This window comes from Antechinus flavipes, chromosome 1 (genome assembly GCF_016432865.1).
Source record: "Antechinus flavipes isolate AdamAnt ecotype Samford, QLD, Australia chromosome 1, AdamAnt_v2, whole genome shotgun sequence".
Lineage (NCBI taxonomy): Eukaryota > Metazoa > Chordata > Mammalia > Dasyuromorphia > Dasyuridae > Antechinus > Antechinus flavipes.
Genome location: NC_067398.1, coordinates 676,556,279 through 676,696,778, shown reverse-complemented (window position 1 = coordinate 676,696,778; position 140,500 = coordinate 676,556,279). Strand labels below are relative to the sequence as shown.

General features: G+C 43.6%; 1 protein-coding gene across 7 annotated transcripts; it reads left to right on the top strand.

Annotated features, from left to right (window-relative positions):
* Positions 1-38,499: 38,499 nt before the first annotated feature.
* CELF5 (CUGBP Elav-like family member 5) lies at positions 38,500-111,873 on the top strand. Of its 7 annotated transcripts, none has more exons than XM_051972395.1 (15): positions 38,500-38,874; positions 56,107-56,189; positions 88,721-88,769; positions 94,482-94,610; positions 94,976-95,055; positions 96,838-96,984; positions 97,900-98,044; positions 98,395-98,541; positions 98,975-99,037; positions 99,117-99,203; positions 100,682-100,735; positions 100,925-101,068; positions 103,496-103,546; positions 108,845-108,989; positions 110,129-111,873. In XM_051972395.1, exons 1-14 carry the CDS (start codon positions 38,619-38,621, stop codon positions 108,970-108,972), a joined length of 1,563 nt encoding a protein of 520 aa, XP_051828355.1. In that variant the 5' UTR covers positions 38,500-38,618; the 3' UTR covers positions 108,973-108,989; positions 110,129-111,873. The 7 variants fall into 7 exon arrangements, with proteins under 7 accessions (XP_051828355.1, XP_051828359.1, XP_051828354.1 ...); XM_051972394.1 differs by having other exon boundaries at positions 38,501-38,874; positions 109,729-111,873; XM_051972400.1 differs by lacking the exon at positions 38,500-38,874 and adding an exon at positions 39,536-39,553 and having other exon boundaries at positions 109,729-111,873.
* The last annotated feature ends 28,627 nt before the right edge of the window (positions 111,874-140,500 follow it).

Genomic DNA, 140,500 nt, shown 5'->3' with positions numbered 1-140,500 from the left:
GACGTGGCTCTCTTCAGCAATGAGATGATTCAAACCAGTTTCACTTGCTCAGTGATGAAGAGCCATCTATACCCAGAGAGAGAACTGTGGGAACAGAGTGTAAATCACAATATAGCATTTTCACTCTTTCTGTTGTTATTTGCTTGCATTTTGTTTTCTTTCTCAGTTTTTCTTTTTTTCTTCCTTCTTGATCTGATTTTTCTTGTGCAGCAAGATAACTGTATAAATATGTATACATATATTGGATTTGACATGTATTTTAACACATTTAACATGTATTATTAGACTACCTTCCAGCTAGGGGAGAGAATGGGAGGAAGGAGGGGAAAATATGGAACAAAAGGTTTTTGCAAGGGTCAATGTTGAAAAAATTACCCATGCATATGTTTTGTAAATAAAAAGCTTTATTTAAAAAAAAAACGAAACAAGGTCTTTTATCAGAACCCTTGGATGTAAAATTCCCCCCAACCAGATTTCTGCTTCCCTTCTAATCTTGGCTCATTAATTTTGTTTATATGAAAACTTTTAAATTTAATATAATCAAAATTATCCATTTTGCATTTTATAAGGTCCTCTAGTTTCCTTTTAGAAAAAAATAAAAACTGACTTGTTTTTTTCCTTTTTGTCTTGATTTTTCTTGTGCATCAAGATAAATATATAAATATATATTCATATATTGGATTTAATATATATTTTTATGTTTATAATATATTTTTTTTACCATCTTTAACATATATTAGATTATTTGTTATCTAAGGGAGAGGGGTGGAGGGAAGGGGGGGAAATTGAAACACAAGGTTTTTTAAGGGTTAATGTTGAAAGGCATATCTTTTGAAAATTAAAAAGCTTTAATTAAAAAAAGAGTCTAGTTTAGAAGGAAGGCTTTTAGCAATGAAAGGTATTGGAAAATCAAGAAGAAAGATGTATTCTCCTCCACTAGGTGGCAATAAGACATCATGACCCATTTGCTCTCGCTAACCATTAAAGGTGCGAATGAAATAATAATAGCTAGTACTTATATAGCACATTCTCTCATCCCCGACATCTGGCCAGTTATTCACGTCTATCTCTTTATTTCTACCTCTGATATATCTCTCCCATATTCTCCTTCCTACACCCACTACCACCAAATGATAGAAAATATGTAAAATCCTTTGCAAAATGCCATTTACATATATATATATATATATATATATATATATATATATATATATATATATATATATATATATATATCTTCGAACGTTGACATATATTCACATGTGGATCTATTATTATTTACTTTTGTTGTTGTTTAGATCCTCATTACCTCATCTCAAGGGCTCATTCCCCTTCCAATCCAATCCAAACTAGTCCAATCCAATCCAATCCAGTCTGTTCCAAACCAATAAACATTTGAGGGGCTATTGTGTGCCAGGCTGTGTACTAAGAATACTTTGTGCTGCTGCCATGGTAATCTTTCTAATGTACATGTTTAATCATGGCATTCCTTCGCTCAAATGCTTTCAATGTGTTCCTATTGCTTAATTCACTTTCCTTAGTCTGGCATTCAAGGCCCTCATCAGCTTATCTTTCAGTCTATAATCTGTCTTTCCAGATTTATTTCACAAAATACCTCTTCATAACTTCAGACAAACTGGATTGTTGATTGATTCTTTAGTCTGTTTGCTTTTTGTTTTTTCTCATTTTTTCCCCTTTTTGATCTGATTTTTCTTGTGCACCATGGTAAATGTGGAAATATGGATAGAAAAATTGTACATGTTTAACCTATATTGGATTACTTGATATCTAGGGGAGGGAGTGGGAGGAAAAGAAGGAGAACAAATTGAAACACAAGGTTTTGCAAAATTGAATGTTGAAAACTATCTTTACATGTATTTTGAAAATAAAAAGCTATTATTCAATTTTTAAAAAAGGCTTGTTGTTTATCCTTTGTTCTCCAAGAGGAACCACATCAGGAAGGTGAAGTCCTGTAAGTGAATTGGATTTAAGTGAGGTAGGGCTTTGTAAAGTCATCAGTCTCACTCTGTCCTCCAGAGTCATCAGAGTTTTGTGGCAAGACTTAAATCAAGACTACTGGTGATGGCCGGATAGACAAAACTTGGTAATTGAATATGGAAGACAAGCAAAGAGTCAACGTTTACTCCGACATACTCTAGCTGAAAGAAAGATGTTTTTTCTAATCGATATAGGGAAGTTTGAAAGATGCGTCGATTTGGGCAATAAGGAAATGAGTTCTGTTTTGGTCATGTTGGGCTTGAGAAGCCTACAAGATATCCTAATGAAAATGTCCAACACGGAACTGGCCATGCAGGAAAAAATTTCAGGGGATAGACTTCTACCAGATATTTAGATCTGGGAGTCATCTGCTAGAGAGGATTATTGAACCCATGGGAGCAGACTGAGATCGTGAGGGAAGAGAGTATAGAGAGGGAAGAGACAAGGACTCTGGGCAAAATTTTGAGGGACACTCGTGCTAAATGGGGAGGACTTTGGTGAAGATCCAGCCAAGAGGGCTGAGAAGGAACAGCCAGAAAAGTAAAAGGAGAACCAAATCAACATTACTGATGTTAAGGAGGGGGGAGCCAATAGTATATCAAAGATTCAGAAAAGTCAAGTAGGATAAAGATTGGGGAAAACTTGAATAGTTAGCAGATAACAAATTAATTGTAGGGAGGGTTGATTTATTGAAATGATAGTTAGCTGATAATAAGTTAATTGTATAGAGGGCTGATTTATTCAGAATGATAACATTTAGCACAGTGCCTGACCCTTAGTAGGTGCTTAATAAAGTTTGTTGATTGATTAGGAACCAGATGAAAGGGACTGAGATATGAGTGGAAGATGAGGAAATGAAGGTAGCAGTGCAGACTGTGGATCAATCTTTGTAGAGTTTCAACTAGGAAAAGAAGAAAAGCTATAGGACTATGAGTTGATGCAGTGGCAGAGTCAAGTCAAGGTTTTTAAGTGTGGGGAACACCAATGGATGTGTTTTTAGAAAGCAGAGCAAGAACCAATAAGTGGGAAGAAATTGAAAATAAGAGCAAGAGAGGGCATGATTGATTATACAAGTCCCATCCCATTCAGATGGGACTAAAGTCATAAGGAATATGTTCCATTCTTCAGAGAATGGAACAAATGAAGAGAGAATGGGGAATGAAAAGGAGGGTTTTGAAGGGTGGAAAAGAGGAAAAGAGGAATCTTAGAGGGAATGACTATTTCCTTTTCTCACTCCTTTCCCAAGTCTGGCAGAATTTACTACTTCCTCTCTCATCAGTCAGAAGAGCTGACTTCCTCTGATTGGTGAGTTCTTGCTTGGACCCACCTGGCTCCACTCCTGAATATGGATTTCCCTTCCCCCTTTTAGGTTTTCTTTTTAATGTATTGTCTTTTCTAAAAGTAAAAGTTCCTTGAGGGTGAATCAGGGGAACCAGTTTTAATTGGTTCTCTAGGCTATTGTTAACTTTTTCAATGTGAGCATACATAAGTAGAAACCTGAAAATTGGGGTTTAATTTATTGTTTTGTAGATTATCTAGACTTAAGAAAATGATGGGGAAATGTTAATAATGCAGCTGAAGCTTCAAAGTATGTCTTGCCATTAGGAGAGTCCATTATTAAACATTTCTAACCACCCTTCTTAGGGACTGTCTTTTAAAGCTATATTTGTGTCCCCAGTGCCTGTCATTTAAATAGTGCCTAATAAATTCTCTATTTATTTATCTGTTATCTATCATTTCAATCTATCTGTCCTATCTATCTATCCATCCATCCATCCATCCACCCATCTTTCTGTCTCTCTATCTCTGTCTCTACATGTCTATTTGTAACAGTGTCTTCCTTGCCCTCACCACCCAAAAGGCCAAGTATGTTATGTCTGATTCCTCCTCCAGATTTTTCAAGTATCTTTACAGGGAGTTAGGAGATATTTGGTCTCTGTGTCATTGCTTCAAGCTCTCACTGATTATGCTCCCCCAAAATTTAGGGGCTCAATTTCACTATAGTTCCATTTAATCAGTTAACAGACAGAATAGCTTTTACAAAGGAATACTTACTTCAAAGGTATAGCAAGAACAAATATACAAACATCCCTCTCCCCATATCTTTGGGGCATAATCTCCCCTATGTCACCTCGGGTTCTGGGAAGAGGTTAGAAATTCAATTCACAGATTAGCGTAGTTCTTGGATATATCATGATATATCATGATCCCACCAAGTTCTAAGTTCAAAGCCCCCTTGGGCTTTTGTCCTGACATTCTGGTTTCTCGCAGCAACATCTGGCCTGGAATCCTGACTCCAAGGTAACCACAGCTGGAACCCCTGGGTTCAGGTAATCTATTGCCTATGTCTCTAACTGAAAAGGACAAATGAAAAAAAGATCAAAACCCCAAATCTGATTCTTGGAGTCACAGGACCCAAAGTGGGATGGGGGAATATAGCCCTTCTCTAATACCCAGCTCAGTACATGATACCTGGAGTATAGGAGAACAGGACCTTGACCTCTGAACGTGGGATTGAGAAACTGTCCTAGTCTGGGAGTTTGAAAGCCCCAGCCTGTCCTGATGATGCAGCCAATAGAAAGAGGCTTTTCCTCCTCACATGGCAAAGGCATGTCTTGTAGAAACTGGTCCCCGATGTCTCCCACTTGGGTGCCTCCATCTTAGGTGATCTGGGCATGTGCACAGCCCTCTTATCCATCTATTTTTCTATTCATCAAAAGTAGGAGCTACGGTCATCTGCTGAGAGGGAGGGAAAAAGGAGTCGTTCCAGGGGTTTGAGGAGAAAAGAGAAAATTTGGTATTTTTTTTGTGGATCAAATGATAGAAATGAGGGAAGAATATAAGCTCCAGGAGGGTGGGACTGTTACTGCCTTTTCTTTATATCCCAGTACTTAGCAAATGCTCGCTGATTGATGAAAAGCTGGTCCCAAAGCAGCAGCGAGGTTCTGGTTGAGATGAATGTGGGGCAGATCCAGCTAGCGCGATTTTTTTCAGCAACATTCAGCGGCACATGAGTTAGGAACGATGAAGGCAGATGGTACAAGGACCCTCAGGTTGGGGGTGGGCAAGACGCTATTGAACACTGAACTAGGGGACAATAGCTGGATGAACTGGTCAGCAATAAGGTGAAAGGGAGTGAGGAGAGGAAAGTGAGAAATCAAAGCAGGCGTGATGGACTGGGAAAACAGGGAAGGCCGGTGGACCTGGAGCTCCCGGGGAGGACGAAGAATAGGAGTGAGGAGGGAGGCTCAGGGAGACATGAAAGCCGGAGAGGATAGGATCAGAGAGAATTTCAGAGTTCAGGTTAGGGAAGCAGCAGAGGAATAAATGACGGAGAGATCTAAGATGGCCATTTCTGCATGAAGCCAAACCAGGATGAAAGATGCAGGTCATGCGATGTCAGGAAGATGGTGATCTGGGAGGATGAGTATTTTGGGGGGGCTGCTGAGATCTGCCTCGAAATCTGAGAGTGAGGGCTGGGTTTGGAGACGAGAGGAAGACTATAATAAAACAATGTTCTGGTTACTTTGAAAGCATGAAGAACAACAAGGAGTTTGGTAGATCACAGCCACAAGGATTCTGATGGACAGAACAAGCCTAAAAGATAAGAATGATGGGGATCCAGGGGCAGTCTGGAAGTAGGGGACTGAAGGCGGACGCAAAATCCCTCTTCTTCCCCTTGGCTCAGCGTGGGGGTGAGGGAAGGGAGGGAGGCTAAGAGGAAGAGGCTGGGAGCCCTGAAGAGGATGCCCAGAGAGGTAATGTCTTCCCCAGGCAGAGAGGTCTCCATCATGGCCATATGTTGGAAGGTATAAGGCAGTGGGATCAAAGCTTCTCAGGAGTTTATAGGGAGGGGATTTGGGGATACAGTGCAAGGGGAGAGACAAAGGAGATATGGACTGTGGAGGGAGATGTAGGGCTAAGGTGGGTGACAGCACAAAGAGAAGGAGCAGGAGTGAGACGGGGAGGAAGGGACATAGATTTCCAGCTGAAAGGGACCCTAGGGGCCAACTAGTCTTATTCCCTTCTCTTTATAGATTGAAACTTTCAGTGGGTCACATCCCCCTATGGAGCTCTGTAATGTGGAGGTCGTGAAATTATACACCTATATACCGAGGGCTGTGTAAAAATGTCTTAGGCAAGAAAGCAGGGCAATGAATAGAGTAATAGTAATAATAGTAGTAGCAGTAGTAGTAGTAATAATAGTAATAGTTGAATAATAGTAGCAATTGTAGTAATAATAGTAGCAGTAGTAATTATAGTAATAATACTAGTAATAGTAATAGTAGTAGTAGTAGCAGTAGTAATTGTAGTAATAATACTAGTAGCAGTCAATTGTAGTAGTAGTAGTAGTAATTATAATAATAATATTAGTAGTAGCAGTAGTAAGATAGTAGTAGTAGTAGTAATTGTAGTAATAATAGTAGTAGTAGTAGCAGTAGTAATTGTAGTAATAATACTAGTAGCAGTCATAATTGTAGTAGTAGTAGTAATTTTAGTAATAATAATATTAGTAGTGTAGTAGTTAGTAGCAGTAGCAGTAGTAAGATAGTAGTAGTAGTAGTAATTGTAGTAACAATAGTAGTAGTAGCAGTAGTAATTGTAGTAATAATACTAGTAGCAGTCATAATTGTAGTAGTAGTAGTAGTAGTAATTGTAGTAATAATAATAATATTAGTAGTAGCAGTAGTAAGATAGTAGTAGTAGTAGTAATTGTAGTAATAATACTAGTAGCAGTCATAATTGTTGTAGTAGTAGTAGTAGTAGTAGTAATTGTAGTAATAATAATAGTAGTAGTAGCAGTAGTAAGATAGTAGTAGCAGTAGCAAGATAGTAGTATAGTAATTGTAGTAATAATAGTAGTAGCAGCAGTAGTAGTAATTGTAGTAATAGTAGTAGTAATAATAATAGTAGTAATAGTAATTAATAGTAGTAGTAGTAGTAAGAATAGTAGCAGTAGCAGCAGTGTTAGCCATGGTGATTGTGCTAGTTGCCACGGCAGCAGCAGCATTTCTGCCTTTGGGTCCCTGAGGCTCAGAGCAGCTCTCTCTGCCTGCTGAAAGCCCTCAGGACCAAGCTGAAGCGCCAGCATGCCCCCTCTCCCCCACATATGGTCCCTTGCTTGCCCCCCAGAAGCATTCCTTTGCTCTTGGTCCCCCTCAGGCTATTCTGAGATGGCTGATGGACCTGATGTGGACGGCTCCTTGCCTCTCCAGCCTGGCCTCCACAGGTGCAGAGCACTCCTTTCCCACCACAGGTATGAGCACCCCACTCCCAGTGGCTCCTGTTACTTCTAGGGTCAAATTCAGACTCCTTGCTGGCCACGTAAGGTCTTTCATACCTGCCGCCTACTTCTTTTTTTCTAGTCTTATACCTCGCTCTTCTCTGGTCCAGCCTTACTGTTCCTCCCCCATGACATCCCATCTCCTGCCTCCGTCCTCTTGCCTTGGCCATTTCTACTTGCCCAGAATCCCCTCTCTCCTTCCCTTTGCTCCATAATCCCGGGCTCACGTCCTAGAGGAGACCCTCTCTGATTCCTCCCAGTTGCTAGGGCCTCCAGCTGTCTCACATCTTGTATGTGTTATTTCCCCAAATACAGAGTGAGCTCCTACTTTTCAGTCACATCCAACTCTTCATGGTCCCGTGTAAGTTTTTCTTGGCAGAGATACTGGAGATTTGCCATTTCCAGCTCATCTGACAGATGAGGAAACTGAGGCAAACAGCGTCACAGGGTCATATGGCTGGTCAGTGTCTGAAGCCTTCCTGACTCCAGACCCAGCAGGCTATCCAGTGCACTCTCTTGCTGTCCTAAGTTCCCATAGGATGGTGATTTTATTTTACATCTTTTCATCCTCAGTGGCCATTCACATAGTAGGTTCTTAATCAATTATTGAATTGAATTTAAGGAGAGAAGTGACTGTTCCTTGTGCTTCAGCAGGGAAGAAATCAAGCTGGCTTCCTGGAAGAGGCTCGAGTTCTTGCTCCTCCACTAAGGCTCTCTAGCCTCTGATCCACCAAGATCAACCAAGAGTTCCTCTCCTTCCCCAATAGGCATTTGCTTCAGTGGCACTATTTTTCCCCCTATTTATAGGCAATGACAGACAGATCTGGAAGTCAGGATCTGGATTTGAATCTCACCTGAGACATTTATACTTATGAGCTGTGTGACATCTCTTAATTTCTCTGAGTCTCACTCTCTTGATCTGTAAAATGGGGGTGGAATAGGAGTTAGACCCAATAATAATAATGATGATGATAGCTAGCATTTAATGTAATGCTATGATAAAGCACTTTACAAACATTATATTATTTGATTCTTACAACAACCCTGAGGGTAGTTGCCATTATTATCTCCATTTTACAGGAAAAGAAACTGAGACAGTGCTTAAGTAACTTATTGAGGGTCACCCAGCTTATTATCTCATTTGATTCTCACAACAACCCTGGAATCTCCATTTTTCTCCATTTTACAGGAAAGGAAACTGAGGCAAATAGTGCTTGAGTGATTTACCCAGGGTTATGTGTCAGAAGCAGGATTTGAATTCAAGTCTTGTGGACTTCAAGTCTCATTATTACTTGAGTGATGGGTAAGGTTTTTTCCAGCTCCTTGGATGCCATTTCTGGCCTTTGCTTTTATTGTTTCTTCCATCGAGAATATTTTCTGCTCTTCCCTCCCCTTTCTCAGATCATACTCAGACTTTAAGGTTCTACTCCAGGAACCTTTGCCGGTGATTCCGGCGCACGCGGACTCCTGGTGTCCTTGGCAGGAGGTCCATTAAACGTCTTGGCTGAGGAGTTAGGAGACCTGAACGGGAAGGAAGCAGCCAGACCGGACTCTGCCGAGCCTGCTGACGCGGGTGATTTCCCGGCCACCCGCGTCTCCGTCCCCCTCTCCTGGGTCTCAGCAATTTGCCTCCTCGGCTCTGAATTCCAAGTCTCTGCTCCCCGCTCCGAGGGATGGGAGCTTCCAGCCGGGAGCTTCCGTTAACTTGGAATTTCTCAGGAACCTTTCAGTTCTCGGAATTGATTTTGTGTCTGTGCAGATGGATTCCCCTCGGCTCGCTCGGTCCCGCCAACTCAGAAGGCTGCCTACCCTCCAGAAATTAATTTTCCTGGGCACAGCTGATGTAATACGCCGCTGAGTGGAAGGAGCTGTCTGTTCTTCCGTGGCAGACTAGTGGGGCTCAGCGTGATCCATGGCCAACGGGCCCCCGGAGACGCCATCTGTCCGGCCCAGTCCCCAAGGGGGCCCAGGCTGCCCCTCCCCTCTCGGGAGCCCCTTCCTGCTTGGCCCCAGGAGCTGGCTTTCCCAGCCCTCCCTCTGGAAGGGGCACCTTTCTGTCTGTGACCCCCTACCTTTACCAATGCAGGTGGGCGCCTGTCCTTCCATTTATCTTCAGAGGACGTTCCCACGTAACTTGCCAAGGTCACAGATTTATCAGAGGTGGGGCTTTGAACCTAGTCTTCTCAGGCACAAGAGCAACACCCTTTCTCACCTGTCCGGGGCATCATGGATTCGTAATAAGGGCTAATTGATGGATTGATTCTGATCCCATTCCAACAATCGCTACTATGGGCAAGACCCTGGGGATGGAAAGACCCAAAGAAAAACAGATCTCAGCCTTAAGAAAGGGGGGTTTTAGAGACTCACACCCAGACCCACACTCATACAGCAATAGCCTCACAAAAGTGGCAACCTATCACTACGTATTGGCCAGGGGAGGCGAATGGCTACTGGAGTCAGAAGGGCAAGAGAGGGAAATTAAGAGCTATCAACAAACTACTCAAGAAATAGAGGTCGGAGTCACGGCCAGAATTGCTAGGAAGGACAGCCTGGAAAGAGGCACTGGGGAGCCACAGTAAGGCGGAATGACTGGGTGTCATTGGGAGAGGGGGGAGCGAGGGGAAGGGGGTACCGGAGGAACGCTGCAAGTGAGGGGCAGGGAGACAGTTTGCCTGGGGCAGCTTTAGGGAGGGTTCACTAACCAAGGGCTGTCAACTCTTTCTGCATCCCTGAAGGAATCAGTCTGGCAGAGATCGGGATCTCGTGGCCCCTGGCGGGGGATGGCTGACGGAGCTCAGCTGGTGTTTTCCTCCAGGCTCTATCCACGCCGCCGCGAAGGCCCCGTTTATTTCTCCACTAGGAAAGGAGTCAGGGCTGGAACGGGGTCTTGGATATTGATTCTCAAAGTCGTCCCTCCTGGATCGGGGCTTTTCTGGTCCATAAGTGGAACCGGTGGCATTGTAAAAAATCTAGAGCCAGGGACGGGCCGTGTGGAAGCGGATCAGACAGCCTGGATAGAAAGTAGATTGAAGTAATATGGTAAAAAAGAGCATTGGAACTGGGGGGCCAGCTTCAAATCCTACCTTGATGCTGACTGCCTATGTGATCTGGCTTATATTACTTCCTCTCCCATAGGGTCATTTCTTCCATGTAAAATGGGGGAGGTGGGTGAGATCAGGGGCTCTTAATCCTAAATCCAAGAACTAAAAAAAAATGATAATTTTGACAACTATGCTGACAGAAATGGTTTCCATGATCATTTTAGGTGTTTTACTTTATACATTTAATAATGTGCTTCTGAAAAGGGGTTCCTAGGCTAGCTGGCTGCCAAAAGCAGAGGGTAGAAAGGGAATGAGCATTCATATAGTGCCTACCATGTACCAGGGGGCATCTAGGTCGTTCAGGAAGCTGGATCTGAATTCAGCACTTCCCGACTTCAGGCCCAGAGCTCTAACCAAAGGAGTCGAAGAACACATAAAAGAGGTTAAACATCTCTGAACTGGGGGTCTCCAGGACTCCTTCATTCTACAGTTCTCATCCTAAACTAGAGAAACAGATTTCAGTTTGAGACAAGGAATAAGCTACCTAAAACCCAAAAGTAGCATGTGCAGCCTTTGGGAGGAGTGAATTCTCTGCCACTGGAGCTTTTCAAGAAGACTGGATTTCTCCCCACCCAAGACAAACAATGGGCAGCTTAATTTCAAACCCTTCCTGGGATTTGAAATGGAAAACCATTATGACCCCACAGAGAAGTGCTTCCCTTTAATTCCCCAGGGTCCAAATTGAGGGAGCCCTCAGCCCTTCCTTTACCTTCCCCTTCCCCTAAACCACCTCCCGTGGGATTAGTGATTAAGTGATGGATGCCTTCATCAGAGAAACTGAAATTCAGGAAAAAACGGACACTGGAGGCACTCCCCACGAATTATATAATCCCCACCGTCCCCTCCTCCCTCTGCGGGGAAGACTCTTGCCATCTTTGTACTAAGAACCAGTCCCAGCTCTCCCTCCTCAAATGGGACCGCACACACCTGTGTCCACATTATAAATGACATCAGCCTTCAGCTGGTCTTCTCTCCGCCATTTGTGAGCTCACGAGCTGCCCAGGATGCTGAACCTGAGATCCTGGGCAGCAGCGGGGGAAGGAGGGGGAGGAGCTCCTAGTCTGCCCTCCCTTCCCCCTCACCAAGTACTCCCCCCAATGACGCTGGAGTGTGTAATGTGCACGTAAACTGAGGCTAAGGGGACAGCTGCCTCCGAAGCCTGCCAAGTCCTTCTGCTGGAGGATGCTCGCCTCTGCCCTCTGCCCGGACTGCTCCGCTGGATAAGGGACACAGGAGCTTCTGAATCCTCCTCCCTTTCCCAGCATGGCCTTGTCAGCCCCGTGGCAAAGCGGGGGGCCGGGAATGGAGACTGGAATTGTGTGATTCTAAGGAACATCCTGAAACAAAAATAAACCAACAGAACCAAGTGGAGTATTTCTTCCGGATTTCCTTTGCTTACCTCTTCTGCTCTAATAAAACTGGCAGGAAGGACTCCACATTCAGATTCAGCTTGCGCAGCTGGCCAAAGGTCTTGATCAGAACTATTTAAAAGGCCTAAGATTTAAATAAAAATGCTGGAGGGGGTCTAGAATAACCCAGAAGAACTGGAGTGATGGAAGTCTATTTTTTTCCCTCTTGCTCGTCTCAGTTCTGGTAGCTGCACTGATCCCATTAATGTCCTGCTGACTCTAGTGCTCTGATTTTAATCAGGTTTCCTGAGGTAAATAGCTATTGACCCTCAAACCAGGCCACCCAATGGATCAGCAACTGGGGAGAGCTTTTCTTTCAGCTGGTTGTAAATTGGAGTAGCTTACAGGTGACTTCAAATTCTAATGACCACAGGAGTGAAGGCCAGTCCTATAATATTAAGTGTAATTATTATTATGCATAATGATGCATTATTATCGCAATTATTGTCATTATGAATAATAATGATACTAATAAAATCTCCTTTTGTTTTGAGAACTTAAAGTTACCAACAAGGAAGTGCTGATTCAGGAAGTAATGAGCTGCTTAGCATGGGAGGTACTCCTGCAGAGACCAGGGACATCACTTGCTGGGGATGGTTTAGAGGGCCTTCATGGAGAGTAGGATTGTGTGAGATGATTTCAGATCAGAGGGTTTTCTAAAATCTTTTCCAACCCTAACATGTTTGCTTCTGTGTTCTAAGGGCCCTCCCAGCCTTGATCTCCTGGGTTCTAAAATCGTCCCAGCCCTGATATTCTCTGTTCTAAGGGCCCTCCCAGCCTTGATCTCCTGGGTTCTAAAATCCTCCCAGCCCTGATATTCTCTGTTCTGAGGGCCCTTCAAGCCTTGATCTCCTGGGTTCTAAAATCATCCCAGCCCTGATATTCTCTGTTCTAAGAGCCCTCCCAGCCTTGATCTCCTGGGTTCTAAAATCCTCCCAGCCCTGATATTCTCTGTTCTAAGAGCCCTCCCAGCCTTGATCTCTTGGGTTCTAAAGTCCCTCCCAGCCCTGATATTCTCTGTTCTGAGGGCCCTTCCAGCCTTGATCTCCTGGGTTCTAAGGGCTTTCTCTGTACAGTCTATGTTCTACAGTTCTCATGTTATTCTACTCTCCATCCTATCTTGGAGGCTCAGCAGAAGTGCCCAGGACGGTACAAGCAATAGCCTGGTTGCATTCTGAAACTCTTACAGGGCTCATGTCACCTTTAAAAAACAGAGAAATAGAACTGTTTTCCCTAGCAAGGAAGTGTCATCTGGTTGCATTCCCCCTGCCTCCAAATAAATGCCGTCTGCTGGAACAAATTTGTATTTTACATGGATATTGAACCCCTCTTGGCCTGTCTTCCACCTGCGACATCTGCTGAGCTTACAACCTTTCCTTCCTTCCTTTTGCTCAGGGAGGGGTGGAAAACGGGACTGAGACACCTGAAGACTATTGTTCAAATCCCTTGAAAGTTGCTTCCCATTTTTCCCAGACAGCTTTGAGAACTTCTATCAACAGCAAAAATGCTGAAATCTGATCCCTCCATCCCATTTGATTTTTTTGTTTTTTTGAGAAAGGCCTGGGCGGTGGGATATGGTTGGGAAGGGGAAGGGGTCACTGGATGGAAAGCCTGTTGTGTTGTGCAACATGCTAGGCTGAAGCAAGGAAATGACTGACGGTCCCTTTTCATCATTCATCAAACATCCACTGTGTATGACCATGGGCATCTTTCCATAGCTGGGTTTACAAAGACAAACAAGACCCAGCCTGTGTCCGCACAGGCTTTGATTTTATAGAGCTTGTATTCATGTTTTCTCTCCTTGGGAGGACATAAGACATTATCAATCAATCAATCACCAATCATCCGGCACTTATTAATTGCCGGCTCTGTTCCAGGCAATGAGCTGGGGATTTGAAGACAGAACATCCCTTGCCACAAAGGGGCTCAGATCTTATTGTGTACCCAGAGTCATGGATTTCGAACCCAAGAGGATCTCAAAGACCAACTAGAAATAATAAGACAGTAGTGTAAATCACTGACCTGGAGACAAAAGGATTTGAGTTCAAATCTCACCTCAGACACTTCCTAGTCACACAGGCTCATCTGTAAAATGAGGATAATAATAATACCTACGCCCCAGGATTGTGGGAATCAGATGAGATAACATAAGTGTTTAACATCTGCACATAGTAAGTACTAAATAAATGCTTATTTCCTTCTTGCCTCTCCCTTTCTCCAAGCTGGCAAAGTTGGAACAAAGGATAAAAAAAGATGATAAAAGGCAATTTGGCAAAACCAACCTATGCTCATTCTGACAATATATATAATATTTCAAATCCACAGTCCCCCATCTCTGCAAAGAAGATTGGGAGGTACATTTTCCTAATTCTGTGAAAACAAGGTTTGTATTAAGGAGAAGGACCTAGCAATTTTGAAATCCATCAGTCATTGTATTAATCACATCATCTGTGACTCTTTTGCTTTAAGTTTTGGGAAATACTTTAAAAAATATTTTGCTGATGCTCTTTTCTTTTTCTTTTTTTCTTGAACGTCACAATCATTTCTCACTACTTCCCTATCCTCTCCTCATTCTAGCAAATCCTTCCCTTTAGCAAATAAGCCCAGTCAAGTCAAACAGTTCAACTCACTGGCCATCTCTGAAACTGTATGCCTTATTCTGTACCCCTAGCTCACCACCTTCTCTCTTGAGAAGAAGGAGGCAAACTTAGTCCTCCGTCTTCTGAAGTCATAACTGGACATGTACAACATTGATCCAACCTCTAAGGTCTTTTGAATTTCTTTTGTAATAATTGTCTAAATAACTCTGGTTCTGCTTATTTGGTTCTATATCTGTGCAATTCAAGTCTTCCTGAGTTTCTCTAAATTCTTCTCACTTGTTGTGTCTTACACATTGTACCCTATTTTATTCCATTGTACCCTAATTTATTTGGATATTTCCCCACTGACAGGGACCTGAATCCTTCCAGCTTTTGGCCAAAATAAAAATAATGCTCCATATATTTTTGTATATATGGAACATCTTCCTCTGTCTTTGATTTTCCTAGAGTCAAATGCCTACCCAGTGGTATTTCTAGGTCAAAGGGTGACTCTTTTGCTTGAATTCCAAATTACCACCAAAATGGATGGGCACCAGCAGCACATCCGTGTGCCTGCCTTCTGATAGTCCCTTCGGTGTTTACTATTTTTGTCTTGTCATCTTTGCAGATCTGATGGGTGTGAGGTACTCTGTGAGTACAAAACCCCCAGGCCAACAGTCTTGGGCAAAAAGAAATGTCAAGGTCAAATTGCCCCTTTTAGCTACTTAAAGCAACTATAGTTATATTTTGCATATTTTCAAATATACCAATATTTTCCTTAGCACGAAAGACATTTCACAACAAATATCCAGATTAACCCCTTGACAAAGCATTGCCCAATAGTGTGCAACTTTCAACTTTCCCATTTTATCAGTTTTAAACTGTAAAAATAGATCACTGTATTTAATCATCAGACAACTAGATGGCAGAGTACAAGAGAGCTGGACTTTCAATTTGAAAAATCTGACTTCAACTGTGACATCAGATACTGGTTGTAGGATCTTGGAAAAGTCATTTAACTTTTATCTACTTGTAAATGTAAAATGGGGATAAAAATAACCTTGAGGGTTGTCATGAGGATAAAATGAGACAATGTTTGTAAAGTGCTTTGCAAACTTTAAAGCAATATATGAATACTAGCTATTATTAAATCCTCATAGTTTTGTTGTGTTGCGATGCTAAATTTATTTACATTGATGTAGTTGTTCATTGTGTTGTTCTTTTAGCTCTGATTTCTTCACTTTGTATCGTTTTATTTTGTTTTTTCAACTAAATTAAATTTTTTAAATTAACAAAATCTATTTTTCTCTTTTTTCCTTTTATGTCAGTAAAAATTCTTTTGTGATTTTATTTAATTTCTGCTGTTGTTAAATAAAATTTCTCTTTCTCTTGGATTTTGTTAGATATATTAGGAAAAACTACTTTATTAAAACTATGATCTAAATTAATTGTTTAATCTGTCACCTCTTTTTAAAGCTATGGGAAGCAAGTTGCACTGATCTGGAGTCATGATTGGTCATTGTATCAATAAGTGTTTTTAACTGTTTGAAAGTTGTTTTTCTTTCCAGTATTGTAGTCGTTGCAGTATCCGGATGGTTCAATGGACCATTGGGCTTGGAGTCAGGGAGACTCTAGTTCAAATCTGGGGTCAAACACTTACTGACTGTGTGACCCTGGACAAGTCACTTACCTCTGTTTGCCTCAATTTCCTCATCTGTAAAATGAGCTGGAGAAGGAAATGGCAAACCACTCCAGCATCTCTGTCAAGAAAACCCAAATGGGGTCATGAAGAAAGAGTTAGGCATGACTGAAATGGCTAGTTGACAAAATCATTATAGCATAAATTGTTTGTTCTGCTTTCTATGCATCAGTTGCTACAAATCATCCCAAGATTTCTCTGACTCTGGCCCTTTTGCCATTTCTTAGAGCCCCATAATATTCCCTTCTATTCATCTACTAGCATTTGCCCAGTCATTCTCAATCAATGAACACCACCTTTGTTTCCAATTCTTTTTTGTTGTCTTAATTTTTTGCTGAATCTTTAACGTTCTCTAAGTAAACATCATATACTTCGTCTTTAGAGGCAATTTTGATTCTTTACCTATGTTTGTGGCCTTACTTTATTATTTTTATTGCTATAGAATGCATTTCTAACACCTTATCAAACAGTGAAGACAGTAGAGATCTTTGCTTTACCCCCTAATCTTTTTAGAGATTTTTTTCTTCACAAAAATGATAGCCTTTAACTTTATATTCATGATTTTGATCATATAAAAGTACTTTTATTCCTTAAGTATAAAGAAATGTTTTGTCTTATTAGAGGTTTTTTCTGCATATAGAAACATGATTTTTCATTAATATGATTAAATATGTTAATAATTTTCCTGATGTTCAGTCACCCCTGCATTTCTAATATGAGTCCAATCTGGTGATATGAATTTATAAAAAATGCTGCTACCCCTTTGTAATATATAATATCTTATATGAATATTCAAATATTACTGATATTAATCTATAATTTTCTTTCCTACTTTATCTCTTATCAACTTGGGTAAAAGCACTGTAGAAGTAGTTTGACAAGGTGTCTTATTCCTAATTTTGGCAAATATTTCAATTGCTCTGAAATTATTTGATCTTTAAACGTTTGTTAAACTTACCTTGCTACTATATCTGGATCAGAAATGTTTTCTTTTTCCTCTTTTTAAAAAATACATTTTAATTTATATTCTTTGGTTTTACATTACTTATATTTCCCAATGTAGCTTAAAGAGAGCTACTGTTTATAATAAAGAATAAAAAAGGGGAACTAGTTTAGAACCAATAACCAACATATTGAAAAGTTCTAACATTAATTATTGTTGTACATCCATAATTGTTCCCCACATCAGGAAATATATAAAGGGTGATGCCTTCTCATAAGTCTTCTCTGGGACCAAACTTGAGCATTATACTTTCAAAGAATTCTGTTTTGATTGTTTTGCTGTTCTTGTTATTTCAATTTACATTGTTTTATTTATTGTGAATATTATTTTCCTGATTCTACTTATTTTACTTTGTATTAATTCGTGTTTTTTTTCCTTCTTTTTTAATCTCTCCATTTTAACCAAATAATAATATCCCATTATGCTCATTTAACAATTCCCCCAATTAATGGGCCTCTTCTTGGATTCTAGTTCTTTGCTATTACAAAGGGCTGCATGGATATTTTGATGTATATGAGACCTTCTTTTTTGTCACTATCTTGGAGCATATTCCTACCAGTGGAATTGCAGTAGTGTTTTTCTGTGGGATTTAATTGATGGACTATTTTCTTTTTCTAAAGCTGGGTTGCTTGGCTTCTATTTCCTGTTTTGTTAATTTAGGTATTTTAGACTTTTAGAAATATTCATACATATTATATATTTACAGCTTCGTTGGCATAGGATTTTGTATAATAACTTCTAATAATTTCATTTCATCTTCATTTGTTATAAATTCCCTATCTTCATTTTTTGGGTAATTTGGTTTGTCTTTTGTGAGGAATCAATGCAATTTTGAATATAGAATGTACATATTTCAGAACCTCATTATTATCTTTACAAAAACATATCACTATCTAGAGCACAGAAAGATTAATAACAATAAACATGCAGAAATATTAAACATTGCTTATACATGATAAAGCTATAAAAATAGTATTTAATACAGGGAATGCAAGTGAAAGATATAGATTAAAATGTTTCTATCTCTAGTGATATCCTGAATAATGAATCAGTGAAAGAACAAATCACCTTTATTTTTTAGAATTTTTGGTTTCCTTCAAGATTCAGCTGAAGCACTACTTTCAGCATAAAACTCTACTTGATTTCTGCAAATACAGTAGTATTTCAAATTACAGTAGTCTTCTCTTCCAAAAAATATTCATTCTGTATACATATGTATATTTGCATGCTGTTTCCCCTGTTAAAATATAAACTCCTTGAGAGCAGGGATAGTCTCATTTGTCTTTCTGTCTCTAGTGTTTACTATAGTACTAGTTTGTTGTTTAATTGGTTGACAGAAACAAATAATATTTAGGTATAATGAGTGATAATGATACAATAAATCAACATTTCAGGGATATTGTCAAATCATTCTTCAGAGCCAATATTGTATCCCTGAAAAAAAATAAACAAAAGAAAGAAGAAAAAATGAACTGAGTTTGCATTTTAAAATTAAAATTTTATTCTATTTTCAGATCCATATTCTCGTTTCTTCCTTTCCCCAATTGAGAAAGCGAGAGAAACAAAACCCCTGAGGATGCATTTTGTAAATTAAAAAATTAATAATAAAAAACACAAAATAAGCACAAAAGAGAAAATCTTTAAAATTAGAAGAGAAAAAGATAAATTCAAAAATAAATAGACTATCAGTATTAAAATTAAAAGCTGGTTCTTTGAAAAGACTAACAAAGATCTTATTAAAATTGATAAGACCTGATCAAAAAGAAGAGAAAGGAAAATCTTATGATGAAAAATGAACTAAGTGAAATAAATATAACAAACTGAAGAAATAAAAAAGGATGACTAGAGTCTACCACAGACAATTATGTGCTGGCAAAACCTCAAAATTTTAAAGCAAAAAAGCTTACCTGCAAAAAAGAAAGAAAGAAAGAAAGAAACATAAAATACCCCAAATAACCAAATACGCAATAAAAACTCTTTAACAACCCAATCACTTTAAATACAATTGAACAAAAGAAAAAAAAAATCCTTGGTCCTAATGGATTTATGGGTGAATTTTTTCAGAATTTAAAGAATAATGAATACCTCTGCTACATGAATCACCCTACTGCTTTTGTGTTCAGTCATTAAAGGACCACAGAGAGTGAGTGGATCCTATCCATTAAGCATTCTCCATGTTACAGCAAGTAAATTCCTAATTCCCTTTATCCCTATAATTCATTCCCTAAAACAAAAATTCTCTCCCTTCCCTTCTTTCTCTGTACTCTCACCCCTGTCTTCCTCAGTTTTTTCTCTCCAAAATCCCCCATCTCTCCTGGCCCTGTTCGACTGTTTCATTTGGAAATATTCCCACCACTGTCAATTATGAATAAGCTGCTTTTTATCTTGGATCTTTTAATTTTATACTCTCCCCAACCTTTTCTGCTAATAGAAATATAGTTTTCTCAGAAGATACTGCATCCCTGACCATCCCACACAGTTCATACTCTCTATAACCTATTAATATTGTTATGATCTTTTTTATATTTTCCTTATGCACTCCAGATGAATTTGATTCATGAAACCCCCTCTCCTAATCCCTACATATTTTTTGAATGACCTTTGTCCATGGTGCTTCAATTTCAAGAAATATTGGTTGTTTTCTTTGCTCTCTCCTCATTATTTCTCTAGGACAGAAGTCAACAAACTATAACGCATAGCTGCCGATTTTTGTATGACATGGTCAGGCACTTTTATTTCCCCCCTCACTTAATAGTATTTTATTTTTTCCAATTACATGTAAAGATAATTTTAGTGCCAATTTTTTTCTCCCTCTCTCCTTTTTCTCCTTCTCTCCTTTTTCTCCCTCTCCTCCAAGGTGATGAGCAATCTGATATAGGTTATCCTATTAACCTATACATATTATGTACATATTATCATATTATATATTATTATTTTTTATATAATCATATTAAACATTTCCACATTAATCATATTATGAAAGAAGAATCAGAACAAAGGAGAAAAATTGTGGCAAGAAAAAAACAAACAGAAGTGAAGACAATATGCTTTAATATGCACTCAAAATTCTGTCTCTGGATGTGGATGACATTTTCCATTAAGAGTCCCTTGGAATTATCTTAGATCATTGTATTGCTGAGGAGATTAAATCTATCAAAGTTGATCATCTGCACAATGTTGCTGTTGCCGTGTACAATGTTCTCAGTTCTGCTCACTTCACTCAGCATCAGTTCATGTAAGTCTTTCTAGGTTTTTCTGAAATTCTGCTGATCATTTCTTATAGAACAATAATATTCCATAATCTTCATATACCATAATTATTCAGCCATTCTCCAATTGATGGGCATCCACTCAGCTTCCACTTCCTTGCTAAAAGGCTGCTATAAACATTTTTGCACATATGGATCCTTTTCCCTCTTTAAGATCTCTTTGGAATACAGGCCCAGTAGAGACACTGCTGGATCAAAGGGTATGCACAGTTTTATAGCCCTTTGGGCATAGTTCCAAATTACTCTCCAGAAAGGTTGATTTTGTATTTCTCTTTGAACCTCCAAGCTCATGGCCTCTCCTCGCTGGTACTTCGGTGCCCCATAATTAAAGTGAGATTTTTAATGTAGAACACTTATGTCTTCTGGTCCTTTCAAGCTGTTTGATGCCATGTGACACTATTTCCACCTTGATCACTATGTTACCCTTTCCTCTCTGAGGCAAATCCTTTTTCATGCTGATTCCATCCCTTCTTCTCCAGTAGATTACAATTCCCACTCTCACTTATCTTCATTTCTCCCTTGTTTATCATCTCCTTTTCAGCTGCCTGCAAACATGCCCATATCTCCCCAATCTTGGGGGGAAAACCCCCTTGATCATTCCTGCTAACTATCATCCAATTTTTCTTCTATCCTTTGTGGCTAAATTCCCCCAAAATGTGTCTACAATAGAAACCTTGACTTTTTCTCCTTTCACTTTTGTCTTAACCTTTTATAAACCATCTTCCAGCTTCATCATTCCACCAAAACTTATCCCTAAAAGTTACTAAGGATCTCAATGGACTTTTTTCCAATCCTTATTCCCCTTGATTGCTGTAGCTTTTGACACTGTCAATCACTTTCTTTCTTGATGTTCTTTTTTCTCTAGGTTTCCTGACTCCTGATCTCTTCTGGTTTTCCTCCTACTCTCTGACTGCTACTTCTCTGTCCTTTGTTGGACCCTCCTCCAGATCATGCTCTCTAATTGTAGGTGTCCCAGAACATAGGTTCTGTCCTCCTACCCTTCATCTCTTCTCCCTCTATACTACTGTAGTTAGTGATTTCGTCAGCTCCTATTCATTGAATTACTATCTTTAGGCTGAGATTCTATCTAACCCTAACTTCTTTGCTGACTTCCAGTGCCTCATCTACAGCTGATTTTCAGAGATCTCGAATCGGATACCCTAATATTTTTTAGAGATTTTAAAACTTCCCCCCTCCAAACTTCTCCATTACCATCAATATTATTTTTTATTCAGCCACCACAATGATTTTCCTAAAGCACTGGTCCAAGCATGTCACACATCTCACAGCTAAACTAGAGGCTTCCTTTTGCCTCCAGAATAAAATGAAAAATCTTCTGGTTAGCATTCCAGGTTCTTTATAACTTGGCTCCCTCCTCCTCCTCCCACTGACCTCCTGAGTGTCCCATGAACAAGACATTCACTCTATCTCTTGTCTCTGGCCATTTTCTCTGAATGTTTCCTGTACCATTTTCTCTTTAATCTTCATCTGTCGCCTTCCGTTAAGTCCCAACCAAAGTCCTCTCTTCTATAGGAGCCTTTGTTGCCCTCCTTTTTTTTTTTAATGCTTTTACTCTTCTAATTATTTTTAATGCTTTCATTCTTCGAATTATTTTCCATTTGTCCTGTATATAGCTTGTTGTCTCCATTAGATTATAAGCTCCTTTAGAGCAGAGACTTTCTTTTTATTAATTGTATTCCCAGCACTTAGCACAATGCTGGACACATAGTCATCACTTGTTTTAAACTCAATGTGTCCAAAATGCAATTTTTTTATCTTTCCCTCTAAACTCTCCCTTCTTTCTAGCATCCTTATACTGCTATCCTATCATCTAGGCTTGTGACCTAAGAATCATCCTCAAATCATCCTCCTCTCTCAACCTCTATATCAAAAATTTGCCAAGGTCTGTCAGATTTTAGCTTCAAAACATCTCTTGCACCCTTCTCCCCTCTGACAGTACCATCACCTCTGTTGCAGGGTCTTATCATCACAGACCTGAATCTAATAGGATGAAAACTAATAGGGATAAATGTAAAGTCTTATATTTATATGACAAAAAATACAGGATGGGGGAGGTGTGGATACAGACAGTTTGTCTGAGAATGATCTGAAGGTTTAAGTGGATGGCAAGCTTGACATGAATCAGCAACCAAAATCATGCAACAGCATCGATTAAATACCTACTGTGCACAGGGTACCATGCCGAAGAAAGAACAAAGCTTCGTCAAGACATAGACTCAAGTACATGGCAATGAATGACTGAAAAGTGTTTTAAATGCTTACTACATGCTATGCCCTGGGCTTTTATATATATATGAAAGCAAGATCCTGGTCTATCTCATGGATAGTACAGTTTTGGTTCAGTTCCAGACCACCACAACAAAGTGAATATCATAATAAATTGATTCGTGTGAATTTTTTGGTATGAAAGGTAAATTTAAATTTATATTGTAGTCTCCTAAGGGTACAATATTATTATGCCTGAAAAAAGAATTTAATTTTTAAAATACTTTATTGCCAAAAAATGCTATTATTTGAGCCTTCAGCAAGTCATAACCTTTTTGCTGGTGAAGGGACTTATGTCAGCTTGATGGCTGCTGACCGATGAGGATGGTGGCTACCCAAGGTTGGAGTAGTTATGGCATTTGCCTCATGGATTGACTCTCTCTTTCACTTGAACACCTGGAGGCCATTGTAGGATTATTAATTGGTTTAATTTCAATATTGTTGTATCTCAGGGAATGAGGAGAGCTAAGAAGAGGGAGAGTGATGGGGGAATGGCCGTTTAGTGGAGCAATCAAAACACACACGGCATTTATCCAAGTCTTATATGGGGGAAGTTCATGGCGCTCCAAAATAACTAGGATAGTAGCATCACTGATCGCAGATCGCATGGTCACTCAGTGTCACGGTGCTGGAATGACCAAATCATGGCCCTGAGCCATGCCATGAGAACATGCTGTTGGGAAGATGGCGCTGATACGCTCGCTTGATGCAGGGTTGCCACAGATGTTCAGTCTGTCAAAATGCACTATCGGTCAAGCGCAATAAAGTAATGCACAATAAAACAAGGCACGCTGTAGTCCTTGTTATTTAAAAATTTACATTTTAATAAGTGTCAAAACACATATCAGAGTATGATGGCCAGGAAGGGGTGTTTTGATCTGGGAAGTCAGAGACACTGGATAAAGCCGTGGGGAAGTGATGATCTCTCTTTAATCCTATCAAAGGAGATGATATTTGTAAAGCCTTTAGCACATAGTAGGTCCTTTATAAAAACTTCTTTCCTTTCCAGAAGCAATAGTAATTTTGATTTGTAACAATGACTATCCTCCAGGTTCCCATTGTCTCAAGGGCAGGTATGTTACATTTCAATCCTCTCCAAGGAATCTCAACTATTCTCACAGGGGATGGGGGTTTCCAGGCTCTTTGCCAACAGTTCCAGTCCCCACAGTTAGCGTTCCTCTAATTGTAGAGGTTCCCCTGCACCTTCATTCCATTTAATCACTTAACTCTCAGATTAGCTTTTATAAAGAAAGATTTACTTTGAAGATATAGCAAGAACAAATACATGAACATCCCCCAAACACTTGGGAGCCTCCTATTCCACTTATTCTCAAGGAAGGGGAAGGGGATTAGGTTCAGAGTTTAGCTCAGTTTCTATATCATCCAGTCTTAAATTCCAAGTCCAAAAGTCCCCTTACGCTTGAGTCTCCAACATTCTGGCTTCTCTGGGCTCCACCATGGGCTGGATGCAACATCTGTCCTAGAATCTTGCCTCCAAGGTCTCCGTGGCTCAGAACAGGATTCTACCATCTCTGCCAAGAATTAAAAATGACAAATGGAGCAGACAAAAACCAGATCAAACCGCCAGCACATCAACAACAAAGCTAAGCCCGTTTCTTGGGAAATAGGGCCAAAGTGGGGAGTAGGGAAAACTAGCCCTCTTTTCCTTACCAGCTCAGTTCATGGCTCGACCCATGATGAACGTGGATCTTTATCGTCTCTAGAGACTGAGAGAAGGACAGAGCATGTTCTGATGTGGCAGTTTACCTTTTCTGGTATACAACCAGTGGAAAGGGGCTGCTTCCACCCCATGGTAGGGGTCTGCTTCCAGAAAGTGATCCAAATATGCCGAAAGCTCCCGTTACAGATTTAATCTCAAAGCAGGAGGCTGAGGCTGGGGATACAAATGGCAGCAGGGCTGATGGCTAGAAGCATGAAAAATTGTTCTGGGGCCAGTTGGATAGAAGGGTCTGTGTGAGTTTGCACTCACTTATTCACCAAACAAGACAGCTGGTTCTTAGGGCAGGACTCACAAGTGAATTAATCTCCTAAATATCCGTCTACCATTCTCCTAGGTATTGGAGAGTACATCAGCAGGATGGATGGGAAGATAGCTGGAGGTGGCTATAGCCATGTCATATGAGAATTGGATAAAGAAAATGAACATATATACCCTGGGAAAGAAAAGACTAGGGGCGGAGGTGTAATGACTGTGTTCAAGTATTTGAAGGCTAATTATATGGAGAAAAGATTAATTTTGTTTAATTCAGTCCCTAGGATTTAAATGAAAATTTAACAAACCTTTATTAAGTGCCTATTATATGCTAAGCACTTTACAAATATTATCTCATTTAAACCTCACAACAACCCAGGAAAATAAGAGCTATTATTAGCACTAATTTATAGTTGACTTGTCCAGAGTCCTACAGCCAGTCAGTATCTGAGGTCACATTTGAATTCTTGACTGTAAACCCAAAGTTCTATACACTGGGCCACCCAGCTGGGCCAGACCTATGAGCAATGGGGAAAAGTTATAAATATACAATGATTTCAGGAAAAAGTTCCTAGACCTGTCCCAAAGTGGAATGAGTTCTATTTGGTATGATGGGATTCCCCTGCTTTGGCTATTTCTAAGCAGATGTTCAGGCACATTATAGTGTGGTTCTTTGGGGGCCTAGGTCCCAGCTTCTTAAACTGGTTCACAACCTCATATGGGGTCTTATAACTGAATGTGGCAGTCACAAAATTATGATTTATCAGCAAATTTGTTTACTATTTTATATACCTAAATACCTAGGGTTACATAAAAATTTCTTGGGTGAAAAGGGGTCACAAGTGGAAAAAATTTAAGTAGCCCTGGCCTAGGTTATAATATGACTGAGAGGACCTTCCAACTCTAAAACCTCTCTGAAATGTTGAATGGAGGTGAATAATTGGAGGTAAGAATGATAATATAGTGGGAAGCTAAATTGGGAAGCAGCTTGAATACCAGGCAGAGAAACCTGAACATTATTGAGTATTCTACCAGGAGCCCCTGAAATTTGTTGGCAAAGGAGTGAGGTGAGCTTAAAGGAGCTGGGTCTGGTAGTAAGACAGAAAGCAAGAAGAGAGTGGAGGTGGAGAGGTCTATAAGAATATAGTAATGGCTGGGTAGGAACGGGGACTGAGGGGATGGTGAAACGATGTCAGAGATATTGCAGAGAAGCAATAGGCAGGGTCTGGAAATTGATTGGCTATGACAGCTAAGGCAGAGGGAAGCATTAAGTCAATCAATCAATCAGCTAGCACTTATTAAGTGTCTACAATGTCCCAGGCACTGTACTAAATACCACACAAAGAAAGTCAAAAACAGTGTCCCTGTACCCAAGGAGATCATATTCTGATGGGAGAGACAATATCTATCTATTATCTATCTATCTATTTGTCTATCTTTCTGTCTGTTTGTCTGTTTGTCTGTCTATCTGTCTGTCTGTCTATCTGTCTATCTATTTAGAGATGGAGAAAAAGATATAAACTGGTCCATATGGATGCAAGCAGATCAGATGGAAGGTACTTGGAGAGGAGAAAGGATCTAGCCTTCTAGTCAAAGATCACCCACTATTAAGAGCATGAGAGATTGGGGGAATGATGGTGACCCAGAAAGGAACAATGAATTCAACCAATCAATCCTATTCCAATCAATAAATCCATTCTATTAAATGTCTACTATGTACCAAGTACCATATTAGGCAACGAAGATCCAAAGACAAAAATGAAAATCATTAGAAGGTACATCAGGGAAAATGCGCCAGCTTTAGGCACCAAAGGTGCAGATGTCCTGTGGGGGATTGGTTGGTGATGGAGGAAGGGAAAAGATGTCAGGAAAGATGTCAGAATTAGGCATTTACATACAGTACTGGTCTACATAGGAGAGGGAGGTAGTTAAATTATCAAGAGAGGAAGCGCAGGCAGAAAAGAGAAGGAACGTCAGGATGGGATATTTGGGTCATGAAGAAGATGAGGTAAGGAAACCCGGAAGATGTGGTATCTCTGGAGGGAGACTTGGAGCTGGAAAGGACTTAGGATCTATCAAAGGTAATCCCCTCATTTTATAGCTGAGGAAACTGAGGCACAGAAAGGGTAAGTGATTTGCCTGGATCACGCAGTTTACAAGTATCTGAGGAAGGATTTAAATCCAGGTCTCCTCCATTTATAATATCATAACCTCATAATTTATAGCTGAAAGAGAGAGAACTTAGAGATCACTAAATCAAATCCCTTATTTTGCAAATGAAGAATTTAAGGGAGAGAGAAATTAAATGACTTATCCATGATCCTCCAGCAACTGTGTGAGGGAGGATTTGAACTCAGGTGGTCTTGACCTGAGTGATTAAATGCCTTGCCCACAGAGCTCCTAAGTGTCTAAAGCCAGATCTGAACGCAGGGCTTTCTGATTGAAGGTCCTACACTCTATCCCCTGCACCATCCAGCTGCTAACCTTGGACAAGTGCCTTCCCTGGGTCTCAGTTTCCTTCTCTCTTTAGAGCTTGCTGATCAGGGAGCTGGCCCACCAGTTAGTTAGAACTGTAGCTCATCTTAAATGATCTTTCCCCCCTGGCTTTATCCTCTCTGACTTCTTTGCAGCATCCAGCTGTATTCACCATTCTTTTTCCAGCGTTTCTATGACATTGTACCCCTGCCCCCCACCTTCTTACCTCCGATGATGGTGTGTTGTAACAGAGGAAAGAGGAAGGAGCTGGACCCTCAGTTTCCTCATCTCTCAAAGGAAGGGGCTGGACCAGAAAACCGCTAAGATTCTTACCAGCTCTGGTGTGATGTGCCTCAGTTCTGGGCATTCTCACTGGCTGCCTCCTATTCCGAGCCTAGAATTTTGCCTTTCCTCCTTTCGCTTCCTGGCTTCCTTCAAATCCCAGATAAAATCCCACCTTCTATGGAAGCCTTTCTCCACTGGAATAACCTAAAGCTTGGTTACCTTACACCAAGGTGAAAGTGGATAGTAAGGAAGTCACTGTAGATGCTCCCTTCCATAAGACTAGTGATGTGGGTGAGAGAGAGAGGGAGACAGAGAAGGAGAGAGAGACAGAGACAGAAACAGAGAGACAGAGACAGAGAGAGAGAGAGACAGAGAGAGAGTGAGAGAGACACAGAGAGACAGAGAGAGAGAGAGAGACAGAGACAGAGAGAGAGAGACAGAGATAGAAACAGAAACAGAGAGAGACAGAGAGACAGAGACAGAGACAGAGAGATAGAGACAGAGACAGAAACAGAGAGAGAGACGGAGACACACACACAGAGACAGACAGACAAAGACAGAGAGAGATAGAGAGACAGAGAGAGACAGAGACAGAAATAAAGAGAGACAGAGAGAAAGACAGAGAGATAGAGAGAGACAGAGACAGAGACAGAGACGGAGACACACATACAAAGACAGACAGACAGACAGAGAGAGACAGAGAGACAGACAGAGACAGAGACAGAAACAAAGAGAGACAGACAGACACACACACACACACAGAGTACCTTAAGGAGTTTCAGGAGTATCAGGGTCAACAGAAAGTCTTTTCTTTTTTAGGGTTCATTTAAGCCTGTTTAGAGACCAAGAGGGAGCCAAATTCAGGATCTGGTGAGACTGTAACAGGGGGTAGCCAGTCTGAGTGCATTTGTGCTATGCCAGTCATGGCTGGACCATGTGCATTTTCAGAGGATGAAAAGCAGTTTAAATAAGGGATGCAACAAGCAATGCTAGTACTCTGTCAAAATGTGTAACATCATGAGTGGGGACCCATTTAACATTTGTAAAAAGTGCAGGATGGACAGTCATGGGTAGCTTGAGGTCCTCTGTGAATTCTGGAGAACACTTGGTCTGTGGAAGAAGTAATTAGAGAGACTTTCCCATATTCATAATCCCTCCCTGTTCCCCACTTTTCCCTCTCTGTCTCTCTCTGTCTCTCTCTGTCTCTCTGTCTCTCTGTCTCTCTCTCTCTCTCGGTCTCTTTCTCTCTCTCTCTGTCTCTCTGTCTCTCTCTCTCTCTCTCTCTCTCTCTCTCTCTCTCTCTCTCACACACACACACACACACACACACACACACACATACATCTCTTCCCTCCCTCCCTCCTCCTCCCCATCTCTGTGTCTCTCTGTTTCTTTCTTTATCTCTCTTGGTCTCTGTTTTTCTCTCCCTCTGTCTCTCGACATGTCTATTTTGCTCAGTGTTACTTGGATGATCCATAGGTAAACTTCCTACATCCAAAATGGAATACATGGCTTCCCCCCAACCCTTCCCATCTCCAAATGTCCTACTTTTGTTGAAGGCACTGGCCAGTCATCCAGGACCCCAGCCTCAGAATTAGCGGGCCAAGTGGGCTGCCAGACTCTCTCTGATGCACTCTAAGGTCCCCTTTAACTCTGGGGTCCTATAGTTCTCAACCTTTCTCCTTCCCTCACTCAAACATATAATCAATCGCCAAGTCTGTAGTTTTCTAGCTCCATAACATTTCCCATCACCTCCCTAGTATCTTATCTTTCTGTTGGGCTATTATAGTACCCTCCAAACGGGTCTCCCTGCCTCTAGTCTCGCCCCTCTAGACCTCATCCTCTACCTAACGTTTTCAAGATATTGATCTATGTCACTCCTGCTCAAAAGCCTTCAGGGACTCGATCAGTTAACAAGCATTTATTAAACATTTACCGTGTGTCCCTCAGTGAGAATACCAAAAAAGGAAAAGGAAGGAAAAAGCTCACTCTCTAATGAGGAAACAACATACAAACATAAAAGCCACGGCCAAAGTAGGTCGTCCCTTGAGTCCAATCCAATCCAGGAAACATTAAGCGCCTACTATGTGCCAAGCATTGCTGAGGATAAAGTTAATAAAAAGACAATCCCTGTGCTCGAAAGGTAGAGACAACACACAAAAGGAGGCAGGAAATGGTGGTGGGGACACTAAGTACCCACCAGGGCCTACAGGGCATCTCGGTCTGTTTAGGGTAGAGATAGAATGGTCAAAAGTCCAGTTTCTTCCCTCTAGGGAGGAAGGCATTGGGAGGAGTTGGTACTCTGTTCTCCAGTCACCCAGAGAGGAGAGGAGGCTGAGGGGGATGGAGTCCATTAAGGCTTGGGAAAGCAACATTAAGATGAATTTCTAAGTGATGAGCTTATCTTGGGAGGAGCCTTTTGTACAGGGGAGCTGAGAGCAGGCAGAACAGCAGACAAAAAGTGTTACAGTTGAATTTCACCATCAAGAGAGATCATAGTTTTATGTTCTCTTCAAGAAGCCGTACCTGACACGGATGCATTGTTGTTGGAGTTGTGAACTGATCTAGCCGTTCTGGAGAGCAATTTGTAATTATGCCCAAAGGGCAACCAGACTGTGTGTAGCCTTTGACCCAGCAACACTATTACTGGCTCTGTATCCCAAAAAGATCATAAAAAATGGAAAAGGACTTACATGTGCAAAATTATTTATAGCAGCCTTTTCCGTGGTGGCAAAATATTGGAAATTGAGAGGATGCTCAATTAGGAATGGAATGGCTGAGTAAGCTGTGTTATATGAATATAATGGAATACTTACTATTTTTTGTTTTTTAAATAAGATTTTATTGCTTGCCATCCAGGGGAGGGGGTGGGCGGAAGGAGGAGAAAATCTGAAATACAAGACTATGCAAAGGTCAATGTTATCAAATTATCCATGCACATGTTTTGAAAATAAAAAGCTTTAAAAATAAAATATATATATATATTCTCCCCAGATTTCATTTCATTTCAAAGTTTTTCATAGGATAGAGAATCAAAAAGGATCAAAGAGATCAATTAATCCACAGCTTTTATTTTACAAGTGTGGAGGCCCAGTTCTATAGAGAAAAAGTGACTTGCTCAATGTCACATGGAGTGTACATGGCAAAGCAGGATGTAAACCCAGGCCCTCATCCTCCAAATCAAGTGTTCTCTACCCACAACACTATACTATCTCCCTTCCCAATGCATGAGGTCTGAGCTTCTCACATGTCTAGTGTTCTTATTTAGCCACCTTTAGCTCCCATGCTATGAGTTGTTTCTACAAATGTGACTGTTCTAACATGATTCTTCTTTCATGTGTAATAACAAAATTCTTTTATACTGGATCCAAGAAGATTGTGCTCCAGAAATACTCCAGTGCATATAACACAAAGAATAAAATATTGTCTATTGATTTAAAATAAATAATAAGTTTCTAACTTTTCAAAATACATGCAAAGATAGTTTTCAGTATTAACCCTTGCAAAACTTGGTGTTCCAAATTTTCTCCCCCCCCTCGCCATCTTTCTCTCCCCTAGACAGCAAATAATAAGGGAAAATTATTGTGCCATAAGAAATGATGAGCAGGTAGATTTCCGAAAAACCTAGAAAGACTTGTACAAGCTGATGCAAAGTGAAATGAGCCGAAACAGAAAAAAACATTGTACACAGCATCAGCAGCAAGGTGTAATGATCAACTTTTCTTTTCAACAACGTGATGATTCAAGACATTCAAAGGAAAATGTTATCCATAACCAGATAAAGAACAGATGGACTTAATTCAGCATATTTTTTACTTGCTTTATTCTTTCTTGTGTTTTTATTTTCCTTTTGACCTGTTTCTTCCTTCACAACTGTGATGAATATGGAAATATGTTTTACATCATGGCACATGTATAAACTATATCAAAATAGCTATCTTTGGAAGAGAGGAGGGGAAGAAGAAAAATTTGGAACTCAAAATCTTGCAAAAATTTTTATATTTATCTGGGGGAAAAGATAAAATTTTATTAATAAAAAAAGAATGAAAGATAAAGATTTGAAAATAAAAAGGAGAGGTTTCTGAAGGGAGAGAAAGATTTTGAGAAGACAACACGTCTTTTCTCTCCAAATTAAAAAGCAGAAGACGAAGATTTCTCTTCTCCCAAACTTTCATTGACTCTGACCCCGAGTTAAGCATTGACTATAAAATAATCAATCTCCATCAATGAGATGACTCTTATACAATGGTCTTTGAACCTCTGGTTACACTAGTATTTATATGATATAAATTTGTAAATAACTTTATATCTCATTTGATCGTCAAATAACCCACTGTGAGAAATGCTATTGTCATTCCCATTTTATAGGAAACCGAGGCCGACAGAAGTTAAATGACTTGCCTGGAGTCACACAGGTAGTAATTCTCTGAGGCCAGATTTAAAGTCAGATTGTCCTGACTTCAGGTCTAATATTCTACTTGTTGTACTATTTATAACTGAGATCCTTTCCACCTGTGATTCTATGATTCTGCCGTTGCTTCTTCCCTTTTGGACAAAATACAAATTCTTCTGCCTGACATGTAAGGTCCTCTATAATCTTGTTTCGAACTATTTTTACAGTCTTATTTCACATTATTCCACACTTCAGTCCAACCGTATTGCTCAGTGGTCCCCAAACTCAATATTTCATATCTTAAATCTGAAAAGAATGTCTTCCACCTTAAAAAGTCCTCCCTTCCTCATTTCTACCTCTTGGACATTTCTAACAGTGGATAAAGTGAACAGTTTACAGTAAGGAATACCGAAGTTCAAATTGACCTCAGATATTTACTAATTGTTTTACTCTGGGCAAGACATTTAATCTTTGTCTGCTTCAGTTTCTGCAGCTGTAGAATGAGGATAAGAATAATATCTATCTCCTAGTGTTGTTGTGAGGATCAAATGAAATAATATTTCATTAGCACTTAACACCATGTCTGGTACGGATTAGTACTTAATAAACACTTATTTCTTTTTTTTCTCTTTTTCTTAGATTCCCTATATGTTCTGGTCAGGGATACTTCCTCCATTAAGTTTTCCCTGATCTCCCAGTTGTTAAGATTCCCGCTTTCTTCAGATGACTTCATATTAGAATTATTTGATTTTACATGCTTATTTACATATCAAATCCTTATTTGATATACAACTATCTGCCAGTAAAATGTAAGCCTCTCGAGGACAAGGACTGTTTTACTTTTGTCTCTTTAATATTCTAGCATTACAAATAATAGGTGCTTAACAGATATTTATTGAATTGAATCCAATTGAAATTAATTTAAGAAATAGAGATCTCTTTCTCTTTTATAATTCTCATTTTACATATAAGAAAACTGACTCTTGGAACAAAAAAGGCAAGTTATCCAAGATCATACAGTATGTCATTTCTTTCCTGCTTCACCTGCCTCCTTTATACTACATCAGGGACATTGAAGGTTTCATTTTATAGCTCTAGATGTGGAACGTGGGTTAGGGTAATCCATTTTGATCTGAAAGATTGACCGGGCCAGCTGTATCTTTTCACAGAAGAAGAAACTGAAATCTAAATGGGTCCAAATGTCACACGGGCTGTTATTTACAGAGACAAGATTTGAACCCTGATCCTTTGACTTCAAATTCAGCGCTCTTACTGTTGTACCCCATCAGCTTGCTCTAGGTAACATGGCGAGTGAAAAAGACTAGGAGATAGAAGGTTGTGGCGCTTTTAGATATTAGGAAAATTGAGGGTCTAAAGGGAACAGAGACGGGCCTTTTCAGGAGTAAATGAAGCATTCTATGCCTAAGAACTTCATGGGGATATTCCACAGACGTGATGTGGGGACCCTGCAGTTTGGGAATTGTGGTTGCCTAGATTAATTCTTCGGTAATTCTCACTATCGTTGTACTTTGTGCCGACTCTTCCCTCTATCACAAGATTCTGTGTATATTTGTGGGACAATAGGCCCAGTATTTTGGGGGAGAATATTTGTAACTTCTCTTCATCCCTTGTTATTTGATTCAATGTCTTTTCTAAGAACTATTGGAGTTTACTGGCTGATTATTCATAGGAAGCACATTAGTTGGGGTTCTTGATGTAAAGTGTTAGCAATAGTCACCTACAGGATTACTCCTAAAGCTGGAAGTAGCCGTACTTCTAGAGGGATCCAATGTAGCAGTGTAATTGTACATTGGAATATCCCAAAAGAGTTGCTACAGAAACAGTAAGAGAAGGAGGAATATCATTGCAGGAGAGGCTCAGCTCCCAAACCAAGAGGAATAAGGTTTATACTAGTCCCCCTTCCTTATTCCTGGAAGGCAGAGAAGGAAACCTCTTGGGGTAATCTATACGATAAAGTGACAATATTGTTTGATGGGCTGCGCTTCAGGAACAATCTCAAAGCTTGGGAAATGCTGTGCATTCTTGGGTGCCAAGATCCCTTCTGATTCACCAAGTACATCTCATCAGAAAAAGAAGAAGGTTCTTAACAGGGGCATCTGCCCCACCCAAGGGATGGCTGAAAAGCTTAATCCCTCATCCCGTAGACCTAGAGAGGCCTTTATGGTTACAGGATGCTTTGTGGTTTGCAGACCATTTTCCCACTTATTATCTCATTTAATAACAATACCACCACCCCCGTACATAAGGATGTCTGAGCGGTGATTATTATTTTCATTTTATAAATAAAGAATCTGAGATTGAGAAGCAGCTTTGGTTAAGGTCATATAAGTAGAAAGTCAAGGCACTAAGCATTTATTACGTGTTTACTGTGTGCCAGGCATTGTGCCAGTCCTTGGGGATTCAAAGAAAAGTAAAAACAGGTTTTACACCCAAGGAGAATATATTTTGATGGTGGAGATAACATCTAAATCATCAGGTACATATGAGATAAAACAGATTGGATGGGAGGTAATCTCAGAAGGAAAGGACTAATAGCTGGAGGGGAGTTGTAAAGGCTGCCTGTAAAGGAAGCTGAGGGAAAAATGAAGTCCAGAGGCAGGGTTAAGGAGGGAGAGAACCTTCTGGCATGGGTTGGCAGAAGTGGGGGAAAAAGGGGTAATTTAAAGGCAGAGAGGGGAAGAGGGAGGGTTGGCATGAGGAATAGCAGACAGGCTGAGTCACAGAATGTATGCAGTCAACAACAATAAACCTTTTTTCTAAAGCGCCTACTATGTGTCAGGCACTATGCTAAGCACTAGAGATACAAAGAAAGGAATAAAACAATCCCAGTTCTCAAGAAGCTCAGAGTTTAATGGGGGGGGGCACAACTGTGTACACTATGTGCAGGAAAAATTAGAGATAATCTCAAAGGAAAAACACTAATAATGATATCTAGCACCTACTATGCCCTAGGCACTGTACAAATAGTATTTCATTCGATCTTCCCAACAATCCTGGGAAATAGATGCTATGATAACCCCCATTTTACAGATAAGAAACTGAGGCTAACAGAGGTTAATTTGCCCGATATCACATGTAGCTAATAAGTATCTGAGACAGGATTTGAACCCAGTTTTTCCTGACTCCAAATCAGGTGCTCTATATCCACTTAGCCAACTAGCAACAATGAATTAGAATTAAAGGGGAATGGAAAAGACTTCTTGTAGAAGATGGGGTTTTAGCTGAGAACTGAAGGAAGCCAGAGAAGTTAGGAGAAAGAGAAAAGAAGAGTGAGATTAGAAAGTATGGAGGCCAGCCAGGGTCAAAGCACAGAGTTGGAAAATGAAAATTAGAAAGATAGAGGAAAAGAAAGGAAAAGTCATTTATGTAGCACCTTCTATGTTTCTGAAAGAAAGGGATCAGTGATAAAGAGTTTTAAACATCAAAGATCACGTATTTGATTCTGGAGGTAATAGGGAACTAATGATGGGTAGATACTGAGGGCATGACGTGGTCAGACCTGTATTTTAGAGAAAATCACCTTAGTACATGAGGAGAAGATGAATTGTAGTATGGAGTGAATTCAGGGAAGAGACTAATTAGAAGGCCACTGCAAAAGAGATAAGGTAATGACTGTGTGAGTGAAGAGAAGGAGTTGAATATGAGAGATGCCTTGAAGGTAAAAGTAACAAGACTTGGCAACAGATTCCATGAGGGAGAGTGAGGATACAAGGATGAGCCTGAGGTTGCAAGCCCTGGTAGGAGAATTTTGTGACTTACTCAATATTAATAGGATATGTACCCATTTTTTGGCTACTTAGTCCAATCCAATCCAAAATACATTTATTAAGTGCCTACTGTGTGCTAGGCATTGTGATAAATGCTGGGGATATAATTAACAAAAAGAGAGAGCTGATGCCCTTAATGAGTGTATAGTTTAAAAGAGACAACATGCAAAAGGATATAGGAAAGGAGGGTGTAATTGTTTATAATTTGAAACCAGAGCAGTGGATACAGAGTGGAGTGATCTGAGCATCTAGTTTCTGCCCTTTATAAAGGAAAATCGTCAGCTTGGTGCTTCAGTGGATACAGTGCTGGACCCAGAGTAAGGAAGACTCTTCATGAGTTAGAATCTGGCCGCAAATACCTACTAGCTATGGGGTCCTGGGCAACTCACTTAACCCCGCTTGTCTCAGTTTCCTCATATATAAAATAAGCTGGAGAAGGAAATGGCAAACTACTCTTTGCTAAGAAAATCTCAAATGGGATCATAAAGAGTCAGATACAGAATTGGAAAAAAATGACTGAACAACAAAATAAAGGAAGACAATGGGGAGACTTTGGCACTCCATCCTCCAATCAGAGAAGAGGGTGAGGGGATAGTGTCATTCAAGATTGTAGTGAGCTTCTGGGTGATGAGTTTAGATGAGATGAGTTTATCTTGGAGGGTCGTCTTGTTTTAGAGAGTAAGATCCCAGGTCAGCAGATCTAGATCTAGGATTTTCTGAATTTCTGGTCCTTGATGTACAAATAGTGCCTAACTGCATAGCTCCTGGAAGGGGAGGGGGGAACTTTAAATGTAGTTTAGGGAATACTTGTCAATCTCAGGAATATTGCAGTGGGGATTGGATTAGGAACGTTTTGGAATCTTTCCACTTCTAAGAAACAAAACATCTTGATCCAGGAGCCACAGGGAAGTCTACTTCCTCTTCCCTGTTGAAAACAATGTCTGCCATCTCCCAAGTCTTCTTCAGAGTGAATACCACTCCCCCAGTTCCCCATATCCTAATCATCCCTCCCTAGCTTCCCCTAACAGCCCAGTTCAATGTTCCCCGTCTCTTCCAGACATGGACTTCTCAAGTTCTCTCCAAGAGCATCCACACAGATTTGAGTTAGAGAGCGAGGTGTTTCTCTAGTAGCCCCAGGGACCTCCCCTCCACTTCCCCCCAGGAGGGACCCCGGTGCCTGCTCCTTCTTGCTCCATGATGCCTCAGCACGGGGGTGGTGAGGTGGCAGGCAAGACCATCTGCCTCTGTCGCCTTCCCTCCCTGGGCTTCTGCCATGGTGATGAAAAGCTGTCTTTCCCTGTGTTTCCACCTACTCCCTGGCCCGGGTAATGCTTTGATAAATGTTCTCAAATCAGCAGCTCCTCCACCTCCAGATGATGGTGCTATAAAAGCAATCACTATTGGAGGAAGGGCTGCTCAGAGAGAGAGAGAGGGGCCAGGCTCGGAGCAATGCTTAGCATTAATTCCACAACCAAGGAGCAGAGATTTCAGGCAGGAGATAGAGAAAAACATTTTTTTTCCTTCCCATCTTTTCTTTCTTTTCTGTTTCCCTGGAACCAAATTTCTGCTTGTCCACCATGAGGTGGAAGGAAATGAGATGGTTGGAAAGGGATGCTTTCTTCTTAGCAAGAGACCCTCCCCTTCTTTCCCCCTTACTTCCAAGGCAGGGAGGATTTTTTTTTCCTCTTCTACATCAGGTTTCAAGCCTTTGTATTCCTAGGTCTGATGGTCTGACACCTGCAATAGGGAGAGTTCCTGTGACCAGAGAACCAGGGAGCTCTCCCGACACTCCCCTACTACCAAACCAGTTCACCTCTTAGCCCCATCCTACCTATGTGTTGCAAGCATTTTTTTTCTTGATCTGGATTGTGGATCGCTATTGACTTGAGTTGCTCACCTCCTGTTAGATTTTCCTGCCTTTTATGCTCTTCTTTCCCTAATTCTGCCTTTTTTTCCTCCTAGATCAAGCAGGAACGTTCCACTGAAATCCATAAAGGTGATACCTTGCCCAAGCCAGAGACTTATTCTAGAATAAGTCTAGAATTATATTCTAGAATATAATATCAGAGGGTTCTAGGTTCTAAGATAGTTCTTATACCTTCCCTTCCCCCCATTTTCCAACTGGTTCTAGGTCACAAGGCCTCAGAGATGTGGGCATGGTAGCTTTCTTTATAAATTCATCTATCTGCGCCTGGCTTGGAGGAAGAACCCCCTTCCCAGCTTTCTGGAGCAGGGGAGATGTTTCTTTGATGAAGAGATGTTTCCACTTCCTCTAGACCGCAAGGAGTGCACCCTCCTCATTAATCCTTGACCCTGTTGGATTAATTAGAGTTGGCTTAGCAAAACTGGAGCCTGGAGCTGGAAAGGACAGGAGAACGAGGAATCTCAGAGCTGGAGGGGTCTCAGAACCCGCTGAGTCCAATCCCTTCGTTTTAAAGGGGAGGCACCCAAGGCTCGGGGAGGAAAAGTGACAAGATTAGAATTTGGGTCTCAGACTTGCCCCCTTCCTGTCACTCTGGGCCGCCCCCTTTGGGGAGCGCAAGAGCCGGGAGCTGGTTCTTAGAGGCCCGAGAAGCCCCCGCCAGACTCCCTCAGGTACGATGTCCGCGGGCCCATCCCTTCCCGGCCCCCTCGCCCGCCTCTCCGAGCGGGGAGGAGGTGGGGAGGTTGTGTGTGTGTGTGTGGCCGGGGCGGGGCGGTGGAGATGGCCTGATGCTCCCTGGCGAGACGGAGAGAGCATCTCTTGGTCCTTGATGGGAGGGGGAGTTCGCAGCTCGGTCCCCGCACTCCCTGACCTCCTCTGCCTTCGGTCCCTCTCTCCTCGCTCACGCTCTTTCCCTCCCTCCCTCCTTCTCTCCCTCCCTCCCTTCTTCCCCAGGCGGGGGCTCTGGGCGCCCAGGGCTGCAGCGCCGCTCTCGGGCCAGCAGGTGTCGCTACGGAGCGCTTCTTTTGTGGTCCTGATGCTGCCGCTGGCCTGAGAGCGAGAGCTTCCTCTCCAGCTGAGAGCTTTTCTCCTCCGTTCATTTGCTCTTATCCAACCTGTGTCGGTCTCGGGCATGGCCAGATTGACGGAGAGCGAGGCGAGGCGGCAGCAGCAGCAGCAACTCCTGCAGTCCAGAGCCTCCCCCATGAGCAGCGGCCCCGAGCCCCCAGTCCAGCCGGACAGCATGAAGGACCTGGACGCGATCAAGCTCTTCGTTGGCCAGATCCCCCGCAACCTGGAGGAGAAGGACCTCAAGCCCCTCTTCGAGCAATTCGGCAAGATCTACGAGCTGACGGTGCTCAAAGACCGCTACACCGGCATGCACAAAGGTGCGCCCCCGCCCCGCCCCTCCCTCTGCTCGCCACCCCACCCTGGGGCCAGCCCGCCGCCCGCCGCCCGCCCGCCGCTTGCCCCCACGCCTTCCTGCCCCCTCCTCTCCTCCCCGTGGCTACCCCTCTTCCAGCATCCTAGCGCCCTCCTGCTTTCGCTCATCCCTCCCCCTCCCCACTCCACCTCCTGGCATCATTATCATCATCATCATCATCATCATCATTATCATCATCATCTTTTTCTCCTTCCTTTCTTTTCCCTTTCTCCTTCCTCTTTCCCCTATCCTCCATCAGTGTCCCTTCTTTTCTTTTCACTCCTACCCTCCTATTGCCTTTCATCCTCCCTCCATCCTTTGCTTCCTCCTCAGCATCCTCTCTCTCTCTCTCTCTCTCTCTCTCTCTCTCTCTCTCTCTCTCTCTCTCTCTCTCTCTTTCTCTCCCCTCTTTCCTTCTCCATCCCATCCCCCATCTCTCCTATACCTTTCCTCCCCCCAGACCCCTCTGTCTCATCTTCTTCACTTCCCCCATCAGCCCTCCCTCTTTTCCTCCTCCCACTCCCCCTGGGTTTCTAGGGGTGGTGTGGGCAGATTAGAGCTGTCCCCCTCCCTACTTTCCCATTCATCCAAGCTTTTGACAGGAGCAACCCAGGAAGTTTTAACCTCCGGACAGAATCCCATTGGTAATTTTCACAAAGGGGACGCGCCTGTGCAAGAGACTGGGGAGATCAGAAACAGTAAAGGTCCAACTGTCCAGTGTGCAAACAGATGCCAAGGAGGCCAGCTAGTTGGTAACTACAAAGAAAAGGGGGATGGCTATGTGTGGGGAGAGAGGATATATGGGAAGAGCACTCCTATTTGTGAAAATGCAATCTTCCCCCAAGGTTTGGAGGAAAGAATCTTTCCCTTCCTCTTGCATTCACCCATTGATATTGCCCATTTTGGAAAGCATCTATCCCCCTCTTTCCTCCATCCTACCTTACATCCTTCCCCTCCATCTCCCTGCCATTTCCTCATGCCCAAATTAATCTTGGATGAGGCAGGTTGGGGAAATGGGGTGAAGAGTTCCCTGTATCTGGAGACAATGAGTCCTTCCAAGGCAGAGCTGGGCAGAATCCTGGTGTGGAAATGAGAATCATTTGGCTAGTTTTGATAGACAGAGAAATAGGAAATTGCCCACCAGAAGGAGGTGGGCTTCCTGTAACCAGATGACCTGTCTCTATAGAATAGGATTTCATTAAAATAAAGAAAAATCCAAGGATGGCAGGAGAGGAAAACTGTTTGTGGTTCAACTTGTATCTTGGGTTCAGATTGTTCTTGTTTAATCAATTGTTCTATGAGAGGATGCCTGTGCATAGGAATTATGGACAGAGTTGACATGGTAAATATGGGAGGTTTGTGTTGTTGGCATCCATGTTTCCAATTCCCTTGTGAGCAATTAAGAATATTTAGGGAGATAGAAATATGCATAGAAGATCTTTGCGCCAATTGCTGGGCAGGTACTTGAGCCCCAGGGAACTCTTGGTGCTTCAGATCATCTACTTTTGGCTGGAGGCCCTAACCCATGCCTCTCCAGATGCCATCTTCTAGGGGTCTTAAACATGAATCAGGGGGGCCTTTCCTCCCAGAGTTTCTTCCTGATGGGGCAGACATGTGGAGAAAATATTGGACAGATGTCCAGACAAAATCTACAGGGGCTGGCTCATTCAGAAGCTTTTGCCAGGTCCCTGAAAGGAAAGGCTGATGCTTTACACTCTCAACACAACCCAGTAAAAACCCTAAATTGACCCAACAAAATCTCCCCCTCATTCCCCTTAGTTTATCCCTGTGGTAGAGATGGCTATATTTGATAAAAGATTCAAGAACTGGACACAAAATGAGTAGATTGGACTTTTCCAAGGCCCTGATGATGCCCAAATTCCTCAACCTTCCCTTTCCACTCCCTCCCCTTTTCCAACATGTGTGAAACATGAATCATCACTATCTAGAAAGATTCCCACCTCGGGTGGGGCTGGAGGCTATCCCATAGGGCTGCTAGCACACTTTGTCGGAGACTAGGGCTCGATTCACAAGATCATCTTGGGGTCCTAGGCTCCTGAGGTGTGATCCAAGAAATTAGGGGAGAATTGTTGTCTTGGTGATGGGAGACTCAAAGTAATTTTTTCCTTCTTAATTAACCTTCCCTTCCTCCTTTCTCCCTATCACACACATACACACACACACACACACACACACACACACACACACACACACACACACCCCTCCCTAATTCTATGTTACTCTCCTATTGAGATCAGTCTTCATCATCATGGCAGGGAGAGGAGAGTCCAAACACTGGGGGAGGTAGAATCATGGACTCATCTACCATGGATAATGACTTCCTGGACTCAGAGAAATAGAATTAATGAAGGAGTACTCGGTGTGCCCCAAATGCAAAGAATAATGTCTATCTCCCTCTCTTTTAGGATGTTCTGGCTCATAGACTCTTTGGGATAGCAAGTCTAAGTACCCCTATTTGGATAAGTGCCATGCCCCAATGGTGACGTAAGGAGAGAGGGTAGAAGATCAAAATGTTGTCCCTCAGATGTTCCTGATTTTTTTCTTTGAGGCTTCTCTGAATATAACTAGCTGCTAGAGCCTTGGAGGGTCCATTTCCATCCAAGCAGAGTTTATAAGCAGTTTTCTCCTTTTTGAAACCCTTTCTGTATCATGGTTTTACACCTTTGTTTCGGAATTTCCCTGAGGAATGGGCTTGAGTTATCATGGTTTCCCCTAGTGCTGGAAAAAATGACGAGAGGCACTCAATAGGCAAGGTGTCCATTGGCACCATTTAGGTCCTAGGGTAATGTGTCTAGTGCTTAAGTATAAATCTGGCTGGAGGGTAATACAGGAGAGTTGTGGAATGGAGGGGAGTAAAAATGTGGGGTTCCCGATAGAGAGAACCTTGGGCTAAGAATCAGAAAAACTGGTTTCTGGCTTCCATTCAGACACTGATAGATTTGTAAACTTGGATAAGTCACTTTGAATTTAGGGCCTCAGTTTCCCTATTTGAAAAATGAGGATTTGGACTACCTTGACTTCTAAGGTCCCTTCTACTTCCAAAATCCTGTTTTCAGGGCCTTCTCAGTTCTGACATTCTAAGGGCACTTTCAATGCTGACAGTCCATTTTCTAGGTCCTTCCCCAATCTGACATTATATGTGATATGATTCTAGAAAGGGAGGCAACAAATTAATGTAGAACTGTGTATGTGTGTGTGTGTGTGTGTTTCAAGTGAGCTGAGTTGAAGACAAGGAGAAAAGAATGCTCTACAGTGGCCAAAGAAGGAAAGGACGTTTGATTGGGACAATCTTTGCAAGCCCAGTGTGCCTTTCTTGGGTCTCAGAATCATTCTATGAGGTCATTAAGAGCAAGGATTATTTTCCTCATTTTGTAGCTGGGGAAACTGAGTCCTATAGAGGGGAATGGTCCTATTGGAGCTCACTCAGTGGCCCTGGTCCAGAGGTGGACCTGGAATTCAGTGCTTCCCATCCCTGTATTGGTCACACCTGCAAGCTGTTTAGGTGGAAATGTGTGGACAGGGCTGGATGCTGAAAACTGGAGAGATTAGGGTGTGTATATGTATGGAGGTGGAGGGTGGGACCAGACCTCTCTAGAGCTCTCTTGGAGAGGGTGAGGAAATAAGTACCATTTCCATGAAAACTGCTGGTGTTGATGGACATGATTGGTCCCTGAGTTGGGGACTCAGAATAAAACTGCTGTGTGTGTGTGTGTGTGTGTGTGTGTGTGTGTGTGTGTGTGTGTGTCGCCACTCTCAGAACAAACCTGTTACCATCTGACAATGCTGGGCCTCGAAAATAGATCGGTGTGGCACAGTGGGGGCTGGGAGCCGGGAGGGCACAGGAGGGGGAGGGGAGCCCGTGAATAAAACACTCATTTCATTACAAACAGCCTGTTAAATATAGTCTGCGTTTGTAGGTTGAGGTCAAGCTACAGACAGAGGCAGAAATCTGTCACTAGCCTGCTCCGAGATGAGAAAGCCAATGCTGACATTACCTGGGTGGGCTCTTGATTACAAAACTCATTCAGAAACACAAGATTCTAGAGCAAAAAATATCCTCTCTCCTAACCTCGATTCTGAGTTTATTTAGTTTTTTTTGTGTGTGGACAAGTGTTTGTGGAGAGAGACGGAAAGAAACAAAGAGAGACACAGAGAGAAAGGCAGAGAGAGACAGAGAGGAGACATGTGGGGCTGCTGTTTTTAGTTATCAATTTTCTTTCCAGGGAAAGATGCTGCTGAGTGCAAGAATAGGATTTGGGGAGGGGGGGATTTCACTCCCTGCCTCCTACAACTCATTTATTTCCAGTCATTCCTATGATTCCTCTGCCTCTCTGGCCCCTAGTCCCTGGGGCCATTCAGTAATGTTTGGGAAATTTTCTTCCCCTCCCCCATCCTGCTTCCCAGGACCCAGCACCCCATTCTTATCTCCCTCTTGGGCCCAGGACCTGGCAAATTTGGCGCATCTGGTGGGCGTCATTAATTTTTCTATGAATGTTAATGCCTTAATGTCAATATTATTATGAAGTGGTTTATATATTCATATTAGCAGATGAATATTAATGCTCCAACACCCTCTGTAGTGGCTCGTGTTCCCCTGGTATTATTCACAATGCCGTTTTTTCTATTTATGTTAATCGTATATACATTTGCATATTAATGGTAATATTTGTCTTAAAAGGGCTATTTTGAGGGAGGGAAGGAAGTAAGTGATTGATCAGAGATGGGGGAGAGATAGAACCCTATCCAGGACCCCAGGATTTGGAGGGGTGGCAGGTTCTACCAGGGGCGGGCTGGGTGTGCTCCCCAATAGATTTTAGGGGGAGTAGGAGATAAGGCGAGAGGGAGCTCTGAAGCAGGAGATTCAAAGAGCCCCTGATGTGGAATCCGGAGGGAGACGGCAGAGGAGGGAGGGAAGTTCAGAGACAAGGAAGGGGGAGGGCGGTGGAAGAGACAAGGCAAAGGGATGGAGAGGGGGATGAGACTTATAGGGCATTATGCCAGGTGAAAGCTGATCAGCTTAAACCCCAGGGCTGGGGGGGGGGCACAGTCAGACCAAGGAAGGAGAGGGAAGACCAATTCCTCTTACATCAGGGCAGGATTGTTGGATTAGACGTGAGCAGCACAAGGGCGGGGGTCCCCAAGGAACCTGGTCTGTTCGTTCTTTCCCAGGGGAGAAAGGGAACAGCAGTGGTCCGAGCCCCAGGAAGCTCGGGGCTTGATATCAATCAATCATCTAATTTTATTGAGCACCTGCTATGGTAATTGCTCACGTGCATTTCACAAAGCCCTTTTTCATTCAGATGCTTATTTGATTTTTCACAGTGCCCCCTATATGAGGACAGGGCTAGGATTATCACCCCCACTTTACAGGTGGGAAAACTGAGGCTCAGTAGAAGTAACTTGATCTGTAAAATGAAGGGGTTAGGCTAATGATCTCTCAAAGGTTCTTCCAGCTCAAACTTTCTGTGTTCTGTGTCCTAAGATCTCTCCTAGCTCTGACCCTTGGTGTATTTTAGGGATCCTCCCAGTTCTGACGTGAGCCCTTTTTCAATTCCCTTGAGTTGTTAGTGCCCCTCTCCAGAAATTACTCTGTATTTATTTTGCATCTTATATTTACTTACCTGTGTACAGGCTGTACCCGTCCAGGAGACTGTAAGCTGATGGAAGACAGGTCTCATTTTGTCTTTCTGTCCTCAGCACCTAGGACAGTGCCCAGTGCGTAGAAGGTGCCTTATAGATGGGCTGGCTGAATTCTGTGTCCCTAGTCCTGGCCCTCATGAAGACTGTAGCTACCGGGTGATTCAATGGCTAGGGCACCGGGCCTGGAGTCACGAAGAGTCGAGTTCAAATTCAGCCTCAGACACTAGCTGTGTGATCCCGGGCAAGCCGTTTAACCTCGGTCTGCTTCAGTTTCCCAATCTACAAAATGGGGAAACAATGGCACTGACCCCTCAGTAATTGTTGTGAGGAACAAATAAGATAATATTCGAAAAAACAGACAAAAAATTCCTGACACAGACTAGGTACTTAAAAAATACTCATTCCCCCTTCCCTGCTTTCTAGCCCAGTAGGAGAGAGGAGACAGATGCACCAATTAACAGTGATCAAGAAAAGAACTCGATAAGACAGTTTCAGACAAGATGCTCAGACAAGATGGAAATCTCACTTCCAGCTCAGATGATCAGAAAATCTTAGAGGAGGTGGGGTTTGAAAGGGGAATGGGAGGAATGAGTCCCCAGAGAGCCAAGAATCAGCAGGAGGATAAAAAGTACAGCCTCAGTGCCTCGGTGGCTGGCTGGCGCGCGCGTGTGTCTGTGTGTCTGGGGGTTTGTGCATGTGTGTGCTGTGTGCCGTGCACTCTCATCCGTGTGTGTGCAGATGGGTCAGCCTGTGGGGGGGCTGTGGCTTTGTGCGTGTGTCCAGGCCATTGTACACATGTGCATTCACGGGCTGTGCAGGTTTGCGGACATGGACACGCATGTATGTTCATGTGGGTGGGGGCTCGGTGAGTCAGTCAGCATGGGCAGATGGGGGTGTGTGTGCAGGGTGTGTCTATGCAGTGAGGGGGGTCTGCATTAAACCATCCCCCCTTCTCAACATACCGGGGAGGCGGGCCAAAGACGGGGCTGCAGGAATTCACCCCAAACTCTTCTTTCCTTTCAGGACGGGTGGGGATAAGAGAAATGAGGAGAAGTTGGGTTGAATTTGATACAAAGATGATTGTCCCAATAGTCCAAGCCTGGAGGGCACAGAGCTCCTTGTCCCTAGAAGTTTCTCATCACAAAGCTGGGGGAGCCTCTGTCAGGAATGATGCAGAAAGGATCACAGGATTGGGCAGATGGTTGGGCCGGGGTCCTCCAGGGCCCAGTTCAGTCTTAATTGAGGAGTTCCTAGGGGGGAGGTAAGAAAAGCCAGGCTCTATCTGACTGGCTCAGCAAACCTTCCAACACCCACGATCCTGGATGGAGATTTCATTGCATCCCAGCTGGTTTAAGTCCCTGGGATTAGCTGGAGCCACCGGGCATGATTAATAATAATGATAATAAATGCTAGTGGCTCTCTTACCTGCAGGATTAAATAGAAGCTTCATTGTTTGACATTTAAAGCCCTCCCCAATCTGGCCCCAACTTACCTTGGCGCTTATTCCACATTTTGTTGTTCAGTCATTTTAGTCCCGTCTTAGTTTCCACAGTCCCATTTGGGATTCTTTTGGTAGCGTTATCAGAGTGGTTTGTCAATTCTTTCCCCAGATCATTTGACAGATGGGGAAACTGAGGCAAACAGGGTTAAATGACTTGCATAAGATCACACGGTTAGTAAGTGACCGATGTGGATTTGAACTCAGGAAGGTGAGTGATCTATCCACTATCATGCCACGTAGCTGCCCCCTTTTACACATTACTCTCCTTCATACTTTACTGACCCTGTCATATAATACCTCATCACCCCTGCCCCTCCCTTTGCATAAGCTGCCCCCCATGCCTGGGATTCCCCTTCACAGAATTTTTCCAAGGCTCAGCTCGAAGGTCACCTTTTACAATGAGACCTTTCCTCATCAAGCTCCCCTCACGGCATTTAATACATACTCATTCCTCCCTCCCCTCCCAATTAGCCCCAGATTGTCTAACATCAATTTTGTGCCTATCTCAGTGTGTTCATGTTGTCTCTCTTTGATAGACTGTAACGCACTGAAGGCAGGGAGTGTTTAATTTTTGTCACATCCCCAGCACCTTGCTCATAATAGCCACTTAATAAATACTTGTTGATTGTTTGCTTGGATAACAGTAGCGTTTATTTAGTGCCTAAAATTTACATAGTAATTCCGCTTATAGATTGTATCTGACAGCTACAAAACACTTTGATCTTCGTGGCAATCTTTTGAGGAGGTTGAGAAAGTGTTAATATCCCCATTTTACAGCTTATAGGATAATTATAGGATTTGGAGCTGGAAAGGATTTTAGAGCCCATCTGGTCCAATTCCCTTTAGAGAAGAAGAAACCCAGGCTCAGAGGACTGGAACTCAAGTCTTCCTGCTTGAATAGAGTGGGCACTGGGCAGCTGCCGGGTTGAACTGAATTCTATTGACTGCTTGATCCTGGGGAGTGTGGCTAATTGGGTATTTGGGAGTGTCCTCTCTCCAGGGTCCCTCCCCACAGCTCTACACACACACACACACACACACACACACACACACACACACACACACAAACACACACAAACACACACAAACACACACAGAAACACAAGACACATTTAGAAGCCCTTTGATTCTCTTTTTAAAGTCAATGCAACTCTGAAAGCAGAGAGTGATGAGGGGACTCAGGAGACCCAATATTTTGTTCTCTGGGGCTCCCTAACAGGTCTTGGTCTGCCTGAGAATTGTGTCTCTGGGGGTCTCCCTTGTAAGCCTGAGCCACTGTACTTACTGCATTGGGAGCGAGAGATTCCATCTGTCTCAGCTTTGGTTTTCCCATCCACACCTTTGGTCCTATTTTCTTCACAGGAAAATGGGACTAGTTGCTCTCTTAAATACCTCCCAGCTCTGACATTTCATGTTCTATGACTCTTAGATTCTCTGGATCTTCTCAGTTCTGACATCCTAAATTCTACAATCCCTTCCATCTCTGACATTTTGCAAGATAAGGATCTTCCCAGCTCTGATACTTTGTTTTTTAAGGATGCTGCCAATTCTGATATCCTGTGTCCTAAAAGCCCTTTCATTTCTGACCTCCTGGGTTCTAAGGGTCCTCCCAACTCTGACCTTCTGGGTTCTAAGGGTCCTCCCAGCCCTGACCTCCTGGGTTCTAAGGGCCCTCCCAGCTCTGACATCCTGGGTTCTAAGGGCCCTCCCAGCTCTGACCTCCTGGGTTCTAAGGGCCCTCCCAGCTCTGATATTTCATTTTCCATGCCCCTTATATCTGACATTCCGTATTCTAGGGGAGTTTCCCAACTCTGCATATATGGGTTGTCTCTTCTTTCCTTTATTCATTTGTTTCTTCATTCACTAGTTCAAGTTCCTGCTATAGTGCTATGCAATCACTTAATAGATACTAATTTTATTGAATAAGCATTTACTAAGTACTCATTGTCACAGGCCCCGGTGATGGGTTTGCTTTAGGAGGAGTGAGATGAGTAAGAGATGTCCTCATGGAGCTCATAGTCTACTAGGTAGACTGAAACACACACACACACACACACACACACACACACACACACCCCAAAGCAGAATGTGCTGGGGTCCCAAAGACACACAAAGCTCAATAAACTTCTGACTGTCAAGATCAGGAAAGTTTGCCTAGAAGAAGAGACACCTAAGCTGAGCCTTGTAAAATGGGGAGGAATTTCAAGGAAAAGATGGCAGGAGGGAGGAGAATCCAGGACACATTTAAAGATAGCAATTAATCCAATTTGTTTGCAACATAACTTATGGAACAGGGAGATAAATCCACAAAGGCAGATTAAAGTCAGGCTGTGGGGGACCTTGAATGGTAACCTAAAGAATTTTTCTTCCCCTGTGCGTACCGGGGAACCATAAAAGGGATCAGATTAGGTGAGAGCCACAGTTGGATTGGGTTTTATGAAGGTGGCCTGTAAAGGAGACCTCATGGGATCATCAAGTTAAAGCTTTAAGGGCTCCCCACCTCATTTTACATGCAAGGAAACTGAGGCACATACAGTAAGTAACTGGTCGGAAGTGGAAGGGCTGGGGTGTGAACCTGAGGTCTTTTGACTCCAAAATTGATCATTCTCTCCATGGTATCAATCTACCTAAAGGAATAGAGAGGAAGATACCAGAAGCAGAGAGTTTTTGGAGGAGCTGTTATAAAAACCCAGGAAAGAGCTGATAGATAAAATCTGAATGAAAGGTGGCTATCAGAGTAGCAAGTAGGGGCTGACTTGAGCCATATGTCAGAGCTGGAATGTAAGGGACTTGGATTACTGGTTGACTGTGGTGAGATAACAGGGAATGTCCTATTAGTTCCAAGCTGTAGAGACTTGTTGAGGTCTCCAGGGATAGAGAGAGGCCCCAGACATTCCAGGGAGGTTGCCTTTCCTGGATCCCCAGAAGGGGCCAGATCTGCCCAGAGATTCAATTTGAAAGCAGGGGACCTGGCTTGGTAGCCTGGAGAGAAGGCCCTTTAAGATGGAGGACAAGCCCATGGCTCCCTGTTCTTCCTTTCTGCTAAGGACCAGAACATCCATGAGGCTTCCCCAAGGACCTCATTTAATGCATAGGAAGACAGGACCATGCTTGGATTTGTGCATGATTGGGGGACATTTGCATGTGTCACCCGGGACAGCACTGCCTCTTCCCCATCATTTTCAGGGCCAAGTGTTCTCACCTCCAGTGGGAGGAGAGGGGAGAGGGAGGAAGGGTTGGAAGACAAGGGAGAGAAGAGACCTGACTTCCTAACTACAGTCGACTAGTCTGACCCTGCTTAGCTGGTGGGAGTCAGCCAAGTGGGACAGGCATGGGGGCAGTGAAAGAATTGTTTCCATCTGTTAAGTGGGCGATCTGTCCAAATGGTGTTCTTCAGACACAGAGGAAGCATCCTGATTACAGTCAGGGACCATCGTGCTCTGAGCTCTGTCTTCATCCACACTTTCTTGCCTGGTTGCCTCTTAATGAGCAAGAGGATTTGTATATTATCTATCTGGCATTAAGACTACAGCCGGGACTGGGATCAGGGCAAAGATTGTCTGGGTTCGATGTTCAGTCTGGAACACTCAAGGATTAGGTTGAGGCTGGGTTTAGTGTTTAGGATTGTGTGATTCCTCTAGGAATTAGAACTGTTGGAACTGAAGGGGATCTTAGAACAAATCGGAGCGGGGAGGGCCCTGAAATGTCAGAGTTTGGGGGAGGGCTCCTGGAATCCAGAATGTCAGAACTGAAAGGAAGCACGAACCCTAGTTTTACAGGTCCTTCTGCCTCCTCGTCCTCAGATAAGGAAGTTGAGACCCAGTGAGAGAACATATTTCACCCAAGTTCCCATGAACTCAAAGTGAGGGGTTAGAGCCAGGGATTCCAATCGAGGTCTGCTCAGCTGCCGGGTTATCGTGCCACACTTTCTCCCATGTAGACAGCCTGTGTCTTAGTACACTTCAGTTTCATTTTGGTGCCTCGGGGCCAAATGACTGAGCAGAGCATGACTTTATACTCAAAGGAAAAATAATAAAGAGAAAGACCAATTTTAGTCAATTTCTTTTAGACTATTCAAATAACGAGTCCCATTGACTTAAAGAATGACTTCACAAAAGCTTGCAGGTTTGTTCCGATTGCCTTCATCTTCTGATCAATCCTTAGCAGAGAAGATTCTGATTTGTGACCCAGCCACAAGGGACCTGAGAACGTGAGACACAACATCGGAGCTAGAAAGGATTTGGGACATAGAGCACAGAATCACAGGGTTTAGAAATGGAGGATGGCTTAGAGATTTCCTTATCCAATTCTCTCATTTTACAGATGGGGAAACCAAGGTTCACATTATCTCCTGGGTCCCTTCCAACTTTGATTCTAAGAGAAATCTGGACCCACAATGAATATTCAAAGGCAGATGCAATTTCTGCCAAGCTTGCTCTTGTGGCCAGCCCACTGGACAGACTCCGGCTCAAATCTCTGGTCTCTTACCTTATTTCTCCATTGATCTTCAACATGGAACTAGGGCTGATGCTGGCACAGGGGGCTGGGATGGGGTGGCAGGCAGGGGAGGGGAGCAGCATTTACTGAAGAGAATTGGTCCCTGGACGGAATTGGCCACTGCTAGCCCTTGGCAGGCAGCCTCCATCCTCTGCCAGCAAGGGATTTCCATATTTTTGGAGCCTGTTAAATTATCAAAGGGCTGCTGTGCATAGATTCCACTCCTCTTCCCTTCCTACAAATCAAATTATCGGAGCCAAGATTGGATTGTAAATGGCTTAAGACGATCTATTCACTGTGGCTATTATAAAGTCTCCTTGGTCTGAAAGCGCTGGAGATCCAAGGCTCTCCATTTCCCCACAGGGAGTTGTGGGATGACCGACAACAAAGGCCAATCTGTTTTTCCACACACCTCGTTCCACTCTGGAAGCCCCTTTGCTTAGAACACCATCAGCTGGGAATTCAAAGTTTTTAGATCCTGTCAATGGGGGAAAAGTCTTGGACTCCTGAAGGAAAGGCATAATAGCGATGGTGGTGGGATTTGCATCCGAGTCCCTTTGCTGAGATTAATGGTTTAAAGTCACTCAATTTCTCAGAACCTCAATTTCTTCATCTGCAAAATGAGGAAAATAAATCCTGCCCTGCCATTCTTGTGGGGTGATCTTGTGGAAAGAGCCATCCAACCAACCAAACAAGTGCTTATTAAGTGCCTACAATGGGACAGGAGAACAGCTGGGGGAATCAGTTTGGGGTCTCAGGTAGAAGGAAGCTGGGAATTCTAGGAGACGGCGATGAGGAGAGAGCAGGCATTGAATAGCAAAAGTTCAGTTTGCCCGGACCACAGAGTGTGTGGAAGGAAGTAATGTGTAATGAAAATTAGTAAAGTAGTGTGGGTCAGATTGGAGGGCTGACTCCAATCTACTTTCTTATACTTAATTACACATTATATGTGTGTGTATATATCTATATGTATATATATATATGTATGTGCACATACATTCTATTTATCTATCTTTTTTATCCATATGTCTGCTTATCTATCTATCTTATCTGTCTGTTTATCCATCTTTCTGTCTATATGTCTGTCTCTGTCTAATCCATCCATATATACACACACATATATAAATGAAATGGCTGGAAATCATTGAGTTAGGGGGCTGGTGCAGTCAAATGGACCCCTTAGGAAAATCACTTTGGCAACCACATAGAGAATAAATCCGATGAAATAATGGATGGGAGAGTACGTAGTAACTGCGCTGTATAATAGAAATGTCAGCTATTGTCATTATTATTACAAATGCATGTGTTATCTTTTGTGTACAAAGATGATACCCCTGACTCACCCCCTCTGCAAAGGGAGCTCTGCCTGTTCTCTCCAGCAGTGGGGATGGGCTGCTCTGAATTATCTTTATTTTTTTCACCTTCTTCTTTGTGACCAACAGCATATTTCACATAGAGGGTGTCAGGGTTCAGGCGGTGGAGGTAGAGTAATACCTTAGTATGGAAACAGGGAGGGGACCAATCTGGAGCATCCAGCTTGCAGAGGACAAGGTTGGGGAAGAGGGTTAGAGAGCTGTCCACTCTGTTGGGACATAAGACTGTGTGAAGGGCAGAATCTACAATTATACAGACAGGTTGGAGATCTCAGAAGACCTTAAATGCCAGAGTGCAATGGGGTATCAGGAGGAAAGCTAATTTTTTAAATTGGGAAAGCAATGAGAAATCCTTGGAGATTTTTGGTATTGTTTGTTTTGTAGAGAATCTGTCTGATCAGAGCAGGACACTAGGAAGTAATGAGGAGGGTGAAGGCCTGAAGTGATGAATGTCTCCCCCCACACCGACTCTCTTCTTCCCCACCCTAATTTTTAGCATCTGTCAAGGGAGGAAGTTGGATTAGATGATCCCTAAAGACTATCAAAGCTCTGATAGACAAGGAAGTCTACAGTCTAAAACTCCTCCAGCTCCAGCAATCTGTGTTTATGTTCTATAGGTCTCCCAGCCTTGACATCCTGGGTTCTAAGGGCCCTCCCTACTCTGACATCCTGGGTTCTAAGGGCCTTCCCAGCTCTGATATCCTGTGTTCTAAGGGCCCTCCCAGATCTGACACCCTGGGTTCTAAGGGCCCTCCCAGCCCTGACATCCTGGGTTCTAAGGGCCCTCCCAGCCCTGACATCCTGGGTTCTAAGGGCTCTCTCAGCCCTGACATCCTGGGTTCTAAGGGCCCTCCCAGCCCTGACATCCTGGGTTCTAAGGGCTCTCTCAGCCCTGACATCCTGGGTTCTAAGGGCCCTCCCAGCCCTGACATCCTGGGTTCTAAGGGCCCTCTCAGCCCTGACATCTTGGGTTCTAAGGGCCCTCCCAGCCCTGACATCCTGGGTTCTAAGGGCCCTCCCAGCCCTGACATCCTGGGTTCTAAGGGCTCTCTCAGCCCTGAGATTCTGGATTCTAAGGGCCCTCCCAGATGGAAAAGGAATTTCAGAGAGAGATTAGTCAGAGGCCACTAGGTGCTGTCCGTACCTGATCAAGAATCCCTGCCCCACCCGTTTTTTAAAGACTTTCAGTGAAGGAGACCTTTCCATCTTCCAGAGCTCCCTGTTCTTCTTTGGGACACTTGCCATTGTTTGGAAGTTCTTTACATTGAAAGATAATACACACAGACACAGACACACATATATATCTCCCATATATGTCACGTACTATACTATCTTATTTTATTCTCACAACAATTCTGAGAGATAAGTGCTATTACAGTTGAGGAAACTGAGTCAGATAAAGGCTACGTGAATTGCCCAGAATCACATATCCAATAAGTATCTGAGGCTGGATTTGAACTTGGGCCTTCCTGACTTCAGGCCTGCCACTTATTGTATCTACTCAACCACTTAGCTGCTTAAATTCTTCCTGTTATCAAATTGAAATCTACATCTCTCTAATGAATGGTGAAGGGTCTCAGAATTATTCTACATTAAGATTGATGGAAAGAATAATTCCGAGACCCTTCATCATTCACCTGATCACTTTCCTCTGGAGGCTGTCTAGTATAACAATGTGGTACTGGAACTATGAATAGTACTCTAGATCATGTTCTGATCAGAACCTAGTACAACAGGGCTAGCCCCTGTCTAGTTCTGGATATTCTGCCCCTCTTAATGTGGCCAAAGAACAAATTAGCTTTTTTGATTGCCTTACATGTCACAGGGTTGATTCCCACTGAACTTGCAATACATGAGATTCCCACATCATTTTTCCCAGATAAATTTCTACGGAGCCATATTTCTGCCATGTTATACGTGTAAGTTGATTTTTTGACCACAAGAGTATGACTTCACATTTAACCTTAGATTTCACCTAATATATTCCACATTCTAATGGTTCTTCCATCTCAGAGGTTCCATTTTGTGTTCTAAGGACCTTCTTACTCTGACTTTAATTAACAATTATTTATCAAATGTTTATTATGTTCAGGATGTTGTGCTCGATGTTGAGGATACAGAGATGACAAACAATATGGTCCCTGCCCTCAAAGGGCTTACAATATAAAAGACTGATCATAATCCCAGTAAGTTAGAATATAATAAAATAGTAGGAAAGGCTAAAAAAAAAGGATTTTATGGGAGAATTTTGAGTGGCCCAATTTGTATCCCAAATTCAAAATACTTGAAGGTAGAGAGGGAGAAATAAAGCTGGAAAGAGAAGTCAAAGCCAGATAAATGCAGATTTTAGATGCCAGCCTGAGGCACTTGCATTTTATCTGGAAGGCACTGGGGATCCAATGAAGGTTATTAACTAAGGTAGTGACCTAATCAGAAAGGTCCATGGGCAGTTTACTATGGCAGCAGAGTGAAGGATGAAGGGAGGAGGGAGAGACTGAAAACAGGTTGATCAGGAGGCTATTTCAATTGTCCACTTAAGACTTAAGGAGGGCCCAAATTAAGATATAAAGAGTGGAAATGAGAGTACCAATTTAAGAGATAACTTTGGAATTAGGATTAATAGGATTTGGGAACTGATTTGTATTTGGATGGAAGGAGATGGGGAAAAGTCTAGCTTTGAGGCCATCCAAAGAATTAGGAGGTAGAAGTTGAGTCCAGTCTGAAGCTTGGTGTAGACTGCCCTTTTAGGTGCCTCAAGGAGCTGTCTCACAGGCATTTGGAGATGTGGGACTGGAGCTCAGAAAGGAGATTAGATATGAATTTTGGAGTTATTTCCAGAGGCATAATATTTGGAATTGTGGAGTGATGAGATCTAGGGAGTGGAGACTCTGGAGATGGCCACCCTCCGGGTCATAGAGACTGGGGGGTGGAACCTGACCTTGACTGTGCTTAAATGAGGCAGGGAGATGAAGGTGAATTAGAGAAGTTGGTTCAGATTATGGCTCTTTCTTCTACGGGCTTTGTGATATTAGGCAAATTATTTCATCTCTCTGAAATGATGAGGACAGTTTTTTCATCTGTCAAGAGGTAGACAAGTGCTAAGATCCCTTTCAGCTATGTTCCCTTGGATGTCTTTAAGTCCCTCTACAATCTAATTTTGGGGCATTTTCAAATAGACTCCTCCAAGTCGGGTGCTTTAGGGCCATCTTCCTCCCCAAATTATACTATAGTTATTACTCCTCTGCCCTCCTTCAACTCCCATCTTCTATCCATATTTCTCCCATCCCCATTTCTGTGGGCTTTTATCTTGGACTGTTTTCCTGACTCCTTCCTGCCTCCTCTTCACCTTTCTCCCGAGCCAGCGAAATCCTTCTTTCTTGCTTCTCCCTACCCTTCCCCCATTCTAGATCATTAACAAACAACTAAAGGACAGATGGGGTGGAGAATGGACATCTTTCCCTGCCTAAGGCAGAAGAGCTAAGCCTGATGAAAGGAAAGAAGAGAATATATGTCCTAAGAATGGGGCTCAAAAGTGGGCAACAGAGAATGTGGAAGAAAGCTGTGGTGGGTTGGTAAATATTTAACAACCGGCTGTCCAGGAAAAAATATACACTGGATATACTGTTAAATTTAATCCTCATACTTATGATGAAAAATTCTATCCTTACCCAGAGAAGAAATTTATTATGTCTGAATACTGATTGAAGCATCCTCTCTCTCTTTTTAAACTTTATTTTTCTTGAGGGTTTTTTTTTATTAGGATGGGAGATCTATGTTTTCTTTCACAGCATGACTTTTATGGAAATGTTTTGCATAACTTCCCATGTGGTTTCTTAATGAGAGACAGGGAGAAGGGAGAGAATCTGGAACGCAAATTTTTTTTAGTTTAAAAAATTGTTTTAAATATAACTGGGGGAAAATGTTAAAGAAATACATTTAAATTTTAAAAAACAGATAAATTTAATCCTCCTTATTAACATTACCACCTTTGTTTACTTAAGTTTAAATAATCAACAAGATGATAGTTCAACCCCTAATCTGTTGTAGAATTTGCAATTTGCCCATCCTTGTGAACCTTTGAAGGTAGCTCCAGCACACCTGGAAGAAAAAAAAGAAAATCTCCCTTCTCTAACGCCTGATTCCCATTTCTTTCTTCCCTCCTCAGGGTGTGCTTTCCTCACCTATTGCGCCCGGGATTCCGCCATCAAGGCCCAGACTGCTCTGCACGAACAAAAGACTCTTCCTGGGGTGAGTATTATTTGAGGATGTGGAAGGGGAAGGTTAGAGCTTCCAGAATTTAGGGAGGGAATGGTAGCTGCAGATAGTTTAAATGAAGAGCCTGCTGCCATAAAAATGCCTTTCTGACACACAATTAGGCAATTGCAAAGATGTAAAAATTGGAGTAGGAGAGAAGGGGGAAAAGAAATCTAGAAGGCTTAGCCAAAATGACTATTGCAGGTCGGATAGGAATGCCATCCTTGTATTCTCCAGTAAGTACTGAGTCTTCTTCCTTTGTCAATCACAGAGGAGGGGGCACTTGGGTGGGAGTTCTATTAGCTGTGTTCCTGGTGAGTTTTCTCTGCAATCGGGGTTAAGTGACTTGCCACAGAAAATTTAGATGAAGTGGCTATCTTGGGTCAGTGTAAGAGCTTTTCTGCCGTTCTGAAAATAGTCCTCGGGAAATCTGACAAACTGAGATTAGGTGCAGGGGCAGCTCGCCCCAGTACTGGTACTGACACAGCTGGTCTCTTGGGCTCTTTCGCTTTCAGAGACTAGCACCTTTCTGGGACCCCTTGGGGCAGGGGTTTCCTAGTGGTCATTTGTGATGGAGTAGAAGGGCAGAGAACCAGAGGAATGAGGTAGAAGGCGCCCTGAGCTTCCTACCAGGGAAAATAAGGCTGGACAGCTCCCCTTGGCTGTGACCTCCCCAAAAGGAAAGAGATGGCCGATGGGGCAGGAGACTTGGGTTTCAAACCAGATCGTGCCATACATTCTCTATGTGTCCTTAAAAAGTCCCCCTTTTTTTTCTTTCTTGATCTGTTTCCTCACTTATAAAATGATCTCTAAGGTCTCATTCAGCTATAAAACCCCAAACCCCAATAACGTATCTGAAGTAGGGCTGGCCTCCAAATCTCTTCCCTAATCATCAGTTTCCCAGAAGCCCAAGCTAGAAGCAGGAGTGGGATATTTCTTACAGAGCCCCTGGAGAAGTTTGCCTGCTGACCCAGATCTCCCCTGGCACTGATGGGGGCCTCTCGATTACATTAGGCTCTCAGCAGAGCAATCTCCAGGTATTTAAATTTGTGGATTAATTTGTAGGGAGGTAAAATTCTGCTAATTACAGAACTCCCCTGCTCATCCCATTGTGAGAGCCTAGAGGAAGCCACAAGGATTGGTAACTGGATTTCATTTGTTAGGGGTTGAAGGTAGGCAGGACCTGGGGGGAGTGAGGGGCAATGGAGACTGGGGAACCTGATCTAGGAATCGGGATGTCTTGATTCTAATTCTTACTCTATCAGTTCATCTTCTGGTCTTGAGCTATAACTTTCCACTGTTTTTCCCCAACTGTCCACCTTGGGCATGTTAGCTCTCTCTGGGTTGGTAAAATGAGTGACTAAATAATCCCCAATCCTTTCTAACTGTAAATACCATGAGTTCTTTTCTCCCTAGAACTAGCCAGAATTTGGGGGCAGGGAAGATGTGGCCACAGTTTTCAATGGCATTATCGGATGGTGTTTGAGGGCCTCTGACTTTCTGTGTTCTAAGAGGTCTCCCGATTTTGACGTTCTGGCTTCTAAGGATCCTCCCATTCCTGACATCCTGTGTTCTAAGTCCCTCCAACCTCTGATATTTTGTATTCTAAGGCTCCTCCTGACATTCTAAATGTTCCCACCCTCCTACCCACTTTTGACATTCTCTGTCCCTCTTCCGTCTCTGACGTTAGCATGATATGGTGAAAAGGCTCAGATTTAGAATTAGCTGACATAAGTTCAAATCCCCTCTGCCACATGTTAACTCTGTGGCTTCAGGCAAGTAATTTAATTGCTCCACGACTCAGTTTCTCTGTCATAAAATGAGGGATTGTATTCAATGACCTCTAGGTTCCTTTCAGCTCAAAGTTTATGATCTATATTAAAAGGACTTTTCTATTCTGACCCTCTGTGTTCTAAATTATAAACTCTAATAGTCTTTATTCTACATTCTAAAGGATCCTCTCCCTGTAACATACTATAGCATCTTCATGGTTCATAGGCATGTAGGGGTCCTGAGGGCAGGGCGGAAGTGGATACAGAGAACCTGCTCCTTTGTGGAATTTTTCAGTGTCACACAAGCAACCAACCTAGGTTGGTCCTTACATTTCTAGCACCCTAGGGGTCAATGACTGCTGGGGGGTAGCAATGTGTGCAGTTAGAGCATTGGGTCCCTGGTCTTAGCAGTATGCAGGGGTCAGGAAGAAGCATCTTAGACTAGGGAATGAGGGCTGGATGACAAGAAGCAGCTCTGAAATTAGAATCTGGAAATCAGGGTTGGAATCTTGTGTCAGCCTTGAACAATCTTTTTTTGGTGCCTCAGTTTCTTCACTGCTAAAATGAGGATGTTTTGTTGGAATAACGATCAAATGATAGTTTTTTTTTATATATTCTTGGCAGTAAAGCTTGATGTGAATGTAGGCTGGCATTATTCTTTTAACTCACCCAGTGCCCTTATCACCAACTGGGTATAGAATTTAAAGAGACATTTCCCCCAGGCTCTCTAGCCATCTTGAGGAGAAAACTTGGGGGTGGAGAAATAATCTTTGCTTTCAAATCTCTGAAGAGACTTTGTGGGACACAGGTGAACCAAGAAGGCAGTCCTAAAATGAATGGGAAGAAGTTATAGGGAAGTAGATCTCATTTCAAAGCAAGGGAAGACTTCCTCACAATCAGAGATGCCCTGTAGTGTAATGGCCTCGCTCAAAAGGTAGGGTACTCCAGGGAGCAGAGACTGAATGACCACTTATTGGGGATACTATGGGAGATTCCTGTTTTATGTGGAAACTGGCCTTTTCTTTTTTTTTTAATGTTTTTTTTTCCTAGAGGAGGAAATGTAGGTAAAAACAAAAGATATAAATCAGATTTTAAAAGATTTTTCGTAAATACATTTTGGTTTTAAAATTTTTATTTCACATTTGTTTTCATAGTTATCTTTTGTTTTCATATTACCTCCATTTTCCCATATATGCCTTTCCCTCCCTCTCCCAGAGAGCCATCCCTTATGACAGAGACAAAAAAATTTTAAAAAAAGAGAAGGAAGAAAGAAAAATCAGCAAAATCAATCAACACATGGGAAAAATCTAAAGTTATATTCAACATTCCATACCCATGGACCAACCTTGACAAAGAGGAAAGAGAAAGTTTCTCTCTTGTTTCCTCTCTGGGGTCGAACTTGACTATTATAATTTTACAGCAACCAATTTATGATCCTTCCTAATGATGATTAGAATTTTTAATTCTGTGATTCTGGAATCTAAGATTTTACAGTTCCATCCATTGCCATCTTGTTGTCTGAGATTAGTCATGCTCTGGATGAAAAGGAGGGGACATTTTTCCCAGATGATGTCAAGAGAAACCCATGAAGTCCCTCCGTCCAAGAGTCAGTCCTAAATCTGTGACAAGCTGGCCCATCAAAAGGACCTGTCCTTCTTTCTGTTTCTCCTGGGGGAAAGAGCCCATGTGTTCAGGGCAGAAGGTTCCCAGAGGGACAGAGGGAGCTCAGAGCTTCAGCATAATTAACACACTCTAGAGAGCTGAATATTTCCCTTTCTCCTTCTACTTCTCAACTATTTGCTAGATCCAGAGGCTCCCCCCCCCAGAGTCTCTTGCAAGGTGCCAAGATTAATAATAATAGGTCTGTGGGTTTTAGGTTTTAGAAGAATTTTACCCCAAATGACCCTGTGAGATAGGGAATTCTTCCCTTCCTCTCTCTCTCCCTTTCTTTCTCCTTTCTTTCCTTCCCTCCAATTCTTTTCCCTCCTCCCCATTCTCTTTTCTTTTCACTCTTCCATAATCCCTCTTTTTTTTTTCTTCCTCCTCTCCTTCCTACCTTTTTTGTTTCCTCCCTTTCTTTCCTTCGTTTCTTCCCTCCCTCCATTCCTTCCTAACAAATCACATTTTATCTATTTATTATGTATCTATCACTAAGTACTAGGATAATCAGGAAAGGTTTCATGGAGGAAGTGATATTTGAGCTGGACTTTGAAAGAAATTAGGACTTTTAAGAAGTGGAGGAGAGGAAAGAGTACTTGATAGACACAAGAGAGAGCCCATACAAAGGCACAGAGGGCAGAGATGGGAAGTATGAGCAGCAGCAGGGACGCCGGGTTGCTGGACCATGAAGTTTGTGCAGGGCCAGTTTGGGGTAAGAAAGGCAGAAAGGGTCACCTAGAGGAGATGTGAAGGACTTTCATGGGCAAACAGAGGAGTGTGTATTTGATCCTGGGGCTGATCCTAGTAGGGGAACTAAATGGTGAGATGTATTTAACTGACAGCCTCTCACTTATTGGGAAGAGGGAGGAAGAAGTTCAGAGGAGATGATGATTTCTGACCTCTGACCAACTCTGAGAGTCTATGAGCAATCGGTACTGGTACTGCCGGGGCCAGGACTCAAGCTGTAAAGAAGCTGTGTGTGTCCCATTCCAGAATTCAGATTTTCTGACTCATGTCTCTTTTCAGGCAAGAGCCTCAGAAATCTGGGTCTGGGGTGGGGGAGACAAATTAAGGTGCTCCCAAGAAAGACAAAAGAAAATGGGTTTGTGAAAATGAGTCCTGGAGAGGCAGTCTAGGTAGAGAGAATTTCATGCTGAGATGGGAAAGTGTAGAATTTGTTGGGAAACTTTGGGTTGCCCATTTGGACTAGAGAATAAAGTATGTTTTAGTGGAAAAAGAGGAGGCTGGAAAAACAACCTCCTAGATTTTCATTTAGTCCAACCCTCCCCCTCCATTTTATATGTGAGAAAGTAAGGCACAGAGGGATGAAGAAAGTTGTCTAGAGTCACCAACTAGTAAGTGGCTTAGGTGAGATAGGAACCAAGCCTTATCAATTCTAATATGGAAAACCCCGTGGTCAAATTTAGCCTTGAACACCAGGCTAAAGGGTTTGGACTTTCTTCTGCAGGTCATGGAGAAGATGGTTAAGAGTCTGTTTTAACTATTTAAGTGAGACTTAATTAGGCCTGGACTAGAGAGAGCCTTTTGGAATAGATAAGCAAATGGATAGAAGATGCTTTGAGAGCAAGGAACCATTGGCTTGGGGCAGGAGATGGGAGGTTGTTGGCTCTGGCCATATGCCTCTCCCTAAAATCCTAGTTCCGGGACCCTGAAGTGCTTTTCTCCACCTCCAGAGATTGGGGTATTTTTCTTGCCCCGTGAAACAGATCTTTCCCATTTTGGTGTCCATTAAAAATGATTAACAGTTCTTGCATGCGGATTCCTCAATGGGAATCTTCATGGGTTCAATGAAGCAGCACTCTTCACAGGGGAATGGGGGCTATGTTCTTCTCCAAGTTGTCTCTCCCTGTTTCTACCCCAGAGTTCTTGACTATTTTTGTTCTACAGTGTGACATTGGGCAAGTCACTTAAACCTATTTACCTCAATTTCCTCATCTGTAAATTAATCTGGACAAAGAAATGGTTTGTCATTTATTTTGTCTATTATCTCTGCTAAGAAAACTCCAATGGAGTCATGAGGAGTTGGATAAGACTGAAAATGACTGAATAACAACTGATCAAAGTCATGGGCTTCTCAGAATAATATTTTCAAATGCTAAATTCTAATTAAAGGTAGTGAAAATAAGGATGTCATTTTTTTTCATGAAATCTCACAGACCCCCCCCTCCCCTAGGTCTGGGCACCCAAGCTTCCCATCCCCAATACTTTCTCCTTGATTCTGGTGATTCTCATATCTGTATTTCTTGCCCTGACCTCTCTCCCCCAAGTTTCAGACTCTATTTTCTGACTGATTAATGGGCATCCTCACCTGGATGAGTGTTGGCCCCCTCCGTCTCAAAGGCCAGGGCGTATATTAGCTCTGAAGTTAGAGGCTGGGTTTAAACTCTGCCTCTGCCATTTATTATATTTGGCAAAACATTTAACTTGCCCTGATCTCAGTTTCCTCATCTATAAAAATAAGGGTGTTGGACTAAATGATCTGTAAGATACCCTTTCCCATCACTAGATCTAAGAACCTCTGAGCTTCCCCTTAAACCAGTTCTTCTCCCTGGATTCCCTATTTTTTGTCAAATCCTCCACCACCCTTCAGCTTCAAAATCCCTGCAGCCTCTGATTCCTTCAAGGCCTCATCCCCTCAGCCAGACACTTTTCAAGGCCCTCCTTCTCAATTTCTCTCCCATCCATCTTCTTCATCCCCAAAGAGCTCACCTGGTGTGAGCTCCTTTTAGTTAGATGGTTATAACAGCCTCCTGACCATTTCCCAACTCTAATAGTTCCCCCTGAGCTGCAAGAGAAAGTCTCACCCTTCCATCCAACATCTGGCATCCAAGGTCTTCCACAATTGAGATCTCACTTATCTTTCCAGCTTTAACCTCTTCCTTCAAAACGGATTTTTTGCTGCAATATAACTATACAAACTGCAGTTTCCCTTATAGCCAACACTTTGCATCCAGCCTGTGCTGTGCCCTTTCCCCAGAAGGCCTTTCTTTCCTTGTCTCCACCCCTCAGGATTCTAATCGGGTTTAACAGTCACCCTCTCCATGAACTGGACCTTACGTGGACTCTTGCAGGATCTCCCCCTGGCTGTTCCCAAGCTGTTCTCCCTGCCTCCAAGGGCAACCTCTGCAACCGATCCTCCGCACAGCCACCCGAGTGACAGGCTTAACCATGTCAGTTTTCTGCTCAAGAAGGTTTCTGCTGTTCCTGGTCTCCCCGAGGATCAAATACAAGCTCCTTTCTTTGTCCCTGAAATCTTTCCACCACCTCGTCCCAAGCTTCCCTTGCAGACTTTTACACATTGCTTCATTTCATGGATCCTAGGACCCAACCAAACTGACTTATTTGCAGTTCCTCATGGATGACACTCGTCTCCTTCCTTCGTGTCTTTCCCCTGGTTACCTCCTACATAAAGCCTTTTCTGATTCTCCCAAGCTGCCTGCCCACCTTCAAAAAATATCTTGTCTTTACTCTGTAGATATCTTATAGATACCTGCAAATAGATACGCGGTTTTTCCCCAAGTTTCCTGAGGGCAGGGACTTTGGGGCAGACTTTATGCACCTTTGTTTTTGTAACCCCTGTGCCAACTGTGGTACCTGGCACAGAGTAGAATGCTTAAAAATGCTTTGTTGATTGAAAGCTAGATGGGGGAAGTCTTCCTCAATCTCCTCCAAGAAGATGGGTATTCTCTCTCATCGAGTCTCTTCTGGGGGAGGCTGACCAACAAGTGGGAACTTAATTTCTGGCAAGATTCTGGAATATAGTATTATATGTAGTATTAAAGGGACGGTGTAGAAAAGGAAGCAGAAAGACTTCATCAAGAACAGGTCATGCTAGAATGACTTTGTTTCCATTTCTGGACAGGCTAAATTAGGTATCGAGAAGATAAGTCATAAATGTAGAGTGGGTGACACAGTGGATAGAGTACAGGGTCTGCAGTTGCAAAGACTCCTCTTTCTAGTTAAATTCTGGTCTCCGCCGCTTTGTGTGACTCTAGGTAATGCTGTTTGCCTCGGTTTCCCCATCTGTAAAAAGGAGCTGGGGAAGGAAATGGCAAAGCGCTCCAGTGTATCTGCCAAGGAAACCCCAAATGGGGGCGCAAAGAGTTGCTCATGGTGGAATAACAGCAGAAGCTCACCCGCCTAACCCTTGGCAGTATTCGGCAAAGTGTTATTCTTGTAGAAAAGGTGGCGAGGTGCGGGTTAGCTGGCAGTTTGGTGGGTGGCTTTTGAACTGGTCAGGTGCCCGGGCGTTTGTTAATGGATCCTGTCAGCGAAGGCAACGGGCGGTCCCTATGGAGTGCCTGAGGCTCGGACTTGGCCCGGTGCTGTTTAATGTTTTTGTCAATGACTGGGACGGAGAGCGTGATGGTCCCTCCCATTTTGGACGTCTGTGGTTCCGTGACTGTCCCTTGGGGGGGCGGCCTAGCGAAGACTATCTGCCTCCAGTCCCGGGGAAGAGGGAGCATCCTCAGAGAGCCTCCAGCCCCGAAGCTGCAGGCTTCAGCAGAACCTCGGGCTCCCCCCGGTCTCACCTGCCGGGCCCGGCGCCCAGCTCTTGGACCACGTAGCCAGACATCGCTGACCCCCATTCCTCTCTTCCCTGGAGGCCTGTGTCAATGGGCTGCTCTTTTGGACTGGCTCCCCAAGGACAGATCCTGCCTTTTGGTTTTCTTTGTCCCTCCAGTCGGCGCTTGGCATATAGTAGGCATTTAATAAGTGCTCGTTGGCCAACTGGCTGCTCTGATCTTTCTCTCCCCCCGCCCCCGCCCCAGCAGAACCGGCGTCGGTGGAGACTCACGTCCCGGGCTTCTGCTCGAAAATGTGTTCGTCTCCATCTATGGCTAGCCCTCACAGGGTGGGGGTGGGGTAGACACGGAGGAGCGCTCCCGGCATTGTTAGGAGCAGTTGGGGCAGAGCCACGTGTGACCCCAGAGGCAGCCTTCTGGTCAAAGGTCTGGACACGGCTGCCCCGGGCTGCCCCTTCATATTTATCCCCCACCTCTCTCCTTTCTTTCCTCTTTCTCCCTCCCCACAATAATTTTCAGCCAGAAGCTTATTCCACATGATGGCATTAGGTCTGATTTGTGCCTGAAAAAACCTTCCTCCTCCCCCCACCATCCACACACACACACAGAGCCACCATGACTCAGACTCAGAAACCAAATCAAGCCTGGTCTCACCAGACCCAGATAGGAGTGCCAAGCCCTGCAGGAATATGACTGAGTGGGAAATCCAAGGATGCAGAGTCCTTATACGTAAGAGTCTCTTCCTAATCCCCATCTCTGGGAACAAGGGCCGTACCCCCCTAAGCTCGCCCCAATAGTGTGAGAGGGAAATGCTATCCATGGGGTATGGGATTTAAAAGAACGATTGCATTTCCAAATAGAATCCGAAATGAAATTCGGGGAGAAAAATCCTAAAAAGAAGAATATAACTCTGAAAATTAAATCCTAAAGAGAATTCTGGAATGGAATCTGAAATCACATTGTATGATCCACCGAATTCTGAAATTCAATCTCAGAAAGAACTGTAGAATTTTAGGAACTGAATCCTAAATAGAATCATTGAATTCTGGAATGCCCTCTTCAATGGAAGCAGAGAATTCTGGGGAGGAGTCAGCTGAACGGGACTGTTCCAATTCCCTGCCTTCGGGCAGGTGAAGGTCTAACCCACCCAGAACAGATGGCTCTCTGTTCTATTCTTGAAGGTCTCCAGGGATGGACTACACAGCCTCCCCGAGCCATGCCATTCCCGCATGATTGCTCTTGACAAAAGCTCTTTCTCCTGGTTTCTCTGAAGCCCACTACCTCTGGCCTCTGCCGTGGGCAGCTGTCTAGTCATCCCCTCTTAGAGAGCCAGACAGTCATCAAGGAGCCCCAGTGGCATCCAGCCCGCGCTTGAATCAAACCGATGGCATCCCGAGGGCCTTTCCAATCCCCTACAATTTCTGTTAGTCTCCTAAACTTCAGCCAGCTGTCTGTCTTGTTCCTCTCCCCAACCCTCACTTGGTAAGCAGGAAACGGAGCCCCCTTGTAGGTATCTCTAGGTGAGACAGTGACTCGTCAGTTAAGTGTCTCAGGCCACATTCGAACTCAAGTCCTCCTAATTTCAGAACCAGGGATCTATCCACTGAGCCCCGAGTTTTTAAATACAGGAAGGATCTTAGGGGCACAGAACCGCAGAAGCAGAAGGGACCTCAAAATGCAGAATGTCCGAGCTAGCAATGGCCTCTGGACATAGAGATAGCGGGATTGTTGGGGACAAAAGAGAAGTGATGCAAGTCTTCAGGTATTGGAGAAGGGGGATTAGACCGTTCAGCTTGGCCCCAGGGGGACAGAGCCCAGAGCGGGGAAAGATGCAGACACAAATCCAGGCTTGCGGGCGGAGAAACTTCCTCACAATCAGAGCAATCCCATGTGGACCGGGGCTGTTTTGAGAAGTGGCAGAGCCCGGCTTTGGGGCTGCAGGATTTATTGCAACATAGGCTGGTGTGGGGATGGATTTCTTTCATATACGGATGGAGCCAAATGGCCTCTGAGGTCTCTTTAACTAGCGAATTCTATGACTCTGTCAAAGAGCTTTGGATTTGTGTCAAGAGGGATCTGAGTTCGGAACCTGCCTCCAACACTTCTAGTGGTGAAGCATAAATTGCTTAGTCCTAGTCCTGTTTCCTCACTTGGAAAAGAAAAACAACAATATTTGTGCCACTCGCTTCATCAGGTTGTGACGAGGGTCAAATGAAATAATGTTTAATTAACCTCGAAGCACTTAGTAAATTTAACCATTGTTACTATATACAGGGCATTTCAAAGGGAGAAGGGGGTCCGTGAGAGCCCGCAGCCCGGCCTCCCGTTTGCAGGCTTAGCCAGCGAGGATGGGAAGCCAGACTTCCCGACTCCCCCACGGCTGAACTACTTTCCATGGGCTTTGCTGCTTTTCCCTTCATGGCTTGTCATAAGGCATGGAATTTCAGATCACGAGGGGAGGCCTTCACCGAGTATGGAGAAGTCCTGGATGTCCCAAAATCCCCAGGGAAGGGGGGAAGGAGGCGAGAATCTGGGGCTCCCCATTTCTTTTTTTTCTTTTTGCTGAGGTAATTGGGGTTCAGTGACTTGCCCAGGGTCACACAGCCAGGAAGTGTTAGTGTCTGAGGCTGGATTTGAACTCGGGTCCTCCTGTGCTCTCTCTATCCACTGTGCCATCTACTGGCCCCGGCTCCAAGTACTTTTATCCAAGGACCTTCTAGAAACCTCATTGCCAAATTCACCGCCCAGTTTGAAGGCGGCTGCTCTCCCAGCTGGCATTGGTGGGAGCGGAGGGCGGAGTCCCAGCAGAAGGCAACGCTGGGCACCAGGGCAGCCCCAGGCACGGGACGGGCACAGCAGACCTCGGAGCCGTCCCCCGAGCTTCCGGCCCAACCTGGGAGCAGCTTCCCGCTCGGCCTTCAAGCCTCGTCTTCCTGATTCCATTTGGAACAAGACAGTTGCAAAAGATACAAAATTACTTCAGGAGGAAAATGAGGATAAAAAGAAGAAGGGAAATAGAGCAAGAGAGGGAGGAAGAGGGGGAGGGAAAAAAGCGAGGCAGAAGGAGAGGGGGTGGAAAGGGAGGAAGAGGGATGGAGACGTGAGGCAGAGACAAAGCGGCGGAGAAAGAGACCCGGAGGAAGGATGGGGAGAGACAGAGACGGTGACGCAGCGGGGAGGGAACAGAACAGTCACGGGGAGGGAGGCAGGCAGAGGAGAGGGATTGTCCTACCGAGGCACACTCCTGACTTTATTCCATTGTAGACGAGCGGGGATGGAGCTCGGGGAAATAAGACGAAAACACGCTCTCGTTCCTGTCCCCTCCCCCTCGGAGCCTTCCCCTCGCCATCCCCTTATTTCTGGGGCGGCCTTCCCCTTGTCGGCGGTCTCTGACTCCTCCCTCCCCCTCAGCCCCCACATCCAATCAGTCACCGAGTCCTGCTCTTTGGCCCTCCCCGGCCTCCTCCTGCCTCCTCCGTATTTCCACAGCCAAGCCCTCCGCAGACGGTGGCTTCCACCCCTTTCGCCCGGACTGTTAGAACAGCCTCCCTGCCAGCCTCCAGCCTCTCCCCGGCCTCCCGCACAGGCTTTCCTGTTCCCAAAGCCCAGCTCCCTCCCCGGCGCCTCGCAGCCGGCCCCGCGTCCACACCGGCTCCCTGCCCCGCGTCCACACCGGCTCCCAGCCCCGCGTCCACACCGGCTCCCAGCCCCGCGTCCACACCGGCTCCCAGCCCCGCGTCCACACCGGCTCCCTGCCCCGCGTCCACACCTGCTCCCAGCCCCGCGTCCACACCGGCTCCCTGCCCCGCGTCCACACCGGCTCCCTGCCCCGCGTCCACACCGGCTCCCTGCCCCGCGTCCACACCTGCTCCCAGCCCCGCGTCCACACCGGCTCCCAGCCCCGCGTCCACACCGGCTCCCTGCCCCGCGTCCACACCGGCTCCCTGCCCCGCGTCCACACCGGCTCCCTGCCCCGCGTCCACACCGGCTCCCTGCCCCGCGTCCACACCTGCTCCCAGCCCCGCGTCCACACCGGCTCCCAGCCCCGCGTCCACACCGGCTCCCTGCCCCGCGTCCACACCGGCTCCCTGCCCCGCGTCCACACCGGCTCCCTGCCCCGCGTCCACACCGGCTCCCAGCCCCGAGTCCACACCGGCTCCCTGCCCCGCGTCCACACCGGCTCCCAGCCCCGCGTGTCAGGCCCCAGGCGCGGTGACTCAGCCGCGGTCAGTCAGTCAGTCATCAAGCGCCTACTAAGCGGTCACTGGGGGCTCGCGCTGCGTCCGACACGAGATGGGGAGAAAGGGTGAAGAGGCGAGAGAGGAACAGGGAAGGGAAGGAAGAAGAGGGAGGAGGCAGCGACATAGCCGGCGCCCAGGGGGAGTGGGTGCGGACCAATGCTTGGGGCCTGACTGAGAGAAAGGAAAAGGGGCAGACGTCCAGGGAGACCGTGAGGAAAAGGGAGAAGGCAGGAGAAAGAGGGAGGGGGAGGGGGAGACTGAAGGAAAAGAGGGAGAAGAGGAAAGACAAGAAAGGAGGAGCAATGGAGGAAGAAGAAAGGGGGGGCTGGGGAAAGGCAGCAGAGACTAGGTACTCCTGTGTTTGCAGAGCAGAGAACTGGCTAATTCCCCTTATCTCGGGCGACCCGGGCAGGTAACAAACTCTCAGCACCCTGGCCCTCTCCAAGAGACCGTGCTGCTCTGCCCCGGGAGACCCTTTTCTCCGGTGAATCCCCCAGATCAGGGAAGGCCCCCGTCCTGTCCCTCGGTCTCTGGGTTTAGAACGAGCAGAACCCGGGGTGGGTCCTGGACACCGACCCCTGGATGCTGGGCCAGTGCCCTCTGCATCCTCAGAGCCCGGCCTGGCCCTCTGGCGCCTTGAAGGGCCAGAGACTGGCTTTAGGGCCCCCAGGCTGCTGCAGCTAAGGGGGAGCGCGCCCCCCGGGGCCCTCCTGGCTCCCTGCCTCCTCTTACACGGCACCAGAAGATACCCACTCGGTGATCACAAAAGGGGAGCCATCCACACCAGCCCGGCTGTCAGGAAATGCTGCACAGCCAGGGGTTGCCATGGGAACTGGGAGTTAATTAAGGCCTATACACAGAGGCCTGGGTGGAGAGGTCTCCACCACTTCCTACTTGGGAAGCTCAGATGCACCGGCCTCCTGTTTCTCAACAACAAGAGAACATTAAATTAGCCGAGACCCATCTCCACTAAATCATTATAATTAAGTCTCCATGGGGGGAGGGGGCAGGGCCTAGTAACAGGTGCTACCGAATCCCTGCCTTGGAGGGGAGAGCAGGGGAGGGGAGGGAGGGGGTCTTCCTGCTGGTGGCTGAGCTGGCAGGTTGCTCATTCCGAGGGAGACCTAAGGAAGCTGAGAAAGGGCCCCTCAGCTCCCCACCACACGGATGGAGTCCCTTCTGCTCCCTTCTGGCTCTGGAAAGTGTCCAGGAGCCTTGGTTAGACGTCCTTCCCCACCCCCTCCTCCCGGACCAGCGTGAAAGAGGAAAACTGATGGTGTTCTTGGAATGCTGGCCCACCCAGAGGCAGGGGGCTGGACAAGGTGACCCCTTCCAGGGCCCATTCCGGCCAAGAGGTCACTGAAGGATCTGAACTCAAGGCCACAACCAGCCAGACGGGGGGAGGGGGAGACAGGGAAAAGGCAGAAATAATTACTGTCACTCTCTTGGCCTCAGTCTCTCCATCTGTCAAAATAAATGCTTGTTGGATTGAATGAAGGAGGGTTAATTGGATGGACACTAAGACCCCTTCTAGCTCCCACTTGCAGCAATGCCCTTTCGTACTATCTGTGCCGTCTCACAGCCCTACTCAGCCCACTGACAGCCAGGCCCTGCCAACACATCTGCCCGGCCCGTTACCGCTGGTCCTGCCCACAAAAGAGCAGGAGACCAGGTCTCTGGCTCCTCAGCAGGAGCCCCCATCCCGCAGCCAGGGCCCTCACACCCACCTCCTCCAGCCACAGAGGCCCCACCCAGGCCCCTCAGGAAGGACCTCGAAGGCCCTCGCTCCATCACTCATCCTTATTAATAGCAGAGCAAAGACCTGAGCTCTGGGTTGAAAGGGCTTCCTGTCCCATGGGCACCCCCAGCCACTCCTTCTCCTTGCCCCATGATCGGGATGGACAGGTGGGAACTCAGTCTTGTCTGGTCTGGGAAAAGAGACTCTGGCTAGTCTTCTGTGGTAACTCTTTCCATTTCTGGTGTTCTCACCAGACTCTGAAAGTCTCCTTAAACCCATTTTACAGATGAAGTAACTGAGGCTAGGTGATGAAGGGAATGTCCCACAGCTGGCATCTGAGCCGAGAGCCAAAGATAGATTTCTCCTGACTTCAAATCTCACTCGCTCTCTCCCCACTAGACAATATTATCCCTCTGTGCCTAGTGCAACATCATTCACATTTCTAGCCTGAAGTTACAAAGCCCTTTCAGCCATTCTTTCAATCAATCCTCATCTCAGAACTGGAAGGGAGTCAGGGCAGTTCCCATTTCACAGAGGGGAAAACTGAGGGGTAAGGACTGACCTAGGGCTCTACAGTTAGTCAGTGGCTGAGCCAGGACTCATCTCGGGTCTCCTGACTCCTACATTAGAACGGTGTCACTGGAGCCAGAGCCACTCTGAAGCCCCATGTCATCATCACTCAGGGCCTGTTTGGGAGCACGGTCAGGGGCTGGAGGGCTGAACAGCCCCTTCAGACCAAGGTGGTTCTCATCACGTACTCCCCTCCCCCCATTCCAGAGTCTGGCCCTGCTCTCAGTGTGCATAAGACAGAGCCTCACCCCAGCCAAGGGGGCTGGGTTGGTTTCTCTATCTGTCTTTGCTTCTCTCTCTCTCTCTCTGTTTCTCTCTGTCTCTCTGTCTCTCTGTCTCTCTGTCTCTCTCTCTGTCTCTCTCTCTCTCTCTCTCTCTCTCTCTCTCTCTCTCTCTCTCTCTCTCTCTCTCTCTGTTTCTCTCTGTCTCTGTCTCTGTCTCTCTCTCTCTCTGTCTCTCTCTCTCTCTCTCTCTGTTTCTCTCTCTCTCTCTCTCCTCTCTCTCTCTCTCTCTGTTTCTCTCTGTCTCTGTCTCTCTCTCTGTCTCTCTCTCTCTGTCTGTCTCTCTCTCTCTCTCTCTGTTTCTCTCTCTCTCTCTCTCTCTCTCTCTCTCTCTCTCTCTCTCTCTCTCTCACACACACACACACACACACACACACACTTGACTGACTGGCCCCTGCACAGGCTGGTCATGATCTCTGGTAGGGATCCAAGTGGCATTTTCAGGGACTAGGGCTTATGGGGAAAGCAGGAAGAGAAAGGGTGGAGATGATGTGGGAGGGAGAGAGGCAGACACATGCAGGAAGTGATGGGAAGGGACAGAGACAGATGGGGAGAATGAAAGAAGAAAGGAAGAGATGCGTGTCTGAACAAGGGAGGACAGAGACAAACAGACAGACAGATGGTGGAGAACGAGACAGAGACAGAAAGAGAGATGGAGAGAGAGGGAAATGAAGAGACACGTCAAAAGGACAAAAAGAGAGAGACAGAAACAGAGAGTAAGGAAAAGGAGAGAGACAGACAGAAACAAAAAGAAAAAGACAGAGACAGAGACAGAGATAGAAACAAAGAGACAGAGACAGAGATAGAAACAAAGAGAAAGAGACAGAGACAGAGGGAGAGAGACAGAGAGAAATGGAGAGTGAAAATGAAAAGAGACAGTCAAAAGGACAAAGACAGACAGAAATAGAGTCAGAGAGAGACAGAGAGATAGAGAGTAAGGAAAAGGAGAGATAGAGACAAATAGAGAATGAAAAGAAACAGGTAGTCAAAAGGACAAAGAGAGACAGAGAACCAAAGAAACAAAGAGTCAGAGAGACAGAGATAGAGTAAGGAAAAGGAGAGAGACAGACAGACAGAGACGGGGAGATGGAAAGATAGAGACACAGAGAGAGATACACAGAGAGGGACTCAGAGAGAGACACACAGAGAGACAGAAACAAAGAGTCAGAGAGAGATAGAGAATGGGGAAAAGGAAGGAGAGACACAAAGGGATGGAGACAGAGAGAGTAAAGAGGCAAAGAACAGAGAAAACAGAGGTGGGGAAAAGAGACAAAGAGACAGAAATAAGAGAGAAAGAGACAGAGAGAGAGATGCAAAGAGAGAGACACAGACAGAGAGAGAGAGAGAGATGCGGAGACAGAGAGACACAGACAGAGAGAGATGCAGAGAGAGAGAGACAGAGAGACACAGAGAGAGACAGAGAGACACAGAGAGAGAGATGGAGACAGAGAGAGAGACAGAGACAGAGAGAGACAGAGACAGAGACAGAGAGATAGAGAGAGAGAGAGACAGACACAGACACAGAGACAGAGAGAGACAGAGAGACACAGAGACACAGAGAGAGACAGAGAGACACAGAGAGAGACAGAGAGAGAGTTTGGGGGAGGGGAGGGTTCCACCTGCCTGGGCTGCCTGCGTCCCGGCCCCTGCCCTGGGGACTAAGCTTGACATTGGGCACTGAGGGGCGTCCACAAGGGGGAGGACGCGGACAGGACCGGCACCAGGGGCAGCCTGCTGGTGGCGCGGGAAAGGCTGGGGTCAGGAAGGAGCACAGAGGTTAATGTTTAATGCTTATCTAAATAATTGAGCGGGGGGAGTAAGGCGCAATCCCGCTTTATCGGGGAGCCAGCTCGCCCCCCCAGCCCGCCGGCGGCCCAAGTGCAAAGCCCGCGTGCGGGGCATGTGCGTGCGCCCCTGTGTGCGCGTGTGCCTGTGGATGGAGCGTGTGCGTGTGCCGGAGCGCGGGGTGCGGGGCTGACTGCGCTGAGGAGGGAGCGGAGCGGGGCCCCCTCCCCTGAGAGTGTGGGGCCGGCGGCGGGTGCACGTCTCTCCGGCTGCCCAGACGGCGCGCGCATGAGTGGGTAAGTGGGGAGGGGTGCGTGTACCCGGGCCCCCGCCCGCTGCGGCCGCACGCGGGGAAGGTGCCCGGAGGTTCGGCACGTGCTCGCCGAGAGTGTGTGAGTGTGTGTGTGTGAGTGTGTGTGCGCGCGCGTGTGTGAGTGTGAGTGTGTGCGCGCGCGCGTGTGTGAGTGTGAGTGTGTGTGCGCGCGTGAGTGTGAGTGTGTGCGCGCGCGTGAGTGTGCGCGCGCGCGCGTGTGTGAGTGTGAGTGTGCGCGCGCGCGTGTGTGTGAGTGAGTGTGAGTGTGAGTGTGTGTGTGAGTGTGTGCGCGCGCGTGTGTGTGTGAGTGTGTGCGCGCGCGCGTGTGTGTGAGTGTGAGTGTGTGTGTGTGTGTGAGTGTGCGCGCGCGCGCGCCGCCCGTGGCCTCAGACCTAGATCCGGCTCCCTGGGGTGGGAGGCCGGGGTGGAGCAGGGGAGAGGTGCGGGCCCTGCGCCCGGGACCGGTCCAGGAGGGGCCGACAACTCTGCGAGCCAGGAGGGAGAGTCAGCCCCAAGCCTGCAGGCGGCCCAGTGCTCCGGAGGGACCGGACCGGGGGCACGCTCCCACTCCCGTGAGCCTTTAGGGCACTGCCCTGAGGACCCGTATGGGGCTGGCCGCCGTGCCCGGGCCCCCAACCTCCGGGCAGCGGCTCCCGCCTCAACAGGTCCCTCCTGGTCCGACTGTTAAGATGGGCCGGGGTCTTCTCAGGAGCCCTCGTGGCGAACGCTGTTGGGCTTGGCAGGCAGCAAAATGTCCAGGAGAGCAGCTATGTGCGCGTGAGGGGGTGGGGTGAGAAGGGGCCTGATTCACTCCCCTCCCTCCTCCCCGGGACCACAAATCCTGAACAGGGAGCATCTTCTTTGGGCCCCCCTTCCCACCTCAGCCCGGCGTGCTCAGGTCTTAGAGGTTGAGTCAAGAGGGCAGGGATCCAGGTCCCCAGGGAGAGGGGTGGGACTTCCCCCCCTCTCCCACCCCCTCCCCTCCTCCTGGTTATCCATCTCCCGTAGATTATATTTAAATATCTCTTTTGTGCAAAGCAGGATCTGGGAATGCCCCTAAGAGCCAGTTACCACGGCAACAACAAATGTCAGCTTCCATGTGCTGAATAACGGTTGCCATGGCGACTCCTCCTCTACCCAAGGTGCTGGGAGAGAGGGGAGGGAAAGGGAGGGGAGTGACAGGGCCAGCCTTGCCCCTGAGGGAGGGGGAGGAGGGGAGGTTGGGGAGGGGTGGGTGGGTCAGGGGCTGCATTTCAGGTGCAAGCCCTTAAGGCTTTCCTGGGGGCCCTTGTCCCCTCCCCCTCCTCCCCCCTCATTCCTCTGCCTTCCATAGTCCCTGAGGTCCATCACCCTTCCCTCCACCCCCCACCCAGTGCCATCTGTTTGTTTTAATCCCAGTTCTCTCTCTCATCCGGGGATACCAGAGCTGTCCACTGGCTGGTTCTATGCTCTCAAGGATCCAGGCCCCGAAGGGTTTGGGAACATGTCACTCCAGGGACTAGGGAGCCTGAAGCCCAGGTCGGGGAAAGCTCTCGGTCCGGGAGTCTCTGCCCTTTTCCCTCTCCCTGGGCCGGACTTGTCCGGATCAGGGCCAGACACAGAATTTGCCAGAGTTCGTCCCAGGGAAATAACTCACGACGGAGAATTCCCTGGGCTGAGAGGAGGCCAGGCACTGAAAGAAGTGTGAAACTATTTAAAAATTGTCCCAGGCCCAAGATGCTCAGAAAGAACGGGGACTCCATGAGGGGACTGGTGACTCGGTGAATAAAGGAGGGGGGTTCTTTCAAGATACGGGAACTCAGCGAAGAGAACAGGGAGCTCTGGGTGGGGTGAGGATGTGGCAAGAGAGGTGGGGGGGTCTCTGGAGAAGATGGGAGCTCAGTGAAGGAGAGGGGCTTGGTGAGCAGGATATCACTTCAATGAATGGGATGGAGGCTCAATCAGGGGAAAGGGATCATTGAGGAAGATGATGCTTCTGGAACCCAAGGAGTCCGGGGCATGAGGGCAATGGGGGTTTACTGACAGGATCAGAGAAGTGGTGGGGACTCAGTGAAGACACAATGGGACCCACAAATTGGGATGAAAGGATTTGGGAGTCTCAGAAAATGGGACAGAGAATGGCATCAGTGAGGGAACAGAGCTCATTGTGGAGATGGGGACACTGACAGGCCCTGAACTGGAGGGAAAGGGTTAAATACCCTGTATATTCTTATACTTGCAAGTGTATTCCTGCATTCAACTATACCCTTGAGGACAGGAATTATTTTTCACTTTCATCTTGCACCTAGCCTAGTGCCTCCAATGTAGTAAGCATTTAATAAACAATCACACTGGTTTAGATTTGGATCGCGTCGAGAGAAGTCCAGCAAATGAGTGCAGAGAGGGGTGTTCTGGAATCCAACCAGCTCTTGAGAGCTGCCGGTATTATTCATTTTCATTGTGAGCATTTACACCTCAGAAACTGACAGATGCTATCAATCAGGGCTTGATTTATTATTTTGTTGATTGTATAGATTTAAAACAATGATGGAGAAATGTTAGTGATTAAACTTTAAAATGTATTTTTACCAATTCCCTCAGCTGATTGTTAAACATTTTCCAGCATCCCTCTAAATGTAATTATCAGTGAGTGGGTATTGGGCTCACTGAAGGGCATAAAGATTAAGGGAATTACAGAATCATAGATTTTGAAAACTGGAAGAGACTGCAGTGATTAGTTTAACCCCTACCCCAAAAGAATCCCTTTATATTATAATTGAGTCATTTTTCATTCATGTCCAATTTTTTGTGGCCCATTTGGAGTTTTCTTGGCAAAGATACTGGAGTGGTCTGCCATTTCTTTCTCCAACTCATTTTACAGATGAGGAGACTGAGGCAACAGAGTTAAGTGACTTATTCAGAGTCACCCAACATAAGTGTCTGAGGCAGGATTTGAACTCACAAAGATGAGTGCTTTATGCCCTATGGTACCCATCTAATGCCCTCGTTTACATTATCATATACTCCATTATTACCCAACAACCACATACCCAACAAGTGGTTAGCAAAGTTTCTCTGTGAAGACCCCAAGGAAGGGAAACAAGGCAGCCCGTTCCCCTTTAGGATAAGTCTAGTGATTAGGAAGCTTCTCTGGACAACCAGCTTAAATGAACCTCTGCAGTTTTTACCCACCGATCATGGTTTTGCTCTTTGGAACAAGTCTAATAGCTCTTCCAGCCATCAGCCCTTTAAATCCTTGCTATGATGTCATCTCACCCCATCCTCAATCCTTTCCCAGGCTAAATAGGAAGAAATCCTTAAGAAGAATTGGGTTGAGTTACATTGGCATTAAGCTCAGAAATGGGCACTCCATGAAGGGGATTACTGGATGGGAAGGAATGTTTTTTTTAAATAATGACTTTTATTTTCAAAATACATGCAAAAATAGTTTTCCACAAAACCTTGTGTTCCAAATTTCCCTCCCTTCCCCCCACACCCTTCCCCTAGACAGCAAGTAATCCAATATATGTTAAACATGTGCAGTTCTTGAGAAGGAGTTTTAGCAAGTGGATGCAGAGTGGGGATCAGTGAGATGACGGGGGATCAATGAGGGAAGGGCAGCAGAGTCAGAATCACATAATATTGGAATTGGAAGGGACCTCTGTGGCCATCTACTCTAATCCACACCTGAATAAGAGTTCAGAACAGGGTATTTATAGAGTAGGGAACTTATTAGGTTCTTAATAAGTTCTTGATCTCTTCTCCTGAATCCCCTGTAATATACCCATGTGGTCCTCTGGTTTTTACTTGTGTACTTCTAAGGAAGAAGCACTCTTTCCTGAAGCAGCCCCATTCCATTTTGGGATATCTATAATATTAGGAAATTGTTTTCCAACATCAAGCATAAACTTTTCTCTTTGTAACTTCCAACCATTGATCTGAGCTCTGCCTTTAGGGACCAAACAGAGCAAGCCTAATCCCTCTTTTCTATAAGAGCCTTTCAAATGTTTCTAGAAAGCCATATTTCCTCCTGGCCAAGTTTTCTCTTTTCCAGGCTGAACATCCCCATTTCCTTCCATCAATCTTAGGATATGAATTGGGAATTGGTCCTTCTCCTCTGGAGGCTATCCAAATTAATAAATGTGACTCCCATAATTGAACACAATCCTACCCATTGTCCAGTGTCATCAGCGCATAATACACCAGGATTATCATTAACATTATCTCTGTCCCTAATCCTAGAAGTTTTGCCTTGTCTAATGCTGCCTAAGATTTCATTAGCATTTGAGGTGGATATATCAATCAGATTTTATTAAGCACCTACTATGTGCCAGGAACTGTGTTAAGCACTAGGGATACAAAATCTGACCTCAAGGAATTTACAATTTAATTGGGTAGAAAACAAATATATACAATCTGTACATAGGGTAAATAAGAGATTATTAACAGAAGGAAAGCACTAGAATTAAGAGGAGTTGGTGAAGACTTCCAGTAAATGATGTAATTTTAGTTGAATCTTCAAAGAAACCTAAAGGGTTAACAGAGTCAAAGAAAAAAAGCATTCTGGGCATGGGGGACAACTAGAGAAAATGCCCAGAGCTAAAAGATGGAGAATCTCGTTTGTGGAACAGTCAGGAGGCCAGGGTTACTGGATCGAAGAATTCATAGGGTGGGGAGTAAGGTATAAGAAGACTGAAAAGGGAGGAGGGGCTAGGTCATGAAGTCCTTGCATGGCAAAGCATTTTGTACTTTCCCCTGGAAACAATTAGGGAGCCATTGAAGTTTATTAAATAGGGTAGAAGAGTGATATATACAGATATAGATATCCCCTATATCTTTTTTCAACTTGAAAGGATGCATACTTAACCAATTAAAAAATTGATTTTTTAAAAATTTGAGTATATGAATTAACATTTATCCTCCTTATTTTTATTATTAGATTTAGCCCAAATTTAGTTTGTTCATATATTTTTGGATTCAGAATCCATCATCCAGGTGTGTCATTTCTAGCAACTCTGTGACATCTGCAGATTTGATAATCATACCACCATTGATGAAAGTTTTGTTGTTTCTTCAGTCACATCTGACTCCTTGTGACCCTATTTGGGGTCTTCTGGGCAAAAAAGTGGTTCTCCAGCTCATTTCACAGACGAGGAAACTGAGGCAAACAAGGTTAAGTGATTTGCCCAGACTCATATAGCTGATCAGTGTCTGAGGCTGGATTTGAACTCAAGAAGATTAATTCTCCTGAATCCAGGTTTGGTGCTCGGTGCACTATGGCACCATCTACCTGTCCAGGTTCCCACTTAAACATTATACAACCAAACTCAGAGTCCTGTGGTACTCCAGCATGACATTTGGGGTTTTGCAGTCAGAATTCCTAGATTCATATTTAACTCTCTGTGTGTCTTGATTAGTCATTTAATCTGCTTGGACCTCAATTTCCTCAGCTATAAAATGAGGATTTTAGTAGCATCCACTTCCTAGGGTTGTTGTGAGAATCAAATAAGATAATATTTGTAAAGCATTTAGTTCCTGGCACAGAATAGACATTTCAAAAAGGCTTATTCCCCCTTCCCTCTTTCAACTCTACATCTATTATCCTAATCAAAATTTAAAAAGCATAGCTATAGAGATAGAGGATCATCTAGTTCAACCTCTTAATTTTACAAATAAGGGAACTGAGACTCAGAGACATTCAGATAGTGAATGTGGAATGATGGAGTTTTCTCATGTCTTCAAAATTTGACAATTTTCAAATGACTTCATCTGATTCACTAATGACTACTCTTATGATCTATCATTCAACAAGTTCTGAAGCCACATTATTATATTATCACCCAACCCGTATCTTCCCATCTTTTCATAATAATAGCATGAGAAAATTTTAAATTATTTTTAATATCTAGGTGAACAATACCTACAAAATGTCTACTAGAAATGAGGTTAACCCACTATGATCTATACTTAATAAACCTTGCTGACTCTTTGTGATCACTGTTTCCTTTTTGAAATATTCACAAATCATCTCTTTAATAGTACTCTCTAGAATTTTTGCCAGTCATTGAAGCATATAGTTTACAGAATCCATTCTTTTCTCTTTTTGGAAAGTCAGAATAATGCTTGCCCCTGTCTAGCCCCAAGGTACCTCTCACATCCTCCACTATCTTTCAAAAATCACTAAAAATAGATCAGTTGTCAGTCACAACTGCCAATCCTCTCACTTCCCTAAGATGTTGTCTACCATGGCTTGGTGACTAGAAGCCATGTAGGGCAGCTGGCAATTTCTTAATACATTCTCCACTTATCTTGGATATCCACTTTCTCAGCTATTTTTATTGTCCTTTCCAGTCCCAAGTTGTATTCCCCTTGATGGAAAAAGTGTTAGGGACTAGACATATAGTTTAATTAATATAGGGAATTACCAGGTAAGGAAACTCCCTTTGTCAAGGCAGGCTGGCACCTTCTCCACAACTTAGAGTTCTAGAAAGCTTGAAGCCTCGAGGATCAACAGGCAAAGTGATTTGCACATAGACTAGCAATAAAATAAAGGAAAGATTAGCGATTGAGATGCACTAAAATAAATAGGAGGAAAAGAAAGTACTTATAAAGAGAAGGGACTTCTTCAATTTAAGGCTACCTCTCTCTCTGCCTTATCCAGCAAAACGGGAGTTGATTAGTAATGCTTCCTCTCCATCATTCTTCATCATTATCCCCAGCCGCCTAACCCAGGATTTCTTAAATTTTTTCCCACATGACTCCTTTTTCTTTAGAAATTTTTACATGATTCCAGGTATATAAAATAGATATAGAAATCAAACATTTACTGATAATTATAATTTTGTGATCCCCCACATTCAGTTATGAGGGGTCACAAAACACAGTTAAGAAGATGGGACTAATCTCTGCCTTCATTATGCATGCCTTCAATAAGCCTTAAAAACAATATTTTTTTGGTCTTTAGCTTTTGTCTCAATTCATTCTGGGTATCAGTAATCACATTATTTTTTATAAGACCATGCCACATATCTGTTTTCATTTTCCATTACTTGCCCTTGATTCTATCTTTATAGAATCTGCTTTATTTCCTTAAAAACAAAACAAAACCCAACCCTAAATTGATAGAAGAGTTCCATATGCATCGACATAGGTTCTTCCTCGTCAGATTTGTTTCTATTTTGTGTCTTCAGAATTTCATTTTTGAGAGGCTGACTTCTTTTGTAGAATATGAAACCATGAAGTCCTCCCTTTGCCTTTTCTGAACCCTTTGAAATATCTTCTCCCTAAAAGTGCATGTCATCAGACTTTCCTCTTCTCTATCATAAAGGCTCAGAATCATTGGTCCTCTCCTCTCCAGACTCCCATCATCTCCACCCCCGAGCAACCTGTTTCTCTTTGTCAGTAAGAATCAGCTCAAAGGGAAGTTCTTCCATCTCTTGAAGGTTGAAATTATCATTAAAGCAATTAATTTATTAGCTGCTCTGCTTTTGGCAGAGAAAGAATGCTCTAGCAGATGTCTGGGTAATGAAATTCCTTCATCCCCCATCAAGCCTCTGTGCCAAACTTGAGATGTATCCCCAAACTCTTCATCTCTTTCCTCTTCCTGTCTTGGTGGTCTGTAGCATCCCTCAACTATCTTTTTGCTCCACTTGATCTTCGCTCAAATATTTTCTTCTATGCTTCCTTTCCTTCTTGAATTCCTGGATTTTGCACTCACATCGATGTCCCCCTTTTACACATCTTATCCCTTTTCAATAAGGTAGACAATTCCTGAACTGTATTCCACTCATTGAGCTCATCCCACCAACTTTTAGCTAAACTTATAAATTGAGGGGCCCTTAAGGTCCCTTTCAACTGTAATTCTAGCATCCCATGATGCCCAATTTGCCCTGGCTCTTCTTGTCTTATGCATTTGAGGATAGATATACAAGGCCATGGAAGCCAGGTAGCACAGCGGAGAATAGAGTGTTGGACTTGAAGTCAGGAAGACCTGAATTCAAATGTGGCCTGAGACATTATTGTGTAACCCAATGATTTGCCCCTTTTGCCTCAGTTTTCTTACCTGTAAAATGAGCTGGAAAAAGGAATGTTAAATCCCTCCAGTATCTCTGCCAAGAAAAACTCAAATGGGGTCATGACTGAACAACAATAGGAGGCTATGGTATAATTCCACACATGCAATATACACACATATGGACATACGGACACATACATAGGTGTATAGAGGGTAAAAAAGACCATTTTCTGCCTTACTTTTTACCTAGCCTTAATCACTGAATGGGTATTGCCTCAGTCAAATTGAGGCTTGTTGAGTCAAACTTGAGTTATCTTCAGTTATGCTGATTGATCATGCTACTAGACCCAGATGATTCTGGGGAAGAAAGTGAGACTGGTGACTTAACAGAACCACTCATCTCACTTAAATCTAATTTACTCTTTAAGAAAGAAGGACAGACAGCAACAACATACACATACATACATGAATATATATACCTATGCACTTGTATATTGTTATTGTGGTTTGTCCTTTGTTCTCAAAGAGGACCATGACATTATGGAGGAGGACATTATGGATTTCAGTGAGGGAGGGCTCACTTTCCCCTCCAGAGCCATCTGGGTCTGGTGGCCAGATACAGATCAGGATGACTGAAGATGGCCCTGGATGAAGGGGGAGACCTCGGCCTTTTTAAGCTAAGGTCTTTAACAAATCTCAGTTTGACTAAGGCTATACCCATTCAGTGATTAAGGCTAGGTAGCAAGTGGGGCAAGGAATCTCCTTTTTCACTTAGTAAAAAAAAATCCAAATAAATAAATAAATTTGGAAGGGGAAGACCTTCAGGGTTTCCGGCCAAAGCAGAAATGATTATTGTTACATTCAGAATCAATCAGGATTCAAATGATGTCCAAATGGAACTTGGCCTGGGACCTCTTGGTGGTCAATCAATGATAATCAAAGTGGTTTTGGCTTAAGGCATGGTCCTTAAAAAAGAAACGAAGCCAGTAAATCCCAAGATATCTTGAGAGGGTTCAGAGATCCAAAAAAAAAAAAAAGCTTTTAAGAGCATCTGTAGATTAGAGTATGGTACCCTATGTGGATAGTAAGAGGGAAGCAAAACCAGTTGGAACTCATTTAACAAAAAAGCAGTACATTCTATGCCTGTGATTCCCCATCTCTCTCTGATAAAGGGAGTCACATTTCATTGTACAGAATATTCTCTGGAACCAAATTTGGTCATTACAATTACTCTGAGGTCAACTTCCTTTAGCATTCTTTTCATTTGCATTATTGTAGGAGCAGAAGTCATTGTGCTGGCAAATTATGAACTGTCCTTACTTAAGAACAACTAGTGCTTGCAAGGATTTGCTCACTTTCTCTGCATGGCTTAGCTACAAGGGTCCCCTTCCCCTTCCACTGTAGTTACAGGACAAGTGCCCAGAGGAGGATTGGCAGAGTAGTGAGAAGGGATTGGTCCTAAGGAGAGCAACTTATCATTCCTTGATTTGCCTTACTGACAATTTCATCTTTCCAAAGGTGGAGGAACCAAGGGGGAAATTCCATCCTGGATCTTACAGAGAGGAACTAGTTGTTCAGTGATAATAACTAGCACTGGAACCTGAATGAGGGCAAATATCCCAATTTTCCAGCAGGGAAAGAATGGGCCAATGACTTTGACTTTGATTCCTACAAATACTAAGAAACATTATTAAAGAGAAGTTTAAAGAACATCTGGATTTAAGAAGAAAAAAAAGTCAGAGATTATTAAGAACCACTGTGGTTTCATTCAGGGGTGTGCTGGTAGATGTTTTAACAACTGACCACAAAAATAATAGTTCAGGACACACTTTTAAGTTTAAATCTGCAGGATGACCTGAGTTCAAATCTAGCTTCAGACACTTCCTAGCTATGTGACTCTGGACCAGTCACTTAACTCTGATTGTCTCTTCAAAAAACAAAACAGAACCACATCTCACTTAAATCCCCATTATTAACATTTTTCTCCATCATTTTCTTGTCTAGACAATCGACAAAACAACAAATTAAGCCTTAATTGTTAGAATTTGTTGATTTCAGAAGTGTAAATACTCATTCTGAAAATTTAACAAGTGGCTCTCAGGACACTGAATGAATGGCTTCCAACTTACCATGGCAAGAACCAATCATGTCACACAACTTCATTCCCCATGTCTGGAATTTTCTTTTTCCTCTTCTCCACCTTCAGCCTTCTCTGGCTTTCTTAAAGTCTTGGATAAAATCTCACCTTTCACAGGAAGCCTTTCCAGAAACCCTTAAGTCTAGTGCCTTCCCTCTGAGATGATCTCTTATTTATCTGCATATATTTTATTTGTACAAAATAGTTTATATGTTTTCTATCTCATCACACTGAGAGCTCCTTGAGAGTAAAAACTGCCGTTTGCCTTTTTTCCATCCCCAACACTTAAATACAATGTCTGGTATACAGGAAGCACTTAATGTTTATTGATTTGACTTATGACTGCAGTCACCATATTCAGGTCAGCATCTTTTAAACAGGAAATCACGTTGTTCCATGACTCCCTGAGAAACACATTCCCCTTAGGAAAATTATAAATTCCAACTTATATTGGCAGCTCAGAAGCTAGGTGTATGAGGGAATTCTAGGCCTGGAATCAGAAAAACTTGAGTGCAAATTCTGCCTCAGACACTAGCTGTGAGAACCTAGGCAAGCCAGTTAACCTCTATTTGCCTAAGTTTCCTCATTTGTAAAATGAGAATAATAATAGCACCAACCTCAAAGGTTGTTGTGAGGACAAAATGGCATGTATTTAGTGCTAGGCAACCCTTAAAGTGTTATATATTATTCTATAAATATTAGTTATGATTATTTTTTCTTATGATAAGATTACTAAACTAATAGGTCAGAAAATGCTGTAAATATAACTTGCTTAGATTTTAGCAGAGCATCTGATTCTTTTGTGATATTCTTATGGAAAAGATTGAGAGAGAGTGGCCTAGATTATAATACAGTTTTAGATGCTTTAGGACCCGGAGGAACGATGGAGGTCCATGAGGAGGTCATAGTAACTGCTGCAGGTCGGCTCAGAGGGCCCCCAGTGGAGGGTCCTAGGGTTCTTATACTTGACCCTTTACCACATGACATTTTTATTAGTGACTCCAATGAAGGCACAGATGGCATCCTCAGCACATTTGTAGATGGCACACAGTTGGGAAGGATAACTAATATAATAGAATCCTTCCCAGCCTAGCATCAAGGGGTCAGATACACTGGTTATAGAAACCTGTGGGAACCAGATTAAAATATAAATTGGGAAATACTTAACAAAATAAATAAGCATATAAATAAAAAATAGCTGATATTAAATTTTAGGGAAGCTAGAAGGTACATTGGATAGAATGCCACCCCTGGAGTCAGAAAGACCTGAATTCAAATCTGGCCTCAGAGAATTACTTGCTGTGTGACCCTGGACAAATCACTTTACCTGTTTGCCTCAGTTTCCTCATCTGTAAAGTGAGCTGGAGAAGGAAATGGCAGACCACCCCAGTATCTGCACCGGGGTCTTTGCCATGACTGACCCAATTCAACAACAAAAAATACTACTTTTTTTTTTTTTTTTTTTGCTGAAGCAATTGGGGTTAAGTGACTTGCCAGGATCATATAGCTAGGAAGTATTAAGTGTCTGAGGCTGGATTTGAACTCAGGTCCTCCTAATTTCAATTCAATTTCTAACCACTGTACATCTATCTGCCCCCCCCCAAATACTACATTTTAAGACTAAGTCAATATGCAGCCTGCAAGGATCCTTATGTATAATTTAGTGTCCCCCATTTCTCTTTGAATTTGACATCACTGTTCTAGAACGTTGGGTTGAACCTAATGAGATGGAATTCAGCAGGGATAAATGTAAAGTTTTATGCTTGTATTAAAAGGATCATCTTTAGAAAATCAATATTGGGTTCAGGTTTAATAGACAGAAGTTTGTCTAAAATAACAATCTGGGGTCTTTGGTCTGGGTTGGAGGTGCTATATGATAGCCAAAAAACTATCAGGGTCTTTAGCTACATTTAAGAGAGGCATAACTTCTAGGAATAAGGACTTTACAATCCCTTTAATCCTCTGCCTTGTTTTGACTTTACCTGAAAAATTGAGTTTAGTTCTTTGTCGATTTAGGGTGCCATTGATAAGTTGACCAATCAATAAGCATTTATTAAGCCCCCACTATGTGCTAAGCTCTAAGGATATCTGGATACAAAGAAAGGTAAGCTGGAGGAAAACTAGAAATGGTGAAAAGCTTTGAATCCTCAGTTAAAGGGACTAGAAATGTTTAACTTGGAGAAGGGGAGACTTGAGGGACTTGATGGCTGTTTTCAAGTATTTGAGGGACTGAATTTGTTGTGTGTGACCCCAGAGGGCAGAACCAGGAATGATGGGTAGAAATGGAAAAGAAGCATTTTGGGCTTGATGTAAGGGAAAATATCTTATAATTAGAACTATTCAATCAAGGAATGGGCTGACCCAGGCTTTCCTCCTCTTAGAGGTCTTTAGTCAGAAGCTAGATGGGTATGTGATGGTAGGGAGTCCTTGTGTATATCAAGATCTCTGAAGTCCCCAAATTCTGAGTAACTTTCCCCATGAGGAATGTTAGAAATCATTATTAGGTTCAAATATATTCTTCCTGAAGTCATTAGTTGGTTCTGAGAAAGCAAGACATTAGGTAAAACCACAAAGTTATAATGGCCATAAACAATATATATGTAATTTATAATATATAAGGGATAGTTAGTTACAAAGATGCAAAGTTATAATGGCCCGTAAACAATATACATGCAATATATGTATAATATACATAGGCTGTTAGGGATTGATAACCCCTCAGATAATTATCATTGACTGTTTCTCTAAGTGGAAGGGCACGCTTAGCCCTTGTCCTAAGCATGGCCATGGAACAATGTCATCTTGTGTTGTAATTTCAGGATTCGGTGGTACTACATTGGCAATACTACTGTGAAACAGTGTTGGTTGGGGCAACATCATGAACTAGCCGATATTCTAATTAATCATTATCATTATATCATATGATTGGTATAATCATAAATAATGATTAATTATGCTTTGCGAGCTTACCTGGGGACTTGATAATCATCAGTTGAAACATAAATTATATAAGAAAACACGGTCCAATTTAATCTGTTAACAAATGAATCTGTTTCTAACTAGCCTGTATAATACAAATCCTGTACTGGTCGAGAGAATCTGTTTCTTGGACTTCCAAGCAGATATCAGAATGAGACTTTTTCTTTTTACCTATAAGGCTGTCAGAAGACATGAGTCTTAAAGGCCTTATGGGAATTCTTACAGGAAGATTCTAACTTTTGTCATTTTCCAAAGCCCCAAAGTCTAAAAGACTAAAAATGATTAACTCTGGCCATGAGCTACCTTGTCTTACTGAATGAATCTATATTTGACGCATCTGATCCATAAATGGAAAACATTAAAATTTATAACTGTTTCCACTATAATGAATAGCAATCTTCTGTTTTCAAGCCTACAAGCAAATAAATTCTTACCAAGCCTTGTTAGGAGCACTCCATTTTAGGTTAGGTTCCCACTACTCCATTAAGTCATGGTCTAGAAATTTAACTCCCAATTCTCTCTCTCTCTCTCTCTCTCTCTCTCTCTCTCTCTCTCTCTCTCTCTCTCTCTCCCCCTTCCTGCCTCCCTCCCTCTTTTCTCTCCTTCCTCTTTTCTCTCCTCCCTCTCTCTTTCTCTTTCCTTCTCTCTCTCTCTCTCTCTCTCTCTCTCTCTCTCTCTCTCTCTCTCTCTCTCTCTTTTGCTGAGACAATTGGGGTTAAGTGACTTGCCCAGGGTCACACAGCTAGAAAGTGTTAAGTGTCTGAGACCAGATTTGAACTCCAGGTTCTCCTGACTTTGGAGCTGGTGCTCTATCCACTGCACTACCTAGCTGTCCCCCAACTCCCATTTTCAAACATCACCTTCTTAAGGAGTGATTTGCTTCCAAAATATCTGCTTCCTCTTCATCTTTTGACTGCCATTAATAAAAGTGATGAAAACATAGCCTGTGCCATGAATCCACAGACATCATAGTCTTGGGCAGTGGTGCCTAGATTCTTCCTCTCAGTGTCATTTGTACCTACACGAGTCACTAGAATTTGGTAATAGTCTTCCAGTTTGAAAAGTTTTGGAAAGTTCTTTGTCATCTTCTGGATACATGTCCTGGGAACATAGTAGGCTTTTCTATTGTTGCTATTAGGACAACTGTTAGTTTCCCTAAATGTTGGGGAAGGTGTAAATTGATCCATCCATTCTGGGGAGCAATTTGAAACTATGCTCCAAAAGTTATTGAACTCTGCATACTTTTTGACTAAGAAATATCATTACTAGTTTATACCCAAAGAAATTAAAGAAAGAGGAAAGGAACTTATATGTAAAAAAAATATTTATAGCAGATCTTTTCATAGTGGTAAAGAACTGGAAACTTAGGTAGCTGAAGCAAATGGCCAAACAAAATATAATTTATTAATATAATGGAGTACCATTATGTTTTAAGAAATGAAAGGGGTGATTTTAGAGAAATCTTAGCAGACTTGTATGAACTGATACAAAGTGAAGTGAGCAGAACTAGAAGCAGAAATTATACAGCAGCAACAGCATAGCAAAAGCAAACAACTTTGAAGACTTAAAAACTTCCATTGACGCAATGATCAATCACAATTCCAAAGGACTCATGATGAAGCACGTCATCTGTCTCCTGACAGAGATGATAGGCTCTATTCCAGGATGTACAGAATTCTTTGGGTCCTGATATGTCATCCAGTGTGTTAGTTAATCCTGCCAGCTTTGTGATATCTGCAACAGTATGTGCTATATGCAACAACAAAAGCACAATGTGATGAACAAAGTGTAGATGCATGCTAGACAATAACAGATAGGTATATTTGGAACAGGTTGATAGAATCAAAGTAGTTTTTGGTGTCTCAGTGTTAACTTGAAAGGAAATCCGTATTGGAATAACACAGGGATCTGTGCACTCAAATTTAATCTCTCAAACACTTGAATGTAACATGTAAATAATATGAAATAATGACCAATAATTTATATAATATTATATATATATGCACCCAAGTTCACCCCAATCCTATACCCTTTATCTTCATGGAAAAGAGGACTTTTGCCAAAGAAAAGCTACCCCTGCCTCACCAGGAAACTGGATCAGGGGGTCCTACCTGACCCCAAGAGTTTTCCTACATAAGGATCAGAAGTCTCCCTAATTTTTCCCCATCTCAAAAAGTTTTAAATTTAATGTACTCAAAATTATCCATTTTGCATTTCATAATGTTTTCTATTTCTCATTCGTCATTTGTCCCTTCTCCAAAGATCTGACAGGTAAACTATTCCTTGATCTCCTAAATTGCTTATAGTATCAGCCTATATGTCTTTATCATGAACCCATTTTAACCTTATCTTGGTATATGGTGTGAGATGCTGGCCAACGCCTAGTTTCTGCCACACTGTTTCCCAGCAATTTTTGTTAAATAGTGAGTTCTTATCCCAGAAGCTGGAGTCTTTGAGTTTATTGAATACTAGATTGCTATAGTCATTGACTTATCTGTCTCTCTCTGCAGATGGCGCGGCCAATCCAGGTGAAACCTGCGGACAGCGAGAGCCGTGGAGGTAGTTGTGATCTCTTTTTGTTCCCCCACACCTCCTTGCTTCCCCTGCCGGGGGGAGGGTTATGGAGTTTCACTTAAGGATAAGCTTGGGGCTCCCACCCCAGGCAAGGCTTACTCCCTAAGCCCTGTTGTTCTTCACCCAGATGTCCAGCCCCTCTCCAGACTTCAGTTTGGAGGATGGGGCTTGGCCCCTGTTTCCTTAGTCCTTAGACAGGACTTCCACTCAGGCCTAGCCATTGTGAACTAGATTTGTCTCTTTGGCCCCTGAACTTCCCAAGTCCCTCGGTCCCTATAACCTCTCAAACCCCTTGGTCCCCCAACTGCTGCAGACCTCTTACTTTGGTCCTCCAGCCCCCAACTGTATTCTTAGTTCTTCAGGTTCCTTCCTTCATGGTCCTTTCAGTCCTTCAGGTCCATGATCTCTCAGCCCCTCACCCTTTGGTCCCCTTTCCCTCTCTCCCAAGTATAACCTTATATCTTCAAGGACTACACCTCCAGGATTTACTAAGACTACCTAGATTCTGAGTGTGATGTAGAAGTGTATTTGGAATTAAGAGGCATGAGTCCAAATCCCAGTCCTGCCACTGATGACTTGTGTAAATTTGGGAAAATGCACATAGGTCTTAGTTTCTTTATAAATGAGAAGGGACAGGTAGGTGGCAGCTAGGTGGTGCAGGGCATAGAGCATCAGCCCCGAAGTCAGGAGGACCTGGGTTCAAATTCGACGTCAGACACTTAACACTTCCTGGCTGTGTGACCCTGGGCAAGTTACTTAACCCCAATTGTCTCAGCAAAATAAAACAAAATAAAATGAGAGGGTTGGACAATAGGATCTTGGAGGTCCCAAGTCTTGGAAGTCTGAGATACTGTGGAAAAAAAATGTTACTTTGAACCAGACTTTGCAGAAAAAATAGACTTTGTCAGATAGGGTTTGGATAGTTTGAGTTGAAAAATGTGTTTCATGTAATTGCGGGTGGGGAGAAAGAAAAAAGAAAGAAAAATATGGGTCCCTTCCATGTACCTCATGTAAAAAAGGAGCAGCTCCAGTGCCACTCCAACTCCCATCATGCTTTTTTGTCCTCAGAATTCCTTCCTAGCCAGGGAAAGAAGCCTTTCTTGGGGCCAAGCATGGCTAAGGCTGTGACAATTCATAGGGCAGGTAAGATTAGGGGGAGAGAGCAGAGAGAAAGGCAGGGAGAAAAGGGATCTAGCACCTGATTGGCCAGGGTTATGGGGGATAATGAGGCTACGTGGCCCTGGTATCCTGATCCAAATTCTTTAGCCCCTATTTCACACACAGGCCAGTCCCTACCCATTGGTCTCCAAGGGCCCAAAGTCAAGTCCCCATTCTTCCAGGCAGTCTCTAATGTTCACCCCATGCCAGCTACCTCTCTTTGCCCAGCTTTCACACAGCACCCAGGGGACAAAGTTCTTGTCTCTGGCCCTCATGAAGTGAATGAGTGGGCAAAAGCTATAAATTCTCAGTGTCCTACCACTGAAAATCGAGATAATATCCCTTATCCAACCTAACCTAGGGAATGTCTATAAGGAAAGCATTTTGCTAACTATACATTGTTATAGAAATGGAAGCCATTCGAATCATTATGATGATGATGATGATTCCCTCCTGCTTCCCCTACCCTGTCTCTGAAGCCCTCTCCATCCTTGGGGAAGCAGCTGTTCAGAAATGACGGGAAGCAATGGGAAATATACTGCTTTTATAGCACATCATCCCTAAACAACAGAAGAAGGGGGGCTGTTCTTGCTGCCTATCAGACCTCCTTAGAGAGGGTTAGCCATACCAGCCTAAAGGGCAGGGAATGTGGAACCCAGCTAGGCACGAAGGTGGGTACGTGGACCTACCTCTTGCCTTCAAGAGTCCCTGCCCAAGCTGTTTCCCAACTCCACCCCCCCCCCAGGGTTCCTGTCATTCTCCAAGGGGCTACTGGGAGCAGCACAGAACACCAATAAAGGCTAAGCCATATGAAGACCCTTTATTTATGGGGAGAGATAAGAGCAGGGAGAAAGGAAGACCACTTCTGTAAGGAATTAAAGGAGAGGGAGTTTGCCTTGGATCAGATGTCCCTAATGCTTCCTTGGATGTAGTGGAGAGAGGTATACACTAACACAGATGTGGGAGAAAGGTTGCACTGAGCATTTTTGGCTGCAGTGAAGCTGGGGGAGTCACCCCCATCTCTGGCTGCCTTCTCAAGACACAGGTCTGCTCTGAGAGAGGGTGGAAGGGAGACGGGCTCCCCACACATCTCCCCCTCTTTCTAGCTCTTCCTTTTTTGTCTCTGCCTCCCACGGTTCAGACCTTCACCCTCTAATATTTTCTGTCAGGGCTCCATCAGACAAGATGCTCTTCTCTCCTCGATGCCCTCCGCTTCCTCCCCCTACCCTCCAACCAACCCCACCAATGACTGACAAGAACAGGTTTCCATGGCAATGCAATTCAACATTGAGGGAGAAGATAAAATGTTCCTGATTGCTGGACAGCGCAGGAAATTGCCAGACCAAGGAGGGAAAAAAACTGGGGCTGGGGGTGAGGGAAGTCAGTGGGTAACATAGTCAGGTGACTGTGAGAACCAATAGGAAAGGGTACCCATGCCCATTCCCTCCTCTGGGTTTAGACCCGATACCTTCCCCCTAGCACAAATGAGCCAACCTGTTGGCTCCATAGTACAAAGCTGGTTTAGGTGGTGGATGGCAGGCAGAGGAGGATGCTTGAACAGGGGATGAGGGCGCAGGAGATATACGTTCCCCAGAGGCTGAGGTTTCCGGTAGGGCTCTGTCCCTGGAGTACACGGAGAAATTCAGGCCTGGCAATCTGGGAGCCCAGCTTCTATTCTGGCTCTCTTTGACCTAAGGCAAGACCCTTCCTTTCTTGGAACCTTCTCCCACCCCACCCTGTAAAATAATAATTTGACTAAATAGTTTCTAAACTACCTTTTAGTTTTGACATCCCAGGTTCTAAGAGCCCTCCCAGCTCTGACCTCCTGGGTTCTAAGGGCCCTCCCAGCTCTGACCTCCTGGGTTCTAAGGACCCTCCCAGCTCTGACCTCTGGGTTCTAAGGGCCCTCCCAGCTCTGACATCCTGGGTTCTAAGGGCCCTCCCATCTCTGACTTCCTGGGTTCTAAGGGCCCTCCCAGCTCTGACATCCTGGGTTCTAAGGGCCCTCCCAGCTCTGACATCCTGGGTTCTAAGGGCCCTCCCAGCTCTGACCTCCTGGGTTCTAAGGGCCCTCCCAGCTCTGACCTCCTGGGTTCTAAGGACCCTCCCAGCTCTGACCTCTGGGTTCTAAGGGCCCTCCCAGCTCTGACATCCTGGGTTCTAAGGACCCTCCCAGCTCTGACCTCTGGGTTCTAAGGGCCCTCCCAGCTCTGACATCCTGGGTTCTAAGGCCCCTCTCAGATCTGACATTCTGAGATCTAGATCTTCCTAGCTCTGGCATCCTATGTCCTAAAGAACCCTTCCAACTCTGACATTGTCTGTTACATTTTCTAGGTTCAGTCCAATAGCCTGCATTCTAACTTCTAAGATCACTTCCTACTTTGATGTCCTATACTTCTGTGAATCTGTAATAGAATCCTAAAGACACAGAAACAAGAAGGGAAGGATGGCTAGATAAGAAATTTAACTGAAAAAGCTACCAAGCTCTTAATGGATCCTCACGATGAATTAGCAATGAGAAGTTATGGTTAAAAAAAAAAAAAAGCAAATATCTTTAAAAGACACATAGTGTCTAGGAATAAGGAAGTAATGATCTCATTCTCCCTTGCCCTGACCATGCCTGATTTGGAATATTTTGTGCAATTCTGGATACTGTATTTTAGGAAGAAGGCTGATTACATGCTGGGCACTGTGCTAAGAGTTTTACAAATATTAACTCATTTGATCTTCACCGACACAGCCCTGTAAAGTAGGTGCTATTATTATCCCCGTTTTACAGCTGAAGAAATTGAGGCGGACAGAAGTTAAATGACTTGCCCAGCAAACATAGCTAGGAAGGCAAGATTTGAGGTCAGATCTTGCTAAGTCTAAGTCTATTGACCATCCACATAGCCGGCTTCTACCTAAGAAGATAGGAATTGCTATTCTTGATGTCAGGACAAACATTTCCTGAGGATGAGAGGGGGTCCTAAAGTGGAAGGGTCTGCCTTAGGAAGTAGCAAAGGTTGAAGGTCTTCAAAGGCTGATGGACCACTTGCCAAGAATGTTGTAGATGGGGGATTCTTGTCCCCCTGTAGTTTGGACCAGACAGTACTAAGTTTCCTTCCAATCCTGAGATATTATGATCTAGAACAGTGTTCTCAAACTTTTTTGATCTCAGGACCCTTTAAGACTCTTTAACTTATTCAGAGATATGTCTAATAATCTAAGTATCTATTCTTACAAGAATGTAAAATGAATATTTCCTGCATTAAAAAAAGATTTTGTAACTTGAGGACCTCCCCCCAAATTTTTTGTTAATATAGGTTATCTCCATTAATATTTACCATATTAGAAATTTAAATGGCCTCGTATTAAAAACCAGTTTTGACCTTGTTCTAGAACCCTCGGGAGTACCCAAGATCATACTTTAAGAATCCACAATCTAGAGAGGAGAGAAATCCAGAAAGAGGAAGAGCCAGCTAGAGGAGGATGTCCTACATGGGAGGGGAGAGGATGTCAGAGGTTGCCTTGCTGGGCCCACATCTGCCAACCTAGACCATAAGCAGAATTTTCCAGAGAATCTCCTTAGTGGAGGGGGAGCAGAGTTATTTGGCTTGATCCCAAAGGACACAAGTAGCAGCAAAGTGGGGATTTCTAGGGAAGCAGATTTCAGCTCAATTTAAAGAATGTTCTATACTCGATTACTTGCTGTCTAGGGGAGGAGGTGGGGGGAAAGGGAGGGAGAAAAAATTGGAACACAAGATTTTCAAGGGTGAATGTTGAAAACTATCTTTGCATATATTTTAAAAATAAAAAGCTATTATTTAAAAAAAAGAAAAAGAATGTTCTACAAGATCCAGTGGGAAAATATTGGCTTTGGAATCCCAGTTGGGTTGAAATCTCATTTCTACTCCATACTTCTGTGTGATCTTAGGCAATTCCCTTTTGTGGGCTGTTTCCTCTCTTGTAAAAGGAGGAAGCTGGACTAAAAATCTTTAAGATTCCTTTTGTGTGGAATTAGGAAGACCTGAGTTCAAATGCGACCTCAATCACTTACAGGCTATGTGACTCTAGACAATTATCTAGACCAAATTGCCTCCAACCGCCCCCCCCAAAAAAAAAACAAGACTCCTTCTGTGAACAATTAGGGATCTCCCACAGTGAAATGGGCTGAGCAGAAGGGAGTGAACTTCCCATCGCTGGAAGTATTTAAAGAGAGCCTGGAACCCCAGTCTGGAAGGCTAATGAGATGATTATGTGGATGGGAAGTCCGGACTGGGGGGAGGGAATGCCAGTGGGTGCCAAGATTCTGTGCCATTTCCTCCCTTCTGAGAAGGAATCAGAAGCCTGCCCTCACTACCCCCATATTCTGGAGCGTGCCCCGCCATTGTCCTCCCCCCTCAACTGACTGCCATCCCCTCTCTTCCCTCTGGGGGGGGCAAGTCCAGGTGATGGTCCAGTGAAGTGCCTAAAGCCCCGGCAGGATCTCCCCTAGGGGCATCCCCTGCTCTCTTGCCCGTGATCTGTCGAGGCTGACGTCTCCATCTCCCCCCACAGGGGACCGGAAGCTCTTCGTGGGCATGCTGAACAAGCAGCAGTCCGAGGAGGATGTTCTTCGGCTTTTCCAGCCCTTTGGGGTGATCGACGAGTGTACAGTGCTCCGGGGCCCCGATGGGAATAGTAAAGGTGCCATCTGTGCCCTGGGGAGGGAGGGCATTTCTCACTGTCCTCCCAAGCCTGTGGCTCTGCCGCTTGTCTGTCTGCCTGTCTGCCTGTCTGTCTGCCCCACTGCGCCTGGCTGCCCATTTGATCACATCCACCTGTCCACGTCCCGTCTGGATGACTGTGGGTGTGTCCTGTGGCCTGTCTCTGCAGCTCTGCCCAGCTCTGGCCCTTTGATGACTGTCTCACCGTACAGTTGTGTCTGCCTGTTGATACCTGTCTATAGCATGTGGAAAGCTGCCCCTCCCCTTCCTAAAACTTGAGAAGGGGAGGGGAGGAAAGGTAAATGTGTCTCACCCGCTGTCTGTTCTTCCCTCTGCCCTACACAGGCTGCGCCTTTGTGAAGTTCTCGTCACACACGGAAGCCCAGGCTGCCATCCATGCCCTCCATGGCAGCCAGACAATGCCAGTGAGTATGAGACGCCAGAGATTCCCTGCCTTCCCCGGGGGAGGGAAGGAGGGAAAGGGGGACACCAGAGCTAAAGGTTCCTAGCCTCTCCTGGTGCATCCAGGCTGGGCACATCCTCACGCCAGGAGATAAGAACTTTAAGCCTGGCGTCGCCACCAACCCAAAAGATCTCCAAAAAGTTCCTTCTCTCTGAACCTCCAGTTACCCTTCCTTTAGAAGCCACTGGCTCAGTGCTCTCCAAGATCCACTTCCAGATCCAGCGGCCTTTGTAGGAGACAAATCAGTGAAGATCCACTCCATGCTGGGTGACCCAATGGGAGAAAACAGGGTTAGATCTTTGCCCTCAGAGAATTCACTGTCCAGCAGAGGTAGAAATAACAAGGATGCATGATAAGGTGGAACAAAGACCACAGGACAAAGACAGGTTGGGCACTCAGAGAAAAGAGTGATTACTTCCACTCTAAGATATCAGGGAAGGCTTCCCAGAGGAGGTGATATTTGAATTGGGTCTTAAAAGATGGGGAAGCTGAGTAGGGCAGAGGAAAGGGAGCCGTGGGAGCAAAGATCTACAGTGGGAAAGAGTATGATGTCTTCAGGAGCTATCAAACAGTCCACATTTGCTAGAGATGATGGTGATGGTACAGGTGATGGTACCTGGCAGGGAGATGGAACAAGGCTGGAGAGGAAAAACTAGAGGAAGATCAGAGAGGGCCTTGAATGTCTGATAAAGTCTGGGCTTCCTTGGCCATGAATGACTAAGGAATGGCAGATGAACAGAGTAGAAACATGATCAGGGCTGGGATTTAGACAGATGACTGGTTATTGGCGCAAAAAAAAAGATCATAAAAGGAACAACTGAAGGCAGGCAGCTGGTTAGGAGCCTTGTGCAAAAGTCCCGGTTACAGAGTCTGAAGGAACTAAGGATATTCATTGTGAAGTGCAGAAATCTCCAAGCTACAAAGGGCATGATCGTCCAGTAAGGGAAAGGCCATTTATGAAATGAATAGCCTTGGTCTCAGCTCAGGGCAGAACGGGGCCATAGCAAGACCGATTTCAGGTCCAAGGAAAGAGGGTTCCTGACTGTCCTCACTGTCCACGATGAAACAGGAGTGGATGGAGTCAGGCAAGGTCTGTCACTGGAGTTAAGCGGGCAGGGGCTGCATGCTCTGGTCTGACCATGTGGAATCCATGCTCTAGAGAAGTTTAGCCTGGAAGAAAAAGATTGCCAGAATACCTGGGTTCTCTTCCCAGTTCTTCCTCACCTTATTGTATGATCTTGGACAAGTCCTTTTTCTTAATCTGAGCCTCAGCTTCCCCCTCTATAAAACAGGGTAAGACTCGGTCTCTTAGGCCATTTCCCGCCCTGAAATCCTATGAAAGATACGTGTATGAAGGAGCCTGAGACGTGTCCCCCGTCCCCTCCTTCCTGTTGGTCCCCTGCCGGAGAAGGCGTGTGGTCACCCCCTGCATGACTCCATCACTGCGCGCTCCCTTTGTCTCGTGGCCGTGTCAGTGTCTGCCTGTGGGGATTTTCTCGCCACCTGCCATTTCTCTAGCTGCCTCCCAGTCAGAATGGGCGGGAATGGTTCTCTTGGCCTGGGACCTCCCAGCCTTGGGCAGCGGTGGGTCAGGCTGCCGGCTAGACCCCAGGTGGATACAAGATACTGTGTGTGTGTTTGTGGGGGGGGTTTCCACGGGCTGGCCCCATGGGGGAGGGGAGGCTTTGCCTGGCCCTGGCTCCTTGCTGCCCCTCTCTTTTCCTGGCCCTTGCCGCTTGCCCAGGGCGCCTCCTCCAGCCTGGTAGTGAAGTTCGCGGACACAGACAAGGAGAGGACCCTTCGGAGAATGCAGCAGATGGTGGGCCAGCTGGGCATCTTCACGCCATCCCTTACACTGCCCTTCAGCCCCTACAGTGCCTATGCGCAGGCTGTGAGTATCCCTGTCCCTCAGCAGTAACGTCTCTCTCTCTTCCTCTTGCTTCCCTTCCTCCTGCCCCTACCAGCCTCAGCTTTGTCCATCTGTCTGTCTCTTGTCTTTCTTTCCTTCCCTGCCAGCACCTCTCCATTCCTCTGGACCCTCCTGTTTCCCTCTGAGCCTCTGTCTCTCTCCTCCCGTCCCTGCTCTGTGCCTCAGTTTCCCTCCCTGGTCCGTCTCTGACCAGCCCCTCTCAGTCTCTTCTTTTCTGTAGTCTGTTTACCTCCCTCCATCTCTTTTTGGTTTGTGATTCCCGTCTTGAGAGGATGGGGGGAGAAGGAAGGGTAGATATAGAAAATAGAAATGGGGGGGGCTGCTCCCGGGGACAGGAGCGTTGGGATCCCTCTCCGCCGCACCGAGCCTTGGTCCCCCGGGATGCTCCATTCCGACACCTCATCCTGAAGCCTGCCCCTGGAACCAGGTCAGAAGACACAGGTGGGAGAGAGCAGGAGGCTGCTGGGAGCGGGCTTAGTGCCCAGGCCCAACGAGCCGGACCCTCACCCACTCCCCAGCCGAACGTGCGCGGACCTCTCCAGGGGAGATGCAGCTGGAGGACGGGGCTGGGAGACAGCCTGAGACCAGGCGTTGGGTGGATGGAGGCTGCAGGTGGCGGAGGGAGCGCCGGCCAACGGGTCGTGGGGCTCCGTCCCTCAGCCCTGCCAGCCCCACTCTTGGCGGAGTCTAATGCCCTCTGGTGGTCAGACAGAAAAGCAGCAGGACTGTGGAGCCCGATGGACCCACCCATGCCCTCTGAAGCCGCAAGCCCCGTTGCTGGGAGAACCCTTGGTCCCAGGGGAAGGGGGAGGAGGGAGGAAGAGGAGAGGAGGGAGAGGAGGGGAAGGAAACTCAGCTTGTCCTGTCCGGCTCCAGCTCATGCAGCAGCAGACCACAGTGCTGTCCACCTCCCACGGCAGCTACCTGAGCCCCGGGGTGGCCTTCTCCCCCTGCCACATCCAGCAGATTGGCGCCGTGAGTCTCAATGGGATTCCGGCCACGCCCATCGCCCCGGCGTCTGGTGAGTGGCGGACATGGGCCCCGGGGAGCCACAAGTAGGCAGGGGTCCCAGGAGGTCTTGGACCAAAAACTCTCCTTCCTCATGTTCACTGGCTGCTTGAGCTAAGTCCTTTCCCATCTCTGGACCTCAATTCCCCCCTCTATGAAATGGGGGAAGTCTAGAAGGCTAGATGGAATCTCCTCTTCTGCATGATTATGGCCCAGAATAACCCCTTTCAGGACCCTCAGCAAGCACAGAAGACCAACACTAATGGCCACCGGGGGGTTTCCAAGCTGGAAGGCCACAGGGCTGGGGGATGAGCAGGCGGGCCCCCACGTTCCTGATGATCCTTGGCTTCCTCCCTCTCCTAGGGCTGCACTCGCCACCACTCCTCGGCACAGCAGCCGTGCCGGGTCTTGTCACCCCCATCACCAACGGCTTCGCGGGTGTGGTGCCTTTCCCCGGGGGGCATCCAGCCTTAGAAACTGTATACGCCAATGGCCTTGTGCCCTACCCAGGTAACCCAGCGTGGGAGGAACCCAGCTGTCTCGGACTGGGAGACGTCCAAAGGAAGCTGGGCATGGGGACGGCAAGGCACAGTGAGGGTCAGGGATGGGGACTTGTGAGAAATGGGGAGGGGAGACAGCGAGAGCGCTGGATGGCATCGGACAAATCCCTCCCTTTGGCCGGGTTTTGGCTTCCTCCCCTTTAAGTGAGTTTAGATTCACTGATGTCTAAGGTGCCTTTTAGCCTGCGTTTCTATGATTCTATGACCTGGGGTTGAGCTTCCCTCCAGAATCACCCAAGCAGGCCCTTCATTTCTGCTCCAGCTCTCAGTCCCCAGAGTGGCCAGTGGTGGTCGGGGTAGGGATCGGGGAGGAAGGGGGCACAGGATGGAGAAGGTGCCTCCCCTTCTTCAAGGTCCTTCTCAGCCTTTGGTTTCTTCTCCAGCTCAGAGTCCCTCAATGGCTGAGACCCTCCACCCAGCATTCTCAGGAGTCCAGCAGTACACAGGTAGCCATACCTCCCCGCTGCCCGGCAGCCTCTTGTCTAGTTTCCTTCCGTGCCTTACCCTCTGTCTCCCTCTCCACAGCGATGTATCCAACTGCGGCCATCACTCCCATTGCCCACAGTGTTCCACAGCCTCCGCCCATCATCCAGCAGCAGCAGCAGCGAGAAGGTGAGACTAGCCTGGGCCCTTCCTGCTCCTGCCCACATGAAAGCACTAGTTTATATTCTCACTCTATCTTGGGAACCCAAAACAAGTTCTTTCCCTCTAATGAAACTGAGTTTCCTCCCCTATAAAATGAAATTAATAATCCCTGAGGATAAAATGAGATCACAGATTCAATTCACTGGCTGGGCTGCCTGACACACAGAGCCAGAGGTGGCTAAGATAATTTCTCCTGAATCTGGAGAGCTCACAGTTTAGAAGAGGGCTGAGAAAAAAAAATGAAAGTTATGGCTTATAGTGTACAAAGGAAGGAGAGGTCACTTTAAGCCAAAGGCAGGAGGAAGAGGTAGGAGCTGTCCATAACATGTCAGCAGAGGAAAGTGTCCTCTGCCACTTTCCCCCTTCTAAGACCCTGAATAATCACACCTCCAAGAAGTTTATGCACAATATCTCTTAAATATACACAAGCCTAAACCATATGGCCTACAGAGCAACTTCCAACCTTTCCCTATCTATACTGATGGGACAGTTTCCCAGAGTCCCTTGAGAAATGTGCACCTTTTTAGAATGTCCCTGGGCCCACATCCTGATTTCTTTTAGACCAGGACTAATTTCATTGCAGCAGAATATGTAGCCAGGGCCTTTTTATGTGGCACTGGCTAACAAAGGTTCCATGTTGAAAGAAGAGACTTCTTTGGACACATGAACCTTCTAATCTCAGGATGCCCCAGGATGTTCATCACCTTATGAAGTCTATGAGAAAGTAGGATATTATCTCCATTTGACATGTGGTAGTCCTGAAATCCAGAGAGCTTGGGCTGGCATTATCCAGCTTGTAAACCAGGAATCAGACTTAGGCATCCTGATTCTATCATATTGATGGAACACTTCTCAAATTAAGACCAACACTTAGCAACACTCTGATGTACCTATCTGGTGAATCCAAGAAGGACCCAAATGAACCCAAACTGCATCACAGAATCCTGAGATTTAGAACCACCAAGCACCTTAGTGACCATTTACTCCAACCCTTTCATTTTATGGATAAGGAAAGTTGAGATTCAGTAAAGGGAAGTACTAACTCAAGGTCACAAGGTAGAACAGATTTGAATCCAGGTCTTCTAACTTGTGTTCTTCCCATGATACCAAAATTGATATTGTTTCAAGGGGTGCAGTGTAGGGCACCTGTTGGAGTCAGTACAAGCAGCCACCACTTTCCCAACGTCCAAATCCCAAATTCTTGTGCTCCATCATTGGCAATGCATGTAGGTTCTGGATGGCAGAATATAGGGAAAACACCAGCCTGGGTTTCCCTGTTGGCTTCTATTGCTCCATTTCCTATCTTGGGTTCTGATGGGGACTGGGGGGGAAATGAATGAGAAACCCTAAAACATTCCCAATTTAAAGGTGGAAGGGATTAAAATTTATTATGCAAGGTGCTTTGCATATTAGTGAGTGACTGGCATTTTTGCCTTACTTTCTAGCAAAACCTAAAATCCAGAGCATAACGCTGACCCAGTGCCTTCCAGTAGCAGGATGTGAGTAGTTGAGGATTTTCTAGGGGCTTGGTTCACCCAGATAGAGGCTTTTTTTCCTTCCTGAAGATTGCTTGTCTTTGTACCTTGAATGGATACACTACCCTCCTTATGACTTGATGCTCAGGATCCTAGTAGGGTCCCATCTTCTCTCCTTGGGGGCTTTATGTCTTTCTCTCCCCCTACCTGCAGGTCCCGAAGGCTGTAACCTGTTTATCTACCACCTCCCCCAGGAGTTTGGAGACAGCGAGCTGATGCAAATGTTCCTGCCTTTCGGCAACATCATCTCCTCCAAGGTGTTCATGGACAGAGCCACCAACCAGAGCAAGTGCTTCGGTAAGCCACCTTCCCACCCCAGCAACAGATCATGGATCTAGGAACTGGCCACAGCTCTAGAAGGAGATCAAACCCAGTCTTGTCATAGCTCCAATCTCTATTCCTTCCGCCATCAGCCAACTAGCATGGCACCTCTTATGGGCAAAGCCCTGGGCCCATCACTGAGGGAGACTGAGACCCAGTTCTTAAAGAGTTCATGGGCTGAAAAGCTGAAAGTGATTGGGCATTTGATGTAAATAGAAGTGGAGCAAGGTATTATCAGAGCTTAGGAGAGATCATATGCATCTGGGTATGCAGGCAAAGAGTATCGGAGAAGATGGTAGCCCCTTGAGTATGCCTTGAGGAATGGGGAAGAATTGGACAAGAAAAGGGGAAGATGAGAATGGGGATGGAAAGACGTTCCAGGTGATAGGGAAAATATGAGCACCCATAGCTCCTAATTGTGCCCTCTGGGATCCCCCCTCCCACACAGCTGTTCATCCTGTTCTACAGTGGCCTTTCAGTTCATGGAAGAAAGCATCGTTCTTCCTCTCCTCACCAGGCCCCCCCAGTCTGCTCCAGGTTAAACATTTCCCATCCTACAACTGGTCCTTCTATTGCATTGTGTCTCTTTCTCTGTCCTTGGGATGAGCTTTAGCTCCTTTAAGGGATGATGCCCTTCTTGCTGCTGTCCTGAAAATGCGGTCACAATCCTCACTGTAAAGCACATCCCTGTTTTCTCCAAGGGCGTGTGTCAGAGAAAAGCATTGGACTAGCTGTACCCTGCAGCCACTCTCAGCTCTGACCTAGGATCCTTCGGCTCTCTCCTAAGCCTTCCTTCCCCAGACTCAACATTTCCGGTTCCAGACCATCATGAACCTCACATCCGCCTTCCCACTAGAATGTTCTACAGAAGTCTTTTCCACTTGAATAAGGGCACGCACACCCTTGGGGATGCTGATGGAAATCATACATACCCAAGGCTTGGATCTGCAGCAATGGGCAGCCAAGAGAGGGACAGGAAAGGAATCCACTCTTGGGATTCCCAGATGGGCTTGGCTCTCGCTGTGTTTTGTTCCACTGACCTGTCTCTCTCAAAAGCTGTCATCCTAAAATTGCTGGAGCACCAGACCTCTTTCTGCTTTATTCTCTTGTACTGGGTGTTTTTCTTATATGCCTTTGAGCCCCAAAGAGAAATTTTTTAAAAAGCTTTTTATTAGTGCTTAAGAGAAAGGGTAAAAATTATCACTAAAGATAAGAGTAGGAAAGGGATAAGCTAAAATGGGTGGGGGAGTGGAGAGGGTGGAATAGATGCTCTCTGAAGTCTTGTCAGATTTTGATCAGGTGAGTTTATTCTAGCTAGCTCTAAATCTAAGATTCTATGTTATCGTAAGTCATAAAACCTGGGAATATTGGCCCAGGATTTCAACAAGATGGAGAGATATGGACTAGAACAGTTAAGAGGAGCTAGTTAAATGAACAGACTCACAGAGGGCTCCAGAGAGCTGGACAGTGGCTACCTACTGTCGAACAAGTTATAGAGGACACCCTTATCAAACAGACTACATGAAACTGGGAGGGATGACTTAACGTTTTCAATGAGGGCATAAGCAATGAGGGGAAAGAACACTGACAGTTATGGGGTCAAGGGGGCAGATCAAGGAAGGCTTCTTGTAGGAGGTGGTACCTGAGCAGAGGCTTGAAGGAAGCTAGGGATTCCAAGAGGGGGGCGGGGAGACACAGAGGGACAGAGGAGAGAGACCAGAACTGGACTTTAAGAAGCAGCTGATAGGCTAAGGTGGTGGGAGTATTAAGAGCACATGCAGGTGAATACCATAAAATCAGCCTGGAGAGAAAGGTGAGAGCATTATGTGGAAGGCTTTATAGGTGGTCAGCAGAGGGATGTTTCTTATCTCATACCCCATATATGTAATATACACATACTACTTCTAGTGATAGCATGTGTACACACACGTAGGGTGTACATGTTTATATGTACTATGTATATAAATGTATATATACATACATTTTTTCATGATCAGCTTTTTTTTTCAGTTGCATTATAGGTTTAGGCTTAGATTTGGAAAGTAACTTCGAGATCATCTAGTCTACCCCCTATCATCAGGGAATGAGAAAATTGAAGATTTGCACAAACTCATCCAAGGTAGTACGCAACAGAATCAGGATTTGAACTCTGAACCAAATTCTGCACCTTTTCTACTATATCATGTTGCCTTTAAGTAATAATGTCTGTACTTTTTTCCTAGGGATTTGGTATCTCTACCTTAATAACTGATCCCTTAGTGTCTTCAAGGAAGGAAAGGAAGGAAAGAAACAATGATTTATTAAGCAGCCTCCTATGTGCCAGACACTGTATTAATGCTATACAAATTTAATCTATTCTCACAAAACCCTTGGGAGATAGGTGCTATTATTCTCTTTTTGCAGATGAGGAAACTGAGGCAGAGATCAAGTATCTTGACCAGGATGACACAGCTAGTAAGTATCTAAGGCTAGATTCAAAGTCAGGTTTTTTTAGGTTTTCCAGACCAACTAATCTATTCACCATACCACCTAGCTAGATTTTCAGCAAAGATCTACACATAAGGATGGTCTAAACCAGCTAGTCTTTCCATTTTTTCTTTTACTATTTTTCTACTTTCTCATATAGTAGAATGATGTGAGAGTCTAAATCCTATTGTCACCATCTTTTGCATCTTGTTATTAATTTACACTTATTTCAGTTTCATCCTTAAATGTTCTCAGGATGACCTGGTTTAATGAGGTTTCTCACCAAGCTTTTTGTCATTTTTCCTTTCTTCACACCTCCCTATTGGAGACCACAGTGACTTTCTTAGAAAATCATAAAGCATGAAGGTTCTTAGAGGTCATCACGTACAACCTCATTTGACAAGGATCTGAGAGAAAGTGATTTACTCCGAGTTACAAGCTACTTAGTATTAAAAGGTGAAATTTGAACACAGGTCTACTTGGCTGTACCTACTGTACTATGCCAATCTGTATCTTCCACCATTTTCCTCTCAAAGATTCTACAAATGAATTCATATTCTAAATAACTATTGGCTGTTTCTCTCTCTCTCTCTCTCTCTCTCTCTCTCTCTCTCTCTCTCTCTCTCTCTCTGTCTGTCTGTCTTTCTCTCTCTCTGTCCGTCTCTCTCTCTTGTCTCTTTCTTTCTTCTCTGTCTCTGTCTCTCTTTTTTCCCTTTCTTTCAATACATACATATATATGAACTTGGTAAAGAGATCAAGTGTATTGACTTTGGGAATCATTTTGTGGCTATTAATTTATATTTGTTAAGTCTACTTGGGAAATAGTGATAGTTTCTGTCAATACCCATCCTTTTATATAAAATATATAAAAATATATCCTACTTTTTTTTCTAAATTTGGAAGCCATCTGAATAGCAAAGACAAATGATCAAGAGAATATAGAAAGAAAAGACAGATCAGGATAGAGCCTTATTTCTTACATGTGTTTAGTGAGTAGGAAATGGATGACAATTCCATTTAACTTCAGTGCAGTTTTGACATTGTTAACAATCCCATCCTCCCGGACATGCTCTTCCCTTGCCATGACACAACTGTCCCTTGGTTTTCCTCCTTTTCAATCTCCTTTACTAGATTACCCTGCCTGCCAAATGTGGGTGTTTGGAAAATTTGGCTTAGTTTTCTCTTTCCCTACTTTTTTTTATTGAACTCATACCATTCCTTAACTCAGTTATTTCTCTGTAGATAATTCCCAAATCTATATATTCAGCCCTGATCTCTGCCCTGAATTCTCTTTCAGTATCACCAGCCAACTACTGCACACCCCACTGACATCTCAAACATAGGTCCCAAACCCAATTTATCTTCCCCCCAAACCTATTACTTCCCATTTTCCCTATTTCCTCTGTTCTTTGAGGACCCAGGTTTGCAACTTTGGAGTCATAAGATTACAGCACTGAAAAAGAACTTAAAAGCCATTTAGGCTTCACTTTGCAGATAAGGAAACTAACTAGAGAGTTTTTTTTTTTTGCCTAAGATTACATGGGTAGGAAGCATCAGAGATGATATTTGAACCCAGGTCCCTTAGATTATAGATCCAATGCTTCCCTCTCCCTCAACACTCATCCAATCAGATGCCAAGTCCTTTGAATTATAGATCTCCATTTTCTCCTCCATCAATATCCTTCTCTTTACTCATATATCCCTTAACTTAATTTAAGCCATTATCATCTGTGGCCTGGATTATTGCAAAAATCTTCCAACTGGTCCCTCTGCTTTCTATCTCTTTCCTCTTCAATTCAGCCTCCACAACAGCTGCCGAACTGCTATTCCCAAAATACCATTCTGACCAAGGAACTCCCCTCCCCCCTCTTCAAAACTTTTCAGTGGCTTCCTATTTCTTTGAGGATAAAATATAAACTCCTCTGTTTGGCACAAAAAACTCTCCACAATATGGTGGCCATTTGTCCAATATAATTTCCTATACTCTCCTTGCACGCTCCACTCAATCATTTTGGTCTGCTCATTATGTCCTATATAAGACATTTTTCTATCTTCTACCTCAATTATAATCTATAAGTAGACCCCCATGTCTGGAATGGGGGTCCTCCTTCCACCTCATATAATTCCTTTCTTCAAAGCACAACTTTGGGACCATCACCACCTTTGTAGAAGCCTTCTACAAAGGCCTTTTCTGATTCCTCTGGTCATTTGTCCCCTTCCTCCTTTGAAGTTGCTATCACAAAGTGATACACAAAGCATATTTGTCTGTGTGTAAATATATAATAAATGTATAAATTGATATATTATATTTACATAAATTGTAAGCTCCTTGAGGACAGAGATTGTTTCCTTTTTGTCTGTAGCCCTGCTACCTTGGAACACATGGCAAGGGCTTAGGAGATTTTTATTTAATTGAATTGAGCAAAGGGAACTAAAGAGCCACCAGAGAGATATAAAGGAAGCCAGAAGAGGTGCATTTCCAGGGGAACAGGATTAGTAACAACCAAAAGCTTTAAAGACAATGACTGGGAAAGGACTATCAGATTCAACAGTTAAGAGATCACTGATACACTGGAGATTAAGTTTCCAGTGAGTGGGAAGGGTTGGAAAATTGAATATAAGGAGTAAGAGGGAGAGATGAGGAAGAATCAAGTGTACTTTTTCTAGGAGTTTAATGGTGAAATGCATTAATCTAGCACCTTGAGGCTTATAAAACACTTTACAGATATTTTATTTAATCCTCAAAATAATCCTAGGAGATAAGTGTTGATATCATCCCCATTTTGCAGATGAAGAAACTGAGGCACTTTAAGATTAAATGACTTGCTCAGAGTCATATGGCTAGTTGTGTCTGAGCACAGGACTTCCTGCCTCCAAATCCAGTTATCTATCCACTGTACCACACCAAGCTGCTTAAAGGGAAAAAAGATATAAAATAGAAGCTTGAGAAAGTGCCAGAGTGAAAATAGGTATTTTAAAAGGATGGGGAAACTTGAACATTTGTTTAGGTAGCAGGAAAAGGAGAGCCTGATGATAAGAGATAGGAAACATCTGAGTTAGCAAACTCAGAGGAAATGATCCAGCATATCAGAAAGGATGGCCTTAGTGAGAAGCATCATCTCTTTGTGAGAGCTGGAGCCGAGGAGAGAATGATGAATGATGCTGAGATATAGCATAGAGGAGCAGAGTCCATTGGGACCAACCTTTATTTTCTCAATAAAAGAGGAAGCAAGGGCTCTGCTAGAGAGGACAGAAGGGGTGGCAAAGAGAGAGAGAGAGAGAGACGGCCTGAGAATTGAAAGGGTTTGGAATAGTCATTGTGAAGGGTATAATCAGTCAGGGAGGAATAAAAGGATTTCAGTGCAGCAGCAAGGACCAAGTCAAAATTATAGGATACAATTTTGCTGTGGATTCAGTTTTGGAAAATGAAAGCATCCTTTTTCTAGCAGTACATCAATAGGAACTAAGACGAAGAAGGCAGAACATAATCTAAGGTTGGATTTGGTGATCTGGGTACAGCATTTGAATGAGGGGAGAAAGGGATTATGGGTTAGGCTATAGGTAAACTGGTCAGTTGAGAAGGGAGGTGACTAAAGGCAGAGCACAGGTTGAGAGAACAAGGAGGAAAGGGTGATAGAATGGAGGCTAAGATGAGGACCATGGATGGGTTTAGGATTGCAAAAGAGGGGACATCAGATGAAAGGAGTGTTTGGTCTTGGGTTAATGAAAATTGAGATTTCAGGGGTTAGCTGGTCCACCATCTCACTTAGTGCATGATTCTTTTCTACAAATGACCCTTTCTTGGGCACCCTCAATGACAGGAAACTCCCTCCACAGCAGATTTTTTTTAAAGGCTTAATTAACAGACCCTACTAATGGCACAGAATAGACATGAAGAACCCCAAAGGTTTCTTTTTTAAAATTTTTCTTTCTTTTTCTTTTCTTTTTCTTTTTGCTGAGGCAATTGGGATTAAGTGACTTACCCAGGGTCACACAGCTAGGAAGTGTTAATAGTCTGAAGTCAAATTTGAACTCAGGTCCTACATCAGGACTAGTGCTCTATCCACTGTGCCACCTAGCTGCCCCTTAAGTTATTTCTACTTACTCAGCTTGATGACTTTTTTCTAAATATTATGTGGCAGAGGCAGAAAGCTTGTGCTTCAGATGGAACTACTTAACTCAATGGATAATCAAAATCAAATTGATCCTGAATGGTGGGGGAGGGGTAGGAGAGCAGGGAAGAATTTGGAACTCAATTTTTTTGGAATGATTGTTAAGAAAAATACATGTAATTGTAAAATATTGAATGAAATCATTTTTTCTTAAAAAAAAACATAACAGAGGAGCTGGGGCAGGAAATCAGTCATCATTGGAGGATAGGAAAAGAATTGATTGGTATGTGCCAAACATAATGGTTTTTTGGGGGGTCCCATTATAGATCCATTTAAGGCTCATTAGAGAGACAACACTTAGCAATCCCTTGAGGCATAATGGGGCATCACACAGGGCTCAAAGCCAGAAGTCTAACTTTCAAATTAAATCTCTGTTAGGCCTAGGGTTAAACTTACTTTTAGCTTACCTGTCACTTGCCTTAGACAAGATACCCAATGGCAAAAGCTCATATGTTGATAGCATTTTATAGTTTACAAATTGCTTTGATCCTTCAGTTGCCAGATAAGGTGGATAATACAAAGTATTCTCTTCATAAGAAAATCAAGGCCCACAGAAGGTAATGGCTTTGCCCAAACTTACAGTAAGAGCAGAGTGGGAATGGGAACATGGGTGTTCTATTCCCAGTCAATATCTCTTTCTACCAGTTCTATCAAACTCAAATAGAACTGGAGATCACTACATGGTACATAAGGAGGTCTGCGGGCCTTGTATTGACTTAGTTTTCGAATGTTATTTTTGTCTATGTTTTCTTGTATTTTTAATTTATTTTGTTAAGTATTTCCCAATGTCATTTTAATCTGCTTCAGAGTGCACTTGGGAGGTTGTAGCCACTTGCTGTCACCATTAGCCTCAGGTTTGACACCTCGTTTACCCTTTTATCTTTCTAAGACTTTTTTCCTCAAAAGGGCAAAGAAAGAGTTGTCTGCCATTTTCTTATACCAGGGAGAGTCAATTTCTGGAATCAATTTGTTTAAAGGCTAGATAATAAAAGAAGGCAAAGGTTATGGCCTCACTAAGTACTATTTCTAAGAGCCAGACAGCCAGAGGATGAACTCCCCGCTTTGAGTCCCCTCATCCCACTTAATATCCCTTCTCCCTCGATTCTGGCTCCAGGTTTTGTGAGCTTTGACAACCCATCCAGTGCCCAGACGGCCATCCAGGCTATGAATGGCTTTCAGATTGGCATGAAGAGATTGAAGGTCCAGTTGAAGAGGCCCAAGGATGCCAGCCACCCTTACTGACAGAACCTACAGCACAGGTAAGAAGCCTCCCTTCCTTTTCTGGAAACATGGGGGCAATTCTTTGTCTCAGGCCCTGAAGACAGTGGTTAGTCCTGGCCCTGACCACTGTTAAAGCAAGATGGTGGGTGCAAGGCAGGGGAGGTGAGGAAGGAACTCCTTTAGACTTTGAGCAATCTCAGGTGCCCATCTCTGATAAGGCTATCTTCTGGTAGAGGGAAAGGCTTCAGGCTCAGTCCAATGATTATACCCAGCTCCCTCCAGGATTCTCCCTCTATCTTAAAGTCTCAAAAAACTTGCTAACAATACTTGAGATAGGGCCAGCCTTGTCCAAGCTTAAAGTAATACTGCCTTCCCCTGGAAATAGAAGTTACCAGGAGCAAAGACTGACGTCATGGAGGGCAATTCATCTGTTTCTGGCCAGTTGCCTTTTGGGAGACCTGGCTTGTCCAGGACTGAGTTGTTATACTTGGCAGCCTTAATGGAGATCACTCGTCCCATTAGGAATTTCCATCCTTATGGTCTTTGGCTCAACACACTAATGGGAGATTTCACTGTGGGCTTCTGGCTGATTCTGTTGTCCTGTATCACTCTTGAGAGCCATGAGTAAGGGAAGCCCGGGCTGGGAATGAAGCAAGAATAGGGGGGCAAAAGGACATCTTGATTCTGTTCCAGATCTGGGAGCCCTAATAGATCTCCTCAGGTACACTTGCTCCACTGAGGCTGATTGCCTCATAATTTACCTTCCTTCTTCATCAGGTGAGGGGCAAATCCAGAGGACGGTTTGCAGCTTCAAATAGATCCAGGAGATTCCAGTAAATTACAAACTGTTTTTGACACCAGCCCTCCCCTTCCTATCCCCCTGCAATACCCCACCCCCCCAAAAATGTGAAACATTGGAGAGGAACGCAGCTTTGGAAGGCAACGGCAAGGGGATCCTTCCCATGGGGGGCTCCAACAATGTCCTGGGGACCAGAACATGGCCCCTTGGGGACCAAGGATTCTCCACCCTGAAAGGACACAGGGAAAGAGTGAAGCATTGTGGACCAGAAAGTTCATTGTTGTGTCTCTAGGTCACCATGACAACTCTCAGAACTTTGAAACTCACCCTTTCACATATATATACATATATATATATACAGTATATATTTTTTTTAAGTAAATCACAGGACCAAACTTTGCAGAGACTTCTGCCTGTGGGAGAAGGATTACGTCATCTCAACAGGAACTTAACGAGCCCAGAACATTATCAGAGTGAAAAACGGAAGGGGAGCAAGAATCAAGCACCCTCTCGGTCTCTCTCTGCTTAGTATTAGGTTCGGGCTTTTGGAGAAGCAAGGATGGAAAGTGCTCCAACACTATATACCTCCAGGATCTTGTTACCATGGCGGCAACTGGATGAACCACTGAAGAATCTTTGGATGGCCTTCAGGCCAGCTTGGTTAGGCAAGCTTGAGTCCTTGGAGGGCCAGCGGGCCCATGGATTTGAGACTCTGGCTCAATCCCATCCCCATAGGAATTCCCTTGCACCTGGGTTTAGGCACAAAAATTACCTATGACTCTTCCCACCCCAACCCTCTTCCCTGCTCACACCTTTGTCTTCCCCAACATCTTCATCTTCATAGCCTTATCCTGTTCAGCCCTTGGGTTCCATCTTTCTTCTGGGGGGTGCTGGGGAGGAGGGAATTAAGGGACTATATCCCACCCACCCACCTCCCCACCCCCTGGCAGCTGCCTCCTGCCTCTGAATATACCAGCCCAGAAACCAATCCCCCGTTTTACTGAGGGGGTCAAGAATAAAGAAAACTAGACTCCTTGGTGTTCAGCTGGTCCAAACTCTGATTGACCAAGCACACCCTTGGGACGATATTTTCTCCAAGAATGTTTAACAGAAAAGGAAACTCTCTGGTCACCAACTTGGTCCTTGTCTGAGCTGGTGCCAGAATGAAGGGGCAAAACAGATTTCCCCAAGAATACGGAGGCAGCCCGCGTGTATCTATCCACATATGTCTCTTCTCTCCATATAGATTCCCATACTTTAAGCACAGAACCAAGTTCAAAGCTTGGTTAGTATCATTCCCAAACAAGGGGATGATCCAGCTAAGATACGTAACAATTGGACCACTTGAAAATAGCCCCTTTCATTTCTACCAAAAGACCCTAAAAGGAAAAACAAAAAAACAAAAAACAAAAACCATCTTCTGAACTTGTTTCAAGATTCCAGAGTTTGATAATGTACCAAGAACATTCCTATTGGTGTGTGTGTGTCCGTGCATTTGTGTGCGTGTGCGTGCCGGAGTGCGTAAGCGTTTGTAGGTAGCGCATTGGCGGGAGAAAAAGAGCAAAATGAGGGCGGGAGAAGTCGCTCTTCGAGGGGGAAGACGGGGGCTGTTGCCCGGCTTCTCTTGGACCTCAAGGTGCCACATCATGCTCTGCCCTCCTCAGGCCGCCTCCCCCATGCTCCTCAGACCCCCCTTCGAGAGTGTGGTGGAGTGGCGGTGTGGCTCTGCGGCCACTGGCCGGTGGCCGGCGTGAGTGAGCGTGCGCGTGAGGCTTGCAGGAGTGGGAGTCGCGTGTTTCTATAGTCCATGTTTACTGGTTGTAAATACCATTTTTATACCTGACATCTATTACGTACGTGATTTGTACCTTATTTCTGCTACAAGTAATTTCATGAAGTTTGAACTTATCTAATTTTAAACAAACGAACAAAAAAAGACTTTGGGAAATTTTCAGTTAATCTGATTTGAATTCTGTGTCAAAGATCAAGTTTCTTCTACCAGAGTGAACTATGTGACTGTCAAATGTTACAGGTAAGAACAACCATCGTCTTAATGTCCAAAACTCCTCTCTCTGGTCTAAAGAACCTAAATTTATTTAATAAAAGTTTTACTTGCTAAAGGATCTATTCTTATTTTCCTCTCTTTTCGGCTTCTTCTCTTCCCTACCTCCGATTTAAGGGCATGGGGAGGAAAATTCAAACTGATGATGGGATCTCTCACCCATGATTTCCTTTGAATTACAAACCAGCTCTAAGAGGCAGGTGTTATACCCGTTTTACAGGTAAAAGAGCTCAAAGACAGAGGTTACAGTTTCAGGGATGACAGAATCACTACATCAGAGTGATATGGAAGGAATCCCTAAACAGTAAGGGAATCCCCCATCAAACATACCCAAGTCTCTGCTTAAGTGGAGTTTGTAGTTAGCAAGTTAATGGTGGAATTCAGGCCTGAAATCTCCAGGCTTTCTCACTAAGCCCAAGTCTCCTAAACCCTATAGCCTTCCACTGTCTCTCACAATCCAGGAATCATGATCAAAATGACAGAATTCTATCCTTGAGACCCAAGAACTTTCTTCAGTGACCTTATAGAGGAAGTTAGATAATTGATGGTTGTCATTCTCATTCTCAAAGAGAACTGAAATGACATCATTATCTTAGAGTCCAGTCACAGTGTGTCCGATTGTGACTCAGCAGACCAATATGAGCTCAGAGTGCTCTGCCACAGGTCAGGCACAAATAGTCCCTATGAACATTCGGGATGGGCTCTCTAACTTTGTGCATCTTACGTTTCTTTTGGGATAAATCAGTTCTGCTTTGCTTGTAGCGCACAGCCCCTTCTCTGATGAGAGTGCACTATGGTGGCGGTCTTGTGTCAATGTGTCCCATGTCATACAATCGATTCTCAAGTTCTTATGAGATACCTCGAGGATGCCTTTGTATGGCTTTTTCTGACCATCTTGTAGTGCTTTCCCTGTTATGAATTCTCCGTAAGATAATTATTTGGGGCATTCCAGCCCAATGGAATTGTGTTCCCTGCAGCAGAGTTGGAATGCTTGACCTTTTAGTGTGAGAGAAGATCTTAGTATCCAGTACCTTCTTTGGCCAGGTGATCTCCAGAATCTTCCCAATTCAAATGGAAGAGATTCCATTTCCTGGCATGGTTTCCCAGGCATACAACAATGAAATCAGCCCAAGGGTCTGTAGACCTTCAGTTTGGTAGTCAGTCTAATCCCTCTCTCCCACTTTCCTTCACAGCCTCCCATACACTGAGGAAGCTCTGGCAACATGTGTGTCAATCTCATTATCAATGTGGACTTCCCTGGAAAGTACAGTGCCGGAAGAGAATTTATCCCCTGTATCTAAAACTTCACCATTTGCTGTAACTGATGGCTCCACATATGGATGGTGTGGTGCTGGCTGATGGAGGACCTGGGTTTTCTTGGCGTTAATTATTAGGCCAAAATGAGCACAAGCAGCAGAGGATTGATCCATATTTTGTTGTTCCTCGGCTTTGGAGGTTACAAAAAAAATCATGCACCAACACTCCCTCCACTTAGTAGCCTTTTCGAGTTGAATTAGCACAGTAGCATGTCAGTCTCATAATTTAAAGGTCATGAAGTCAGTCCTTTCACGGGCATCTGCATGTGAGAAGCAGGGACCAACTCCAACCCTCTGACCAGAGGCAATTGTTCAGTTTTCATTGTGAACATCAGTGCTTCTGAAAGGGCAGATATTACAATCAGGGTTTGATTTATTGTTTTGTTGACTACCTAGACTTAACTTAAAAGTATGTCATTCATGCATTCTTTGTTCATGACCCTATTTAGGATTTTCTTGGCAAAGCTATTAGTGGTTTCTTCCTTCTTCAGCTCATTTTACAGAGCCAACAGAGTTAGGTGACTTTCTCAGGATCACACAGCTAGTAAGTGTCTGAGGCTGGATTTGAACTCATCTTCCTGATTCCAGAACCAATACTATCCATTGTGCCACCTGACTATAGTTGTTAAATAACTGGCTGTTAAACACTTACAAGCACATTCACAATAGAACAGCTTAGTCAGACTCTAAGATCCCAGACCGAAATGGACCTTAGAATACAGAATGTCAGAACTAGACAGGCCTTTAGACACCATCTTCTTTTAGAAACCACTTAACTGTTGGCAAAGGAGAGGAGGAATTAATGGCAGAGCAAGGGTCATATCCTAAAAAATAAAGGAAGGGAATAGGGGAGGGGAAAGAAAAGTATGTCCAGGTTCTCATGAGAACAAATCCTGTGTCCCATGGCAAGTTAATGGTCTTGGGCAATTTCCTTAATATGTCTGGGCTTCTGATGAAATGATTTCCTTCCCTGGAAGCTCCCTAGTTAAGTTCCCTAACAAAGTTCCCAAAGTTGCTTTCCCCATGCTCAGCCCACAGAATTAAGAGCACAGCCAAAAGTACTGCTTCCACCACAGACTCTGGGGTCTCCCATGACCCTGGTACCACTAAAAGTCTTGGTTGGCCCTTAGGCACAGATCTGTAAGTCTAGAAGAAATCAAATGGAACCTACACCATGAGTCTAGATTTATACCTGCATGTAAAGCACTTCCCATTGCTTCTCTCACTTATACATTATAATAACTCTGAGAAGGAGGTGGGAAGAGGTTATGACCTTCATTTTACAGAGGAGGAAACTGAGTCCTGGACCTGGGAGGAGGACTTAGTCTACAACTAGAAAATTTCAGAACTAGGACCCACACCAAATCCAGTGCTTTGTAAGGATCCCCTCAATCTCTGGAGAATGGAAGACAGACAGTCCTTGCCAGTACAGGATCTCTATGCAACAGAATTCAATCTCTGTCTCTCTGTCTCTGTCTCTGTCTCTCTGTCTCTGTCTCTCTCTTTCTCTCTCTCCCCTCCCCTTTCGCCCTCCCTTAGTCTCTCCCTCTGTCTCATCCTCTCTCTGCCTCTGTCTCTCTGTTTCTCTCTCTCTTTCTCCCCCACCATCCTCCTCCTCTCTCTCTTTCTTCCTCTTTCCCTCCCTCTCTCTCTTCCTTCCTTCCTCCCTCCCTTCCTCTCTCCCTATCCCTCCTTCTTTCTGTTTCTTCCTCTCTCTTTTTCTATCTCTATGTGTGTGTGTCTCTCTCTTTTTCTTTCTTTCTCTGTAAAATTAATCTAGGTTCAGAATTCACATTCAATAGTCATAGTTTTAAAGAGGGTAGGTACAAGTTTATTATTAATCAGAACCTTGATTTAAATAAGACATAAGAGAAGGAAAACTCATAGCACAAAAGTAATACACAATTAACAAACACAGTGACCACTAAAACAAATAACATACAACATACATCATCACCACTCCAAAGAAGCACCAACATCTGGATTCCTTGATTGAGAGGACTTATGGTGACAGCTATTCAGAATCTCGAGTGGGAGTCATAGCTAGGCAAGTTCCTAGCCCAAATCCTCAAAATCCCTTTCCACAAAAGGGTTTTTATAGGCTGAGAAGAAAGAAGGCACTATGCTAAGTATTCTCATTTGATACATGACTCTTGAGCTATAGCAACCTCTCAGGTCCAGGATGTTCCATCACAAAAGACCCACCAAGGAGAATATTTGTTCATTTCTTTAGGAAGACTATGTTTACTCAAGAAACCAAGTTTTCAGGGATAAGCACAGGTTTGTCATAAAGGATATTCGATAAGGTACTAGAAGGGCAGCTGATCCTTCTTGTTCTTCCCTGGCATTCCATCAGATAACTGCAAGCACAGTCTCATATTCTCAGCAAAAAATTATACATAAGATATGACTGAAACTTACTTCAGCTTCCTTAATTTTCTCTCTTTCTGTCTCTCTCTCTCTTTCTCTTTCTCTCTCTTTCTTACTGTCTGTCTTTCTGTCTTTGTGTCTCTGGCCCTGTCTCTCTCTATCTCTCAATCTCTGTATCTCTCTATGTCTCTGCCTCTCTTTCCCTATCTCACCCTCTCCCATTTATTGTTGTTATTACAAGTTAACCTGCCAGCCAGACCCAAAATCCAACTTGGGCTCCCATTAGAATCAAGGTTAACATAGCCAAAGTCTCAGATATAGTCAACTACATGAAAATCAGAATGTGCCCCCACCCATCTACCTTGAGATAGAAGAATGGAAGGGGAATAGAATAAGCATTTATATGACATCCACAATGTACCAGGCACTGTGCTAAGCACTTATAATCATCTCATTTGATTCCTGGATTCCTGAGATTCCTAATGCGCCCCATCAGCTATCTTTACCCTTTGTTCTGGTGTACAGACCAGGTTAGTTGGAGCTATTGGGTAAAGAAAGATGCACCAGATAATCTGCTCTTTCCATGTTGCTTGATTTGACTGTAATCAATGGGCAAAACCCGATGATGGGATCTCTCACCCATGATTTCCTTTGAATTACAAACCAGCTCTGATACGTGAAAAACCCAGAAGTTTCCAAATACTTCAAGAATGTAGGGAAAGGCCCGAATACTCAGGCCTTCCTAAAGTATGTGAGTTATAAAGAATAAGAATAGGAAAGAGTTCATGAAATATAGCTTGTCACAGCCAGAAGGGATCTTATTGTTAACAATAAAAATAATAAGAGCTACCAGTCCTAGTGATTTTTACCTTTGTAACCTCTCAACTATACAATTCCTCCTCTAATTTTATAAAACATTTCCTTTTCCTTGTGAAGCACAGAACTCTGAATCAGGAGAAAGACCTAAAAATAAATCCAGCCTCCAACATTTATAAGCTATGTGACCTTGAGCAAGTCATTTCATCTCTGCTGACCTCAGTTTATCCAACTGTAAAATGGATATTATAATAATATCACATCCCAGGCTGTGAGGATAAAGTGATTTTCATCTCCCAACTACAGCCATTGTTTCTGGCTATGCTCCCCCTCCCCCCATGCCTGTAATGCTTTCCCTTCCACATCTCTGGCTCCTAGCCTCAGATTCTTAGATCTACTTAACCACTAGTTGAAAAGCTATAACAGAGACAGATAAGCAGATGGTTGTCCAAGTTCACAGGATCATCACATTCAGAAATCTTCGAAGGTTTCTACTTCCCCAAACATACAGCAATGGGGATGATGTTGAATAGCCAATCTCTGAAGAGGTATTAAGGCATTATTCTCAGCTTCCTTTCCAGATTAGAGCAATGAATGTGCTGACCTATCTCAAGATGAGATCTCTCTTCCTCTATCCTCGCCTATCTCCTCGACTTTAACCAAAGACATAGGAGGTGCCATAGAAAGGCAATACAATTCAATCTCTTCTCTTCTTCCTCTAGCCTACTTCATTTGAGGATCTCCATAGATTTAATGTCCATTTCTAAGCTAAGGATTCTCAAATTTACTTATCTTGTCCCAATTTCTCTGCTGACCTCCACTCTCACATATTCAAACACCTTTTAGACAGCTCACACTAAATTTCCAATAGCCATCATAAACTCAACATGTCCAAAACTGAACTCATTACCTTTCTTCTTAAACTCTCACTTTTTCCCAACTTCCCTGATACTGTTAAGGTTATCATCATTCTCCCAATCACTCAGATTCACCATCTAGGTGACATCCTTGACTTTTAACTCCTTTTCACCCTTCCCCCATATCAAATGTGTTGCTCAGTTCTATAAATTTAATTTTTGTAACATCTCTTGTGTATAGCCCATTCTTTCTCTCTCTCTCTCTCTTTAACATTTTAATTATTTTTTAAAAATATTCTTTTTTAAATTTTGAATTCCAAATTCTCTCTTTTCCTCCCACCTCCTCCCCCATCCATTGGGAAGACAAACAACGTATCAGTTAAATATATGAAATCATGCAAAACATTTTTCCATATTAGTCATATTTCCAAATAAAGAAAGTGAGAAAAATTATACCTCAATTTGCTCTCAGAATTCATCAGTTCTTTAGCCTGTGAGAAAGCAGATAGCAATTTTTCTTCTTTTTTTTTCTCCGAGTTTTTTTTTTTTTAATTAAAGCTCTTTATTTTCAAAACATATGCATGGATAATTTTCAGCATTCACCCCTGCAAAATCTTTTGTTCCAAATTTTTCCTTCCATTCCCCAACTTCCTCTTCAGAAAATAAATAACCTAATATGTGTTAAATATGTGCAATTCTTCTAAACATTTTTCTACAAATATCATGCTGCACAAGAAAAATCAGATCAAAAAGGAAAAAAATGAGAAAGAAAACAAAATGCAGACAAACAACAAACAAAAACGTGAAAATGCTATGTTGTGATCCACACTCAGTTCCTGTAGTCCTCTCTCTGGGTGCAGATGGCTCTCTTCATCACAAGATCATTGGAAATGGCCTGAATCATCTCATCGTTAAAAAGAGCCATGTTCATCAGAGTTAATCATTGTACAATATTGCTATTGCTATGTACAGTGTTCTCTTGGTTCTGCTCATTTCACTTAGCATCAGTTCATGTAAGTCCAGGTCTCGCTGAAATCATCCTGCTGATCGTTTGTTACAGAACAATAATATTGCATCACATTCAGATACCATAACTTATTCAGACATTCTCCAACTGATGGGCATCCACTCCGTTTCCAATCTCTTCCCACTACAAAAAGGACTGCCACAAACATTTTTACACACATGGGTCCTTTTTCCTCCTTTATGATCTCTTTAGGATACAAGCCCAGTAAACACACTGCTGGATCAATGGATATGCATAGTTTGGTAACCCTTTGGTCAGAGTTCCAAATTGCTCTCCAGAATGGTTGGATCCATTCACAGTTCCACCAACAATGTATCAGTGTCCCAGTTTTCTCACATTCCCTCCAATATTTGTCATTATTTTTTTCTGTCATCTTAGCCAATCTGAGAGGTGTGTAGTGTATCTCAGAGTTGTCTTAATTTGCATTATTCTGATCAATAAGGACTTAGAGCACCTTTTCAAATAACTAGAAATTTTTTCATCTGAAAATTGTATGTTCATATCCTTTGATCATTTATCAATTGGAGAATGGCTTGAATTCTCATAAATTTGAATCAATTCTTTACATATTTTAGAAATGAGACCTTCATCAAACCCTTGAATGTAAATTTTTCCCCAGTATATTGCTTCCCTTCTAACCTTGTCTGGATTGGTTTTGTCTGTACAAAAATTTTTAAACTTAATATAATCAAAATTATCCATTTTTATTCAATAATATACTCTAGTTCTTTTTTTAGCTACAAATTCCTCCCTTTCCCACAGATCTGAGAGGTATACTATCTTTTGTTCTTTTAATTTGCTTATAATATCATTCTTTATGTCTACATCATGAACCTATTTCAAGTTTATCTTGGTATATGGTGTTAGGTGTGGGTCGAGCCCCAATTTGGTTTTCATTTTCCCAGCAGTTTTTGTCAGATAGTGAGTTCTTATCCCAAAAACTGGGGTCTTTGGGTTTGTCAAACACTAGATTACTATGGTCATTGACTATTTTGTCCTGTGAACCTATTCCACTGATTGACTACTCTATTTTAGCCAGTATCAAATGGTTTTGATGACCGCTGCTTTATAATATAGTTTTAAGTGTAATACAGTAACTAGGCCACCTTCATTTCACAACATTTTTTTAGGATGAGTCTTTTGGAATTGTCTTGGATCTTTCTACTGATCAGAGTGGTCATGTCTTTCATACAAAGTTCTGCTAACTATATACAATGTTCTCCTGGTTCTTCTCACTTAACTTTGCATAGTTTATATAAATCTTTTGATGTTTTTCTGAAACTATTCTACTCATCATTTCTTATAACACAATAATATTGTACCATAATCATATACCATAACTTATTCAGCTATTTCCCCTTTGATAGGCATCCCCTCAGTTTCTAATTCTTTGCCAAAACAAAAAAAAACTGATAAAGATATTTCTGTACATATGAGTTCGTTTCCTTTTTTTGTTTTCCTTGAGATACAGACCTGGTAGTGGTGTTACTGAGTCAAAGGGATTTGCATGCACCCAAATGTGCACATGCACACATACACATATATCCACTCAATAAATTTCACTGACTTCTTATCACCTTCAAAATCAAATGTAAAACCCTTAATTTAGCAGTCAAAGCTCTCTCTAACTTGGCCCTCCTCCTACCTTTCTAGTTTTTTAATATCTTAATTCCCTTGCCCCACCATCTCTATCCCCTGCAATCCATGACACTGATTTTCTTGCTGTTTCTCAAACAAAATACCCCATTTTTCCACATGCTCCCAGCCATTTTCCTTGGCTTTCCATCCCTAGAATGTCTTCTCCCCTCATCTCTTAAGACTTCCCCAGCTTCCTTCAAGTTGCAGATAAAATCCCTCCTTTTACGAAAAAAAATTCTGATTCCCTCTTAATACTTTCCTTCTGCAGATTTTGAGTCAACAATAAGTGAGTTATACTTATATAGGTTTGCCAAATGTTTTACAAATATTATCTCATTTTATCTTCACAACCCCTCTAGGAAGTTGGTGCTATTATTATCATCCTCATTTTACAGATGAGGAAACTGAGGCAGCAGCAATAGAAGTATCTTGCCCAGAGTCACACAGATAGGAAATGTAAGAGGTCGGATTTGAACTCAGGGCTTCCTGACTCCAGGCCCAGTGCTTTGTACATTATGGGGTACCTAACTGCCTCTAAATTATGCTGTGTATGTCCTGTTTGTACGTTTGTTTGTATGTTTCTCATCCCCCTCCCCACTACCTATTATATGATCAATCCATTGAGAGCAGAATTTCCTTTTACCTTTTTTTTTTTTTTGTATCCTCAGTGCTTAGAACATTGCCAGGCAGACAGTAGGCAATTAATAAATGCTTGCTGAGTGAGTGGGCCAGTTACTGAATCACTGTGGATACTAGATGATGCTCTAAGTTTTAACAGGAGTCCCCTATACCAATAAAATCACAGATCTATTTCCTATCTATGCTTATGGCACAGAACCCAAAATAACAAGACTTCATGTTGAGAAACATTCAGCTCAGTCACTTACAAATAATAATACAGATCAATAAAATTGTCTGTTAATAGTTTTTCTTTGTGGGGGGAGCTGTAAAGGGGGAATGTAAAATATAAACACAAAAAACTCAGCAGCAGATGCGTTTACAGGAACAGATAACTATCAGGATAGGGAAAAATACAGAATCAGGAACAAACAGAGCCAGAAGGAGAAAGGGACTGGCATTGCACCTTCTTGAAATGATTCCTTAAAGTCACAGGATAACAGAGCTGAGCAAATGGAACAGAAATAGCAACTGGGGGAGGTAGTAGGACCCAAAGACCCTTAGAAAAGAGGATGGCCGACAACTCCAATGGACTTGTGATAGAGAGAGCCATCTGCACCCAGAGAGAGGACTGTGGGAACTGAGTATGCATCACAACATAGCATTTTCACTTTTTTGTTGTTGCTTGCTTGGTTTTTTTTCTTTCTCATTTTTTCCCCCTTTTTAATCTAATTTTTCTTGTGCAGCAGGATAATTGTGGAAATATGTATAGAAGAATTGCCCATGTTTAACCTATATTGGATTACTTACCATTCAGGAACAATCAAGGCCAGAAGAGCTCAGATGTCCAAGTGTTCAGGCTCCAAGTGTGTATCGTGCCAAAGTGTCTCACCAATAAGGAGAAAGTCTCCTTAGTCATAGTGTGAACAATAAGATAAAGGGTTTCTCAGAAGAATATGAATGGTACCATGTAATCAGAAGAATTTAAATTCAAATACGGTTTCAGACACTCTACATTTACTAATTATGTGATCCTGAACAAGTCACTTGACTCTGCCTTGCAACAACATCAAAAAAAAAAAAAAAAAAAAAAGAGTGGGAAGGCCTAGAATGAATAGCATTGATGGGTGTGATGGCTTTCCTCCCCAAAGGGAGGCTACTATTGCTCCTCATTTCCAAAGTCAGAGGGAAGGAAGCAGCTCTGAATCAAGCTGGTATGAACGAAAGTTGTTTTACGAGCAAACTAAAGGAGATGGTATGGCCAGATGAAAGTCAGGGAATCCTTGGCTAAAGACACACTAATGGGGGCTTGTTTGGAGATGGAGGATGTTCCATAAAACTTAGGAAGTGTTGGCCGGGCCCTGGGAGGGACGAGGATGCTCCTAATCATAAAACTTGAGTCCCCCAGATGTGGTCAAAAGCTAGAGAAATCTTCTATAACATCTTAGTTCCTCTTATACAGGGACCACGGGGTTACCATGATCAGCCTCACATCTGCAGGCACAATAGGGAAAGGGTATTAAAGTTCACTATTGTAGCTGAACACTTGTTACAAGCTTGAGCTTGGGCAGTCCAGCCCAGGAAAGAGGGATGGAGCCAAAATCTGCCGAGAAGGAAACAAAAGGCACATACCTAGGGACCTGATCACATATTCTGCTGGAAAGTAGAGAATAGTTTAACTATTAAGAAGAAAAAGAGCCTCCTAAATCTGTGTAGCTTTTGGAAAAGAATATTCACACCAATCAATCTAAATTTCAGCCCAACACCAAGGAGGCAGACCCACCTGGAGGGTGGGATGGGGATAGGACAGAAGAAGGAAAGTGTGATTGACCAGTCTAGCTTTTGCACCATCTTGGAAGCTGTGGAACTTTGTCCTAAGAAAGACTATTGCAGCTAGGTGGCGCAGTGGATAGAGCACCAGCCTTGAAATCAGGTGTTCAAATCTGGCCTCAGACACTTAACACTTCCCGGCTGTGTGACCCTGGGCAAGTCACCGAACCCCAACTGCCTCAGGGGGAGGGGGAAAAAGACTATTAGGATCAGCAAAAAGATTTCAAAAAGGCCTGGACAGACTTGCATGAAGTGATGCTAACTTAAGTGAATAGAACCAAGAGATCATTGTACACAGCAACAAGATTATACGATGATCAACTAATGGATGTGGCTCTTTTCAGCAATGAGTTATTCTGGCCAGTTCCAATAGACTTGAGATGAAGAGAGCCATCTGCATCCAGAAAGACTGAATGCAGATTTCAACATAGTATTTTCACCTTTTGTTTTTTTTCCTCTCATTTTTTCCTTTGATCTGGTTTTTCTTGTGCAGCATGATCAATGTAGAAATATGTATAGAAGCATTGCATATGTTTAACATATATTGGATTACTTGCTGGGAGTAAGGGGAAAGGAAGAAGAAAAATTTGGAACACAGTTTTTTTTATTATTTACAATTTCATTTTTTTATTAAAGCTTTTTATTTTCAAAACATATGCATGAAGGGTCAATGTTGAAAAATTAACCAGGCATATATTTTATAAATAAAAAGCTTAAATTAAAACAATTGGTTTTATTTTTTCATCATTGACCCTGCACAGTCTTGTGTTCCAAATTTTCCTCTCCTTCCCCCACCCCTCCCCTAGATGGCAAGTAATCCAAAATATGTTGAACATGTTAAATCCAACATATGTCTACATATTTATACAATTATCTTGCTGCACAAGAAAAATCAGAAAAAATGAAAAAGAAAACAAAATGCAAGCAAACAACAACAAAAGGAGTGTAAATGTTTTTGTGTTATGATCCACACTCAGTTCCCACAGTCCTCTCTTTGGGGAACACAAACTTTTTCAATGATGAATGATGAAAACTATCTTTGCATGTATTTGGAAAATAAAAAGCTATTTTTTTTTTTTTTAAAAGTAAGAAAGAAAGATTGTTAGAACAGATCTTTTTAGTAACTAAGCCCCACAAGGTGGAATCCAGGAGAAGCTCAGGCTATCGTAAAATTCATCTCATGACAAGTCTTTTGGAGGACAAAGTGGTATTTTAGGTGCTTCGTACAAAATTCAGGGGCAGCCAGAGACGGTAGCCTGTGTGGCTCGCCACTGGATCCTGCCCCTCCCTGGGTAGCACTTCCTTTGTCTGGACCTCGGGTTTTTTCTATGAAGTTATATATGACTCTTGGGTTCCACCCAGGGCTCAGAGAAGGAAGTGCTCTGTAAATTTCCACATCTTTGGGGAGGATGCTCATTATTTTAGGTTCTTGGTTCACTGACAGAGCTGGGTGTTAGTTTTAGAAGAATCAGACCAATAAATGTGGCTAGAATCTGAGAAGTTCCCAGTGTTGTGTAGTAGGAAGATTACCGATGTGAAATCCAGAGAAGGAGTTCAAATCTGGACTGAGTCTCAATTTATTTCCTCTGCAAAATGGGAACAAAAATATTTCCCTACTTTGCAAACCTGAAATGTATGTTTTTCTTCTTCTTTTGGAAGCAATCAGGGTTAAGTGACCTATCCAGGGTCATGCAGTTGGTAAGTGTTAGACTGGATTTGAATGCAGATCCTTCTTATTCCTGGACCAGTGTTCTACCACTGTGCCGTCCAGTTACCCCAAATTGTTATGGCGGTCTCTTTTCAGGGGTCCTTCGGCTTGGATGTTCTACATCTCAAGGTCCTAGTTTTGACCTGTGTTCTACATTCTAAGTCCTTTCCAGCCCTGACATTTATTTTATTTTCCGGGTTCCCAAGGCCCACTCAGTTCTGATAGCCTGCATCCTGTGATTCTCTGAACACTACCCCGCTCTTTCCCGTACCTGTTAACAGGCATTTGTTAAGGACTACTATGGGGGCACAAGGAAGGGCAAAAGCCTGGGCCCTGCCCTCAGGGAGCTCACACACTGATGGGGAGACAGCCTGGAAGTAACCATAGCTACTGCAGACTGATGCAGTGTCAACCCTCCCTCAGCCCGGCCATCTCTCCCCAGGCCCTGCCAGGCCCCTGACCTCTTCCATGGCGTTCCTGAACCCCCTGACCCAGAGGCCGGGCCAGAACATCCCCTCTGGCTCGGTTCTGCTGAGCTGGTTCCCATCCAAGGACTGTCTCGGGGACTCTGGCTCCCTCCACCCTAGGCTTGGGGGAGAGAGGATGGGGAGCACAGGCCTTCCCTTCCCTCAGACCTGGGGAAGTCATGTCCTTGGAGAGGAGACCCAGGCTCCATCTGAAGCGTGAGGGGTTCTGATCCAACATAGGTCTGGACTGGGGTCTGGCTTTGGAGCCCGACTGCCCCCGGTCCTGGATACGTATCAGGAGCTCAGGGATCACCAGAGCTCCCACTGATGATGTGCCGGGGATCACAAAGCACTTTGCGGCCTCCAGCCACTCAGGGGAGACTCAGGGCCCAGGGAGAGTCTCCAGGCAGGGATATCATCCCATTTTACAGATGAGGGATGAGGGGAGGTCACCCAGGGTCACCCAGTCAGGGGCAGAGCCAGTGTGGAGCTTGTTGGAGAGCTGAGCTTGGAGTAGGCTCCGTGTGACCCCTCTAAACCACAGTGTCTTTCTCTGGAAAGTCAGGACTTAATGACCTCTGTTTCAGGGAGGTGGCCCAATGAGATAGCAGAAGACCCGAATTCAAATCCAGCCTTAGACACTTAGTAATTGTGTGAACCTAAGCAAGTCATTTCACTGCTATCTGCCTCAGTTTCCTTATTTGTAAAATGGAGATGAACCCTCATGGGGCTGTCATGAGCCCCAAATGAGGGTGGCACATAACACACTTTACATAAATTTCATTATTATTGTTGTTATATATTTATAATAATAACAATATTATTGTTATATATATTGGTTTGCCCGGCAGACCAGGTGCTTCTCAAGGGCAAGATTTGTTTATGCCTTTCTTCCTATTCCCAGCACCTGGCACACAGCAGGTGCTTAATAAATGCTTCTTGGCTGACTAAGGTGATAACAAGAATATGACCTCCCCAAACCAAGAATTATGGATCCTGGTAAAAAGTGCTGAGCAACAGGAGGACAGAAAGGTGTATGTTCTCCCTGTCACTGGAGAAGACATAAATCCAGAAAGAACCCCAATTCTCATCCGGTCCAGCCTTTCCAAAAGATGGTACCCTGATCTCTCCAGCTTGCCAGAATGCCCCGCCTCCAAGAGAAAGGGCTGTGGATCTCAGAGCAGCCCCATAAATGAGCAGGACCAACGCCCAGGAGGTAAGGAAGCATCAGAACTGACCAAGATCTCTCTCACCCAGTTACCAAATTATAAGGTCCCATGGGGAATCATGGAGAAGTTAGTATTGCCTGCAGGGGAAGATAGGCAGCTCAGACCTGGAAGTCTGCCTCCTCCTCCTCCAGGATTCAGTATCCCTGCTCCCAGGCACTCCTCCAACACAATTCCCAAGCCACGGAGAACTTTCCCAAAGCTGGGGCCTGCTGGAGCCGGCTCACACTGGCTTGGGAGAGCTGATTGTTAAATTTTCAAAGCAAACATTTACACCTCAGAAACCAGCAAATGCTACCCATCAGGGTTTGATTTATTGTCTTTTTGATTGGCTAGATTTAAGAAAGTGATGAAAAAAATATTAATACTGATCAAAATCAAAAGTGTCTCATGACTATTTTCTCCCCATCACTCCATCACCACCAAGAGTTGGTTGTTAAATATTTATTAGCACTGCTGTGTCCCTCCAGATCATTTCACTCTTAGGAAAGCCCCCGAAACAGAAGAGGAAGCCAAGCTCCACCTGGCAGATAATGGCAATTTTACGGTTATATTGGGTATGCTTGTCTGAGGCTGATCTTCTCCAGGATCTGCCTGCATTCTCTAGTGGCACATAGTAGGTATTCTATCAATGTTAGCATTTACTGCTATTGCAATAAATGCTAATGCATTCTTGGTATAGCTGGATCAGTAGTTCAATTGTTGGGGTTTCAATTTGGAATTATGCAAGAAAAAGAGACTAAACTGTCCATACTCTTTGACCAAGCAATCCCATTATAGGGCACGTAACCCTAAGAAAATCAGAAACAAAAGTCCAATATATACCAAAATATTCATGGTGGTAATTTTTGTGATACCATAGAACTAGGAATAGTCTGGCTGCTGTTAAGTGGGGAACAGCTGACAAAAACCATGCTATATGAATAGAATGAAATGTTGTAAAAAAAAAAAAAACAAGAAGGAAGGAAGGAAGGAGAGAGAGAAGGAGGGAAGGAAGGAAGGAGGAAGGGAAGGAGGAAAAAAGATGTGATTTCTAAGAACTGATGCAGTAAACAGAACCAAGAAGATACATACAATTATACTTATTTTGTATTTAATTTATACTTTAACATATATAACATGTATTAGTCAACCTGCCATTTGGGGGAGGGGTTGGGGGAAGAAGGGGAAAAATTGGAACAAAAGGTTGGGCAATTGTCAATGCTGTAAAATTACCCATGCATATAACTTGTAAATAAAAAGCTATAAAAATAATTTTTAAAAGATACATACAATGACAATGACAACAGTAGAACTGAAGAAATCGCCAAAAAGGAAATTGAATTCAGTAATGGAAAGGAAAAACAAAAATAATAAAAGTCTTGCTGAAGAAGTAATAAAAAAATCTCCCCTTCAAGACAAAGAGATATATATATATATATGTATACACACGCACACACACACACACACACACACACACACCATTTTTATTTTGTATATATAAACAAATCATTTTTCTACTCTGAAACTGTTTCCTTTACTGAAAAATAAAGGAGTTGGATTAAATCAGATATATGTATACACATACATGTATATGTACATATGAGTGTATGTATGTATAGATATAATAGCTCTGACATTTCCTGTATTAAGATCCCTTTCCACCGCTAATATTTTATGATTGTACTAGATAATTTCTAAGGTCTTTTCTAGCCCTAAAATCAATGATTCTAATACAATTTTTTTCCCTTGTGATTCATTGCAAACTGTTTAGAGGTAGTTCCCAATACAACCACTGAGTAGTGCCAAAGAGCCAGAAACAAACAAAATCTGAGAAAATCCATTAATAGGGTGGCTACATATGTGGCTCCTTAAAGAATATGGGGCCTCTTGGCAGGATCCTCCATTTAAATTTTGGAAATCTAAAATATTTCATAAAGGGACCCCTTTCAGTAAGCATGCACTGGGTTGGCATTTGGCGTGTCCTTCCCTGCTTCCATCCTCTCTGTCTCCTTTTCTCCATTACTATTCTGGTTCTCCAATTGTAGCAGAAGAGCACAGCTAAGTGGCTCAGAATCAAGAAGACTTATCTTCACGAGTTCAAATGCAGCTTCAGACATTTACTTAATTGTGTGACCTTGGGCAAATCACTTAGCCATGTTTGCCTCCATTTCCTCATCTATAAAATGGGCTGGAGGAGGAAATTGCTGACCCACTCTAGGATCCTTGTCAAGAAAACCCCCAAATGTTAGTTAGATACAACTGAAATCACTCAACAACAACAATCACAGAAGAAGCTGCTTGGGTACCGATAATCTCAGAAGTCCCTAAAGAAGAGACAAAGATCTAGTAATAAAACCTCACAGAAAGTAAGACCTGAAAGAAACCTTAAAAGGACATGGGCTGATCTTCTGTGATCAGCCTATCATCTACTTATACCTTGATGTAGTTATAATAAAATCCTTTTAATTCTCAAATAATAAAAATAAAGGGACACAGAATATTAGGACTGAAAGGATCTCAAACTAGAGATCATGAGAGCCAGGAGGACCTTAGAATAATACAGAGGGAAAAAGCACTTTGGAACATCAGGTTGGAATGAAACATAGAAACCAAGATGTCAGAACTGAAAGGGGCTTTGAGAAATCTTCCATCTAGCCCCCTCTTTCCGAGATGGGAAAAGCTAAGTCAGAAAAAGGGAAACATTTGCCAAAGGTTTAAATAGCCATTTTGGTAGCTGTGGCAGAAAGTCTCCCAAATTGCTCCAGGGATGCTCTGAGACTATAAAGGAACATTCAAAAGGTAAAAAGTTCACAAGGTTTCCCCTTCCTATTCTTTCCCAGCTGGTAAACACAAACTATTAAATTAAGTTCAAGATGGGTCAAATTATACCGACTAGAAATATTATTATTATTATTAGTTTCCATGATTATGGCCAATTACCCAGGCACTTGGCCATAATTATGAAAATTAATAATAACAATAATAATCCCTGAGAGGTGGTCATTTAGTCTCTGTCCAATGCCACTCAGCTCACTATTTCACACTCAATTCTATGAAAATAATAATACCTAGCATTCATATAGTACTTTAATGTTTAGCAAAACATTTTATAATTATTATTTCATTTTATTGCCATAGCAAACCAGGCAGATAGATGTAATTATTATCATCCCCATTTTAATCTGTAGGAAACTGAGGCAGACAGCAATTAAAGTGGCATACCTTTTTTATAATAGCTTTTTATTTTTCCAAATACATGCAAAGATAATTTTCAACCTCTGCAAAATCTTGGGCTCCAAAATTTTCTCCCTCCCTCCCCCATGCCTTCCCAATACAGGTTAAACACGTGCAATTCTTCTAAACATATTTCTATATTCATCATACTGCACAAGGAAAATCAGATCAAAAAGGGGAGAAAAACATGAGGGGAAAAAAAAAAACAAGCAAACGAGCAACAACAAAAGATGAAAATACTAAGCTTTGATCCACATTCAGATTCCATAGTGTTTTCTCTTTCTCTCTTCTCTTCTCTTCTCTTCTCTTCTCTTCTCTTCTCTTCTCTTCTCTTCTCTTCTCTTCTCTTCTCTCTCTCTCTCTCTCTTCTTTCCATCATATAACTTTTCCTTTTCTGGCCATATGAATTTTTAAAGTTCTCTTTTTAAATGCTGTACAGGGAAAAATAAATATACCTTCTCAGTGAGTCACACAGTCAGTAAGTATATGACATTAGACTTGAACTCAGTTCACATTGGATCACCCAGCTTTCTTGTATGTCAATAATAAATTGTGTAAATTGAGGGAAAGGAAGGCATAAAATAAATAATTCTGGATTTGGAGTCAGAGAATCAGAATTCAAACTCTGTTTCTTGATTACTTAATACAATCTTGAGAAAGGTTCATCTCTCTGGGCTTCTAGATTTCTTGGAAGAGTTGGTCTCTGATGATCTCTGAAGTCCCTCTTCAGTTGTAGAGTCTATGATTCTTCTCCAAATTGGCAAGATCCCAATTTCCAACCCTAGAGGGCGGCAGAGCTTTAAGGACTTTCTACCATTATAATGCTTTCAAACCTCATCTTCTAGACAGTTACAGATTTATGGATTTTTAGAGTGGGCTCTGTCACTGAAGGGCATTGGTCTGGATCACCTCTAAGGGTCTCACCCTGTATTACCTCTAAGGGTCTCTTTCAACTCTGAAATTCTATGATCTTATAGTCTAAAATCCCATCAGCTCTGAAATTCAATGATTCTAGGGCAGAGACTTTAGATGACATCTGATCCAACCCCCACTTCCATACAGGAGTCCTGTCTGGAGTATCCCTGAGAGGTGATCATTTAGTTTCTGTTCAATGCCATTTAACTCACTTTTTCACCTTCAATTCTATAAACACTTATTTATTTGCTACTCATTTAAATAGTACAAATACTCCTTTATTACTTTGCTAGTTGCTATGACACTGACTCCCAGAACCACTGGGATGTTGGTGGTTTAGACTGACAAATACTAATTGTTTGAGGGTCTGGGTTTCCTCACCCTATAAATCTGAAATTCATTCTCCAATGTTCTCAGACAATCCAAAGTGTGAGAGCTTATTTCCAAAATGTCTCCAGTATTTGTGGTACTTAGACATGAGGAGGTCCAAAGTGTGAAAGGAGATGGGTCCACCTCTGGAGCAATCATATTTTCTTTGATCTGGAAGATGACTGAGCGATACCCCAGTTCAATAGTGTCAAACTCAAAAGAAATCAGGGCTGCTAAATCACACCTAAAGATCCCAGCTGGCTTCACATGACCCCAGACAATCACAAATTAACATGAGCTATCTTTTATTGTATTTCTATTTATTTTGTTAAATATTTCCCAATTACCATGTAATATGGTTTGGGCTGCTTCCCCGAGTACTGCTGGCTATAGTGTGGTCTGGGGAGCATTTTGTATACTTCTGTTCCAGGTCACCTGCACAGGATCTGGCCACTTTCTAAGTGCATGTTGTGTTGGCTTCTAAAAGATGTAGTAACTCATATTCAGTCATTCCCTTTCAATTAAAATGTGACTGGGGAATACAGCAGCCATGGAGTCAGTGCTGCCATTTTAGATGAGGTATTTTTGGCAGAAACCACTGAGGGGACGAGCCAAGGGAACTGTGAGGTAGCTATGTAGCAGTACTTGTCCCGCAAGAGTAATAAGATATCTGAATCACAGAATGTCAGCACATGAAAGGCCCTTGGAGGTCATCCAGCCTAAGTCTCCCATGATCCAAGATGTAGGTGGCTTAATTCAAAACTTCAAGGATCTGTAATCTCCCTGGAGTAGCTACTTTCTCCAACACATATAGCAGCTCAGGACAGCCATGATGAGCCATGGGAAGAATTCATCAGGGGAAGGCCCAAGGCCAAGGAGCCAACAAAGCACTAGAACCCAGAACTTCTGACAGGGCTCTCCAATATCTTATTCAAGGCTTGAAGCATGCCAGGATAAAGTGGGTGCCCTCATGTCTTTTTAGGAGCACCTGAAACTGCTCAATAAACTTGAAACTATCGTGCATTCAGCCCAGACTAAACAAGATAGGGCGAAAAATACACAGAACACATGGCATATACACACATTAATTCCAGGTTCCCTTTATATGGAGTTGAAGAGCTAATGGAAAAGGAGAACGTCCAGACTTGAAGAATAAGACAAAGCCTACAAGGTCACGAATAACAGAATCTCAATCTCTCTCTCTCTCTTTCTCTCTCTCTCTCTCTGTTTTTCCCTCTCTGTCTCCATGTGTCTCTCTTTCTCTCTCCCCTCTCTGTCTCTATTTCTCTCTTTGTCTCTATCTCTGTGTCTGTCTCTCTCCCTTTTCTGTTTCTCTCTCTCTCTCTTTCTCCCTCATCCCTCCCAGACTCTGCTCCAATAAAGCCTGGGGAAATAAACCACTTTCAAGAATTTTCTTCTTGTCAAGGTTTTTTGTGTCTTTTTTTTTTCCCAGTTGTTTTCAATAGTGTCCAACTCATCATGGCCCCATTTGGGGTTTTCTTGGTGGAGATATTGAGTGGTTTGCCATTTCCTTCTCCAATTCATTTTATACATGAGAAAACTGAGGCAAATACTGTTAAGTGACTTGCCCAAGGTCACACACCAATAAGTGTCTGAGGGCAGATTTGAATTCAAGAAGTTAAGTCTTCCTGACTCCAAGTGCAGCCCTATTCATTGAACCACCTTGCTTCCTCACTATTTAAATATCATAACTGTCTTATAGTTTTGTCCCCTTCTTATTAAGCCCATTCTGGGCAGAAGTAATTTACTGTGAGCTCTATAAGATGCCATCTCCAAAAGAAAGTTTTTTCCAAAGTCCTAAGAACACGGCTTCCAAAAGATAAAGAAAAACTCATTCCCAGTTAGCCAGGAAAGGTTCATGTGGCTGCCCAAAATGTTGGCATCCCCAAACACCACCCCATGTACTAAGAACACTACAAGGTCTGTCCTAGTCAAATCCCAGATGTGCTCCCTGACCCAACAGCTGGCTACCCTTGGGAATCAAGAAAATCTTAGCGCTATGTCCCTTACCCTGGGAAGGCTTCTAATCTCCTTTAAACAGAAAGATTCAAAGAAATAATGAACAAAACTATCAAAAGCAGTGTTCCTTTTTTCATTTTAATACAGTAGGGATAAGACACTAAACCCATAGGTAGGAAAATCCAGTTTTGAGGTCTGGCTTCTGGGTGAGTCACCTAGAATCACATAATGTCAGATTGGAAGGGAACTCTGGTCTTCCATTCTCATCCCCAACCCTCTCTACATCTTTGACAAGTAACTATTCACATCTATAGCCTCTATTTATCCATCTATGAAGTCAGAGAGTTAGACCGGATGACCACTTTAAAACACTATTGGCTAAGGAATAAGCATCTCCTATTTTTTTTCTATCACACAGAATCTATGAAGAAGTCATATCAACTAACAGGACACTCGGAGGACCCTTAACATTGAAAGGAGAAATGAAAAGATTTTCTACAAACAAAAGCCACATAATTGAAACTGAAAAGAAAACATTTAAATAAAAAGGAAAAAAAATACTTGCAGCAAGTTTCTCTAATAAAAATTTATAAAAACAAGACTCATTCTTCAAGGGACAAGCAATTTTCAAAGGAGGAATTCCAAGCTATCAACAAGCAAAAACAAAAGGTAAATTAAGGTAATTCTGAGGTCTAGCTCATGCTCATGAGGTGGCAGAAAAAAGTCTTGGTGGATGTTGACCAAGGATGGAGTGGATGACCTTGGCATCCTTTGATCAAGCTCTAAAGCTCCACAGAGCCTGTTTCAGTTGCCTTCATGGCCATTGGAACAAATTGTTCTCATCCACCCATTCCACTGAGAAAAGTCTTCACATGCTTGGGGTAAATACCACCCCACCCCCAACTCACTGACGGTTTGAGAGCCTTAGGTTATCCTCAACCTGGATAAGACCATTTTACAAGGCTGTGGCCACTGGGCATGCTAAAATAGCTTCTTGGAGCCAGGGATGAGAAGTGCATGAGAGAGAGAGCTGGACACCAAAGATGAACAAACAGCCCTGAAAAAGTGCTAGCCCTTTCTTAACACCTCACCCCCTATGACCCAAACCAGACACATTAATGTACTGTTGATAGAGCTGTGAGTTGCTCCAGTCACTCCAAAAAGCAATCTGGAATTGTGGACAAAAACGACGGTTACTAAACTGTGCATACAGAGGCAACTGGGTGGTGCAGTGAATAGAGCACCAGCTGTGAACTCAGGAGGACCGAGTTCAAATTTGAGCTCAGACATTTAACAGTTCCTGGCTGTGTTTCCCCACTTAGCCCCAAATGCCTCAGCAAAAAATTAAATAAGATAAAAATAAAAAATAAACTGTGCATACCTTTTAACCTGGTGATACTAGGCTTGTACCCCAAAGAGACCCAAAAAAGAGAGAAAATGTCCACTTACACACAAATATTTGTAGCAGCTCTTTTTGAGGTGGCAAAGAATTAGCACAGCTAGCACCACAGTGCACAGAGTTCCAGGCCTGGAATCTGACATCTTTCTGAGTTCAAATCTGCAAGTCACTTAACCCTCTTTGTCTCAGTTTCCTCATCTGTAAAATGAGTTGGATAAGAAAATGGCAAATTGCTCCAATTTCTTTGCCAAAAAACAAAACCAAAAACAAATGGGGTCAAAAGAGTTGGACACAACTGAACAACAAAGAATTAAAAACTGAGGGATTTCCCATCAATTAGAGATTTAAACAAAACTGTGGAATATGCATGTCATAGAATACTATTGTGCTGTAAGATATAAAAAAGGACAGTTTCAGAGAAACTTGAGAAGACTTAATGAACTTATAGAAAATAAAATGAGAAGGATCAGAACAACTTGTAAAATAACATTGGAACAATCTAACAATTTCGAAAGATTTAAGAACACTGACTAGCTATAACCCCCGAGGATCACTGATGGATCATTACACTCATCTCTTGACAAAGCGGTGCCCAACTCATGTTACAGAATGAAATATGCATTTTTGGACATGGTCGATGGGGAAATTTGTTTTGCCAGACCCAGAACCACTGTGATGCTCCACCAGACATTTACGTTCCATGTCATCATGAACGTATTTCTTCCTTTTCTTCCTCCCTCTTCATTTCTTTCTAACTCTATCTTTGGGCACAGGAATTAATATCAGCATTTCTAGGAAGGATACATCTATCATCTGTCCTATTACTCTATTCACTATCCTTATGATTTCATTTATCAAAGCACATGGTTTCCAGATTCTATTCTACTATATAACCGTTATCCCCCTTTATCAAAACATATTGCTTAGGGACAGGGACTCTTTTGTTTTCTTTATCACCAGCATCACTAAGCATCACCAATGCTTAGTTCAGCACCAGGTGTATAGTAAGTACTTAATAATTCCTTTTCATTCATTCAAGATAAAAGATACTATAGCATTTTCACCTTTTTGTTTGTTTTATTTTCTTTTTCATGTTTTTTCCCCTTTTGGTCTGATTTTTCTTGCATAACATGACTCATATAGAAATATGTTAGGAAGATTGTACATATTTAACCTGTATCAAATTGCTTGCTGTCTAAGGGAGGGGGAGAAATAAGAGAGAGGAAAGGAGAAAAATTAAAAATATAGTTTTACAAAAATGAATGTTGAAAACTATCTTTACATGTAATTGGAAAAATAAAATACTAATAGAATGACAAAAAAGAAAGTAAAAAAAAAGATTAAAGATACTAGACAGCAACAGGTTCAAAGAGTCATAGACATAAAGATCATTTCAAGTCCATCTAATATTATAGAAAAAAAAATCAAACCTGATGTGGATTTTTTTTGCTTGTTTGTTTGAGTTGTTGTTTACAGAGTATTACATTTAACCTATGACGGCTAAAAGAAAGATCTCATAGGAGAACCATGTAAAATCTGGGAATTTCTGAGACAATCTTACAAACAGTCACCAGATGATTATTCTTCATAATCCTTTCCCAGAATAGGAACTGTGCGTTTAAAAACCGCTAAGGTAATTTATTTCAGCACAGGAAGGCATCTTGATATTCCAGTCAAAAGATTTCACACCCTAAGGCCCATTTCTCATTTAAAACTGAAAGGAAGAAGCCCTAAACTGGGATTCAGGACACCAGGATTCTGTACCAACTCTGCCATTAACAAGCAAGGGAGCCTTATGCATTTTAATAAAACATTTTCTAAATGCCTACAATACAAAGAAAAAAAGTATTCCCTACCTTCAAGGAGCTTCTGTCATACCTGCAGGATACAATAGACGCACAATTAAGTGTAATTCAGAGGAACTGGTGAAGAATGCCCCTTTCTGAGCTGGAGTTTCCCTACTTGGTCAGAGTTGGATTACATGACCTTTACTTTTATGATCTGTACTCTAAAGTCAAACTCTGAAATGACTTAAGTTAAGACTATGAGGATATTCCTTCTCCACCACATTTGACACATGAGGAAAATGAGATCCAAAAAAATTATTCAAGATCACACAAGTAGCAAAAATAATTGTGAATTATTAGGGGGCTTCATATTTCATATGGCTTTAATTTCATCATCTGAAAATTATCTGTTCATATCCTTTGACCATTTATCCATTGAGGAATGACTTGTATTTTTATATATTTGTCACAGTTCTTTATATGTTTTAGAAATGAGGCCTTTATCAGAAACACTGACTAAAAATTTTCCCCAGCTTTGTATTTCCCTTTTAATCTTGTTTGTGTTGTTTTTGTTTGTGTAAAAACTTTTTAATTTAACATAAAGTTGTCTATTTTGCATTTCATAATGTTCTCTACTTCTTCTTTGGCCATAAATTCTTCCCTTCTTCAAAGATCTGATAGGTAAATTATCCCTTGTTCTCTTAATTTGCTTATGGTATTGAGCTTCTATTTTCAGTCAATGCACTTTCTATTGAACCCTACAGCATTTCATAATCCATGACTAAAAGGAGACTTTTAGTTCCTAGAGAGGAAAGATAAACTCCCTTTTCCCGAAGGTAGCATTCTTGGAGAGTCTGGGAGGTGAGAAAGACCAAACAAGAAGCAGTTGGTGGGGGGAGTGCAAAGCTTGGAGTCAGGAGAGGATGGGCTTTCCTATCTGAATTTAGAAATAAACGAACTATGTGGCCCTGGGCAAGCCATTGAACTCTTGTTTGCCTCAGTTCCCTTCTCTGTAAAAATGGAGGTGATAATAGATACTATTATATAGTATCTATAGATAATAGTATCTATCTTAAAAGATTGAGGATCAGGTGATATAATTGTAAAATGCTTAAGGCAGTTCCTGGCACACTTTGGTTTTGTTCAGTCATTTCAATCCTGTCAGCCCATTAGCACTTCCACCACCATCACCCCTCCTTCCTCCTCCCCCTCCTCCCATCCTCCTCTTCCTCCTTCTCCTATCAACAAGAAAAGAGACAGGAACAAGCAAGTGTCTACCGGGCGCCAGACATGGTGCTGAGCACTTTACCAGTATTATGTTAAAAATAATCTAAGGCTTCCATGACTTAGTGGGGAAGAACAGAGGTCTGAAGTCAAAGGACCCTCAATTCAAATCTTTCCTCTGAGGCTTGACTCCTCTCCCTAGGCTCCAGATTCCCGTCAGCAAAATTGAGGGCTTGGATTTCTTCCAGACCTCTTGACCCCTGTTCTGTTGTGAAGGCCCCCGGGGTGGGATTGGCTGTTCCAGCACTCCGCCCCACACCTGCTCTTCAGCTGGGCTTGTGCAAATGTGTGCTGGACGGGGGAGGGGCAGCCACAGCTCCCGCGGGCTCCCCGGATCGCCTCCCGTATGTTTCCTGTCTGGTCCTACATGTTCGCACGTGGTCTCCCACGCTGGACTGGGGGCTCGCTGAGCGCGCCGACTGTCTTTGACCTTCGAACCCCCAGCGCTTAGTAAAGAGCCTGACACACAATAAATCAACGAATTAATAATTTTTTGTTGACTTGGTTTCAAATACTGCTTGTATCAATGTGTACGGGGTTATAGCTACATTTTCAGAGTGCTAGGAAAGGAGAAAGCGGAGACGTGAGGGGTCTCCCATCTCAAGGGCACAGGGGTGACTTTTTGCTACTCGAACCCTCAGAGCAGCTGGCTGCAGCTGCTGAATTTTTTTTGGCAAGAGGACCCCTACTTCTTCTTCCCCTTCCCCCACAAATTAAGCTTCCTGGGCAGGAAGATTCAGGAGCTCCAGTCACGACAGATCATCTCCTTTCCCCTGGGAACCTATGGGATTGGAAGGATCTTTAAGAGAGCATCCTTAATGCTCAATTGACAAAAGGGTAAACTGAGGCACGGAGTAGGACGTGGGGGCCTGCTTTTCTAGAAAGGATAGGAACGCCCGGGAATTCATGGCGACCTCCTTCCCAGCGCCCCCCTAAGTCTCCCGTGGGTCTGGGGCTGGGCTGGGCATGAAGTGGTCAGAGAGCAGGCGTATCAGTGCTAGAAAAGAGCGCGCGCAGCCTCACCTCCCCTTCGCTGCTTCCGTTACAGCCACGCCTGCACCCAGTGCTAACATCCTCCCGCCCTAGGAAGGCGCCGTTATGTTATTGCATATTCACGAGGGCCCGGCCAATCAAGAGCCGTTCTCAACATTTGTGCATTTGCTCCTCCCTCTCACCAGTTCCCCTTTTCTCCCAGTTCTCCTCTCTTTTCTCATTAGCCAGGAGGGTTGAAAGAGGAGGAGAGAATATTTGCATATTCATGAGTTCCCAGCCAATCTAAATCGTTGGTGTATTCATCTAGTCCCGCTGCAAATTGTCACGTTCTGGAGTTATCAGCCTATCTCCCACAATACGCTCCTAATCCTAGGCTTTTTTTTTTTTTTTTTTAAAACAAACTGAGATCCCCATCACCGCCACAGTCACAGACAAGGCTAGGCTACGTCTTCTCCTCAGGTTCTGGGGGTACCCCAAGGGGTCTGATGTAATAGCCCATTACAACTTTTGTCTGCTGGTTACAACACACGTATTGGCTCAGAGCCCCTACAGCTAAAAATTAGAAAGTGGAGGAGGAGATAGAAAGTATTGAATTACATGTTAATGAACACCCAGCCCGTTGGTGATCAGAAACCTCCTCGGTTTCCTGCCTTCTACAGCAGTCCCAGAAACAATCCAGGACGCGCTGTTAGGGAAAGTCCGGAGGAAGGAAGCTAGGGAGAGGGAAGGGAGATTTGGCGGGGGAAGGGAAGAGGGAGGAGATATGTTTATATATTCATAAGGGTCCCGCCAATCAGTGACCTGGGATCTTTCCTCCTTTCCACCCTCGGAAGAATGGATTGGAAAAACGAAGGTAGAAAACTGTGGTTGTTCATATTTGCATATTTATAAATCCCAACCAATCAGGAACTGTCTCTATAGCCTTAGCAACCTAAGCTGCGCATCCTTCATCCCCAGCATCAGCACCAACATCAGCAGCACCCCCCCCCCCCAGCCCTGGTGAAGTAAGCTGTTCCAGCAGAAAGTCCCCAAGTGACAGATAGAAGTCAGAGAAGTTCCATCAGTGACTCATTTCTGACACTTGGAAGCCACTTGTGCTCTGAATGTATCCCCAGCAGAGGGGGGCTGCATATTCCTCCACCTATATTCTGATTCCTGGAGATTCCCTAGGACACTCTCTGTAAATGGATGGTGGTCCCTTAGTAGAATGGAGTGAAACACCCCCAAAGCTAAGGGAGCACTGGATTTGTAAAGATCTCATTGATTTATATTCAAATACTGGTTCTGCCAATTGCGTCCATGTGACCTCGGGCCAATCATTGAGCCTCGGTTTATTCCTCTATAAAATGCGGGCATTGGGCTGGATGGGCCTCTAAGATGGTCTATGATCCTATGTACAGTGAGACCTGAGACCCCCGACCTGCTCCTACTAACCATGGAGGCCCAATCTTAAAACATATGGATTGGGACCTGAAAAGGTGCTGTGGTCATCTCTCTCTTCAGGAAAGAGAAGACACAGTAGAGCATAAGGAAATCTTCATGCTAATCCTGGCTCCTAGCCCAGGCTACATATAGCCTGTAGATGACAATGGGCAAGTCCCATCTCTGCCCTGCTTGGAGATGCTCCATCCTAGTCTCTTTACCAAGGCAATTATATTGAAAACATCCATTGGGAGAATGGTTGGAGAAGCATCTTAGAAATAATGGTGGATTGGATTTATCATTATTATTTTTCTACCTCAAGCACTCCCTAAAATCATCTTGGGATTCCATGGGACAGATGCTCACATTCTTTCCCCCACAACCAACACACATGTGCACACACACACACATACAGCTCCTAGGAATTTTAGAACTTTATTCAAATCTTACTCTTTCCCCAGTTTCCCTCTCCCAGTAAAAGTAAAAGTAAAAGTAAAAAAAAAAAAAAAAAAAAAGACTGGGGCAGCTAAATAGCACAGTGGATACATCATTAGTCTTGTAGTTTGGAGGACCTGAGTTCAAATTTGGGTTCAGACACTATCTGTGTGACTATAGGCAAGTCACTTAGCTCTGATATATATATGTGTATGTATATACACACACATATATATATATCAGAGCTAAGTATGTATATATTTATACATATACATATATTTAGACATGTATATACACGTGTATACATATACATATATGTAGACACATATATACACAAATATAATCGTTATATATGTGTTCTTGTATATGTTTGTATATGCATGTATATGTGCACATACATACAAACACATATGTGTGTCTGTGTGTATGTGTCTTGAGAAAGAGAGAGTGGGGGGAAAGAACAGAAAAAAGCCTTAGACCTAGAGAAACTTACATGAACTGATGCCAAGTGAAGTGAGTAGAACCAGGAGAACATTGTACACATTAACAAAAAAGATTATGCTATAATCAGTTCTGATGGATATGGCTCTTTTCAACAGAAAGATGATTCAGGTCAATTCTAATAAATTTGGGATGGAGAGAGTCATCTGCATACAGAAAAAGAACTGTGGGGATTGAATGAGGATCACAATATAGTATTTTTATCTTTTTGGTTGTTTGCTTTTGTTTTCTTTCTCATTTTTACCTTTTTTAATCTGATTGTTTTTGTGTAGCAAGATAAATGTGGAAATATGTATAGAAGAATTGCATATATTTAACATATAGTATATAACTTGCTCTCTAGGGGAGGGGGGAGAAGAGAGATAGGAAATTTTGGAATGCAAGGTTTTGCAAGGGTGAATGTTGAAAACTATTTTTGCATATATTTTGAAAAGAAAAAGCTATTATTTTTTTTAAAGGCCTTAGAAATCACAAGGTCTAGAGTATGAAAGGACCTTATTCTATCTAATTCAAT

Coding starts and splice junctions, on each gene's coding strand:
- CELF5 (XM_051972395.1), top strand. CDS start 38,619: ATGGCCAGATTGACGGAGAGCGAGGCGAGGCGGCAGCAGCAGCAGCAA. Junction 95,056..96,837: donor ATGGCAGCCAGACAATGCCA/GTGAGTATGAGA, acceptor CCGCTTGCCCAG/GGCGCCTCCTCCAGCCTGGT. Junction 99,038..99,116: donor AGGAGTCCAGCAGTACACAG/GTAGCCATACCT, acceptor CCCTCTCCACAG/CGATGTATCCAACTGCGGCC.